Source organism: Symsagittifera roscoffensis, chromosome 3, assembly GCF_963678635.1.
Source record: "Symsagittifera roscoffensis chromosome 3, txSymRosc1.1, whole genome shotgun sequence".
Lineage (NCBI taxonomy): Eukaryota > Metazoa > Xenacoelomorpha > Acoela > Convolutidae > Symsagittifera > Symsagittifera roscoffensis.
In genome coordinates, this window is record NC_087064.1 from 42,275,594 (window position 1) to 42,419,772 (window position 144,179).

The window sequence follows — 144,179 nt, forward strand, 5'->3', positions numbered from 1 at the left end:
AACTTCAAAATGAGACCATTCTTATAATATACATCATTGTTCTGCTACTTAAACTGAGTAAAATTCAAATTAAAACCATTGTTAAAAGTTACTACATCATTGTTACCCTCGAAACTAGTAAAAATCAAATCATAAAAAAAGCTATCGTCAAATTACAATGTCTATTGAAGAAAACTTCGAATACATCCTTTGCACCTTGTATATAAAGTGTCTGAAACTTTTTTAAGTGTCCGTTTTTTAATATATTGGGATGAGCTAGCCATATATAAATAAAATGATATAAAAGAAAAAAGTTGAGTCGAGACCCGAACCCCAGAAATTCGAAACCTCAAGCAGGCGCTGAATCACTCATTGCACTAAGGAGGAACTGTCACTTGAAACTGCTGACAAATAAAAATGTCTGACTAAGTTCATGAATGCTAGAAATAACCAGGCCTGCACCACGTGACAAAAGTTTCTGCTACACCAGTTGTTTACAGAGAAAAAACAAGAGTTTAGTACCATCCAAACACATTTGCATATGTTAAGTTTAGGTAAAACCGAGAACGAACTCGTCGAGATCAATTGAAGACAAAAATAGCAAAAAAAATGGTATCAACACAGTTTATGTTCTCGTCGAAATCCGACTGAAAACTTTTTTTAATACGTCACGTCCTTGAGCGTTGTTTGATTAAAGTAAAATTGCGCCGTGTGTAGGAAAAACACACCAAAGAAATTCACCAATCTAATGAATGATGTAACACATGTCTAAATAAGTTACCACAAAAAAGTAAGGTATCCGGCATATCCGACTTACAAACGCAATAAATCGAAAACTTTTTGGATGGTTGCAAAGAACAATTTAATTTATTAACTACTAAGCTATTTCACTATTAAAGAGTCTACTGTTACATTCATGGAGTTTGGAACGTCCCATATTATTGAGTTATACGACATTACCATGAACATATTAGTTACTATTAGTGTATTAAATATTTTTTTAAATGTATATATTTCTTAAAGAGGTTTTGGCATTGAACTGTTGTATGATTCTTCTGGAAGAACTAGCTCATTTTTCCGCGTTTTTAAATACGCCTATAAATTCTCCACTGCTAACCGAACTTTCACTTTTCGGTCTGGTGTATATCGCCATTTTCCAATACATCGGTTTTCCGACGCGGTCCGCTACAAAATGACAAATGCAACTTTACGATACATTTTCTGACGCAAAGAAAACCTAAAAAGAAAAATGTTTACCCGTTTTTTATTGACCCCTTTTAAATTCGGATTACCTTTATGCGAAAGCTCTAAAAGTAGTGCAAATGCGAAAGCTGTAAAAGAAATGGAAAATTGGCTAAGGCACTCAAATAACTGCTTATCTCAAACCTTTTCCTGTCCTGATTACGTCACAAAGAATCGTCATTTTTATATTCAACCATGTCATAGTAAGCAACCATTCAATTTGTCTAAAAGATGAGACAAAAACTGATAGAAAACTGAGAAACAGAAAACATGGAAGAAAAAAGCTTCCTCAAAATAAAACTTTAAGATGAACAAAAAATCAATGCTAGTTTCTAAACATTAGACAAAGGCAAAATAACTAATAAATGAACTCAACGAATGAAACTTTTCTGTAGTTTATCATAAACCAGATTCATGATTTGATCAACTTAATAGAGAAAACTTACAATCAGTCTTATACTGTCGATTTGATGCGGCATTCGGCCGAAGCGCAACCCCTGAACGTTTTGAAAAAGGATGTGATATCAGCTTAACCTTGACTGAGTGGCTTGTTTAAAAACGCAACAATAACATAGAGAGGTTATTGCACAAATGTCATATGTTGCAAAATCTTCTGCCTTCTACAGTAAACTAAAGTTCATTTCAAGTTAGGCACTTAATATTTTTGTTTTGTTTGTACCCTGTGGCATAGTCTGCACGTTTTCGCAAAAAAACATCGCCCCGTCTTTTAATCATTATTGTAGGCCGGAAAATAAAATTTTATCCCTCACTTTGTCAATGGTTATATTTAGCGAACTTCAACTAGACTTTGACAATTCTAGTCATCACTTACCATATTCGGCAAAAGCATTCAAAAAGCTTACTAGGCAATTAGTTACAAATCTGCAACTAACATTTCTGCTGGTTAATCCTTCAACAGCCATGCCCTACAAGCAGCAGTATAGATAAAACTGCAAGCGACTTCATATAATTTGAAAAAATCACTTTAAGGAAAGTACATTACGCACATCATGGATCGAAATAACTACCTCGTAATTAGACTATTTAAATTTTGATATATTTTTGGTTTCCTGTTAATGATTACCAGGGGCGAATTTTCAAAAAATGTTGTTGACCTTTTTTTTAGGTCGACCAAATTGATTTTCCGAGCTCTCCAAAAGCAATAAAAAGACACTGTTTGGGCCAAATTTTCCACGCCGCAAGCATATTTTTGAAAAAACAGGTCAAAAAAGCTGTTTTTGGTACTTTTTGGAAAACTTTGACAAAAAAATCGCGTTTTTTTGGCGCGCGCTCCCCACTTAAAGTAAGTATATATTGGCGCCAAAGGGGCCTTTAGAAAAATTTTAGTGTCGGTCGGCCAAAAAATGATTTCTTAAAAAGTACCTAAGGGGGGCGTCCACCAACCCCCCGCTCCCTCCCTAAATCCGCCCCTGATGATTACTAACGATTACTGCAACGGTATACTAGCAATTTATAGTTTTATGGAATCTGCATTCATCTATGGAATCTGCTTGCAGACCTGTATGTAATTCTATATTTCTGGGTAAAACCATCTGTAAACCCACCATTCTTGTCGGCGACGCGGGTCGGCTAGTTTTTTTCTAGCATTCAGCCTTAAGGATAACATATCCCAGATGCTCTAGCTACTTCAGCGGTTTTAAAAGACAACCTGTAACCAACACCAGAGGCGCCGGGAGCATCAGACGATGCAGCAGCAGCAAACAACAGGGCACTGAGGGACGCAGCGGCAGCCAAGCGAGTGGGTGAATAAAACAGGTAGAGGCACAGATAAACAAAACTGGAACTACCATGAGGTCCAGGCAAGGCTGAAAACGAGACTCTTTCGCTCTGGAAAATGAAGAAAAACGAATTACGGATTCAAACCTTATTTCAGACATCAACGCTTACACTTTCGCAATTCGCCAAAGTTCCATTCAAAGCCGATCCTAACTACACAGTCGAACGTATCAAACATTACTGTATAATTTTCATGATTGACAATGATTTTTCTCGTCGTTCTATGCTCGGCATAGTGAAACTGGCAAGGGAACAGGAGAAAGCAACGACGCTTAAAGATCTGCTCATGAGCCGAAGCACAGAACTGATGTACAACAACTGATAAAGAATATTTTTCTAAATACCAGTCGATAGCAGTAACTAAAATTACAAGACCGAGTTTTTCAATTGTTACGATCTTAAATTACAAATAAGGGCATTGCAAAACTAAGTGAGGAAAGAACAAGTGAGGAAAAAACAGAGGCATAAAAAACATCCTCACTCTAATTGGTGACCACAGAGGTTAAGGACATGTGGGGAGACCGATTTAAACAAAGGAAGAAAATTAGGAGCTGCAAATCGATCCAAAATTTAAAAAGCTAAGATCAACCCTCTAATGGATCACAGACGGTATCAGGAAAACGAGTCGAAGAATAGCGCAAACAAAAAATCTCTATTTGAAATGCGCTAAGAGAGAAAACAGAACACTGAGTTCTCATTGCCAAGTTTGAATCTTAACAATTCGAATGATTCAGCTCAAGGCCTGGAAACAGATTTACTGACACGGGAGCATAGAAACAGTCAGGATTACAGCAGAGACCAGGCGAAAGTGATTCAAGAGGAGCCGCAAAAAGACCGGAGATATCGACAAGATCTGAACCCATGTTCGGAGTGGGGTAATAAAAATAAGAAAGCCAGCTAAACAATGCGCTGGAATACTTAGCCAAAGCGGCGAAATAATGGTACCAAATGAAGAGGAGTGTCCCACCACACCAAAGCATACAACTCCCAAAGAAATTGGCTACAAGGAGTAGCAACCTGGCAAATTCGCAGAACATGGCGGGCCTTCTAATCTCTGTTGTATAGACAACGAATGAACGTGGCCTTAAAACGAAAATTACTCAAAACACGTCAATTTGAAAAGCTTCAAGAAAATCGGCAAGATTGAAAATCTGCAAAACTCAAACTTGTGAAGGTTACGGATAGCACATAGGCTACCGATAAAGTAAAAGTTTACCAAATAAATCACGATAGCCTTAGACCAGATTTCAATCTCATCAGACCCGAGACAGCTAAGTGACCCAATCAAAGGCACAATTGTGGACCTAACAGCCAAATCTTCGAGCAAAGACTCGATAGACAAATTGCAAGCCCCGGAGGCTGAGGTCACAATTACTCACGACCAACCAGAAATGTCAACAGGATCAGACGAACAGCTCAAAACTGGTCAGGCGGACATTTTCGAAGAAAGCGGAGGAGAACAATTCAAAGTACAGCAGCGTGGTGGAGTCAACGAGGTCATCCGCAAGACCAAATAAACCGACCAGATTCTTTGGGGTTTCGTTGACACATTCTGTCAAAAACGTCAGCAGTCAAAGGATAACTATCAGGTCTCAGATCCGGAACAAAACGTCGAACAACCGAGAAAAACACCGTTTACGCCGACCAGTAGACCAGGCAGTCCGCTACTGTTCCCAGGAACGAACAGAGTCTAAAATAAGGACAAAAGAAGAAGTTATACAAACTGTCTAAAATTTCAAAGAAAAACTGGTTTTTGTTAAATTACTCAAATCTGCCTTGCTGGTCAAGTCTCTACACACTAGAGTTGTCATCAAAAATGTCATCCATCTGTCGCTAATTTCAGAGGTAGTAATTGAAAAAAAAAATTTTAGATGAACTTTCTCCCAGTGCAGGAGATGTCATGAGACGACTTTCGGTCCGTAACTAACGCTATGGATTTATATGTATTTTTCTATTAGTCATTAATGCAGTATCTTTCTCAAGAACAATTAACATCGGTCTGACCGTTTGTCACACACCTTTGGAAAAAATTCAGTTGCGCAAGTCCAGAGTGTTTAAAACAAGTCAACACATTCAGCTGTTTTTCTAACATACAAAACATTCTTCCATTCTGAAAACTCTATATTCAATTGTCTTACTCTACTCAATCTATGAAAATACTAATAAACTCACTATAAAAACAACAGTTTTGTTAATAAAAAGCAGACACTTTAAGGACAAACGTTTTAAAGAAACTATAAGCCTGATAATGGTACATAATCAGTGAGGTGATATAGCACCTACCTTCTGAGAGGTGAAGTATACTTGAGCTTATATTAAAAAAGTACGCAAAATTTGTATCAGACGAAAAAATGAATCCACGCAAAAATGTCAGGTTACTAGGTTTGGAAGCAAACATCGAAATATATACTGATCAAATCCCAAGACTTTTTCAATTTATAGTTGAACACAGCAGCGAGGCTGCATTCCGCAGATCGAAGCAAAAATGTAAATACGAGCTTTAAGATAGCAAAAATATATATAAAGCTTTGAAAAACAAATAAATATACGACTACGGGTTTCGTCCCGCTTAACGCGGGATGAGGGAGCATTCGTCTTCCTGCCTGAGCCAACTATCAAACCAACCTTATAGAGTTAACACAGCAACTAATTTTAAAAAACAATCGCTGTAATAAAGCTGATAGAACAGCTGCAAAAATTGCGGATAAAACACAGAAAAGATTGAGCACAAAAGAACAAATTAAGCACTTTTTGAGCAATTTAGCTTGAAAAAATTGAACTAGTATTTCACCGAAAGCTGTTTGCTTGAGTAAACAAGGATGCTAGTACATTCAGCAAACACAACGAACAATGGTAGTCAAATAATTCCTTGATAGGGGGATGCTAGTCCTAGAACTTCATACAATTATTTAATCGTGTTAAAAAAAAGTTTTAGGTAAGGAGAAATGCATGGAAATTGTTTGACTAGAACTTTTGCCAAAAGGATTAATAAACCTGAAAAAGATTCAAGGATAATCACATACTTTAGTTCGAAGGTTTTATCTATCAATCACCTCATTAGACTCAGCAAATTTAATCATAGATTTTGCTAGTTAGATATTAAATTGCCTTCATATGATCTGTTACAAAAAAAAATGGGAATCGAACCCAGCCAAACCACTGAAAAATCCAGCCAAGCGTGCTTCTAATTGTTCTTATATTCGAATTAAGAAACGGAATATGAGTACTCGGAGTTTTTTTCTTTCTCCTGACAAGTTTCGCAGTCCCCGATTTCCACTTCACATAGCCAAAAAAAACACTTCCCCGATTTTGAAAGGCTGGGATAATGGTGACTTGGCTAAAATTTCGGTTCTCAATCGAAATTTTGTGGGTTGCGGAAACATAGTGATCTACGCTCGTTGGTTGAGGGAGAGGCACCATAACCCTACAAGAAAAATAACCAAAAAATATGTACTTTTTAACAAAAAAAATACAGCGGTTTTTCTGTTAGAGCTGAACAGCTCGTATTTTACTCCCAACCCTGGAGGATAAATGGTCGAATTATAAATTATTAAAAGAAGAAAATTTGAGCAACTTTTGAAAAAAAAAGAAATGTTGAATCAATTACAACCTAAAACAGCAATCAAAATTTGCAAAACCAAAATGACAATTATAATACAGGCTGTTGACTCTCTAAAGACTATCCGCTTTTCAGTCGTTAATCAAGTAAAACAGTACAAAAAGGAAAATTTGAGGCATATTTTTACTGCTTTTCAATAATTTCACCAAATTTGATATTCTCAAAACGAATTAAACAACGGCTAAAGACTGGCGAATGAAAAAAAATAGAATGAACTTGAAAAACCAAAGGACAAAAATCAAAAGGACAAAAAAAATTATTCGACAAAATTTGGAAATAATAAAAAATGTGCGACCTAAACGCAGACGATTTTCTTGTAAAGTTGTGCATTTTATTTTAAAAAAATCAAATGCACAGCTTTTTCAATATTGCGTTAAAATATAAAAAACATAGCCAACTAACAGTTGAAAAAGAGTAATGAACGCAAGCAAACTGAAAAAAAAACTGACTTGTTTTTTCAAGAGACTTCAACTTTTGAATTTCGAATAAAAAATTAGATTGCCTGAAAGCTCTTTGAATTTTTAGAACAATATATGCTGGACACTTTTTGTCAAAATTAACCCAATTTGGAAAAACTGAATCAATAGGTATATTTCTTATTTCGCTGGGAAATCTGATAATTAATTTCCATTTCCATTTTCGTGACCGTTTCAATTTTCCTGCTCAATAGTGGAGTTTGCTTTCCGTTTAACAATAGAAATGCACTGAACTTAAAAAGAAATCACAAGTCAAACCGCGAAAAATCAAAAATGAGCGTGAAAAAAATCAGCAAGACTTATATTAGAGTCTTCATTACGTGCATTACTCTTAAAAACGGAGAGCATTAAAGCTGACAAACTTAAGCGACAAACTGTTCAATAAAAAATCGACAGCTTCAAGTTTCTTGAATACTACAATCAAAAACTTATTGAGCGTTCAACCTTTTATAAGTGGCATTCAACTGACCAAAACTGTAGTGGACTTCTTAAAAACCGAAAACTTGGCTGAAAAAAGTTATGCTCAAAGCTACGAAGTCGAAAGCTACGAACAATAGAAATGCACTGAACTAAAAAAGAAATCACAAGTCAAACCGCGAAAAAAGCAATAATAAGCAATTATGATTGTGAACAGATTTAAGACCGCTGTTATGCAGAAAGTACACTCATATGCAACTTCTTGGGGTACACTCTCCACGCGTTTTAATTGAAACGTCTGCTTATAAAAAGGAAAATGTATTTATTAAGATCAAGTTATGAATTGAGCACACAAGAAATATTACATTAATTATCTAAGCCACAAGTCAAAATGGTTAGCAGGGCTATATACCCATACCATATCTCTTTTCTGTCACCTTTCTACCCTTACAGTTTACTTCATACAATGGAAGCCTTTCTTTGATAATTTGCTTTTAACTCCCACTTGGGGTTCCACTGACCTCAAAGTTACCTTTTGATATTCTCTCAAGATGCAGTTGAAAAACTTAGATTGACCTTTGCATATTCCTTCTTTGCATTGACTGCTTCGAAAAACATATCACTGATATCGCAAGCGACAGACTGTAGGGTAGATCAGCAATTTGGTCCAAAAGTAAATTATGTACACTTCGATAAACAGATTTTGATAGAGCCTCATGCTCAGCTTCAAAATTTTTCACACTAGAAGAAAAGCAATAACTTTATCCACTTTCTGAATCAAACACGATAAGAAATCTGATTTAGGCTTAAGCATTAGTTCATTGGTATAATTAGCACTTATTCGTGTAAGCATCACAAACCCAAGCTCGTAGACGTTCAAAAGGTAAGTAAAACTCTTGAGATTCTAAAACATGTACAGTTTTCTCTGCAAAATAATGTTGTTAGTTACTGAACACGTTTTTTTTGTAAAATACAATGAATGATCATGAAAATAAATGTTTTTCAGATCACTACTAGTGATGATATGATGGGTCTTAGCTTTTAGGTCACTTACTTTGATTTTTCCTAAACTCTCTCACAACTTTTTTGCCAACACTTTTACCATCAGAATCAGAAGCAAAACTTAGATTACATAAACTTCTTGTGTTTGTGATTATCGTAGAGTTTTCAGAGCAGATAAAAATTAAATACATGTAGCTACAATTAATTAAATACAGCAGAATGAATCAAACATTAGGCTATACGATAGAGAAAAACACTTCTGTGAACTGCTCGAAAGATATGTTGATCCACCCGCTTCTGTTCGTGTCAAATGTCTGGAAGTTCTTGGTAATATTATCCAGTAGAACACATACGCGAATGAAGTTGTCGAATGAGACTTCATTCTTGGGCCTGGTGGTGAATCGGACCATTATCAGGTTGTAGAACCTGTCCGACAGTCGGTAGCCAAAGTTGGTCAACGCTGTTTTCAACTCGTGGAAGTTGATGCTTCCCGATCTGAAAACAAGAATATTTTAAGTCGCATATACACTTAATTTAGACAGTTCCAATCTCCGATTGATTCATACATTTTAAAAAAGCCTTAAGTTTTCATTCTGAGTGGGAAAGAACAATGGCTTAGGGTGTTTTTTTTTGTCTTCGCGATCTTATATACCTCAAAGAACTTTCGTACAATGCCGATTGTGCTCTTTTCTAAAAAAAACTATTGGTCTCAATTCGGAGATATGTCAAAAAGTAGCCTGCTTCAAGGAAAACTGGTCAAAACTTTGCTGTTCAGACCCACCGTTAGTGAACAGTGGAGTGGATAAAATGACATCTTCATTTATAGGACGAACTACTTTTGCAACGATAACTGTGGACAAAATCTTCTCTGCTACTTGGACAGCAACCTAATTTCTTTATCAAGTTCTTTTTATCAATTCAAAGAGCACATTATGAGCGTACGTGTGCCTTTTGTTAGAACTGATGGATTAATCAAAACTTTTTCTTTCTTTAACGAAATTGCTCTCAATTCCATAATTTCATTCCATTATTTACAACGCTTTTAAGGAAAGAATACATCCTCAAACGAGAACACCTCATTTGATAACGTTGCTATGGTTTTCAAAGGATTTCGAATTACTTCATAGTTTAATTGTCGTCTTTCAGTTCGAGCAACCCACTCGAAATGGAACTCACCGATCTCTGTCGTACGCCATGAAAGTATTCCTCCACTGGTTCACAAAATCAAACAGCCTCACAAACTCGTCATAGGTGATCTGTCCCGAGTGGTCCTGGTCGAACAGATTCATGAGTATCTGCACAGTCTCAATATTGAAGTCAGTCTGTCCATTTGAGAGCGCCCTCTGAAGTTCACTCGGGTTTATTTTACCCGACCTGTCCACGTCCACAGCACTAAACCACGCCCACAGATCTGGTCGAGGCTGTGCAGGGGGAGGGTAGTAGCCCCCTGGATTCTGCTGAGGCGGTGGTTGCTGGTACATTATAATTGTGCTATTATTAGTTCTGAAAAAGATTATAAATTTAACATCGCCAACAAACACTTGGAAACGAGTCACAGAACGCAAGTAAACAGAAAAAAACACTGAGTTGTTTTTTTTTGAAAAATTCTCAAATTTCAAACAAAAACCTGGCTGGCCAACAGACAGTTGAAAAGGATCCAATTTTTGTATTTTGATCTTTGAATGTCTAGCCCAATTTATGATTGACACTTCTGTGATAAAATTAAACCCATGTGGAAAAACTGAATCAACAGATAGAATTTTTATTTCGCTGGGAAATCTGAAAATCAAATTTTCGAATCTAAAATTCGATCACGTTTTTTGTGACCTTTAAACTTTTGCTGTTCGATACTGGAGTTTTCCTTTCTTTTAACAAAACAAACGAACAGCTTTTCAGTCGTGATTCGGTCGACATTTAAAAATTAAGAATATTTTCGAGAAAAACCGTTTTGAAATTTTTGATTTTGGTCTAATTTAGAGCTAATAAGTTGACCGTGTAGGCTTACAATAGCTTATTTAAGCTTAATTTAAGCCGTGAAAACTTAGTTTTACTCATGTGGAGGTATTTTTTGGAGTTTTTCAGCGCAATTTTGGGAATCAAAAACTTGAAAGTTAAAAACATAACTGGAAAAAAAATTTTAAAATTTTTTTTTGTCATGTTTATTCAAAAAACTGATTTCCAACTGACCTTTTTTACTATGACTTTGATATGCTAATTTATTTTTTTCCTTCAGATCTCTTATCATTACATTCAGAAAAAAAACGACACCAAATTGAAAAAATTTTTTTTGCCTTTTTTAACACTGGTCGGAACAATCTGTGCTACTTGCACAGTAACCGGCTATCCTTGTTTCCTTTTAGCAATTACCTGTTCATGAACACCTTTTATGTCAAAAATCGGGGCTTAAAAATAGCATTTAGGCGCTAAATGAAACGGTTAATTCAAGGTTATCAAATGCTTGTTTAACTCAAGATTCAAATCAACTGCTCGTTAGAAACTGCATTCCCTTCGTTCTCGCCTTGTGAAACCGAGTTTTTTGTTCAATCACAAAATCAAGCAAAACTGCATAGAAGCAGGAAATAGAAGTAACCAAATTCAAATCGGCGCAAACTGATTGGACGCCACCTTTCATACATAAACATAAATTATGTAGGCTCCTTCTACATCTATACCAACGCTTTTTTAAACAAATTCCCATTTTCAACCTTTTTGTTATCGAAGAAAAATATTATCAGTTTGCAAGCTAATTTTTATTCTTTGCACTCATTTATGTTACCTGCAAAACTGGATTCGATAACAAAAGTGAAAAAGCTACAATCTAATTTAAAACCACTCACCCTATTTATCCTGATATTCCAATTATGCTGTTGTTCGATTGCGACTTCTCAACTTAGACTACCCGCTTTAATACTTCCTTTTCCGTTTTAGCATCCCTTCCATATTTCCTTAATTGGCAAGAGAAAGCTGAAAAAATGTCAGGACCTACCATCAGCAGCAGCATTGATCAGAAACTTCATTTGAACCAAAACAAACTCTATAATCGAGCTCCGATGACAACATTTTTGGACTTCAATGAGACTGAATGCTTTGTGGTCTCACATTGCTACGCTTTGCTCGCAATATTCGGCTCGGCAATTAACCTAACAGTGGCTGTCGTACTTTTGACAAAACTTCGCAGCGCTGTGCCGAGAAACGCGTCAGACGTTCTGATAGTTATGCTGGCGCTAATTTGCTTCCTAGCATGTATCGTTCTTTTTCCAATGGAGGCCGGCAACTGCAACGACAATGAAAGTGATTTCGTCTTCTGGTATACATTTTTCCTCGAGATCTCCTCAACTATAGCTATGCTGTCAATCGCTGTCAACAGGTACTTAAGTTTCGTTCCGTTAAAAATTCCATAAGTTGATTGCGAGCAACGGTAAAAGAGTAGGATGATTCGCAAAGAAATATATTCATTCATGTTAAGAAGCTTTAGAAAATAAGCACTGACTCTAATGCTTCATCTATAGTGATCCATGACCATAATGATTCAACAAAATGAACATTAGGATTCTTCAAATTTAGGTACATTCTCATCTGTCATGTGGCTTCACGATTCGAATTCACCTTCAAAACAGCCATAGCTGTTTCTATCTCCAACCTCGCTGTCTCCGTCATCTTCTCAACCTTGGCGACTCACTTCGATCGTCTAGCCATGCTAGTTTATATCTCAATCATCGTTCTAATTCTCATCGGCATGACTATACTGTACACTCTCAGTTACTCTGAACTTAGCCGACGAGCCAAGAGATCCCGACACCGAAGTGTACACCTCAGCATTCGACCAGAGACAACTGACCTTCAGTCCCCGAATGCAGTCGAAGCTCAGAGCAATCGGGCTGTTGGACTCTCGGTTCCTGTGATTAACATCGAACCGCTGACTCCTTCTAATGACCCTGATAAGCCGGTTGCAGCTCCCGTGGACGATGGAAAAATCCAAGGCCCAGAATTAGAAAAAGTCGCAGCCGGTATGAAGCTGGATCTCAAAGACTCTCAAATGGAGAACTCGCGTGGACGACTTATCAATACTGCCAACTCAGGTTCAGAGAACAGAACTCAATTAAAAGAGAATAAATCGCAAGCAGCACATAAGAGTCAGATGGAGCTCATGAGAGTCAGATCCGCTAAAGTCTTCGCCACAATCACTGCTGTCTATATTGTATGTTTCCTTCCCTGCGTAATTCTCACAGTCATCGTCTTTGGGTACGGTGAAGAGTTTATAATGACGCCCAAACCAAAACTGGTCGAAATCATTATGCGCTATGGCAACTCGGTGTTCAATTTTAATTTCATCATTATGCCAGTGATCTACGTCAGTCTCAGCCCGCAATTCTCAAAAGACTTCAAGCAATTTGCAAATGAAATGAGATCGAAAACTTTCAAAATTCTATATTAAAACTAGATCATAATTAATGTTGAATGCTTCCAAAACGACAAACTTTCAATGTTTAAATTTATGTTTCTTTCCCTATTTTCTTTAAAGAAGTAAAATTATCGATCTACTTTAGAAATTCTCGAGAAAAAGATCACTGCAGGTTACCAATAAAGAAGCAAGTTTAAGATCAAATAACAGGCGGCTTCAGCAGTAGTGGATTTAGGCGGTCGAAGGACGTAACTCCCCCTCTAAGGAAATCGACAATCACCATCCAAAAATCTCTAACTATTTTACCCATTCATTTTTCTAGCGGCCTCTATCTCCGTTTAAGCCATTATCATATATAACCAAAGGGGAACGCTCACTGGAAACATTGCATTTTATATTGAAATCTGGTGAAAAACCCACATGGGAATTTAGCAATATTTTTTTCAGGGCCCTTTCTATATTTTTTGATAGGAACAAGTTATGTTACCGGTCTCAGGAGCATTTTCAACTGAAAAATTAATGCTCGCTTTTTGGTGACCGAAATAACTCGCATACTTAAGGGAATATTTAAAAAGAGGCGAAGCGGAGCGCACCATTAGCGGTACTAAACAAACATAACATTGCAAGCTAGCAGACAGATAATGAAAAGAAAGCCACTAAATCGAAAAAAAAATCAGAAATCGAATTTTGTCTCAAATGATGTTCAAATTACGTCCAAAAATACAACCACTGTCGTTAAATAATTTTCAATGCGTTCATCGATTAGCACCACGAGCATTCAAGAGCAGACAATTCTTGGATAAACGCCCGTCGGGCCGAAAACAAAAAAAATGTGATCAAGAAAAGCTTCAAGTTTTACGCCCTTCCCCTTCGGAAACACAGATGGACAAATACAATCTCTTTTAGGAGACAAGACCAATAATATATATAAGCGGAAACCCCTTAGGCCGAATTATTTTTTCAAGCAAAAAAAAATGAAATTATACCAGTCAGAGTCAATAAATTTAAAAAATAAGAGAAATGAATCAGAAATGCTTTCAACAAAAATAACTTATAGTACAAAAAAGATCAGTGATGTGTCAGCAAAGCTGAAAAACATCAGCAGACATAAGATAGGCGGGTTATTTTTTTCAATTTGAATATTTTCAATTAAAACAAAACCGTTTCTGACAGGAATCGAATCAAGGTTTTTAGTCGCCCAGGCATAGTCGTTACCTTTAAACAAAAGGAGACAGAGAAAATCGTGTAATTTGAATTTATTAGACATACGCCAAGCAGAACGTCGCATCACTTGCGACGCAATAGAAAAATAGCATTGCAAGCAGACAAAAAATGAAACAAAAGCCAAGAAACTTTTAAAATGTTGTCTCGAATGATTTTTAATTTGAGGAAAATTCAACCAGCAGTACAACCACCGGCATGAAAAAAGTTTTCAGACACATTTATCGAGCGTCAAAGAAGCCGGCAAAACTTGGGTTAACTCCAGTTGAACTTGAAACAAGAATGTTGTAATGAAAAAACATTGAGCTCTAAAGTACTATTAGCCTAAATTTTTACCACCTCCGGAAACGCAAATAAAAAAGACTGTTTTTCCTTTCAAATGACACAAAATTACATCACGAAGCCGATATATCCATATAATCCGAATAAAGCTTTTGAGCGACAAAAAACAAAAGGAATTAATTAGAATTAAAAGCCGATTTACGGAGTTAGTTGATTTACAAATTACAGGAGTAAATCGAAAACACAACACTACCATTTACTATAAAAACTCCTTACAGCACAAAAAACTTCGTGATGTGTCAACAAAGCTGAGAAAACATAATCAGAAAAACGATGAATAATTTCGTTAAACAAGCTGTTAACCAGAAAAAAATCAATACTCCAATTTGACAACGCTTGCTAATTGCAAACGTAATCAACCAAGCTGCCAAACGATTCAAATTAATTTGTTAAACTAGATTTTAACCCTAAGAAGTATCTTCCAAATTGATATCGCTTGCTAATTAGAACATAGTCTCGCATGAAAGTTGGAAAAGTGTCAATGAACGCAAGTAAACAGAAAAAAGACTTGTACCAAATTTCGACTGATACCAAATTGTACCAAACTATGATTGATACTTTTTCGCGTAAAATAACCCAATATGAGAAATTGGATTAGCAAGTAATTTTTTTTATTTAGCTGAAAGTTAAACTCTTCTTTCTAAACTTGAAGTCGATCACGTTTTTTGTGCACTTAGCATTTTCGCTATTCGATAGTGGAGTTTGCCTTCTTTTTAACAAAGGAAATGAATTGAACTTTAAAATAACTTTATATCAAACAAAAACAATTTGTTAAGTTCATACCATTGACAAAGCATATTTATATTCCATCACTGAACACTCAAACCACTTACTTACAACATGAAATCATTCACACGTAAAGAATACTGTATAAATATCTTAAAAGCGCAAAAAAAAACAAATGCATTACGCTTAATTAAGATGGGACTTTGATAGGATTGTTACAGTAAATTAGGCATAAAGAAGAAAACTCAGATACTCCTCTTCATATGAGCACCCAAGTGACAGAATGAACAGACGCACCCAAGGGCGAGCTGATTATTTTCCTATGATGACCTCAGTTTTTCATTCGCAGATGTTCTAATTTCGCTCTGATACATCATGAGCCTTCCGCTAATTTGTCAAATTGACTGAACTGCTAGGAAAATAGACATTACCATGAAATTAAAATATGCTTCCGCTATTATCAAATAAATCTCAAAAAGGCAAAAAATGAATACGAAACTAAATAACCCAAGATTGACTTCTGAAAAACACCAAAATTACCCCTAAAACCGTGCACTCCAAAACTTTGGATAAAACCGTAAGTAAGAGATTTGGCGAATATTTCAGAGTGGGTTTAAACATTTCAGTTTATCGAAAATTCTTTGTTTTAACAATTGAAACGAAAAAAGGCCTTTTAACTAAATAAAACAGGAGTTTCCTATCACTTAAACCAAATTTTTGTTATTCGAACCGAAATGACAGTTCGATGACACACTTTATAAGAACATCCACGAAGTAACAAGACCATTTCAATCATAAGCTACTTCAAAACTATTTATGGAAGGAAAACATTCACTTTTCGTTCAATAAGCCATTATTTATCTTATTTTAAACAAGTTTTGTTGCCTTTTCTGTAATTTATTGTAATACATATACTCGTTTTTAACATCCCAAATAGGTCAATTGTAGTCCCATTTTTTTGAAAGTCTTATTAACGGGGGATCATCAAAATTATAAATAGAATAAGTAGTGTTGATTCTATTTCGATTTCTAGATCATCATCTGTAAGGAAGAATGAAAAACAGAGAAATGGACAAAACAGCCTATCTCATCCGAGGACCTCTCAACCTATTTAAGTCTAAGTCAAAAACTAGTAATCGTGAAAAAACTTTAGTAATCGCAGATTGGAAACAATTCATTATTACTGTTCCGGCTATAGAAAATGCCGAGGCACTCAGTCTTTGGGAGTGCTTTATTTTTTAACACAAAATCAGCTACCACAAAAAATAATAGAGGCGAAGCGGAGCTTCGCATCACTGGCGATACAATACAAATATATAAAAGACTATAAGAAATTTCAAAATTTTACCCAGTCTCGAGAAAAACCGGTTCAAAAAATTTACTCGTCTCATAAAGAAAAATTCTCCTTTAGAAAAGGAAAACGTAGTTTTCTCCAGGAAAACTAGTTTTGGAAGCTTCATTTAGCATTTCCTGGACAATAAATAGATTTTCAAAATGTATGCGCCAGCTCTTAATTGGTACTAAACTTTTACCACAGTGAACAAATTTGTTAATGAAAACGGTGATCTTTTATAATCGCTGTCAACATTTTCAATTTCAAAAAGACAAATTCGGTTTAGCAATTAATATAGTTTAGTTTATGAGGATTTATGTTATAAGAAACCTCCTGCTTATTGATCCATATGTAAAAATGGTATTCCCAAAAATTATTGAAAGGCTAAGCTTAAAAACGTGATTTTTTTCTTCGGAATTCGAAACTTTCAAAATAATCATTGAAAAGTTTATCTTGGGTTTTCTTTTTAAAACTTTTGCAGCTTAAATTCTATTTGGTTTCAAATTTTGAATTTTTTTCTCTATCACAATCTAAGAGTTATTGGCTGACCAAAATAAATTTTGTTGTTTTCATGAATTCATTTTTTTTATCTTTTCACCTGAGCAAAAAACAATCATCACGTTGTCGCACAATCGAATATTAAAAAAATTAATTGGAACATAAATTTGTAAACTATCGTTTTGGTGCGACTGCTGAAACTGGGGAAAAATGTATTCAAGTTGTTCGGCCAAAAATGGATTTCTTAAAAAGTACCAGAAGGGGGACCCTTTGGGTCGGTTGGGAGTTGAAACCCTGAGGAGGGGGCGTCCGCCATCTTTCTAAATTCTCCCCTGTTCGAGTGCGTCAGCAGTTTTTTCCACCTAAAACAGATATCTAAAACTATGTTTAGAATGGGTTGTGAGTTTATGTCCGGGGTGGCTCACTCAGAGTAATTTAAGAAAAGGTACACCGTCTATTCGTCACGCTATTTTATTTTCGCCCGGATAAACTCGTGCAACTTCTTAATCTAAAACCGATCTTAATCTTACTCTTATACCTCCTAGTCTCAATAGATCAAGTGCATACTGGTATTTGTAAGATGAGATATCAGGAACTGTTCTGAAGGAGAACGACTGTTTGCTGAATTATATTTATTCTTATCTGTTGCTGAAACTATGAATAGTTTCAGCTATACAATTTTTACTAAGTATTAGTTATGGATCATGATTGGTTATTTAGAAATACTTTACAGAGATAGTTTCATCAAAATTATAATTGGAAATAAATACTAGTTTTAAACTGGTTCCATCCATCCGGGGCTTAGAGAGTTTTAAGTTTTAATGTTTACTGTAGTGAAGGAAGGATTCTTAGACTAGATTCGTTTTGAGCAGTGGCTGCGTGAATGAGGAGAAAGAAACAGTTGTTCGTGTTGTGGAGTAGTTGTCTTCATGGAGAGAAGGTGTACCGTCGTTCGTTTTTCAGAAACGGTCTCGTGTATTTGGGATTGTGTTGAGTGATCGTGTTAGGGTTTCAGATTTATGCAATGATGTGTTGATTTCGTTAAAATCGAGCGAGACTACGTGCACTCTCAATTATTCATCGAATGGCGAGGAGGAGTTTGACTTCTCTGTGTGAAGCGCCAAGTAACTAGGATTTGTATGTGAGTTCAACAACGAGTTGCGAGTTGGCTATTATTCTTCTTCAATGAGTGCCTTTGCTGCGACGTTGGGTCCATACTTTAAATCTTGTTGTTGTTGTTGTTAGCCCACGCGGGTCGGGTTGGGCTCTTCTGTCTCCAGGTCAAGGAACTTAGCAACCTCTACCGGCCGAAGCCACAGGTCTGCTGGGGTGAGTGGGGAGGGGTTTTGGGAGCAGTTGAAAAGGTGACATGTTGTGTGGGGGGCAAGGGAACAGGTTGGGCAAAGGTGGGAGATGGAGCTGTCGAGGCGGGATAGGTAAGTGTTAAGGAGCCGGCTGTAGCCAGACCGGAGTTGGGAGAGCTTACAGCGCGTGGGACGTGGGAGAGATTTTTCAGAGGGGTCAATCTTTGGGGGAGGGATACAAATAACTTTAGACGGAGGGGTTTCGGCTAGGAACTTGGTTACAAGGGAGGTATGGTTGTCTTTTAAAATTGGTTTGTAGTAGTTAAAAATAAAAGTGGAGACTTCGTCTCGGTCGTCCAGAACTAGAGGGTGGTTTGCGTAGACCGAAAAGTCGGTTAAAATTTTCTGGGTGTCTTCTTTGAAGCAGCTTATAATTGAGGGGCGAAGTAGACGGGGAGGAGGGGGATGTGAATGTATAAAATTAATGGGATGGTGGGAACGATAGGTAGAGATAAAAAATTGAGATGACAGAAGGGTATGGTGGTCTTTGACCGTTAGGATTTCAGATTCACTGTGCAGGTGGGCAGTGGAACTCATTAGATTTGATCCAGTAACAACGCGAAGGGATTGGTTTTGGGCAACCTGCAGGCAATTTATGGAGGTGTTACTTGATGCGTGGGACCATGCGGGGGCTGCATAGTCAAGTATGGGGCGAATTAAAGCTTTAAAAGTTAGGAGGAGGGTTTCTTTGGAGTGACCCCAGGTTGATCCTGCTAACGCCTTCAGGATTCCGATCCTGCGTCTGGCCTTTTCAGCGGATTGTTTGCAGTGAGTGGCAAAACAAAGTGTTGGATCAAATGTCACCCCTAAGATTGTTGGATTTTTGTTTAGGGGTAGCGCCTCGTTATTTAAAAGAACACTAGGTGTTTTATTAAATTCTTTGTTATAAGAGGAGAAAAGTGTAACTGATCCTTTAGAGGACGCGAAACTTAGTTTGCGTGAGGTGAAAAAATCGTAGAGCCTTTTTAGGTAGCTATTGATGGAGTTTGAGGCGATATCAATATTGGAACTGCTTGCGAAGGGGTGGAAATCGTCTGCATACGAAACAAGGTTTACATTATCGGGAGGTGGCGGTGCATCATGGACATAAAAATTGAAGAGTGTGGGTGATAAAACAGAACCTTGGGGTACGCCACAGTGGATTATTCGATGGGGGGATGTGTGTTCACGGAATGAGGTGGCAGCCTGTCGACCATTAAGGTAATTACTTAGCCAGCGGACTAGACTTCTTGGGAGGGGAGTGTCATGAACGAGTTCCACAAGTGAGCGATGACACACCATGTCGAAAGCCTTAGATAAGTCAAGTGTGGCCAGTACCGTACGTTCAGGGGGGCGATTTTGGTTAAAACCGTCTGAAATGTAAAATTCGAGAGTGGAGAGAGCTGTGGTGGTGGAGTGAAAAGGGCGGAAGCCGTGTTGGTGTTTGGCGTTGGGGAGATGTTTGGTAAAGATGGGGTGAACGAGCCTCTCCAGAATTTTAACTGCTGGGCAGAGTAAGGATATAGGTCTGTAAGATGTTGATTGTTTAAGATCCTTATTGGGCTTTGGAAGCGGTGCAATTTTTGAATTTTTCCAAATTTGGGGGATAATGTTTTCGGACAAAGAGATATTAAAAAGGTATGTTAAGTATTGAGTAGCAAGTGGGCCGAGATGTTTAAGATGTATATTACAAAGGCCGTCGGGACCTAGCGCTCGCGATAGTTTGCTGTCTGCAATGGCTTGTTTAGTATTTTCAGGGGTAAAAATTGGGCTGTCTGACAGCTGAAGTTTGGCAATTTTTCTTCTCGTTATACGAAGGAGTTTGTCAGAGGCGTGGGGTCTGGCATTGGTGAATTGTTTGTTAAAAGAGCTGGTAATATCACGAGGTGAGTGTATGGGTTTAGAACCAAAAGTAATGGGGTGTCTTCCTGCCACGGGCTTAGATCCATTTAAGGAGCGTACCACTTTCCAGAACTTTCTGGCACCAGTGCGGTAGTCGCAAGTCCGGAGGAATTCTCGCCATTTATTTTCTTTGTCCTTTGCTGTCTGTTTCATGAGTCTACAGTTCAGTTTGGATATGACTTCTGGGGGGAGATTTTGCTGTCGGCTTAAATCTCTTTCGGCGGCAAGGGCAGTGGACTCGGGGGAAATAGAGGGAGTGAAGTGGCGAATACGGCCAGCGGGGATGTGGTGGCGTGCTGCCCTGAGCACCAGGTCCCTCAAGAATTTCTCTCCGGCGGCAACTCCGGAAGGTGGAACCGCTGAAAAGAAACCCTCCTCAATTTCCTCTGTGAATTTGATCCAATCTGCTTTTAAAAAATTTATAAAAGTCCTTTTAGGTGAAAAATTTATAAAATCATCCAAGGGTAGTTCTAGAAGAATGGGTAGGTGATCTGATCCTAGAGATTTAATTGGGGTCCATGATGTGGAGAGTAAGAGCGATTGGGATGCGAGGGAAATATCTGGTGACGAGAGTTGGTTTTCTGAGTTAAAAGGGACTCTGGTTTGTGTGTCATCATTTAATGGTGCAAAGGTGGATTCGGTTATTTCATTGCTAAGTACAGAGCCGCGTTGATCTTCCTCGATGTTGGAGTTCCATAGTTGTGAATGTGCGTTGGCATCCCCGAGTACTAAGGCGTCCCCAGGTTCAAGTAGTTCGGCAAGGGACGCAGAGTAACCAGGGGGACAGCTCGAGCGAGGGGGGATGTAGAAATTATAAATACGAAGCTTGGATGAACTGGCTACCACTGATATGCCCATAGCCTCTAGTGTTCCATCGTTGTTAATATTTATTTCTTCGTATTGTATCGACTCATGTATGGCTATGAGAAGACCGCCCCCTTCTTTTTCTCGATCTTTTCTAATTAAAGTGTAGTGTGAGCCAAGTGAGGGGTTTCGAGATTTCTTTCTTAATTTAGTTTCTTGGAAGACAGCAATATGAATTTGATTTTGAGATAAGAAAGCAGCAATTTCGGGTGCTTTTCCGGAGATACCGTTGCAATTAAATTGAAGGATTTTTAAAAGGCCTTTGGCGGGGTGTGGTGAACTATTTACATTATTAACAGCAGTATGATTAAAATGGTTGTTTGAACTTGAGTTATTTACACTATTTACACGATTAAGGTTTGCGCGATTTTGGGAGGAAGAATTATTATTCGAGGAGGTGGGAAGGGTGGGAGGGGGAGGGGGGTTAGGGAGGTGGGGTTGGGGGGCGGTTAGGGAAGTTGAACAAGTTTGGGAGTTGGGGGTGGTCAAGTTAGAGGACCTGGTGCCTGGGGGAGGTAAAATGTAGGTAGAGGTACAGGTAGGGCAATAGTAGTCAGGGTGGTGTTGGTTAAGGTGGGTAAGACCACTACATTTAAGGTGAATGTAACCACAGATGTGGCACCAGACACTGGGCTGGGTGCGTTTGATGCGGAAAGAGCAAGGGGAGCAAAAGTAAGGCCCTGGACCAGGGTTTGGATTAATGCCGGAGCGGAGTAGTAGTATAAGGATGAGCAGACGGAGCAGCCTGGCCGGCTTCAGACGCTCCGTAACCGAAAACCCGGAGACTTCTGAGCTTCTCCCGACCCAATGGGAGCGGGGGCTTGACGCCATTTGCATCTTGGTGGGGCCCAAGATGTCGGATCCACCACTGGAAGGCGGCGTCGTCTGGATCCTCTTTAAATCTTGTGAGGGTTTTGACTACGGCAACAAACATTAGATTTGCCATTCCAAAATTTGCCAGTCGGAATGTCATCGAGTTTTCATCTCCCTTTGCTGCTCGTTTCTTTTTGCTCTAAGAAACCTTTTCACATTGCATATTTATAATCTGCATTTTCTTAGTGATATCAGTTTTAGTTATGACTTTTATTAGTAGTTTTCGCAAAAGCAGTTTTCGCAAAAGCACAAAAGCTCAGTTTCGGTTATTTTAAAGAGTCGGTTATTTTAAAGAGTCGTTAATTTAAAGAGTCGGTTATTTTAAAAAGCAGTTTTCGCAAAAGCACAAAAGCTCAGTTTCGGTTATTTTAAAGAGTCGCTCACCCTAGCGCTACTCTGGTCAAAAATAGGAGAGTGTGTCTTAAAAATGTTAGTTGTCCTTAATTTACTTCCAATATTAAATTACTACTTCATAATTGAAACTTACTTCATAACTATCAATTTATTGTGTTTGTATTGAATTTACTTCACTAGGATAATTTATGATACATAGTTAGATTTAACAAAAGAAAGTTGAAATAATTTTGTTTAATTTAATTTTTTAAATGAATGCTGGGTGAAACCTGAAAAAGACAGGTTGAAACACATGTTGAGTGGTTTTTTGTGTTAGTGAAAAAAAAATTTATACTTACAATGATTCAGGATCACGGAAAAATCCATCGGGGAAGTGAGTTTAAATAGTGTCCGAAGTTATTAAAAGCTTAGCAAGCATGCGTATTACATTTTCAGTGCAAAGCAGTAGCCAAGGAAGTTCAAGCGCTCTGATGATATTGACTTCTTCGGTAATAGCTGATAATTCGTGATTGGAACTCTGTATTAGATTGTAAGGCTTGTAGTTAAATTTAAAGTTATGTATGTTTTCTAATAGGGCTCTTTTGATGGGTTGTGTGTATTCGTGAGGTAGTCGTGGAACGGGCAGCTTCTAGTGGGAAGTTGTTAATTAAGGGGCAAAAGATATACAGGGTGGTAGTTGATATACAGGAGGATGCCGTGTAAGTTAGTAGATTTATTACAGTAGGTAAAGTTTAAGAAGTAGGGAGTTGTGTATTTCGAGTTAATAAACATGAAGCGATGGTGTGGATTACGGGAGGGTGACCTGTGTAAGTAGTGCCGTTGGATGAATTTATAGTAAGTGTAGCAGTGAGCAAACAATATCTCGTTCCTTTGGTGTGAGAAAGTTGATTTTAAGTGCGAAGTGATGGAATTTTTTGATGAAAGCGTCATAAGCTTTAATGTTTGTTAATGCGTGATCTATGATGTGGTCGAATTTTTAATTTGTGCTGTCAAGATGAAAATCTTTTCAATTAGTTGTGGGTTGATGTTAGGATCATTGTCATATGGTGAATCTTCCATAAAAGTAATGACAATGTTATCATAGTGGTTAATAGAGAATCGATAAGCTTTTTATGCAATAAATCGTTGTGTTTGGTTTAGGGCTATGGTAGAGAATTGATTTATGAGAAGTGCTGCAGTTAGTTGTAGACTGAGCGAGTCACAAAGTTCGTAGGTCCTAGGAAAGAATCATAGGTTATGTATTAAGAAGTCAGGTGTATTAGTATTATGTGGATGGTGGAATTAAAATCGAGACGATTGTGGGCGGCTAATGAGGAAATGTGGTGAAGTGTTAGGGTATTTTCGTTTCACAAAAACTTCGTGTACACGTGTAGGTGCAATGTGGACAGAAGGGATAGAGGATTCGGAGGATTAGGCTGAGTGGGCTAGTTGAATGGTTAATGAATTATTTGTGTTATGAATCTGTTGTTGGCGAGTAAAAAACTCATCAAAACTATGCTCAAGTTGATCGTCTGTGATAGGGCTGAGTACATCGGGATCATTACTTGATAGAGGGGAATGATTAGGTGTAGCGTCAGTGTGCGAAGAAGGAGGGAGGGAGGGAGGGAGGGAGAGAGAGAGAGAGAGAGAGAGAGAGAGAGAGAGAGAGAGAGAGAGAGAGATGGTTCAACAGGGGTAGGGGGAGTTATGGGTTGTTAGGGCGATTGGAAAAAAATAGTTGGACTGGGTTCAGAAACGAGGAAATCATCGGGAGTTTCATCACCGGAGTTAATAAAATTGGAGATTGTAGCAACCTTTTTGGATTTGAGTCATCTGAGTACATGCGTGGTGAGTAAGAAAAACTGGGTAGAAAGAGAAGAGGTGAGTTCTGAATTCGTAATGAGGGAATTGTGGCGTTGGAAAAGGAACGGTTGAGGAATCCAACTTGTCGGCTCATCTTGGGTTAAAAAGATGATTGCCCTGAGAACGAAGTTTAAAAGTGTGCGGTTGTTCTGCCATTTTGTCTTATGTGTCGAAATAGTTGGTTGTTGGAGTGCTCTATGAGATATAGGGCTACGTTGTAAGTTACTAGTATGTTTTATCCGTTCGGAGGTCAAAAGTGTATTTCTATAACTTTGCGGGACTAATGATAGAGAATGGTTATTGAGTAAATTGTATAAATGTGATGGTGTTGTATATGTCGTATTTGTATTGTCCTGTTAAGTATCACATGAGTTTGGTTTTGTAGATAATTTTTATTGGAATCACTAATTTGTGCGTCAAGAAGGATTTTATTAATAGGTAGAAAACTTTCCGAAAAATCCTGCAAAAAAATTCCTTTTAATCGTGAGAAGAGGAATCCTATGAAATTAAACATTGCGTTCAAATTAGTCAATCTTTCTAAGTTATAAAAGGGCCATCCTAAAAATGTTAGAAGTTCGTTTTTGATGTGTAAAAAACTGAAAACATTAATTGGTGAAACATCTTGCAGGCGATATTTTTCTCCGTTTAGGTATATACAGACTTTTATGTCTTTATAACATCCACTGTAGTCTTGTCTGTAGATGTCTGAAAAACCTGCTGTTTCAGCGAGTTTTGGGAGGTTTTGATCGATTGGTTGTCCTGGATTTTATCTATCCTAGTGAAAATTTCTTGAAATTGTGGTTTTCTAATATGATGTTGTATATCTGAACTTGAATAAAAGCCCAATGATTGTAGGTCTATGTTCGGGTTACGACCGATTGCACGTATGCTTTCACGTGAGAATTTCTTTAAAAGTGGCATTAATGGTGGGTATGGAGTTAGAAAATAATATTTATCTTCGTTTGGGTTAAACTGTACTACATTGTGGCTATTTTCAGATCCACGTAGGACAGCTGTATCCCAAAAATAAATTCGGCGTGGTCTACAAAATGTACTTTGTTTTTATGTAAGACTAGCGTGTAACGCACCACAGGTGCTTCGAATTTTTGACAACGTCATATCTCGAAAAAACGTCATATCTCGAAAACTACAAAGAATTAAGCAGTCATAACAGGAGGCAAGGATCGCAACTCCTCAGAGTACTCTAATAGCCCCCAATTACAGGGTTCACACTTTCAAGTTAAAAAAAAAAGAATAGTTAGGTTTTCTGAATTTTTTTTTGAAAAATCGAAAAACGTCATATCTCGAAAATTAGAAAGATTTGGGCAGTCAAATTTGAAGGCAAGAATTGAGCGCAAGATTTGAGTACCCTGACAGCACCCAACTACAAAAAAAGGAATTTCAATTTTGGAAAAAAAAATTATTTCAACTTTTTCCAAAAAACTTTTAGAAAAATCACAACCAACGTAATATCTCGAGCATGAGCAGTCATATTTGGAGGCAAGATTTGCACCTTCTGAGGGTATCCTGACAGCACCCAACTACAGGGTAAGGATTTTCAAATTTGGAAAAAAATAATTAAGGTTTTTTGAAATCTTTTGGAAAAAATCTCAAAAAACGTCATATCTCGAAAACAACAAAGATTTGAGCAGCCATAATTGGAGGCAAAAATTGAAACTTCTGAGAGTACCCTAACAGCACCTAATTATAAGGTAAGGAATTTCAAATTTGGAAAAAAAAATAATTCAACTTTTTTGAAAAAACGTTTAAAAAAATCACAAAAAACGTCATATCTCGAACACAAGAAATTGAGCAGTCATATTTGAAGGCAAGCTCCACACCTTCTGAGAGTACCCTGACAGCACCCAACTATAAGGTAAGGAATTTCAAATTTGGAAAAAAAAATTAATTCAACTTTTTTGAAAAAAAAGGTTTAAAAAAATCACAAAAAAAGTCATATCTCGAACACAAGAAAATGAGCAGTCATATTTGAAGGCATGCTTCACACCTTCTGAGAGTACCCTGACAGCACCCAACTACAGGGTAAGGATTTTCGAATTTGGAAAAAAAATTATTTTAACTTTTCTGAGAAAACTTTTAGAAAAATCACAAAAAAAGTCATATCTCGAAAACTACAAAGAGTTGAGCAGTCATAACTGGAGGCAAGGCTTGCAACTCCTGAGAGTACTCTGAAAGCCCCCATTACAGGGTTTGGAATTTCAAATTTTGAAGGAAAAATCCTTAAGTTATCTGAAATCTTCTTGAAAGCTACAAGGATTTGAGCAGTCAAATTTGGAGGCAAGATTCGCAATTCCTGAGAATACCCTGACAGCATCCAACTATAAGGTAAGCAATTTCAAATTTGGAAAAAAAATTAGTTCACATTTTAAAAAAATTTTGAAAAAAATCACACAAACGTCATATCTCTAAAACTACAAGGACTTGAGCAGTCACATTTCGAGGCAAAATTCGCAACCTCTGAGAGTACCCTGACAGCACCCAACTATAAGGTAAGGATTTTCAAATTTGGAAAAAAAATTATTTCAATTTTGTTGAAAAAACGTTCAAAAAAATCACGAAAAACGTCTTACCTCGAACACAAGGAATTGAGTAGTCATGTTTTTAGGCAAGATTCGCACATTCTGAGAGTACCCTGACAGCACCCAAATACAGCGTAAGGATTTTCAATCTTGAAAAAAATATAATTTAAGTTTTTTGAAAAAACTTTTTAAAAAAATCACAAAAAACGTCAATCTCGAAAACTACAAAGAGTTGAGCAGTCATAACTGGAGGCAAGGCTTGCAACTCCTGAGAGTTCTCTCAAAGCCCCCATTACATGGTTTGGAATTTCAAATTTTGAAGGAAAAATCCTTAAGTTATCTGAAATCTTCTTGAAAGCTACAAGGATTTGAGAGTCAAAATTGGAGGCAAGATTCGCAATTCCTGAGAATACCCTGACAGCACCCAACTATAAGGTAAGGAATTTCAAATTTGGAAAAAAAATTAGTTCACATTTTAAAAAAGATTTGAAAAAAATCACACAAACGTCATATCTCTAAAACTACAAGGACTTGAGCAGTCACATTTCGAGGCAAAATTCGCAACCTCTGAGAGTTACCATGACAGCACACAACTACTTGGTAAGGGACTTCAAATTTTGAAAAAAAATAATTTAGGTTTTTTGAAAACCTTTTGAAAAAATCTCAAAAAACGTCATATCTCGAAAACTACAAAGATTTGAGCAGTCATAACTGGAGGCAAGGCTTGCAACTCCTGAGAGTTCTCTCAAAGCCCCCATTAAATGGTTTGGAATTTCAAATTTTGAAGGAAAAATCCTTAAGTTTTCTGAAATCTTCTTGAAAGCTACAAGGATTTGAGCAGTCAAATTTGGAGGCAAGATTCGCAATTCCTGAGAATACCCTGACAGCATCCAACTATAAGGTAAGGAATTTCAAATTTGGAAAAAAAATTAGTTCACATTTTAAAAATGATTTGAAAAAAATCACACAAACGTCATATCTCTAAAACTACAAGGACTTGAGCAGTCACATTTCGAGGCAAAATTCGCAACCTCTGAGAGTTACCATGACAGCACACAACTACTTGGTAAGGGACTTCAAATTTTGAAAAAAAATAATTTAGGTTTTTTGAAAACCTTTTGAAAAAATCTCAAAAAACGTCATATCCCGAAAACTACAAAGATTTGAGCAGTCATAATTGGAGGCAAGATTTGAAATTCCTGAGAGTACCCTGACAGCACCCAACTATAAGGTAAGGATTTTCAAATTTGGAAAAAAAATTATTTCAATTTTTTTAAAACGTTCAAAAAAAATCACAAAAAACGTCACACCTCGAACACAAGGAATTGAGTAGTCACGTTTTTAGGCAAGATTCGCACATTCTGAGAGTACCCTGACAGCACCCAACTACAGCGTAAGGATTTTCAAACTTGAAAAAAATATAATTTAAGTTTTTTGAAAAAACTTTTTAAAAAAATCACAAAAAACGTCAATCTCGAAAACTACAAAGAGTTGAGCAGTCATAACTGGAGGCAAGGCTTGCAACTCCTGAGAGTTCTCTCAAAGCCCCCATTACATGGTTTGGAATTTCAAATTTTGAAGGAAAAATCCTTAAGTTATCTGAAATCTTCTTGAAAGCTACAAGGATTTGAGAGTCAAAATTGGAGGCAAGATTCGCAATTCCTGAGAATACCCTGACAGCACCCAACTATAAGGTAAGGAATTTCAAATTTGGAAGAAAAAATATTTCAACTTTTTTGAGAAAACTTTTAGAAAAATCACAAAAAAAGTCATATCTCGAAAACTACAAAAAAAATTGAGCAGTCATAATTGGAGGCAAGATTGGAGCCAGACAACGAGAAAGAGAAAAAAAGATTGGAGAAAACAGTTTGACAGTAGTACTATTTTAAACTGAATCGTAGAAACCAAATTGAAAGTTAAAAAATTAGTAGACGGGTAGACAGACAATCAAATTAAATAAAAAATCAGGTATACAGACAGACAGACCTCGAAAAAAATTTGGCCTCGAAAAAAATTACTGAAAAAATTATGACCGTGCTGAAAACTAATTGAAGAATTCTGTTAAGCATTGCAATATATGATATAGCTTAAACATGAAATAATTCTTTCGTTAAACATGCAAAATTATTATGCTTAAACATGGGAGATAGCTGTCACTAGCATTTGAATATAGTATATAGATATAGATAGATAGCTTGTTTTGAAAAAATCACAAAAACGTCATATCTCGAAAACTACAGCAACTTGAGCAGTCCTAATTGGAGGCAAAATTCGCAACCTCTGAGAGTACCATGACAGCACACAACTACTTGGTAAGGGACTTCAAATTTTGAAAAAAATAATTTAGGTTTTTTGAAAACCTTTTGAAAAAATCTCATAAAACGTCATATCTCGAAAACTACAGCAACTTGAGCAGTCCTAATTGGAGGCAAGGTTCGCAAACCCCTGAGAGTACTCCGGTAGCCCCCAAATACAGGGTTGCGAATTTCAAACTTAATAGAAAAAAATTAAATTAATTTTTTTGAAAAACACAAAAAACGTCATATCTCGAACACAAGAAAATGAGCAGTCATATTTGAAGGCATGCTTCACACCTTCTGAGAGTACCCTGACAGCACCCAACTACAGCGTAAGGATTTTCAAACTTGAAAAAAATATAATTTAAGTTTTTTGAAAAAGATTTTTAAAAAAATCACAAAAAACGTCAATCTCGAAAACTACAAAGAGTTGAGCAGTCATAACTGGAGGCAAAGCTTGCAACTCCTGAGAGTACTCTGAAAACCCCCATTACAGGGTTTGGAATTTCAAATTTTGAAAGAAAAATCCTTAAGTTTTCTGAAATCTTCTCGAAAGCTACAAGGATTTGAGCAGTCAAATTTGGAGGCAAGATTCGCAATTCCAGAGAATACCCTGACAGCACCCAACTATAAGGTAAGGAATTTCAAATTTTGAAAACAAGAATTCCAAAATTTGTAAAATGATCTGAGATATAGTTGCATTTTTAAAACTTATTCACGTAAGTTTAGCATTCCAAGGAATTCTTGGATTTATTTTTATTGGATGGTGATTAGAGTTTTGAAATTGCATCTATTCGGGATTTTAAGCGTGTTATTGTAGGGCCCTCAATAGTATGTCCAAAAAAATTTACACATGTAAGCAAAAAAATGTGGTTTATCCAGGAGTGCTTTTGTTTTTTTAACAAAATTTGGTGGTTTTTAACAAAAAGTTTTAACAAAATTTGTCTAAATACGTAATGACATTTTTATTGGGAATTAGTGGTTTAAAAATTTGACTCATAAATGCAGATCAAGCTGCTGGTCCTATGGATATACCATAAAATAGTCTATAAAATTCGTATTTCCAATAACAAATTGTGTTAGTCGACGTGGTTGTTCATCTAATGGCATTTGATTGTACTCATTAAAATAGTGTCGGTTCATTTTTGTAAATATTATTTGTATTGGTTCTATGCGCCAGTTGTATTTTGAGTCATCAATTAGAGAGTTTAAATATCGTGCGTCTAGAACTATTTTAAGTGATTCTCCTACAGCCAGAATAATAACTGGGTTTATTAATGTGTTTCGTTTGGGTGGTTCTTTGTTTACTGGTGATATAACTTCATAATGTTCGAGAATGTCTAGAAGTCTGTTTACTTTGTCTTGCGAGTGTACTGGGACATTACTTGCGCGTTGTTTTCGGAAAACTGCGTCGGGTTTCAGTGGAAGGTGTAGTGGTGAATGTATTTTTCCAACATCAAAATTTGATGCGGCATAAACCATGGAACATTTGAATAATTATTCTGCTAATTGTTCAAATTCTTGCTGATTAATTTGAGAACGTTGAAAATTCAACATTGTCAGAAATTGCTGTTGTTCATCTGTATATTTTGAGATTTGGAATGCTGGTTTAAAAAAGTTTTTTTTTGTGAAACAATCTGTTTTTTTAATCAGTTGTAATATTATTAATAGATAACTCTTCGTTAATGATTGTTGACTAACAAATATTTAACAAATCTAAGATATTAGTTACTCTGTATGCTCTTTCTAGTGTAGGGTGAATAAAGTGTTTCGCAATGTCCTTAAAGTCCTAAAGGACGGGTAAATTTGTATGGTGAGTTTTTGTATACACGTAATGCTATGGATTTGTGTTTGTATTTTTAGCGTATTTGATAGATGAGATCATAACTCTTAAAGTATGGATTGATTTGAAATCAAGGTCAGACATACATAATTTTTGTGTAATTTGATCTTTGTAATATTGTTGAACCTGGTTGATAGAAAAATCATACACATGTCCTGTTAGTAGTTTTAAATGTTTTTTTGTTGATTATGTAGGGTCAAACTTTCAAAAACGAGGTTGCTTATTTAATCTATGGAAAAAAGTTAGGTATTTATTAATGAGTTAGTATATTTGTCTTCGATTTGCAATTTACTGTTTAAGATCTTTATAGTTGGGATATATTCATTAATAAATGGTATTCCAACTATGTTGTTTTTAATGTGGAATATTTGTTTCAAGGGAGTAGTATGCATATAGTGCGTTAGGATCGGGGGGGGGGGGGGGGGGGGGGGTTGTCATACATGGATGACCATTAGGTATAAATCATAATGGTCACCATGTATTAAATGATCAGCAATGGTCACCATGTAATAATCCTAATTGTCACCATGTATAATTTTATACCTAATAGTCCTCATGTAAAACTTCGGTATATTATTGAGTATTCCCACTGAACGTTGTGGTTACATGTTTGGTGCGGTAAAGGATTTGCCAAATCTTCGTTCTGAAACCAGCTGGAGTGTTTAACTGCGCTATAGACTGTTTGCTCAATTCTTCTTAAAACTTTGATTCAAACTCAAATTACATACAAATACATACAAAAGTATGCTAGAGACACTATCGCTTAAATGAAATTGTTTATATCCCAGATTAATTGAGTTCCAAAGCTGAACAAAATCTCGCACTTAAATACACACTAAACACGGAATAGCGGTAGGTCAAATTTTATGTACAGACAATTCTCATATTAAATAACTGAATTTTATTTACTATACAAAAGTTAATGTGGTGTTTTTTTTGTATTTAATCTATTCGTCGATTTTTTGACCGTGGTTCTTCTACTTCAACTGCTTCATAATCGAAAAACGAATCGTTGAAGAATGACGACTCGTCCTCATCGGAAATATTGGCATCCAGATCCGCGATATCCCCGCTATCAATATCACTGTCGTTGGTTTCTGCTGCCCGAATCAGACCGGGGTCTGGAGTTTGCCAACTGCTATTGACCTGGTCCATCAGTTGTCGAAGCGAGCGATGTGGTTGTGTGTTCTCAACAGCAAAACTATCCTCAGAGTATTCATCATCAATTTCCGGATGGTCCCAATCAACGTTTTTAGTGTTAGCGAATTCTTCAGACACTCCATCTAGGAAATTGTCACAATCCCACGACACTGGCTGTTGACGATCTTCAAAAAATGGCATCCATTTTTCCAAATCGTCACTGTCAGTTGGGTCAGAATTAACAGCGGCTGTGTTGTCATCACTATCATCAATGCCAATCACAGTTTGACCCACGATGTTTAATGTGGTGTTTTTTTGTGTTTTAATCTATTCGTCGATTTTTTGACCGTGGTTCTTCTACTTCAACTGCTTCATTATCGAAAGCGAATTTTTGAAGAATGACGACTCGTCCTCGTCGGAAGTTTTGGCCTCCAGATTGGTGATATTCCCGCTATCTATATCACTGCCGTTGGTTTCTGCTGCACGAATCAGACCGGGGTCTGGAGTTTGCCAACTGCTATTGACTTGGTCCATCAGTTGTTGAGGCGAACGATATGGTTGTATTTTCAATAGCAAAATTATCCTCAGAGTAGACATCTTCAATTTCCGGCTGGTTTTAGTCAACCATCACTAGGAAATCTTCACAATCCCACGACACTGGTTGTTGGCGATCTTCAAAAAATAGCATTCATTTTTCCAAATCGTCATCGTCAGTTGGGTCCGAATTAACAGCGGCTGTGTTGTCATCACTACCATCAATGCCAATCACAGTTTGACCCACGATGTTTTTGTGACCGTAGGGAAGAGTCTGCTGACCATCATCGAGGATGTAGCGTTTGTCATCAAAAGCTGATAACGATGTTTTCGTCGAAGTCACTGTTTGCAGATTGTGTGACTCGGATGCGATTCGACTGTTTTCAGTTTTGAATAACGAGCCAGAGGTCAAGGTGTCTCGATATCGCTGATGACTCAACATCTTCTGAGCAGCTTTGGATACACCTTTCGCCGATAATTTTCTGCAGTCTAAAAATTTATTTATATGATTACTAATCAATTTTTTGATGATCACTAATGTGTGGTGGTAAAAAACCAAATGCGATGTTTTTTTAAGAGCTACATCATGTTAACTTGAAGGCCAGGTGCAACAAAAAAAAATACATGAAGGCAAGGTGTGACCTTAAAAATTAGTCATCATTAAAAAAAAAAACAATCGACCAACACAAAAAAAAAAAAAATCCCCGACAAAAAAAAACCGCCCACAAAAAAAAAAAATTTTCAAAAAAAATTACATTTTTTCGCCTAAAAAGTTTTTTCCAAATTTCTTCTTTTTTTTTGATAAAATTACATTTTTTCGCCCACAAATAAAAATTGCCTTCCGAAAAAAAAATCACAAAAAATCAAAATTTTTTGAAATTCGTGCTCACAAATAAGGCAAATAGAAATTAATTACCTCTGGACAAAATGGAATAAAGCTTGGGTTTGAGGGATATAAAAAGGTTATAATGTCTCCTGGAAACTCATCCTTGAATTTTAAAACAACCATTTTGTTTTTCGGGTCGTAGAGAGGGTGGTTCTTTGGGTAATTTGACAAGTCAAGTTCATTCAAAATATTCCTTTTTTCGGAAATTTCTCGGTATAAATCTTCACTTTTGACTTGGTACAGGAGACTGTCTGTATCAGAATACAATAGTTGACATTCAAAATTTGGTTTCATTATATCGTAATGAAATTTATACATGTGAAACTTTGCTAACTCAAGAACACTAGCTCCCACAATTGTTGGGACATCCCAATAGATTTTTGTTGGATTCGAAGTGAACGCTGCCAAGTTTTCTCCAAAAATTTTGTAGGATTTAAATTCGAATGCACTAATTTCTCGCAAAGCGGCATGATAATCTCTAACTATCCGAACAAGCATCCGTTTGCGCTTCGACTCGCATGTTTTCCCATAAGCACAATTGTTCAGTAGTTTGTACAAACCCTCCTCAAATTTATTTCTAGCTTGTTGTCGTTTAGTCGAGTTCAATGTGATGTATGGTTCTAACCATGCTTCTTGTTCAAACTTCAGCACACGGTGCACTTTTTTAACTTTAAGTCCCAACCTAACAAACAATTGCAATAGTTTGTAATGAATTGTATAGTTTGACTTGTCATGCAGCGTCTGCAGTAACTTTTTGGTCTTTCCAATTGAACGTCTTGCAATGTCTTGATTTTTCATCTGCTCGAGTAAATTTGTTTGGTAGGGACTCAACCAATCCTGGGGTACACTTTCTTTAGTAGGAGCTAAAGGGTAATCTTGATGATCCTCATGCAGTTCTTCTGGATACTCGAGATCAACTTCCAATATAAATCCAATCAAAGAGTCTTCAGTCATGTTGAGGATTTGGTTCACAATCACCTCGTCTTCTATATGCTCTATTAGCTCAAAGTTACGCACCGGTAATTTCTCCGTTTGCATGACGCCGCCATAGAGGTTATTTGCATCGATCATAAACCCGTAGGTGCTAGGTTGATCTGGGTTGAAGTCGGGGCATTCTTTGTTGTTGGCTTTGAAAAAGCGACTATGGAACACGGATGCAGTACCACCTCGCATCATATTCTCGACCAGTTCGAGATGCCTGCGGTCTGATAAAAGCTGAACATTCGAGTCTTTGCAGATACGTTTGAAGGCGTCTCCAGCTAAGTTTGAAGCACTAAAATGATGCGCGCAGTCCAGACCATAAGTTTGGTGACTAATTTGTCGAAATTCTTCAAAGACGCAAGCAAGAAGGAGTGTATCACACTTGAGATACAAGTTGTGATAATCCTCCAAGTTTTGACATTTGAACACTCTAAAAACTTTCCTTGCATGTTCCAGATCCGCTTGTTAAACTGCAACTTTTCCTCCATTCAAAACATCGGACCAATTTTGCAAAGGAGGCAATTCTTTTTCTGCAAATTTTTCTCTTCTGGTCATGTACGAATAAGGGTAGAAACCTTTTTGTCATATCAGACACCGTTGCTCCTCCGTCTCGTTTGCAAAATACTTGTTCAAAAATGACATTTTTTCCGCTGGTAGATTATCAACCAATAATTTGAATTTGAATTTTTTGAAATTCGTGCTCACAAATAAGGCAAATAGAAATTAATTACCTCTGGACAAAATGGAATAAAGCTTGGGTTTGAGGGATATAAAAAGGTTATAATGTCTCCTGGAAACTCATCCTTGAATTTTAAAACAACCATTTTGTTTTTCGGGTCGTAGAGAGGGTGGTTCTTTGGGTAATTTGACAAGTCAAGTTCATTCAAAATATTCCTTTTTTCGGAAATTTCTCGGTATAAATCTTCACTTTTGACTTGGTACAGGAGACTGTCTGTATCAGAATACAATAGTTGACATTCAAAATTTGGTTTCATTATATCGTAATGAAATTTATACATGTGAAACTTTGCTAACTCAAGAACACTAGCTCCCACAATTGTTGGGACATCCCAATAGATTTTTGTTGGATTCGAAGTGAACGCTGCCAAGTTTTCTCCAAAAATTTTGTAGGATTTAAATTCGAATGCACTAATTTCTCGCAAAGCGGCATGATAATCTCTAACTATCCGAACAAGCATCCGTTTGCGCTTCGACTCGCATGTTTTCCCATAAGCACAATTGTTCAGTAGTTTGTACAAACCCTCCTCAAATTTATTTCTAGCTTGTTGTCGTTTAGTCGAGTTCAATGTGATGTATGGTTCTAACCATGCTTCTTGTTCAAACTTCAGCACACGGTGCACTTTTTTAACTTTAAGTCCCAACCTAACAAACAATTGCAATAGTTTGTAATGAATTGTATAGTTTGACTTGTCATGCAGCGTCTGCAGTAACTTTTTGGTCTTTCCAATTGAACGTCTTGCAATGTCTTGATTTTTCATCTGCTCGAGTAAATTTGTTTGGTAGGGACTCAACCAATCCTGGGGTACACTTTCTTTAGTAGGAGCTAAAGGGTAATCTTGATGATCCTCATGCAGTTCTTCTGGATACTCGAGATCAACTTCCAATATAAATCCAATCAAAGAGTCTTCAGTCATGTTGAGGATTTGGTTCACAATCACCTCGTCTTCTATATGCTCTATTAGCTCAAAGTTACGCACCGGTAATTTCTCCGTTTGCATGACGCCGCCATAGAGGTTATTTGCATCGATCATAAACCCGTAGGTGCTAGGTTGATCTGGGTTGAAGTCGGGGCATTCTTTGTTGTTGGCTTTGAAAAAGCGACTATGGAACACGGATGCAGTACCACCTCGCATCATATTCTCGACCAGTTCGAGATGCCTGCGGTCTGATAAAAGCTGAACATTCGAGTCTTTGCAGATACGTTTGAAGGCGTCTCCAGCTAAGTTTGAAGCACTAAAATGATGCGCGCAGTCCAGACCATAAGTTTGGTGACTAATTTGTCGAAATTCTTCAAAGACGCAAGCAAGAAGGAGTGTATCACACTTGAGATACAAGTTGTGATAATCCTCCAAGTTTTGACATTTGAACACTCTAAAAACTTTCCTTGCATGTTCCAGATCCGCTTGTTAAACTGCAACTTTTCCTCCATTCAAAACATCGGACCAATTTTGCAAAGGAGGCAATTCTTTTTCTGCAAATTTTTCTCTTCTGGTCATGTACGAATAAGGGTAGAAACCTTTTTGTCGTATCAGACACCGTTGCTCCTCCGTCTCGTTTGCAAAATACTTGTTCAAAAATGACATTTTTTCCGCTGGTAGATTATCAACCAATTTTTGCAGGGAAGAATTCAAAAACTTGCATGAGTCAATAAATCTGAGGTATTCAAAAACTTTTTGCTCAGATCCGTTTTTCCTTTTTATAGTTTTAATTAGGACTCCAATGCCTAACGATATATATTTTTCGTCTGTGCTAGGTATAACACTCATTGTACTTGTTGGCTCGCATTCATGCAATGCGAGAGAAATGTGGTGACGGTCATAGTTCTGGATGTTATGTTCAATGACTGGGGTGAAATTTACAGTTCGTCTTGCGAGGTTGCATTTTTCATGTGCCCATCCCAAAAATTTTCCAGAAAACGGCAATGGTCAAGACATTTTTCGTGCTCATTGGTAAAATGTATACAGCAAATCCAACATGTTGATGTGTTTTCTTTGTTCAACGATTCTTGGCTTTCTAGAAATTGGGGAAACCGTCGCTTTTGATCATATATCTCTCTCGCTAATTGATGCAACTGATTGAGAAACTTTTTCATGCATTGATCAGAGCTGTCATAGTCAAAGAAGTATGGCTGTGAATTTCCGTGTTCAATTACAGCCAATGAATACCCACAAGCTTCGTGTTTTTGTACAACTCGTGAGATGGTCGCGATGGATTATCAGGACAAGAATCTACAGGTTTCAGAAATGATTCAAAATCAAAATAAATCACAAGTGGTACAAACCACAAGGCCTGGAGGTTTTTGAACTCGTATCTGTTGGTACCTTTTTCTGTTGAAGGCATGACTACTAGAGCAGGTTCATGATCCTTACAACACTGGATGTGTTGCTCGTGAGTTTCATCACTCCAACTAATGTGAAAGCAGTTTCTACATAAACGTGCAATTGGGCGATACTCACACCCTTTGATTTCGCAGATGAACTTTAACAAATCGATTATATGTACATAGTGATGCTTTGCAGGCTCATACAAGAGAAGCAGGTCCATGTCAAATATTTCAGTTTGGGTGCTGTTATCTTGGTTTGGTCGTTTTGATATATACATAGGCAACAAATCTCCCTTGTGGTACTGGAACACATTTACCCGCACGTCGTTAAGTTGTTCAAATTTTCCAATTGAAGCGATACTCATGGGTGAATCAAAATTACCTTGGGCTTTGTGTGCACTTTCAGCAGTGTATGTATCAGGTTGTGTCCGCGCAGCTGCTGGGTTCGCTTTTTGTTGATCAGTTAGAAGTAGGTCAACACCATGCTTCAGACTATAAGCAGCGGTAAAGCAAAGTTCGAAGCAATTATTATCTTCGTGATTTCTAATGTTTATCAAATTCTGGGACATTCGAATTCGAAAAGGCAAGTCAATATAAGATGACCCACGGATTGGTGAAAACTTTGCAAGTTTAACAAAAACTTGAATTACGTGTTGCAAAACCCAACCGCTTCCATAAGATGCAAAAGTCTCCAAAACTGCTTGCATTTTTTCGACCATTTCAAAAAACTCATCATCTTCTAATCCTAAGCTCATCACAGGTTTCATATCAGAGTTTGCATAAATGTCAATCCGCTTGTCGTGCTCAGTTTTACTAGAATCATTTATTACTTTAGGTTTTACCAAACCTAAATTAGCGCTGAACTGAACTTTTCTAGGTCCTTCTGCAACTCGATCGATTATGAGACTTTGAATTTCATCTTTTTTCTCTTGCATAAATTGCAAAAGGTCAATCGGCTGATTTTCATCCATGGGTTGGTTTCCGCCGATCACATACGTTTCAAGAACACCGAAAAAAGCAGTGTATGTATCTTGAATTACATACATTGAATTGAATATCCGAATGTCAAAATTAGTATCAAAAACAGTTGAAATGATGAATAAGTAAAGCAAAAACTGAAAAATGACAGTTTTTTAACTTTCCAGGCGCATTGCTATCAATGATTTCAATCACGGAGCGGTTGCAGGTCCATGTCATCATGAATTTGTCTCAATTGTCTTTCGATTTGAAAAAAAGTCCGAAAAAATACTTTTCTGTAAAGAGAAATGAGTTTGTTGTTTTAGGGGGGATTAAGGGGATTAGCGTTTTTCTCGAAGACTATTGAAAAAACATCTACTCCCACAATCTCATTAGTCGTGCCCCTCAATGCACTTTCATAATAACACCACTTGCTCATATTAAAAAATTGCGTCTTCTGGTTGAAAATCGCATTTTTTCGGAAAAATGAAAAAACGATGAGTCATCAATTAAAAAGTTTGATTTTTATTATTTTTCTCAAATATTTAGCATGATGATGAATACTTGTACTTTTTTCAATATGATCATTTTTGGAGACAACAGTATCAATGATCAAATGGTAACTCCAATTTGTAGAAAAAGAAAAAAATTAATGCTTTTTTTTCCTTTTTGTAATTAAAAAATCAAATTTTTAACTAAAAAACAATAAAAAAATAAGTATTTTTAGCAAAAAGTTGGCTTTAAACATCTTTTATACTATTTTTCATTATGTTTAATTTGTATGATAACTATTTGAATAAACATATGACAACATAAGTTTTCATCCAAAATTATTTTTTTACAGTTTTTTTTTGACGTTAATAATCTTTTTTCAAAAAACGAAATTGATTTTTTTAATCTTGTTTTCTAAAAATTAGCATATATATGAATGCTTTTCAGTTTTTTCTCAAGATCACTAATGTAAATTAGAACTTCAAATGATAATATGTTAAATCCTAATTGTGGAAAAAATGAAAATTTTACGGATTTTTTTTTTTTTTTAATTGAAAAAAAATAGTCAATTTATTAAAAATAAATGATTTTTTAAACTTCAATTTTTCAAGGCTTTTGAAATAAATTTTTAATCAGAACCCAATCGTGTGATAATTAATGAACAAATACAAGATACAAACTCAAACTAAATTTTAAAGTTAAATTATTATACACAATAAATACAAACAAAAATCAATAAAACTCAACCTCAGTTTCAAAGTTATATAAGGTCCAAACACTCCTGCGCTTTCTCTAGTGTTGTTAACTTCCTTTTTTTCTTTGGCGCTAGACAGAGAGAAGGGGTTAAGTTTTCCAGGTGGTTGCTCACAGTAGCCTCAGGGGTACGCTTTGGAGTTGAGCAACCCGGTTCGTCAAGCCATGGTGATACTACAGGGGAAGGATCAGCTTTCGGGGTAACTACTGATGGTGATTCAGACTGTTCCATTCCCCATAAACGATCAAAAAATTTCTTCAAAGTATTCTAACTGGTTTTCACACATCGGAGTAACATCACAATCGTATTTATACAAAAAATTTTTTACTGGTTTTGATAAAGTTGAAATATCAACCTGAAGAGCAAGAGGCTCGTCAGGATCCGTATTTTTACCAGAAATTGTAAGGTAACTCAAATACTTTATATTCAGTTCTTCGTCTTCCTTTGAAATTTTTAAGGAAAGTTTACTGAATAAATGTAAAAAAATTTTGGGAATCATAACGTGATGAGTACAAGTCCACTCATCAGAATTGAAACTTTTTTCTTCGTTAATTATTGCTACAAAATTACCGTGAACGGTTTCATAAAAAATGGTTCTTTCGTGATTGGAATATCCGGCAATAATATAACAAGGCATTTTTAAAGAAAAGTTGGAAGAAAATGACAAACGTAACGCGGAGAGAAATGAAACTGAAATGAATTGTGAAAACGCCTCAAGAGATTAAAATAGGGATTGGTTCTTCTAAAATTAGAAATTTCAAGACCTCCTATGTAATTTTTAATCAATTTAATAAGGGAGGGCGTGTAAAATATTTATGTTACCTTGCGTGGTATTCTATGTTTATCTAAATTGCATTCAAACAAATAGCTTGTATCAAAAATAACGTTTAAACATTGTGACCTTTAACACCCATTAAAATTCTTATCAGTTGTACATGCACAAAATACTTATCCATTTGAACTAAATTGAAATCCAATATCTTTGCGATATAAAGTACATGTGTATATAAATTAAAATAGATACAACGCCGCTTTCTTTTGCAGACATATACAATCAATCGGAACCATTCATTTCTTTCTATTCAGTTTTGAATCAAGTTACTTTGAATATTTACTCGTTACAATGAATAAAACCAAAACAAGCACCACAGCAAATGCAGATAAAGATTTTGGCGATTGCTATTTTGATATTTCGGAAAACAGTAAAAGACTAGTGCGTGCTACATTGAAAACATATGACCAAACTGGAACTTATGTATTCTTGAAAGTTTTCAAAAAAGCAACTGAAGGCGCTGAATTTGAATGTGTACAAAGACTTTCCTTAAGCAGCGAAGAATTTTCAAAATTACTAAAGTCGGGAAAGTCAATCCGAGAGCAAACAAGTGAAATTTCTGATACTGTTGAAAACAAAGACAAACCACAATCTAACTGTAAACGAGAAGGAAATCTTAACTTTCCTCGAACACAAACGATTTCAAGCACGACTAGAATTAATTTTCCTTTACAAAATGGCAGAAGCTATGTTCGAAGTTGTGTTACCTGATTATTTCAAAAAATTTCAACCAAATTTCAAATTTGTTATCACTGAAAAAATTCCTAATTTATCAACTTTTAAAAATTATGCTTTCGGAAGCCACTTCAAATCTGAATATTGCCCTTTTTCAGTCGAGAATGAAAAAAAATTCATTACCATATATTGATTCAAGTAGATTCAGAGGAACAATTAAATCAATTTTTTCCTTCCCAAAAATGTTTCAGTGTTCCTTGTATTTTCACTTACTTCAAATACTTAGTTTCTCCTGCTAAAGATGTCAAAGGAAACGGTGAGTTATTTGACAAGCTTAAACTAGCTCTCACTTATTCAGCACAACCTGTTGCAGCCAATCTCGATTTGTTAGATTTCACTGCAATCAAAAAACGTTTACCCAATTTATTGCTTTCTGCAACATCATCTAACAAACAAACTTCACCAAATCAAAACGTTTGCAAGAAATCTCCGGCCGTTGGGGGACAGAAACGAATTGATAATACAGTTACGCCTGCTGCATCGTCGACGTCAAACAAATCCGTAAGAATTTCGACTTCAGTTTCAAAGAAACATACAGAAAGCAGACATGTTCAAACAGATGAGATGAATACAGAAACTTTGAAAAGATTTGAAAGTTTAATTAATGGACCCCATTCTGCCGCTTTTTGCAAAATAATGGATATTTTGACAAGTGGATATGGAAAACTTGATGTAGATACTGATGTGCTATTTGTGAAATTTATTGTTGAAGAGAAAGTTAAGTTTTAATTGATACTTTTCATTATTCCCTTTTTATTATATTGAGTTCAGTAAACATGATTTCAACTTTCGATTTAAAACTCATTCATGAAATTTTTATAGACTTAAAATCACAATATCCAGACAAATCAGTCAGATTTCAGTATTTTTTAGCCACTTGTTTGTATTTGGATGCTGATATTAAATTGGATTTTGTTTTGAAAAACAGACCATATGGTGGTTTAATTGGAATAGACAATTCGTCGCTCGACAAACACTTGAAACATTTCAAATTTCTTAGAATACATGCTATATTGCATGACGCAGCGGGATATTTGCAAGAAAAAAATCATACCGGTCCTGGGTACACATATGTTTTGCCTTGTCCAATAAAAAACTGTTATCTGGGTCACGTGACAGGTATTGCGTTTTGCTTATTTCTTAAAGCATTCAAACCAAAGTTATTTCGTTTGTTGGAATGTTGAGTGAAAATCATGTTAACCCAAAGAAAGAAAACTAAAAAATTGTTTTTCAACCATCTCATTATTTTAGATATTGAAGGATTTAAATGTGGCAAGAAACCTTTGATCATAAAGGAACTTTCCGTTTGCTCTGCTAATACAATTGATACAATTCATTTTCTGCCACCAGTCCAATTCAACAATTTATCAAAAGAAGAGAAAAAAGCGTACAATTGGGTATCTAAATTTCTACACGGGCTTCGTTGGGACGAAGGTGAATACCCTTACTCATACTTGGATCAAATTTTTGACAGCATTCGTTTGAGGAACCCAAATTCCCATTTTTTTGCTAAAGGTACACAAAAATCTGTTTTATTAGCTGAATACTTGAAATTACCCGTGACAAATTTGGAAGATTTTGGCTGCCCAAAGATTGAACAGTTATTGGGTCAAGAAAAACATATTTGCAAACGACATTCTCATTTACTTCCCTCACATCAATTATTAAAGCATTGTACCCGTAGAAAATCCATAGTTTTTTTTCCGATTGGTTACAAAATGAACTGTCCAATGATGCAAACAACCTTATCTCCAAATTTGGTGGTTTACGCTTCAATGACTAATCAGAGTCCTGAAAACAATTTAACACCAAGAATTAAAGTTACTCTTACGCGGACAGGCATCTTAGATTGTCGAGGAAAACCTCTCCTGCAAAAACTCGAACAAATTACACTGAACGATATCGAAATCGATAATTTACGGAAATTTTTTACAGTTCTTGACTACTTTCACCTGTACAATGTCCAGACTCCAGGAATTTCGGCAGTCAATTCCGTTGTTCAATCTCAACCTGGAAGGGCTGCAACCTCAGCTGGGAGAGAGAAGACAAATCCATTTGCATGACCATCAGCTTCCGGCTGAACTGAAAGAATTAGTCAAAACTGATAACGTTGAGGAAATACATTTAGTTCAAGCCACTATCAGAGTTGCTGCTCATTTTGTTGTAAAGTTCAAATCTAATTGTAACCATGACAAATTCACAAAATATGAGTTTTTCTTCATTGAACGAGGAGTTGATTTGCCTGTTGAAAAGAAATGACGAATCACATATATATACCAAATTTTGTGAATCATAATAAATATATTTATTGATTGTCTTCATTTTCTTTTGATCTTGTGTGATTACTAGTTGCTAAAATGTGAGTTTAACAGGTGAGAATTTACCAAAAGAGTTATTAGACGAAATCAGTACCGGAAACGTAGAAAAAATTGTTCGGATACTTCTGACAGACAAAAACATAGCAAGATAAATAATAAAATACAAACCAAACGGCAATAGATCAGAGAGAAAAAAGGCGACTGGTATGCAGTTGTAACTATCAACCTTGATACAAATAAGCAAAAAAAGTCTTCCAGTAAACATGGAAATTGAAGAAACCACCACTGTTGAGAACAATGATTGCGACTTTGTAGACATTGGTGGTGCCGAACAGTCTTTATCTCACGAAAACAGATCTTGGAAAATTTGTAATTCTGTTTCTCTTCCGTCTGCAGAAGTTGTCTTTTTCACACAAGTCTGTTTCATTTTCATTTTGCTCTCTTTATCTATTTCAAAATTGTCTTTTTACAATCTTAGTTGTGACGAGACTGCCATTTGGCTTTCAATACTATCCAGTACAGTTGGTTACATGTTACCCAATCCCAAGTTATAATAATGAATAAGATCATTTCAACAAAAGATCGTCTGTTTATGTCCGTTTCAGGTCCCTCGGGATCTGGCAAAACTGATTTAATTTTTCAAATGTTTCTCAAAGGTACATTCTATCCATCATATAACAAGATATTTTATTTTTATCTTCACGATCAACCCAAATACCGTTCCTTTGTTTCTCACAACAAATTTGATATTGAATTTATAAAATTGTCCAGCTTTGAAATTGTTAATAACTTAAGGGATTGTATGATTGTCTTTGATGATACCTGTGAAGAAATTTTTAATGAAAAAGATTTTGTTAAATTAGCTACAGCAGGCCGACATAAAAATGTTCATGTTATTTATGTCAAGCACTATTTATTTCAGCAAAGTAAGCAATCACGTACAATAGATTTGAATACAACTCACTTAATTATTTAGGCAGACAGTTGAATAATGCAAAATTCCTCCGTCATGCGTATCAGTTGGCAACGAAAGAAGATTTCGGTCATCTGTTGATAGACTTGGATCCCAAAACTTCAGAATGTCTTCGTTATTCGTCAAACATAGTTCCACCATCACCAACCATTTTCTATTTACCATCCTCAAAAGCAGTTATCACATCTCTTGAAAATGAAAGAGAAAGAATTATGTATTTTGAAGCAAATGCTCAATAGTCGCCATTGTAGATCAATTTTGACAGGAGCTGATTCAAATTTTATTAGATTTCTTTGCGATTGTTTTGTGAATGTTTTTCTGGGACATGTTCCAGCTAACAAAAGTTTCATCGAGAGTAAGAAAATACCATTTGGAAAAATTGTTGACCCTAAGTTTAGTATCCGAGAAAAACGAAAAGTTTTGGCAAACAATATTTCTCTGGTTAAATCAATCGGAGAATCGTGTTACATTTACCTGAAAAACTAGAACCTCAGGCATGTATGCTGAAGAATTCATCCTCATTCCTCGAAAAACATATGCTCCAGATGAAAAAACTGCACCTCAATCTCAAATCCTTCATAATCCATTGATTAACGACAAATCATCTCAACTCAATTACATACAACGATTTCGTGAACGAAATATCAGCCGTGACTCTTCACCACCATTAAACCCAACATCTCCTATTCCTTTAACCCCTAATAATGTAGTACCAAATCTTCGAAAAAGAAATTTATCTGCACTTACTAATTTCAGTGATGATGGTGATGATGAAGCAGAAAAAAATTTTGAATCATACAATTCACTGCAGCAGACAAGCTCAAAGAGAACAGAAAAAAAATGATGAAAAAAGTAATGGAAAAACCGCTGAAGTGTTTCGAAAGGTTATGGAATCCATTCAAGAGCTATTGGAAGCTAATAAATTGGAAAGGGCAAACATCGTGCTAAAGCAGTTGTTCAAAGTTGAATCCTTGACTTTAGACGTTGACGGATATGTTTTAATTCAAGGAAAACCAACACTCGTTAAAATTGAATCCTTTTTGTACGATACACAGCAAAACACAAAAAAACTTGAGGGTGTTTTTTATCCACAAATTTTGAAAGAACTGAATCTTGATCCTAGCTTAGTGTCCAACACTTATGCCAAACAGATTCTCCGCTCGCTTAAGAGCGAAGCAGCTAAGCCCTCAACTTCTTCCTCCTTCGTCTCCGACGACAACCCGACAACTGAGTACTCGAAGAGATCAAAACCCTCCTCTTCGAAGACTCGATCGACAACTCGCAAACCCAAAACCAAGCAATCCGACAAAAGAAAAACCCAGAAAAAAGAATTTTTCCCCACCACCAACGACGACGATGACAAAAACTATGAAAGCAGTAAAGAATCGTTTGGGACGACGTCAACAAAAGAATGGAAATCCTACTATCAGTGAAGAAAAAAAACTCAAATTACTCTACACGAAAGGTCCAGCTGCATTTGGTAGCGTTAAAAATTTAACAAATGCTAGTCAACTCTCACCAAAAAAAGTTTAAAAGTTTCTCAGATCTCAATCATCACATACAAAATATGGATTGTTTCGTAAAACATATCCTCGGCTAAAAGTGATTGTTAACGATATCAACGAAATTTGGTCTCTTGACTTGGCTTATGTTGATAAATTGGCTAAATATAACCGAGGGGTACGATATTTGTTAGTTGCTGTCGATTGTCTCTCTCGCTACTTACGAGTGGAACCCCTGAAGACCAAATATGGTAAGGAAACAACCGAAGCTTTCAAAAAAATGATCAAAACAAAACAACCAAAAAAAGTTTGGGTTGACAAAGGCACCGAGTTTAAAGGAGAGTTCGAAAAGTTATGTACTAAACGAGAAATCATCAAATACAATACTCACAGTGAAAAAAAATCAGCGTTTGCCGAAAGAAACATTCGATCGCTGAAAAGTATTATGTACAAATACTTGGAGTTTGAATGGACTTACAGTTATATTGAAAAATTACAAAGTTTTGTTCAAACGATTAACTCACGCGTTAATAGAGTAACAAAATTGGCTCCAAACAAGGTCACAAGAAAACTTGTACCTGCTTTAGTTTCATTAATTGCAAACAGTTCATCGAAGTTGGTACAGAAACCAAAATTTTATGTTGGTGACTATGTGCGAATAGCGAAGACTGACTTACCTTTTAGAAAAGGTTACAAGCAGATTTTTACAGACGAAGTTTTTGAAATAGTTGCCCTTCCTACTGTAAACCCTCCAACATACAGTCTCATTGATGCGGAAAAGGAAGAAATCAGCGGAAAATTTTATGAAAAAGAACTTAGTTTAATTGGAAACAAAGCTGATTATAACGAAAATGGGCAGTGATGAGTTTACTGTACATTTGATTTCAACAGCATCAATGGATTATTTCCCAGACAACACTTTGGCCAGTTTTAGAAATTTTTGTAAAGAAGAAATAGCTTTAGACGGAGATTGGAGAGTTGCTCTCTCAGAAATAATTTTCCCCACAAAATTTAACATTGTTACTGATGAGGAATTTACGTACTTCAGAGCATCCGAAGTAGTAGCCAGTAAATCCAACGCTGGCAATCGGAATACAATTTCCAGACCCTACTATGGCGAAAAAGTTTTTATCAAATCAGGAGAGTACACTTTTATAGAACAATTGATTAATGAGATAAAAACAAAACTCAAAGACAAAATTCATTTTGATGCGAGTCCTCAAGAAATCACGAATAGCATGAGCATTTGGATGAACGCAAATGAAGGAATCTCATTCCCAAGTCCCCAAATACCCAGTCTGTTAGGATACAATGCAAAGCTTGATGAGAACGGTGAATATCACATTGGTTACAAAATGATACCCTCCTTCGATGCATCTTATGAGGGAAACGAACTTTACGAATCTCATTTCCCATATGACTTATCAAGTGGGACAAGTCTAATTTTTGTCTATATTGACATTATTCAATACCAAACTGTTGGTGATGCAAAGGCCCCATTGTTACGCGTCATTGATTCAAATAGACGCATCAAAAATGGTAGTGCCTGCAGCATTGAACCTAATCATCGAAAAAACTTCACTAATTTAGACTACAAAAAATTATTCACTTCATCTGTACAATCAATATCGGTACAGTTGCGCACAGAAACTGGAAGACTAGTGCCCTTTGCAGGAACTGGTAAAGTTGTGTTGACTCTAAAATTCAAGCGCTTTGATTGAAAACCAATGGAACAATATTATGCAAAGCAAGCTTCACTTCCTCATTTCTCTGGACACTACCGACAACGCGGCAGTGGATTTGGCTGCTGGTATTGGTCGTGTTGCTATACCGTTTGCACGACGGGTTATTCTACCGGCTGCGAAAAAACTGGGCAGAGAACTTTTGATGAGTGCAGCGCCAGAACTAATTGATGTCGCTATGAAAAAGAAGTCTCCTAAACAAGCATTGAAAAACACTGTCACAAAAACTGCAAGAAAACAACTCGGTGGTGGTAGACGTCGTCGTCGAAAGACACCAATGAATGGATTACGAAGAAGAAGGTCAGTAGGGGCTCGAAAAAGAAAAACAACCATTCGAAGAAAAACCAGACCAGTGAGAAGTCGAGCAGATTTTTTCTCAAACATAAAAAATGATCGCTAATTTGTTACCCAATGAAGCTACCCATAGCTCTCTGGATTTGTTTGAAAAACAACCTCTTTTGATTACTTTTGAAAACGCTTTTGATCAAAAAATTGGACCTGTCTATTCACCTAATGGACCAATGCTTGAATTTGAAATCACCGGTGACCGTAATAATTTTGTTGACCTGCAAAAAATTTATTTGGAAATACGATGCAAAGTAACGCAATCAAATGGAGCTGATCTGCGATACGACAACACTGATCCTACTGTGTCTGATTCACCGTTCCTCGTAAACAACTCCCTGTATTCCCTTTTCTCTGACTGTACCCTCTCTGCTAATGGACTCAAAATCTCAAATGCCAATAGTATTTTTGCGCATAAAAGCTTTATTGGAACAGAATTTTCTAACAGCAAAGAAGCCAAGGACTCATGGCTTAAGTGTCAGTGATATCGTTTTGAAAACAATCCCGCTGCAATAGATGCAGCTGATTTCACATCTCAACGAGAACTGGTCCGTGAATCGAGGGAAATTTGGTTCTATGGACCCGCTGGAGTTGATTTTTTCACATGTGACAAGCATTTGTTGAGCGGTGTTACCCTCAGACTTTCCTACAGACGTTCTCATGAAGACTTTCTCATTATATCGGAAGATGCTGCCAAGCATTACAAGCTGCAAATACTCGAAGCGAACCTATATGTTAGAAAAATGACTGTGACCGACCATGTGCTCTCTGCCATTGAATCAACTTTACTCAAAACTCCTGCGAACTACCCATATCAAGAAGAAATTACAAAAACATTTCTTGCAACAGCTGGTCAGCGCAGCTGGCAACAGGAAGATATTTTTGCTCGTGAACCGGTGAGACAAAATATCATAGCATTGAACACAAATAATGCATTTCTAGGAACAAACCGAACGAATCCTTTTCATTATCAAAAATTTGGATTGGAGCAAGTTACTTTGAGACGAAATGGTTTACCAATAGCAAGTACACCAATCAGTACACAAGATCATAAACGTCTCTTCTTCAACACACTATCAGCGCTGGGTTTGTTGCACTGCGGGCTGGGAATCACTCTGGATAACTACCAACAGCACTTTATTATGTGTTTTGATCTCACTAGCACACAGCAGGCAGCTCATGACTTCTTGCATCCAGAACTTACTAACTGCTCAGTTTCACTCGATCTTCAATTCTCAAACGCTTTGACAGCAAACCTGGAAATTTTTGTTTGGGGTATACGCTCATCCAATGTATTTATTACCTCCGACCGCAAAGTTACAAAGAACGTCCTTCCCATTTCGACAGTCTGAAAATGGATGAAATCCACTTGCAGGACCTCATTCAGAATTGTAAACATCTGAAATATAAGTTTTTTGGAGTATTTGCAGCCGACAATTTTCCACCTCACATCCCAAACAATATCTTTATGATTGTGAACACTTCAAAATCAGATTCTCCGGGGACACATTGGATTGTGATTTGCAACAGAAGAAATATTTTATATTTTGCTGATCCTCTCGGTCTTCCTCTTTGGCAGTACACCAATCTGTATAAACGATTGAACGAGAATTTTCATCAGGTGACTGAATTGATGACAAACTTTCCCATGCAAGACTCAAACTCTACCATGTGCGGTTCTTTTTGTATTTATATTGCACATTTGATTTTTGATAAAAACTTTAATGGTGATGCTTCTGATTTTGTTTACATAACTGATCATGTTTTGAAACGTTTCCTAACTCACATGCTTACCCATTAACTAACCATTTAATATGGTTGATTTATACATTTTACAATTTAATTTTGAACAATACATTCTTTTAGTAATTGAAATTTTACCCAATTGTTAACTGAATAGCAGTAATTCGAGAAGTTAAGCTTTTTATCAAAGTGAGAAAAAAAGTACAAAATCGATCTATGGGGGGATATCACCATACCAGCAACTGTTGCCTCCTTTCAGTACAATTTCCGGACGGGTTTCGAAACGCCGCCTTTCGGCTGAGAGTCGAGCGCCATGCGTTTTCCTCTACTCGGACCCCACGAAATTTTGTTCCATTTCAATTTTATAGTAACAAGTTAGGTACAAGTCTTAGAAATGGTTGCAGCAAAATTAATGGGCACTTTTGGCTTTCATCAGTGTTCTCGTTTTTCAAGATCTTAACCCACTTCAACTTATTAGCTCTTTCAACCTTTCTATAAAATCAAAGTTTTTGTCATAGATTTTAGAAGTTTTTTTAGTCTCCTGTAGACACGGAAAATGGAAATGTCAAAATTTTCAAGCCAATTTCATCATTTTAGAGTTTTCAGTGTTCCATAATTTTTCTTTGTTTTTACCTTCAATTGGCTGAACGAAATTTTTCATTCTTATTTTGGTCAAATTGATTTTTGCCTAAATAGAGGTGGCGGCCGCCGCACTTGACGAATTTTGCTTTCTTCGAGATTCAGCAATAAAACATGCATTTTTGAAGGAAATCGTTCACTGCAGCCAACAGTTAAGCTACGCTGCCAAAATCTTGTGCTTTCCTATATACCATATAATTTGGTCGCATATAATAGGTATATAACGTCATTTTACATGTAAACAAACCAATACCCCCAAACTTTAGAAGGGAAAACATGCACCGACCAAAACTTAATTCCATTCCCGTTTCCACAACGTTCAGTGGGAATACTCAATAATATATCGAAATTTTACATGAGGACTATTAGGTATAAAATTATACATGGTGACAAAAAGGATTATTACATAGTGACCATTAGGTATAAAATTATACATGGTGACAATTAGGAATATTACATGGTGACCATTGCTGATCATTTAATACATGGTGACCATTTTGATTTATATCTAATGGTCATCCATGTATGACAGCCCCCCCCCCCCCCCCCCGATCCTAACGCACTATATGCATACTACTCAAGGGTTTTAATAAAATTTTATTTTGTTCCATTGTTCGAGTTGGTATAAGTAATAGTTTAATTTTCCATAATTTGTCGACTTTGTGCCTTATGCAGCGGCTATTTTCTAGAAAATTTTTGAGGAAAAAGTTTTGGGTGTAGACAACGAATTTCATTCCAGGTAGATATTTTGATAATATTTGATTTTGCGTTGGAGTCTATCAAAAAATCTACTTCAAGATCTGGTGGTTGACTTTCCTAAAGGAGTGGAATTATCCAAATTTTTTTCTTTTGGTGGTGATACTTTATTTGTTGTATTCTGGTATACAATATTCATACTTGAATTATTTTCAATTATATGTGGAGTATAATTCGTGGTATCTTGATTGTTACTTGGTTCTTACAGATCGAAATTTGTAAAATCATTATCTTCGTCTGTGCTTTCACAGTTTATGTGGTTTAATTGCACTTCTGAAGCTTTTGTATTGTCAATACCTAGAGGGACTGGGCTTGTTCTATCTGTAGATTGTACTTGATTGATTTGTCTTTGATGTTTTGGTGTATTAATTCTGTAGTTTTGATTTTGTTTGGTTAAAAATTGTGAGTTGTTTCGATGCGGTGACTGAGAACAATTTCTTGATCTGTTTTGATAGTTGTTGTTTCTATTTCTAGAATATCACGGGATCTATTGTGACTCCCATGAATTAAGATGAGGAATAGAGCATCCGGTCAGCAACCTATGTATTAAGATAGGGAATAGATTTCGTATGTATTAAGATAGGGAATATGTTTCCTAATGTATTAAGATGGTAAGGTTTCAGATGGTAAACTTCAGTAAATTTTTCGGCGCCCGATCTAACCATCTTTCAAGATTCTGTACACCAAACCGATAGAGTATAGATTTCTCAATGTATTAAATTATGATTTTAATATTGTTCTCAACCATTTGAATTTATGTTGAGAGTGTCTGAAACTATGCTGAAACCTAACTAAAGCTTCAAAGAAGAAATAAAGTAAATTACTGTAAACTGCTTTATTACAGTTGAAAAGTTAAATAATATATAAATCATTGCATCGTATGAAGTTTTACTACAGTTTACAGGTTACATTTACAAAATCAATGGCTTAGTATGTATTCCATCATTAAGTACTTCCCTTTTCGGGTAAAAGTAACTGAGTCCTTTTTTAGTTAATTCCGACTAAATGATTGGAGGTTTTCAATCCGCGATTTGTCGGCTTCAAATTTACAGCTTCGTCAAGAACTCGTCTGTATTTAGAAATTGATCCATCCCCAGTATCTTCTAGCGTTCTTTTGTTGAGTCCTTTGCTGCTAAAATTAATTTTGTCACTTTTACCATAATAGCAGCAATACGGCTTGCTGCATAGGCACAACATTTCAGTACAGCGAAATCCTTCTTCGAATAGACCGGGTTCTAGTTTGTCATGCTTTTTATGGACAGCGCAGCATGTACGTGGGAAGCATCTCTGCAGTCATTTCGACGGATTTGTAGCCATTGAGCTTTGTTCTTAGGTAAAATACAATCCTCCAAGTTCTCTTCGGCTAATGCTAGATACAGAGAAACTGTGTTCATCTCCAGTTCCTCGAACATCGCAATACTTATGAAAAAAATTGTAGTATGACTCCAACATCCTGAGTTAGGCGTATTGAAGAATGAGAATATTCAATCGCTTAAAAAATTTTCATTTATTGCTTTGTGTGTTTTCATCGCCGAGATATTTGGTTATCGTGTGTCTGGATCTGTCCATAATTTCATAACCGTACGAACTGTTACCGAGAAGCTTCATCGTCTCAGCAACAAATCCAGAATGTGGATTCTCGTCTCCTTTTCGTCGAGCATCAACAAAAGTTTAAACAAAGTTGTTGAAACTAGGTGTGTACTCAACAAAGCAATAAATTTTTGTACATTGAAGTCCAAGACTAAGTTAAGAAGGGGCCTGATGATTGTGCCATTTTCTAATTTAAAACTGGAAATCAACATTCGTTGTGGGTTTATTCAGCAAATCATTTTCTTCGGCAAAATTGTTCAAGTATTTTCTTATATCGTTACGGCAGACGTCAATATTTTTAAATATTGGATGAAAATTTGAAAATGTGGGCTTCAATTTGTCCGGAACTATTAAATCACAATGCACTTAGCTAAAAAGAGATCCGTTCTTTATTTTTTTTCAAGTAAAGAATCAGTAGACAGGGTCTTCTGTAAGGAAAATTTGTCTTGACATGATTCTTGACCGAAGAATCTGTTCTAAAATGCTCCCACCACTCACACTCCCACATTTCCTGAAAATTGCACCCTTTGTCTTTTATATACTCTGCTCTCAATTCAATCATTTCTCGCTTCTTATTCCCCCTTTCAATATCTTGTTCTGACAAAAACAAACGAGTTTCTTGACATGAGCAGAATTGATAGTAGCAACCCATAGCTTCAAAAACTGTTTTACAGTGATCGCAGTAGCCGTAAACATGGAAACAGTCAGTTTTCTTCTGCTTTCCGGTTGTGTGAAAACTCAATTCTACATAACCATGTTCTCGAAAATTCTTGTCCTGTTATTCCTGGTTTTAAATCGATCAGTTTCAGAGTCATACTCCCATCTTGTGTAAAGTCCGGTCGGCATCTCTTGGCACATTGAGAACGGATATGATTGGCTAGCGTCAGTTCCAACTATTGTCTTGCAAATATTTGACGACTTACGAATATATGTTTGATCGACAACAGCCTTTCGTCTAAAAACTATTGGCGGACTACCTGTCACGTCTTCTCGAATTTTCTCACAAAAATCCTTGTCTACTTCAAAGAACTGGTAGAATTTGTGATTTGTAGATTTGTGTTATCAGATAATTGCAAGATTTTGAAGCGTGAATCCCAGTTTCAACATGTCAATTCCCTCATCATGGTAAAACTCTATCATTTTTTGCATAGCATCAAGAGTAGGAACAACATCTTAGTCGTTATACCATCGTAAGAAGTCTTTGAAAGTGATCATGCTGTGCTGTTCTCAGATGCTTTTCAAATGAGAGGAATTTTCGAAACATGTTGGTATAACTCAGTGAATACGTAACTTTTTCAGCGCACTTTGTTGATCAAGTCCTCCATTAACAATTTTTTGGTAATCGTTGAAATCTTTTTCGAGAGTGTTGTGATGTCTCAAATGTTGTTGTTGCTGAAAAAGGCTTCATATGGAGGCAATTCCGTACAGTCAAGCTTGTCTGGACTATCAAACCATTCGTAAGTGAAAAAAACCTATGGTTTCACTTGCTTTATAGGTTTTCAGAAACGAATCCAATGTTGTTGCTCCTCCAAGAAACTTCATTATGTCTAGAAAATGTACATCTCCAAATCTGAATGATATGAAATCATTTGCTTTTTTAAATGACTCTTGGTTGGATTTCTTTATCACATAAGGTTCGGGATCAAATAAGATTTGATAAGGTTCAGATCGTATCTGCCGCTATTGAAGGCGAACACCGGTAAGGTATTAACATAGCGCTCTAAGTGCTGTTTCAATTCGATCAGCTTTTTTTGAATTCTTAAGAATTGCGTCGAAATGTCATCTTCCTCGCCATCCTCAACACATTCATCTTCATAATCGAAGACTTCCTGTCTTTTAGTTAAAGTTCTAGCGTTGAGATTATCAAAGATCTTTTTGACTCGATCGATGACGGTGTTCTCGATTTCTTGAAACTTGGTTCTCATTTGTAAGTTGCTTTTTTCAGCCAGAAGTTTCAAGCTGAAACAAAAGCAATTGTTAAGAGTTCTGGATCTTTTTCACACAAGGCAAGATTGTATGCAGATTTTAAGATATTGAGACGGAGATAGGGACATGTTTTCCAATCCCAGTAGTTGTTTCAGTTGCTTTCAATTCTTCTGAGGGAACACAAATTGATTCGAAGTCAAAGATTGCTACATTCCTAAATAAATTATATTCTTCGGTGTAAGGAATGTTGCAACCGTCGAGTTTCTCGAATATTGTTTCCCGTAGTATGTACGCGTTTTTGGGATAAATATAATGCACTCTATCTTTACATCTGATTAGATGCTTGTTGAAGTGATCTGAGTTGTGGAAGAAAGTGTCACAGCTAGGACAATTTCACGGTTTTTTCAAAGTTTCCAATACTTCGCCTGGCTAATTCTCCAACATTCTCCTTCTCGAATGTCAAAATCGTAAATGAATATGTTACGTTCAACTAATTCTTCTACGAGAGGTAGATCGTAGATCATCAATTGACACTCCACGAAAGTTCTTCGGATCGTATCCAGATTTTGATAGAAACTCTTTAAACAGCTGAGATGTATGAGCATTGAGGTTACTATGACCATGCAAAAAAAATTGTTAAAGCACGGAAAAGGCAAATTTGATCTTTGTATGGTTGTTTATCTCTATCCGATAAAATACAGTTGACTTGCGTATGTCGTCGTAGTAAAGGCTCAGGCAAGACACAGTCCAGACATCCCATTGGGATGTTTTTGGTAATGCAGGAAAAATAATGACAACTGTGATCAACTTGAACCTCCACTTTGTATTCTGACGTTCTTGAGTGCATTGCTCCGCGATATCAAACTTTTCAACTTTTCTTTGGATTGTAATCATATCCGCTTTCGTACTCAGTAAATGCGGTTTTTCGAACAAACTATTGTTTTCGGGTGCGTAGTAAAACCGATATTCTCCCGTTCGATATTAAGAAGAACAAATCCAAGAGCGATATCAATTTTTGCAGCGGAATCCAGCTTATTGAATACTTCTTCAAGCTTCTCGTTGATAATCTTGATATCTAACTTTGACATTTGAAAGTTAAACACCTTATGTCTCCCATTATCCATCTCAGACGAGCAAACCGCTGATAGCTTGGAAGTTGATGGAGCATGTTTCTTGGTCACGTGATAAATCATTTCTTGCTTATTGTAAGTGAAATACTTACAATCAGGACAAGAAATAACCCCTGCTTGACAACTTTGCGGTGTCGAGCTGCATGCGCCCTAACATACATGTTTCCACAATCCCCACACTGCACTTTCTCATTATTTTTTCAGCGACGGCATCTAAAAATAGGAGAATTATTAGGAATGAATATAATGCAGTAAGTACTTGGTACATATCAATTTGGGAGATTTCAAATGTCCCAAAAAACTAATAAATTATTTATACTTATTTGAACTGTTAAAAATGTTTGAAAAAATAAAATCAAGTAGTTATACAAAGTACAGAGTGATTGCGTTCAACGTAACGAAAATCAGAATGAAATCAGTGTTATTTACTGTCGTTTCGGGAAAATCAACCAATCAGAATTGAGTTATGTTTTAGTATCACTGTTTGTACGATATCAACCAATCAGATTCCAGCATTTTCTAGAAGTGAACTGTTCATTATTTTTTGAACAACCTTTATCATTATTTTTTCATAATTTTTTCATAATTTGTTGGACGTTTTGATTGTACAAAATATCCGACTAAGTAAAGGTCTATTTAGAGAAACTTACTCAATCAAAGAGTTTACTTTTGATCCACATATTGCGTATCAAAGCTTTAAATTTACGGCTGAATTATACCTCACAAGGAAAGAAATTGTTTATTCTCGAGAATTTGAATTTAATGAAAAAGTCGTACGATAATATATCAAAAACCCTTTCTATCCCCAACCCTTTACCCAAATTTGTGAAAAAGTTCCCCAGCAAAGTTCTTTATTCCTTCGTTTCTTTAAGGATTTTCAAAGCTCAAAATCCTGCTTGATCAAGTTTGGAATCAGATTTCCAGAGATTTGTTGTGAAAAATTCATCAGTTTTAAGTTACCCTCCCAAATTTACATCAAAACCAAAGAACTTGACTATCTACTCAAAAATCAGCAACTTCTTATTGATAACATACAAAAAATTCAACTGACTTGATGAAAAAACTGGAAATGCTAGTTGTTCTAACTTTCTTTCTTTGGTTACTTATATCGGCAATATTTCTTATTTTTTACAAGAAACAACTTTTTGTCATTTGTTTTTAAGATTGCTTTTGTGTATATTTTTACTTATTTGGAAGATTTAAGCCCGTAAAAGGGTCCTCTGATTGGATACGACAACTCGAACAAAAATGACACTTTTGTGATTGGAAACAAAAATGTCTACAAATTCCTAAAACGGAACTTTGTCTCGATTGTTTACGACTTCTATACAATAATTCTATAAAAGGAAGCTGAAATCTGATTGGACACAACTACAATCCAAATAAGGAAAAACAATTCTGATTGGTTAAACCCACACATTCGAGTTGAAAGTACCCCTCATTCCTAACTAAAAATCATTTTGTTTTGAACTTAACTACCGTCAACTACCTTCTCTCTCAGGTCTAAATAGTTAAATTTCAATTTATCTACCGTCAGCTAATCCCTCTCTCAGCTCTAAATTTTCTTGTTTTTACTTTTTTTTACTCAACTTAATGCTCAAAATGATCTTCTCAGTGCAAAAGAGCAACCCTGTACTCTGTAGAAATTTCACCTGATCTAGTACAAATTCAAGAGCGAGAAACCGTCTCTGGAGTTCTTCTGGCACAAATGGACATCCCAATTCAAGTCCGGCAAATAGTGAAAGTGATGCAAAGGGATTTCAACGAACATCATATGATATAAGTACCCATCACAGAGAACCAACTTGGAAAAACGCAAATGATGGAGGAAGTGTCTGAGCATGCGGGAATGAACTACCCCGAGATTCCTGACTCAAGATTTGCGGCTAAACCAGTCGACGATTTCCTCTTTCCTTGGGAGGAAGCAGGATCAGCCGAAAACCCCATCACAATAGATGAAGATGATGGTTTCTCAGAAATAATGACGCCTCAAAACACACCTCTACATTTACCACCAGCGATGGAACCTCGCCCAGCTCTGCGTTCAATAGAGAACCTCCAGAACTCTTCTGCTGCTCCACAGCTCTTTGATTGAAAATTTTTGTAAATAATTGTTGTTTGTTAATAACTTCGTTCTTTGTGTAAAAAAACACCTAATGGTTTTTTGCATCTTGTCCAAAAAAACTCAAACTCAACTTTTCGCACTTTGCACACAAAAATTGAAACTTTCAATATGCTTTATTTGTTGATTCCAATAATAGAGTCTTACTGGTTTGGGTAGGCATGAAATTTTTATTCTGCGTTTACCTTTTTTAGATGTTGTGGATTCTGGTTCCAGAATTTTTTTGGTCGTTTATTGGTTTTCTTTTATCATGGATTAAATCTCGAAAACTTTTGAATTTCTCGTATTGTAGTTGAGTCGAATTCTGAAACTGCGTTTCGTGTTCAGGAAAATTTTTCATTATTAATCTGTTTTTGTTTTGAGATCATTGCCTTATTTCTTGCTTGTTTTTTCGAACTAATGTATTCTATTTTTTGTTTGTGGTGTAATTACAAGATCGTTTATTTCGTTTTTAATTCAACAATTGTGGAGTACTATTGTTTGTTTGTTTCCTAAATTATCTTTTGCCATAAGCATTGGAATGATGTTTGCAAATCCAGGGTTCAGGTTTCCTATTTCCTTGACTGTTAGTTCGTACAATTTTTGTGAAGTTATCCTAATCCTGGGGCATATATTGTCGAATATAGACGGATTGGAGAGAGTATATCAATGCGTTAGAACGATTTTACACTTTCTCGATGATTAAGTTTTATTTTAAGAAAAACTTACTTCATCTTGCTTAGGGTTGTGATCGAGGATTGGAGAATAGTAAATCAATCCACAAGTTTCAGGTAAAATTAGAACACAAGTAGATCGTTAGATACTATTACAAATCTTGCTAATTTTATGATTTACTTAAGCGCAGGTCAACTAAGAGGAGGGGTTCAAGTGAAGGATGAGTTACCGGAGTTCTTCACTAATTATCCTAATTAGAATGGTTAGTTATTCAAAAAGTTTCAATTTGACTTGGGTAGTTTGCAAGGATTGGAGAATGAATCGACTTTAGAGGTCGTTAGACACTTATTATTAGGAGGCGGGGATAACAAAATTGTTATAATTGATCCAAGGAAAGCCTTGATGATCAAATAATTTTAAATGAATTAAAATTTAGAATTAAGTTAAAAATTAAAGATCCAAGGATAATCTTGATGATCTGGTTTAAAGAACATTCAGGTTGTTTTAAAACAAGTATAGGCCTTAACAAAATGAGTCAAGTTAAAAATTTAAGACAAGGAAAAGATTAAAATTTTCCGAGAAGATGGATTAAAAAGTTGAAGATTTAAATGATATCAACTTTTTGAGTGATTATGGTTATGTTTTAGATGAAGGAAAAAAGAAGCATGGTTGGTGAAGGGATGAGGATATGAGTCCTTTAGAAGCAAGGGACTTTTTTAAGACTAACTTCAAATTGATTCACTCACAAATTTTGTATTTCTTATTTAATTAATTAATGCTACTAAGGGTTGTTAAAAGGGTTGTGCTAAAAAAGTGAAAAACAATTAAGTCTATTAGAACTATTGGGACTAACAAGCTTGCTTATATGGAATTAGGGATTATTATTTGGAAGAACCTGATTTTCGGAATAGTTTACGCAAAGAGCATAACAAATAAATGCCAGCATAATTTATTCCAATCAGTTTTTTGTACACGTTATACTGTACACGAAGAACTATAACAAATCATACAAAAAAACCGACACAATATAAGATTTAAAGAAAAACCAGATTTATATGATAAATCTTACGATTGTAAGATTTATGAGGAGAAGGATTTTTCATTGCGTATTGCAATTGTGACTAATAATTAAGGTGGCTCAAAACCAACATTAGTGTTTTGTGCGTGCAATCAGAGTCATATAAAAAAAGGTCGAAAATCCAAAAAAAGGTCAAAATCCAAAAATTTGATTTTTCGGAGGACAAAAAATGTTCGTGTAAGTATTTGAGCGTAGCCTCTGATGCAGGGATGCTTTCCACTACCAGTTCTATCCATTTAACCAAGAATCTAAGATTTGGGAGAGTAGTTTTCTGAGAAAAAGTATGAATCAAAAATCCTTTTTGAAGGTTTTTGGAAGGCTGTAGAAAGTGATGTAAGGTTTAAAAAAAGCGACTCGGCGTACATGCATGTAAGCAGGGGAGTCGACGGTCTTTCTATTGACACCACTTCTGAGAATCGAAAAAATAGTGTGGTGTGAGGAAAACTTATATTTTTGAGTAAAACAAATTTCCGAAGCGTCTCAAAAAATTTAAGACCAAACCAGGACATATTCATACACAGAGATGAAGCTGAGCTTCGCACCACTTGCAATATAAAAATGAATAACTATTAAAATCAAACGGAAAATTTCAAAAAATTGATTTTGTCAATAAAAGTTGCAACAAAAGCCCAAAATAACCGGAACCAAATTACCAGCACCATTAGAAACAACAATGAGATTTGGGAATGCTATACAGACGCCAACTTTTCAAAAAATCCTTTCTGTGGAATAAAGCAGACAAACAATAATGTAAATAAGCCAAAATTTTCTATTTGCACGTAAAACAGGCCTCAAAAAAAGGCATCGAGTTACGATAACTAAGCCGACAAAAATAAACAGACGGACGACAGTAGAAAAACCTAAAACTTTAGTTTGCAAAAAAAGAGTCCGGCCGAATTTGAACCTCAAATATTGGCCGTCTCAAGCAGTTGTTTTACCTCTACGCCAGATGCTTGATTGGGTTTGAATTTATGATTATCAAGCGGTAACAAAGCCGAAAAAACCTGAGCAGAAACCCTTCATGCCGAAAAGAAATTCAAAACAATTCTAAAGTTTTTAAAAAAAGTTAAGCACACACATGCACAAAAACATTTTTCGCCAAAATAACCGGAACAAAATTACTAGCACCATTATAAACTACAAAGAGATTTGGGAATGCTATACAGACGCCAACTTTTCAAAAAATCCTCTTTGTGGAATAAAGCAGACAAAAGTAAGCAAAAAAGCAATAATCTAAATTAGCCAAAATTTTCTATTTGCACGTAAAACATGCCTCAAAAAAATGCATTGAATTACGGGAACTAAGCCGACAAAAACAAACAGACGGACGACAGTCGAAAAACCTAAAACTGTAGTTTGCAAAAAAGAGTCCGGCCGAATTTGAACCTCAAATCTTGGCCGTATCAAGCAGTTGTTTCACCTCTACGCCAGATGCTTCATTGGGTTTGAATTTATTATTACCAAGCGGTAACAAAGCCGAAAAACCTGAGCAGAAACCTCTCATGCCGAAAAGAAATTCGAAACAATTCTAAAGTCTTAAAAAAAGTTAAGCACACACATGCACAAAAACGTTTTTCGGACGTAACGACGCAAAAAGAGGCACTAAATCAATATTAATCAAGCCCAAATTTATTAAGCTGATAAAAAGAAAACAATAAGAAAAAAGTGAAAATTTAACAAACCGAGCTGGTAAAATTTTAACTAACCAGAAAAGCAAATTTCGATTAGGCCGGATTTTTAAAATGGTTAAAATAACTTCAGTGAAAACTTTTTACAGTTAAAATAAACATCTTAGATTTTTCGAACCTAAATATCTACCGATTGAAAAAAACTATCAATTGATAGAAATTTAGGTTCGAAAAATCTAAGAGTTGTTTATTTTAGCTGTAAACAATTTTCACTGCAGTTGTTTTTACTATTTTAAAAATCCGGCCTAATCGAAATTTGCTTTTCACGCTGGTTTAAGTTTACCGGCTCGGTTTGTTAAATTTTCCCTTACTTATTGTTTTTCGTATTTTTTTTATCAGCTTACTAAATTTGGGTTTGATTAATATTGACTTAGTGGCCTGTTTTTAAGTCGTTGCGTCTGAAAAAAATCCTGGTCAGATTCGAAAACAGGACCTTTGCCATCCCAGGCGTATTCGTTACCGCTAAGCTAAGTGTGCAAAAGACACAAAAAAGTGAATTTATCATAAACCAAGGCACCACCAGGATTCCAATGAGTCCTGTGGACAACATTGTTTACGCGGGAAAACAGTCTAGCACCAGATTCTAGCAAAACACTTGCTTATCGCCAACACACTTGCAGATTAAATACCTGTTTTATCAAACAGGAATTACAAGTTACACGCTTTTTTCATTATGAGTCAACACAATGATTTCCGCCAATTGACAAACTCTTAAGTCTCAAACTTCAGCACTTTGCAAACAATGATCACAGGTTAAATATCTTAATATTTTGAGCTCAAGGCCTCGATTTTTACAAGGGCATTAAAAAAAGAATTTTCGAAATTCCAAAGAAGTTCTAGTTTCGAAAAAATCTCTAGACCAATTTATGATTGCACTACGAGGCCAAACTGTGCGTTCTCTGCATTGTAAGCGGAATCCGCAACAGGCCAAAATCAGATTTGTCGCGGAATCCGCAACATGGCTACTTTTCTTTGATATTCTATGCTGTTTTGGATTCCACAAACAAATACCTAAATCATTGCACCGCTCAAAATCGCTCGAAAAATAGGCGAATTTGCGGAATCCGCAACTGTATTTGCGGAATCCAGAACAAATTGTGGATTCAACAAACATTTGTAACGTTAAATTGAGCTGTTACGGAATCCGCGTCTGTAAGTGAAATCCGCAAACTGTAAGTGGAATCCGCAAATTGTAATTGGAATCCGCATTTTGTTTGCGGATTCCTTTTACATATATCTATATGTGTAGAAGCCTTTAAAATTATATATTTTAAATACATGATTTGATTTCACTAGAATAGAAATTTACAAGAATAGAAATTTATTAGAATAGATCAGTGTTTGGGATTAATGGAATCCTAATTACTGATCAGTATTTGGGAACGATGAAATCCCAAATACTGAACTAATTGGACAATCTGCTATGCGTTGGTTTTCTAATCACTCTCAACCTAATGACTCCAAATAATGGATAGATTTACTAGAATAGAAATTTACTAGAATAGATCAGTGTTTGGGATTAATGGATACCCAATTACTGATCAGTATTTGGGATCGATGAAATCCCAAATACTGAACTAATTCGACGATATGCTATGCAATGGTTTTCTAATCACTCTCAACCTAATGACTCCAAATAATGGATAGATTTACTAGAATAAAAATTTACTAGATAGATCAGTGTTTGGGATTAATGGAAACCCAATTACTGATCAGTATTTAGGATCGATGAAATCCCAAATGTTGAACTAATTGGACAATCTGCTATGCGTTGGTTTTCTTATCACTCTCAACCTAATGACTCCAAATAATGGATAGATTTACTAGAATAGAAATTTACTAGAATAGATCAGTGTTTGGGATTAATGAGTTCTCGCAAGTTGATTTCCTTCATTTACACTTGAAAAAGATGCTTCCTGTATGCAACAAATTTCATTAAAATATTCCTCTCTGTTACCATTTTTATGTTACCAATCCCAAATTTTTACCAATCTCTGACCAATATTTCTGATATAATTATATCCAGACAGTTAGAAAAATATTCAGGAAATCAAAGTAACCAAAACAAAAGACTGCTCGCTCGGCTCGTATCATGCAAAGACCTGAAAGTTCCGACTACCCTTTAACTGGTCTCGAATACTTTTTTGAATAAAATAATGACAACCTATGAATTTTAGCCTGCAAGTATCAAAATTTAAGCGTTAGAGCTTGTCATTTTTGGACTTAATAAGACCAATTACTTATCTCAATTCAATTTGGAACGATTTTGGAGAGCGAGATATTTCGCCACGAGAAAATAATTCGCGTTGCACTTTCAGCATCAAAGTGTAACACGAGCAGCTAAGACAGACTCAATTCCGGTTAATATAGCGATATGGGGACTGGCCGGGCCCACGATCTTCCAGGGTCATCTCCCTCCACAACGGTTGGTCCTGCACCGAGCAGGACCGGGGGCGAAAAATAACTTCCAGGGATCGATTCACCGATGGAGCAAATATTACTTTGGAAACTACCGAAAAAAAATGGAAACCAAAAAAAATTACTGAAACGATTTAAATTACTAAAAAAATACCGACCAAAATACAGATAAAGAAAAAAATTATGTAACGAAAAATACTTCATCTCAGGGGCGGACGCCCCCCCTCCCCAGGGATTCGACCCCCTGCCGACCCAGTGAAGTTATTAATACCCCTTTGGTACTTTTTAAGAAATCCAGTTTTGGCCGGCCAACCCTAAAACTTAAAGCGCCTTTGGCGCCAATATATACAAATTTGGAAGGGGGAGCGCGCGCCGAAAAAACGGGAATTTTTGGAACATTTTTCAAAAAGTGCCTTTTTGGACTGTTTTTTCAAAATTCAATTTTTTCAATTCGGTCGACCTAAAACAAAAAAAGGTCCTTCTGGTACTTTTTAAGAAATCCATTTTTGGCCGAACGGCTCGAATACATTTTTCCCCAGTCTCAGCAGTCGCACCAAAACGATAGTTTACAAATTTATGTTCTAAATATTTTTTTTAAATTTTCGATTGTGCGACAACGTGAGGCTTGTTTTTCGCTCAGGTGAAAAGATAAAAAAAACTGAATTCTTGAAAACAACAAAATTTGAAACCAAATAGAATTTGAGCTGCAAAATTTTTAAAAAGAGAACCCAAGATAAACATTTTTATGATTATTTTGAAAGTTTCGAATTCCGAAGAAAAAAAATCACGTTTTTTAGCTCAGCAGTTCAAGAATTTTTGGGAATAACATTTTTACATAATTAACTAAAACTGGATCAATAAGCAGGGGTGGATTTAGGGGGGCGGGGGTGCGGACGCCCCCCCCCCCTCAGGGATTCGACCCCCTGCCGACCCAAAGGGTCCCCTCTTTGGTACTTTTTAAGAAATCCATTGTTTGCCGACCGATCCTAAATTTTTTCTTAAGGCGCCAATATATACTAACTTTGAGGGGGAGCGCGCGCCAAAAAAACGCGATTTTTTTGTCAACATTTTCCAAAAAATGCCCAAAAACGGCTTTTTTGACCTGCTTTTTCAAAAATTTGCCTGCAGCACAGGAAATTTAGCCAAAACAGCATCTTTTTAGTGCTTTAGTAGAGCTCGGAAAATCGGTTTGGTCCACCTAAAAAAAAGGTCGTCAAAATTTTCAAAATTTTTTTGAAAATCCCCCCCCCCTCGAGAAAATCCTAGATCCGCCCCTGCTTCATCTAAATGCTAGGGATTCCATGATATGAAATCGTTAATTATCTAAGCAAGCTTAATTAAATATCAGATTCACCATTTCATTCCATGAACTGTGAATATGTCATCTAAAACGAACTGTACAAGGATATGGGATTGGAAGGTGAAGTACAAACCCCTGTTGTGAAGATCTGGAGCATCTGCTGGATGAGGCAGCCATTCCTGCGGCCACACCAACAACTGCTGCACTTGCTACCATACTACAAAACAAAGGGCATTCAATATTTACACCGAAAAAATTCCAAGCTTTGGCTTTCAAAGATTTAACCGCTCTTTTAGGATGAGAGCCCGCTCTAATGACTTCTCAGTCAGTATACATGACATGGTATTTATTAGTGGTGAATAACGCCTATCAACCAAAAAGGGTAGTTAGATAACTTTTGTTTTCTATTTTAGGACCTAATACATTTCCAGAAGACAGAAAACATTACGAGGGTGCTTAAGAATCTGTTACACTTAAAACCCAGTTTTGGTCCTTTCAGGATGAAAGTGATTAATTGGCTATTGAACAAACCCTGGAGCGGCGACAGGTATTGCAACTGGCACAGGAACAAAACGAGTGTGTGGTCTGTAATAACGAGGCGGAGGTCCTCCGAAGGCACGACCACGTCGCATTTTAGTCAATAGAATAAAGCGAATTAAATGCTGACTTCAAAATACAAACTATGGTCACAGTGAAGTTATTAATAAGCAAACAAACAATTTAAGTCAATTTTATTTGACAGCAAACTAATCTCAACTTGAGTCGACAAATAAGAAAAACAATTTCCCACAATTTCATATGCTCAGATTTTCAGAGCTGGTCTCCGGAGCAAAAAATGGTCAGTCTAGATTTACACTATCATAAAAACATGATACAAAAAAAACCCAGCGTACCAAATCGTTACGCAAAAAATATGTGGACTTTACAAGTACCAAAAAATCTATCTGAAATCAACCAAAACTAAAAAAAAATTCAATTAAGTGAAATTATTTGCATGTGCCAAAACATTCTCAATTACTGAATATCGAAAAAAAATTGAAAATAAAATTCAATTTGTCAGATTCTGTATGCAGAGGCGGATCTAGGATTTAAAAGTTTTTAGGTCGACCAAATTGAGTGTCCGAGCGGTCCCAGAACACTTTAAAGACCCTATTTGAAAAAACGTTTGTTCCGTTTTTGGGAAAAAAATTGCATTTTTTTGGGCGCGCGCTTCCCCTCAAAAAAATAGTTTTTATTGGCTCCAAAGGCACCTTTAGAAAAATTTTAGGGTCGGTCGCCAAAATTGGATTTCTTAAAAGGTACCAAGGAGGGACCTTGGGCTCGAATCCCTGAGGGGGGGGCATAGATCCGCACCTGTCTGTTTGACATCACTATCATGTAGAATTATCACAGCACTAAAATATTTCAATTTTAAGAGTACGACCTCCAAAAGCTAAACTAAAAAACATAGGATAGTAGTATAAAAGGCTCAGCAGCAATTAGCAAAAACAAGGATAGCCTGTTGCTGTGCAATTATCAAAAAAAGTCCGACCACAAAAAATAAAACCAAAAAAAAAAACAATTTTTTTTTCGATTTTACTCTTCTTTTTTACGCGGTGAGATCTGAAGAAAAGCAAAAAAACTTAGGCTTATTCGATAATTAAAAAAGAGAGAGAAGACGGAGTTTCGCATCACTTGCGATACAAAAATGTATGACTATGATTAACAGCAAATGAAAAGACAAATCAAAAACTTTAAAAAAAAACTCCACAAAAAATCGCTTTTTTAAGATTTAAATTTTCTGCAAAAATTTCCTGTACCATCAAAATTTTAACAAATAGCTTCCAAAACGCTTCAAGAAACCGAACCTTTCTACGGGACCTAAGCCAACAAAAATTAGCAGACACGAAAGACTACAATATCGAAAAAAAAAACAGGTCCCGACTGATATCGCGATCTTCTGATACTTGTCGTCTCAGGCACAAGTGTTACTAATGTAATTAACCTACAGAACACTCTTAGAATTTATAAAGAGAACAACTTCCAAAAAATTTTAATGAAAGACAAAAAAAACAAAAAAAGCAAAAAATAGGCAGAACTTCTTGGAGCTCAATTACTTGCGCAAAACCAGAAAACACAGAATGCTTTTTAAGATGAGTAAACCCAGCCAATATTTTGAATAAAATTGGTGCTGCGACAATTAAGCCTTCAAAAAAAGCAGACAAACAGAAGTCCGACAAAGATTTTTTGACGCCGGTTACAGAAAAAAACATGTCGTGGCCGGATTCGAGCCAATGACCTTTGACTTTTTCGGCAGATGCGTTACCCCTCCGCCAGATGCGCGATATAATGTCTGACATTTGATTCCATACAAACCATAAGTAAATTGATTCAAAAGATTCCGTAAAACTAGTTGGTTACCCGAAAAATTGTATATTGCTTTGAACGATCTGTTATGAGGCAACTTAACCAATATAACATGAGCCGAAATCATTCAAAGCGAAAAAGTAATAATTAAAAAACGGCATCTTTAAACATAGCCAATCGAAGATAGGAAAAGAGTAATGAGCGCAAGTAAACATTAAAAAGCCACTGAATTTCTTGAAAAACTTTCGAATTTCAAAAAAAAAATAGATTCTCTTTAAGCTCTCTGAATTTCTAGAACAATTTATGACTGGCGCTTTTTTGATAACATGAGCCCAACTTGAGAAAACTGGATCAATAGGTAAAGTTCTTATTTCGCTGAGAAATCTTAAAAATAAATTCCACTTTCGAAACTGGAACACGTTCACGTTTTTTGGTGCCATTTCCACGTTCGTGTTTTGGAGTGCTATTTCCGTCACTTTAAGCAGATGATTTTCAATTGAACTCAAAAAAAGCATTATACCTAAGTGCATCAAATTTTCCTGCAAGAAAAAACAAAAAAATCAGCAAGACCTATATAAGAGCCTTCACTACCATCATTACTCTTAAAAACGAACTATAAGATACAAAAAATTACAAAGCTTTTCACCAAGTTTTTTTCTTATTTTGAGAGGGTAAAGTTTGTTCGATGAAAATTGATTTTTTAGTGTAACTCCTCCAGGAAAACAAGCTTTTGAATCTTTGTTTAGCGGTTCTTTAACAGTTCAAATTATGCTTTGGAACCATTTTTTAAAATTTTCAACTTTATTATTTTATTTTCAAAGACAACGAGCAATTTATGATTAATTTACTAAAATTTTATAAATAAGATTATACTCGATGAGCTACTTTTTTTATGAATGTAGTCGGAACTTTCCCTGCGACTACTTTTGTTTTAACATGTTTTTGCTTGCAACTGATTTTGAATGTAAATGCAGTTGTAGATTTAATGCAGTGATTGATGATACAACTAAATGCGCTGCCCTCGACGAGGTAACTACAAAAAAATCAATTATACCAAACAATGTTCAAAGTATTTTTGCGTGAAAAAAAAACACCCGAATACAGAATTCCTTCCCAGTATGCGGTCAAAACAAAATTCCGGGAGAAAGAACTCAAAAATTGATCGAAATTCAAAAAATTGCTTTCATTTGTTCGACAAGCAAGCTGGAACAATCGTGTACTGCTGTAAACGATTTGGAAACTTGACTTCAAAACGTTTATTCAACTAAATAATTATCTGACTAACCATTTAAAAAAACTATGATAAAATAAGTCTGCTAACAGCTCTAGCCGCCCGTCTGAGAAAAACTCTGAACTTTCTCTTTCGTAAAATGATTGCACGGAATAGAAGCACGGCGATGACTAAAGAAGATAAAGATACTATTGATAGCAAAATGGTCAACTCATTTTGGCTTTCACTGACCAGCACTCTTTGATTGTACGGGCGATATTTTCTCCAATAAGTCACATTTATGTCCTTTCCGTCGTACAACCCAGAAAGAACTGACGCTTCATTTTCAGTCGAAAGTCGCACATATGAGCTCAAATTTAACTCCAACCGTTCTTTCATGTTTTCATACAATGCCCGGCTAATTGGCACTTCGTTATTTGAAACTGATAGCCATTCTTCTACATAAGGGCAATTTGGTGATCTATCAAAGACACCCGATGAATTTCGCAGCTTTGATCTTGAATATAAAATTAGTTCACTTTTTTCCAAATTAGTTTTAGAAGTTGTTGGTTTCGCAATGTTCAAATTCGACCTTCTGAACTGTTCGAAAATTGTCTCATTCAAAGTTCGCATTGTAGTGTAATTCAGCATATCAAGGAATAGTTCGTAGCACTTCTTCGAAGACTTCGAATCACGAGTATCTTCCAAGCAACTTGAATCAGTTAGAACAGCCAAACGACCTGAGTTAGGTGTGTTTAAATCCACAAATCCTGCTATTGGCACACCCTCAACTAGTCTTCGTTTTTCATTCAAAACATGCGCTGCTTCATCTTCCAAATTCGCTCTTAGAAGATAACCGTTCTCAGGGAAGCTTAAAATACTGCCAGCCGAAAACAGTTCGAATGTTCCGGTTCCAAAGCTCACCTGTCCGTTGTAGACATGGTCTGATAATGCCACTTGAAAATTACTTAAAAGCCAATTCAGAGCGGGCACGTTGCTTCCACCAGTCAACGGTGCCTTAACCATTCTTGTGTTTTCGTCAAAGTATTTGATCTTGTCCATAACTTCTAAATTCCACCATTCACTCACAACAAACACTGACAGTCCCTTTTCTGTTACGTCTGTATGCAATTTTTCAATCTCAGAAGTCGTGAAATAGTCTTCACTGTCTATTATAATCAATGTCTGATAGTTCGTAGCGTCGAAGCAGTTTAAACTGCTTGATAATATCTCTACGTAGAATCCCGCGTTAACTAGTAGATCAAAAACAGATCTGAAGTTCGTATGCGGGTGATCTGCGTGCCAATCTAACATGTCACGTTTATCGCTCAGATCATCTCTTGGAAAATATCCATTTGGATATTTCAAGCTATGGAACTGATCCCATAAAATACGTCTATCTCTTTTCGGAGCCGGAATTACCTTTAGTTTTACAGGAAGAACCACTTCATGGCCAGTCCTCAGTTGCATACCTGAGTTAATAGCTTTGCTGTGTATGTTCAAACGAATCAAACCAGCAACAATACCGGAGAAATTTTTCGCACTTACCAGAACACTAATTCGGATTCCCAGATACCCTCCCCAAGGCCATAAAACCGCTGGATAATCAAAACTCATGGATACTTTTTGCGCACTCTCCGTCGTTGGGCTCCAAATGGGCACAAGTATCATTCTGGAATCAATGTTCATACTATTTGTTATTGTCACGTTAACCATTGTTGGTGCTCCTGTGAAGTAAATTGACTGCGCATTCAGAGGCCACGCGTACGAACTATTATCAGTCATGTCCAATTCACTCGGAAACAATGTTATATCAGGAGACATGGATCTGAGGTTTTCAAACGCACTGATTAAGTTAAGCTTCCCGTTTCCTTGCTCGCACATACTAGAATTTTGGAGCTTTTCTGCTGACGAAGTAATCATTTGCTTAATCAAAGGCGGGTTTGCAATCAATGATCTTCGCCTTGCGGCGCTAATGAGCAATGCAACAGACCCAGCAACAATCGGAGAAGCCACTGAAGTTCCTCGCATGGTTGTGCAAATTCCTCCAATTGAGTGACCTCGAACGTCAGTTCCAGTGACAACCAAATCCGGCTTAACTCTTCCTGTACCGCTCGGAAGCTCCCAAGATGTCATTCCCCGAGATGAAAAGGAAGCGATGACATCATTTTGATCGACAGCTCCAACGCCAATAACTTCCGCCTGATCCGCAGGATTATTCAAAGTTCCAAAAACGGGCCCGTCATTGCCTATAGCCGAGACAAACGCAATACCACTAGCAACAATCTGGGACACTTTGTCAACAAACAAACGGTCCTCAAAATCTGGACCACCGATGCTTAAATTGATTACGTCAACTTTCATGGAAATGGCGTAGTTAAATGCATCCAGAAACCAGGATGTTCGCGAGATTTTTTTCTTATTGAACACCTTGAAAATGTGGATATCAACATCCGGTGCAACTCCTGGACATTTCGGATCCGTCGAAGCAATGACACTGGCTACAAAAGTACCATGACCTACCATGTCAGTGCTTTTCTTGTCATCTGTCCATTGACTCTTCGACTTCACATTGGCCAAGTACTTAGTCCTACTTGTTATTCCTGTGTCAAACACAGCAACTGAAACCCCCGATCCCGTTTCACCAACTTTATGCAGTCTTCGAGCATCTGAAAGGTATTTTGGGTAGTCTTTTTTAGAAGCATACGAACTTGAATCGTCTTTCAGCAGGCTGCGTGAACTAAATGAGGAGTTTCTATGAGTTTTCTTCGTTTTTGAATTCAGTTTTATAACCCTATCAAAAGTCACTGATTTTATTAGACGATGCTTAAGTGACGCTAGTGAAAACTTTTCGGCTTCTTTCAGAACGCGTACAATTTCAAAGTCACTTGGAATAGATTCATACGCTCGATTGTTTCGATCGACAAAACTGAACCGAATGCGAGCTGCAGAATTTCTGTTATGCAACTCAATTGAGTGATTTATGAAATGATGACGCTGACTTTTCAAGTAGAAAGAGTGAAAAACGACCAAATAGTCTGTTGTTACTTTGTCGCTACCTTCCTCGTAAGATTCCGAAATAAAGTTTACGGCGAATAGGACACACATGGTAAAAAGAGACTTCGTGAAAAGAGAATGATCGTGCATTCCAACTCTCTTCATAAAAATTCCATTCCATTTGAACTTTTCTCAAGCAAATTGATCTGAAATAGTAGAGCTTGTTTAAAACAAAAAGGAAACGATAAATTTATCTTCTTTACAAACATATAATGAAACTAAATAAAACGAGTAACAGTGATCAACCTTGCTTTTAATGGCTATTCATTATTGCTCGACTAGGCTTTGATTGAGGATGAACAAACTAGGAAATGCGGTCGTTTCAATTTCACGCAAACTCCCTCAGAACCGACATTGCCACAGCCGACAGAGTGGCAGCAGCCGGAATAGTTACGACCCATGCAGTCGCAATCTTCTTCAGGATCTTCTTATCTACATTCTTATTCGTCCTTATATAACCAACTCCAACTATAGCTGCCACTTTACAATGCGTTGTAGACACTGGAATTCCAAAACTCGACGCTAACAGGACAGTCAACGCCGTTCCGATTTCGATCGTGAACCCGCTAGAGGGGACTATGAAAGTAAGGTCCTCTCCTAGAGTCTTGATGACTCTGTAACCCCAGATCCAGAGACCCAGAGAGATACCAAGTCCTCCAAAGAGACTGAGTGAGTTGCTGATTAGGAAAGAAACTTTCCAGTCGGTGGATAAGGAGTTCCAGTCGTGCTTCAACACACTGTTCCAGCTGTCGTCTCCGAAGGTGAGCATGAACATTGTGGCCAGCGGTCCCACTGCATTGCTGACATCATTTCCACCATGTGCGAAAGCTAAACACAGAGTGATCTTATCAGGCGCTGATTCAGACATGTACATTGGGAAATCTTTCAAAAAAAAGTACGTAGTTTTTCCAGTTCCAGTTTTTTGAAACAGTTTTAGGATAACTTCCAGAAAAAATAGCAACATGTGACAAGTAAACATGGGACCCAATAAATCAGTTTATCATTGATACCGTATAAAGACCAACTAATTTAGCATGTTGATAGCTTGATGATTCCGTCTATCAACTGCAGAAAAAAACTGACCTGCGAAACACGCAGTGAGAATTTGGAGATGTTTGAATATGAAAGCACACTCAGGTTTGTCTCTTTTGTTGATCTCGTTTCTAAATAGTTCCAACTCAGCTGGAGTTGGCTCCGTGAACAGAATCCGCTTGCCCATTTCTTTGGGTTCTTGGAATTTCTGAAGCAAAGAAAAAAAGATACAGATGCAAGGAACGATGAAATCGTGAAAGAATTTTTACTGAAATACTGAATACATTATCTTTACAACACATATCATAGAAACTGAATTGTATCAAGACACTGCAAACAGAATTGGTGCGAATCATAATTAAATAATTTGTGGGAGTGTAACTTTTCATAAGAAATCAAATACCATATCAGAGGCGAGCATAAAAATTATGTTTTCCTAGAAACGACTCAAAATTAGGCCACTAAGCTGATAAAATATAGGCCGAAATCATTTGGGCAGAATATAATTTTTGAGCAAAAAACATTAACAGAAAAAATACGAAGTCAAGGCTAGTAAAATTGCAAGCAGCAGAAGTAAATCAAAGCACCAAAAGCAACTACAATGTAAATTGCGTACAGCAAAAAAAAAACTTCTACGATTTGGCAACTAAGCAGTCAAAGCATAAGCAGACAAATAAAATACCAAAAAATTTACAAGCCTGTCAGATTCGAACCCAGGAACTTTGCCGTCCCAGCCGTATTCGCTACATCCAAACCAAACCGGCGACGCAAAAAAAATGAAATCATTATGACCTGAACATGAATTTACAATTTCTAATTTTGACTAATCAGTGAACAAAGTTCCCGATTGCAATACCCTTTCTCATGGCAAGGGTAATGAACAAGGATAGCCGGTTGCTGAGCTTATAGCAAAGAAGGTTTCGGACCAAAATTTTAACAAAAAAGAAACAACAACAAATAAATAGGGGTATATTTATACTCAGGTATATTTCATACAATTTTCATTGTATACTAAGGCATTTACGACAAAAGCTTTCTTCCAAAACACGATCAGAGAAACAATAGAAATCTAATATAAATTTGCAATTTTTTTTTATTACCAAGAGAGCGCTAAAAAACTTCACACTTTTTTACGGGAGAATTTTTTATGGGGCTTCAATGGAAGCTTAACCTCTAATTATAAGCTTTATTTGCTCGCTCGCTTCATTAATTCAAAATTAGACTCATAATCACTTTTAATGAACACATTTATTTGGGAGTTAGGTTAGAAAAAAAGAAGGTTCGTAATATTACACTAAGCTGATCGCTAGAGCAGATATGATGTATCACTCGAACCATTCCGATGATTTTATGTGGTAGCTAACTTTGCGTAAAAACTAGAAAACTTACCCGAAAAAAAAAGATCCTCTCCACTTTTAGTGGTCGGAATAATAAATGGTCAAGGTACAATCAACAGACAAAAAGTGGCGAAAGATTAACATGAAAGAAGGAGGGGAGAAATCACCACCAATCAGTTTAAGACGGGGTAGTTATCACCATGCAAGACCGCCTTCGCTCGGATAGGTGCAGTCAATTACCCAGACTGCCTAGACAAAGGCGAAGCAGATACCGTTAAACATGCGTTGCGTGAATGTTAACGAAAAGAACTGAGCAAATGCCTCGGAGGACCTACTACTTCCACTTATCAACCACCCTGGCAATCTCCACAAGCTCTTTTGTATGGGGAGAGGTATGTTGACATCTATGCGTCAGAAAACGCGTCGTAAGAAAAGCGAAGTCAGACAAATCATCTTTTGCTGAAAATTATTTTTCAATTGCATACATACTATAACAAGAAGGTCCGGCAGAGACTCAAACCCCAGACCTTAGGGGGGCAAAGGCAATGAAGTTACCCCTAAGAAAAATGAGAAGGAACCTGGAAGATGTTAAAATGAGAGAAGAAGTAGTCAAAGAAGAGAAAAATGTGTAGGAAATATTGTTTACAGGAAAAAAGTCTTCGCCAATTACAAGAAACTTGCTCTCGCAAATGTAAAGAAATGTAATTTAATGTGTTTTTTAACAGTGCACAATGCCAGATTGTCGATGACTTACAGAATTACTAAATTATCTTTGTAAAATCTAATGGATTTTCTGGAAAGACAACCTTCCAGAAATTTGCACTAGTATCGAGAGATGAAATTAAACACGCCCGGGAGGATAAAATTCTATGGGGATAATTTGAGATAGTAGCTTTTTTTATTGCTGGCGCATATCTCCTTATTTTACAAAAACGTAAAAGTTAAATGTCGAGGATTTCTTTACAGGTAGTATTTCATATTCAGTGCCGAATCAAACTTGTGTCGATTATAGAAGGCTTTAATGAACCATTTCAACTTTTAAGTGAAACTGCACCTGAATCGAAGTGTGATTTCCAACCTTGCTTTTTCTGTCCTCCCCGTCCTCTTTCAACTGGTTGATGACATTTAGTGACTGTCTATAACTCCTCCCTTTGGCATATTCTTCCTCTTGCTCTATCTCTGGGTTGGAGAACCACACCTGGTTGTTGGTCGAGATAGATGACGTCATCTCATTGCCCCCTACCAGCTCAGATGGGTCTAGTTGGGCTCTCGAAGAGCGGTCTTTGTTGAACAGACTGTCAGGACAGGAGTAGCACTTTCTTTTAATCCCGTTAGGTGCTGGGATCCATCTGAATTACAAAGAAGAGCTTACATATTTGCTTTTCGAAACACTTGAAGAGTGTTATCTTAAAACTTTCGGAGAAAAAAAAACATCCAGAACAATTTTTTGCATCATCATAGTATGTGCAATTAGGTTCCGAAAACTGCAAGATACTCATCGAACCTTTTTAAAATGCCGCCAGAATTTTTGTTAATGTTGATCACTTGATATCTTAGGTTTCTGTTCACTTGGTACGAATTCCTTCTAAGTTTCGCTTTCTTCTTCTTCAGATCGTCTTTCCGAGCATCACGCAGCCTCGAAGAAACCGCACCCTCATATTTGCAAACTCTTGAATTACTTTCTTGCGCAACAGAACTAGATACAATTGAACTTGAGTTATTCAGTAATTCAGCGTCGCGACGAAATCGGAAATCGGTTTGTTTATTCATTGATCGTCGCTTAGGCTGGAACGGAGTGTCCGAAAAAGAAACTGAAGAACCACCTTGGAATATTGAATTCTCAGACGCAATACTCTCGAGCGAGGTCGACGATTGAAGCTCGTCCCTAATTGAGTTCACAGACAGAGTAGCAGCCCCATAAACCTACACACAGAAAATCAAAAGGTGACAATTGGAACATTTCTCGAATATCAATATTCGAATCATACGATCGATCATCCAGAGTATATACGTCGGATGAAAGAAGCGTCTGTGTTGCTATTAACCTAATGATGTTGTGTTGTATGTTTTAGGAAGAGTGAGGGGGAGGTGTATTTTTGCCTAGTGAACACTGCACCTGCGTGTTGTCAGGCAGTATGGCCTTGAAATGTAGTCTCCGCCTGCGCATGTCCCTCCTCCTCTGTAGGGCACTGTTGCTGGAAGTAGACCACCTGTTCAGACTGAAGTAGAACTTCAGAGTGTCCGTCACATTCTCACGCTTCCTCACTCTAGCACACAGCACAAAATAGACCTCATTTACCTCATCAATTAATACAATTGAATCAACTCACTAAAAATAATAATACTTTTTTTCTTCATTATCTTATATTCGCTATCTTAAACGCTTTAAACCGTGCTATTCTTTATCTAACTAGTATTATCTTTGAATGGTAAGGTATAGAGCTTACTATCCTCATCACCTTACTACTCTTAAATTTTTTACAACACCATTATTCGTGCATTTACTTCTCCTTATAAGACATGTTTTCCATCAGTTTCCGCTGTGTTTCTATCTTCCGTCGTGTAAAAGGGACGAAAAGCAACCGAACCACGATTGCAACCACAATGGCCACCAACCCACTGAAAATGAAATCCATTTGTGACTCATTAGAAACGAAAAAAGATCTCATGGAGGAAAAAACGCAAACATACCTGAAGGCAGCTCTAGCGATGACAGGAAACGTCCTCCCGAAAAGTCTTTCTATAGGTGAATTTTCAACAAAGTGGATTGACAGCAAGTTGAGAAATATGGCGATCATGTAAAACAAAGGCATCGCCGCTAGTCCTGGTTTCATGGGATTTTTTGTATCCAGCACGAAGAAGCGTATAATTGAAAACAGAGCTGCAGATATCACGCCTATAACAAAATTAATGTTAAGATTTATCATTACCTTTTGCGTTACTTCAATGTATTTTTACCACGCAGAAAAATAGTCAAGACGGGGATGGAGAAAAAACATTGTTTTCGCTGCTGATTATTTTGCAAAACTTTTGCTTCTGAGCCAAAAAGCTTCAATTAAATGACAAAAAGTTATTCATCTTCGCTTACCTGCGAGGATTGGCGAAATAAGCCAGACAATCATAAGGTAGAGCATCGATATGAGGTTGATGGACTTGAGACCTTCACTGAACACGGCAAAGCCCATTGTCGCTCCAACTATTGTGTGAGTTCCAGAAATGGGTAGCTTTAAGAAGGTGCAAAAATGAATCCATGTACTTCCGCCAACTAAAGCAGCAACTTCTCCGGCCATGAGCATGTTTTGCGTACTATTGAATTGAGAAATCATAATAATGTCTGTGCTGATAGTTTTCGAAGTTTCACCACCCAGCATCAAAGCTCCGAGTGTTTCGAACAGGGCTCCAAAAACGTACGCCTTAAAATAACCCTGGTGACTTAACTAACACTACACTACTCATTCAAAAGCGATTAACTGCACAACGACCTACCTGTTGTAAAGTGAGCACCCCAGAGCCCACTGACGCTCCGAAGGCATTCGCAACATCATTCGCCCCGATTCCAACAGCAAACACCAATGCACTGATTGCAGCTAGCACCAACCAAATTATATCACCGTCCATGATTTAATATCATCAAACTTGCGCTTTTCTGACCATGTGATAATTCACTTTTACAATTTTTGAACCATTTCGAAACCGGCTAATTTTTGAGTATATTTGCCATACAAATGGATCTCCACTCCACGTTAGACTGAAGATTCAGTAAAGCTTACTTAGAGAACACGAGCTCAGAGTTAACATGAGAGAAATGAGTTCTTCTTAATCAAAGAGCAAATACATTTTCTCTTCTAAGCTAGGAGCTTTTATCATTTTAAAGCGTGTAACTTATAGCGCTAGAGAAGACTCAGACAGGCCTATAGCTTTTAATTTGAGTAAAGGTTTCAGGATCAGCATTATTGAGTGATTGACGCGAATTCCATAAACATTCACGAAGTCTTATACCGTGCTAAATTTGCAAACTGAACTTGGAAGTCATTGGTGAAAGCTAGAAAAAATTAGTCATTCGATGAAGGGCGAAACGTAACCCGTATCGAAAGGTAACCCGTATCGATTTTAATTGAAAATGACATCAACACTTCTTTTATCATTATCACTTCCATATCTAGAAAATTCCAAGGATTTTGACTGGAATACGTAATGAAGGGACTCCTGACTGTAACCTCGGTTACTATGATACTTTTGACCTTCTGATTACCTTCAGTAAAGATCGATGAAGACGCAGACTGGCAAAGGGTGTCTGTAATAAAATAACATCACATACTAAAATTTAACGTCTTCCACTACACAAAGGCCGATAAGGATTTGGCCCATGTGAATTTTATCCGTTGCATCAAAATTCGCATCGTTAAATTTGCAAAACAGCAAAATAACTAAATGCAAACCACCAACCACACCCTCTAAAACAATTCGAGGGGGTGGAGATTGTTCACATGATCCTAAGATTTTTTCGAGCGGGCAATTTTCCGAAAAAATTATGGCAAGAATCAATTTCCTAAGCAAGGTCATCACGTGAAGAAACTTTAAACTGTTTTGGCTATTTCATATGACGAATTGGTTAGTAATTTTTACACAGAGGTGGAGCAGAGCTTCGCACCACTGGCGATGGAAAAAAAATATGTCGAAAAAAGTTTAAAGAAAGCAAAACAGAAAATTGTTGCAAAACATTTTTGAAAACTTAACAAGCAACATTATCAGTTTGGCTCTAACTGAGGTTTTAAACTTGCTTGCTATGCAGAAGACACGCGATGAAACTATTTGTAAACAGCATATTTATGAAAAAAATTAGTTTCGATTAATTTCAGATTAGACAAAGTTATACAATTACCAAGCAATTTTATTTCATTTTGCCAGAGCCAAAACAAACAAGATTGAAACAACATATCATTTCACTTGAAAAAACTCTAAACGTGTCTGAAAACACAAAGCTATTGAAAAGGATACATTTCAAAAGGAGTGCAGCCTGTATTTAGACAACCGCGTATTCATACTCGTCAGTATTTTGACAAATACTGTATGAACCAATCAGAATCGAGAAAAGACATAAATAATCCAAAATAAATTATAATTATTTATTAATTTCTTCTTTGTCTCGATTCTGATTGGTTGAAACAGTATTTGTCTAAATACTGACGAGTCTGAATGCGCGGTTGTCTAAATACTGCTATGTAACCATTTCAAAAACCTTTAAAAACAATTGCGTTGGTACGGCCCTATCCAACCTGTGCACGTACCGTCGCATGACGGATGGGCCCATTTTAATTGACCTTTTTTTAAAAAAAAAACAATTGCAAATCTTAAAATTTTTTCTTCTAGTTTAAACAAAGAATTGCTCCAATAAAATTCGAATCATACAAAGAGGTACAACAACAAGAAACTGGCACTGGTAAAAAAAAAAACAAGAACTAGACACTATAAACAAACGGGTGCCGGACATCAGGCCGACGGGACTTCAAGCCGAATAGTAAAATTAGGGACTTCAAGCCGAAAATGTTCTCCTCAGCTCATAAAATATGATTAATTTGAAAACTTTTTTTGAAGATAAACTATATTACATGATCTTTCTTCAGTAGTTATCGGCGTCTTCCTAAAATTTTAGCCTCCAAATGATGTATAGGAAAGTTGAAAAAAAAACTGTTGAAGGCAATTTTTTTGTGTATCATTTATGCATTTCAAAAACCGGCTGATATTTTTAACGGATGCCAATTCTGAGTGATTTATTGTCATGAATAACGCTTATTCTGGCCTCAAATTTCTGAAAGCACCATTTAACCGATAAAAAATAGTGATTTGAGGTGTATGTAAAGTTTAAATTTCGGCTTGAAGTCCCGTCTGCTTGTTGTCCTAGACCCAAAACAAACAACGATTCTGAAAACGAAAACAAACGCCAATTTTAATTCCTAAAAAAGGAACTCCACTCAGACGAAAACAAGTTAAAACAAAGAGAAAGTTGAGCAAAAAAGCAATCAGAGAAACGCAACTTAACTACCTTTGATTAAACAAAAAATGAAAGCGTCCAATCGAACCGTTTTTTAAATTACTCCAAAAACGTATTATGTATTATCAATATTATCTGGACGTTTAGTTTACCCCTACCTCAAAAGATGGAAATTTTCATTACAAACTTTTGTTTAAAAAAAAACAGGTGCGAGTTTTATCGCCCCCTTTGCCTCTATTTAGTTTACCCAAACAGTAATCGCTCTTACATGGCCTATTTCCTTGAAAAATGCATACATAACGCCACTGCATAAATCGGCATCTAAAGCAGATATCAAAAACTACCATGGGATTAGCATCTTTCCAAAAATTTCGCTCGTAATGGAAAAAGTTTTGTACAACTTTATTCATGAAAAAATTCGCAATAATTTCTCTGACTGTCAACATGGCTTTCGATCTCGAAGAAGTACGTTTACGCTACTGCTTGATTATGCTGATAAACTCTATTATTTTAACGATAAAAATGAAGATTTTAGGTATGTATATTTTGATTTTTAAAATGTATTCGACAGTGTTTCACACAACAGATTACTTTTTAAATTAGAAAAATTTGGCTTCTACAAGAAATTTGTACAACCTATTAATTCATATCTCTCTGATCGCAAGCAACGTGTACATATTAGCAAAGTCCTTTCTTCGCCGTGCTCTGTTCCTAGTGGGCCCGATTCTAGGCCCGATTTTAATTTGAAAATTCATAAATGATACACCAGAGCGAGTTCTCTCTTCGTTTTGCTATCTGTTCGCTGATGGTTTAAGACTTCTTTCAATTTCATCTTCGATCAACTTTCACAATGATATTGATAACGTTTATCAATAATCTGTCGAAAATGGTCTTATAATCCATCCAGATTAAAACAAAACTTATTTGCAACACGCCACACGAGTAATATCTTAACAGTCTAGTTATTGAACGTGTATCTTCTATAAAAGACCTAGGTTTATTTGATACACCAAATCTCTCCTGGACCGAACAAGTTAACACTAAATCTGATAAGGCTCTGCGTTGCTTCTTCAGTTCAAAACGCAATATCCCATATAACACTCCAACGATAACAAAACTTCAACTCTATATATCATGTGTCAGAAGTACCCTTCTTTTTTTAATTCATGCATATGGCAACCAAACATTGCTTCTCTTCGAAAGCTGGAAAATGTACAACGCAAAGCAATAAAGTGGATTTGTGGATTAATGAACACAAAATATCAATTGCGTCTATTAAACTTTTACCTATCTGCTACTAGCTCATTTACTCGGATCTTGTTTTATGCTGCAACATCTTACAAATCAATTACGATATCGAAGTTGATGATCATGTAAGTTTTTATTTTCCTAGACCTGCCAGTCGCGCTGCACACAGGACTTCGTTCGATATTCCGAAAGTGTGCGAAACTTCAACATGGGTGACATATTTTATCCGGACAACTGCTAATGCCAACAACGTGTCAGCGAAATATGGGATTGACCTTCGCCAGGAGAAACCACCAGTGCAAAGAGAAAACTCCCTGAAATCTTTTTAAAACTATCGATATCAGATTTCAACCCTGAAAACTCCTGTACCTTTTTTATCAATTGACACTGTTTAACATGTAGATCTTAATGCTCATACTTGTATTTCTGCCATCATTATAGGGACTAAAGTGTTTTAGTAGTAGTAGTAGTTAAAAAATTAAATGGAAAAATTCTAAATTAACAACCATAACACTACAAAAAGTTTTCGTTTATGTTTATCAATGTTTGAAACTAAAGCAAAATCAGAAGAACTTCGAGAAAATTAGCTGGCAGCAACTCAAGTTGTCACAGTAAAACAAGAAATTGGTCTAGCAATGACGTACAAAATTTTTCGAAAAGGATATTTACCTTTAAAAATTTTGGGCTAAAAGGTAACAAACCAAAATTTCAAAAAAAAACTAATGCAGAAAATTTAAAAAATCCAAAACAAGTAATGCGTAAAAACTAATGAGCTATTTTATCTGCACCAAAAAGAACGCAATACATACAGCCGATCGAGCAACCATTAGCAACACCTGGCGTATAAATTTTTTCAAATGGTCAAAAATAACGCTTGCTAATTGCAAGCGTAATTTGAAATTTTAAAGCAAACTCATTAAGCGATAATACTTCAAATTGTTTCTGGTTATTTCAGACGACAAATCGTTACCAGATGAGTTTTTTAAGCAGTCTAATCTTTATTTGACATTTGACCAGAATGACCAAAAATGCATAGCGGCAAAAGAACCTTTATTCGAACCGTTCGACTAAAAAATCGACTGTATGGGAAGATTAATGTTGTTAATCGTCTAATTGGATGAATCCGGAAGGATTAATTTGAATCGAAAAATTATTTTATTAATTTCGATTCGAGCGTGCATGACACGTGATCGTTTTATTTTTGCAAAAATTGAGAAACAGAGCAAAATCAGAAACGCGATTCTTTCCAGTAGAAAAGAGATCAACCACCGCGGGCAAAAAAAAAACGAAACGCAACAACGTTAACAGAAGCAACCATTGAGAAAAAGCTTTCGGAGTTGTAATGATTGTGCTGTTACAATCGTTACCGGAGTTATTGAACAAATCAGGAAGGCTGAAGTTGAAGACATCAACCCTTCCTGGTTGTGAAGAAAGCGTTACTTCAAGGATATTGAAAAAACCCGAAGGGTCTGGAGTCACACTCCTGAACGGTCATTTTATTATCTTTTAGCCTTTTGAGATGTTCTGAATTTATATTTTAACATCTATTTTAATTTTCAGGCTATGGGAAGCCAAAAGTTAAGGAATGGGTTGCTAACATTTGCCCGAAAGTACATATATTTCAATTTCATCTTCGATCAATTTTCAGAATGATATTGATAATGTTTATCAATAATCTGTCGAAAATGGTCTTATAATCCATCCAGATTAAAACAAAACATATTTGCAACACGCCACACGAGTAATTTCTTAACAGTCTAGTTATTGAACGTGTACCTTCTATAAAAGACTTATGCTTATTTGATACACCAAACCTCTCCTGGACCGAACACGTTAACACTAAATCTGATAAGGCTCTGCGTTGCTTCTTCAGTTCAAAACGCAACATCCCATATAACACTCCAACGATAACAAAACTTCAACTCTAAATATCATGTGTCAGAAGTACCCTTCTTTTTAATTCATGCATATGGCAACCAAACATTGCTTCTCTTTGAAAGCTGGAAAATGTACAACGCAAAACAATAAAGTGGATTTGTGAATTAATGAATACATAAAATCTTTTGCGTCTATTAACCTTTTACCTATCTGCTACTAGCTTGTTTACTCGGATCTTGTTTTATTCTGCAACATCTTACAAAACAATTACGATATCAAAGTTGATGATCATGTAAATTTTTTTTCTTAGACCTGGCAGTTGCGCTGCACTAAGGACTTTGTTCGATATTCCAAAAGTGTGCAAAACTTCAACATGGGTGTTATATTTTATCCGGATAACTGCTAATGCCAACAACGTGTCAGCGAAATATGGGATTGACCTTCGCCAGGAGAAACCGCCAGTGCAAAGAGAAAACTCCCTGAAATCTTTTTAAAACTATCGATATCAGATTTCAACCCTGAAAACTCCTGTACCTTTTTTATCAATTGGCGCTGTTTAACTTGTAGATCTTAATGCTCATACTTGTATTTTTGCCATCTATATAGGGACTAAAGTCTTTTAGTAGTAGTAGTAGTTAAAAAGTTAAATTGAAAAATTTTAAATTAACAACCAAAACACTTCAAAAGTTTTCGTTTATGTTTATCGATGTTTGAAACTAAAGCAAAATCAGAAGAACTTCAAGAAAATTAGCTGGCAGCAACTCAAGTTGTCACAGTAAAACAAGAAATTGGTCTAGCAATGAAGTACAAAGTTTTTCGAAAAGGATGGCTACCTTTAAAAATTTTGGGCTAAAAGGTAACAAACCAAAATTTCAAAAAAAAACTAATGCAGAAAAATAAAAAAATCCAAAACAAATAATGCGTAAAAACTAATGAGCTATTTTATCTGCACCAAAAAGAGCGCAATACAAACAGCCGATCGAACAACCATTAGCAACACCTGGCGTATAATTTTTTTTAAATGGTCAAAAATAACGCTTGCTAATTGCAAGCGTAATTTGAAATTTTAAAGCAAACTCATTAAGCGATAATACTTCAAATTGTTTCTGGTTTTTTCATACGATAAATCGGTACCAGATGAGTTTTTTAAGCAGTCTAATCTTTATTTGACATTTGACCAGAATGACCAAAAATGCATAGCGGCAAAAAAACCTTTATTCGAACCGTTCGACTAAAAAAACGACTGTATGGAAAGATTAATGTTGTTAATCATCTAATTGGATGAATCCGGAACGATTAATTTGAATCGAAAAATTATTTTATTAATTTCGATTTGAGCGTGCATGACACGTGATTGTTTTATTTTTGCAAAAACTGAGAAACAGAGCAAAATCAGAAACGCGATTATTTCCAGTAGAAGAGAGATCAACCACCGCGGGCAAAAAAAAACGAAACGCAACAACGTTAACAGAAGCAACCATCGAGAAAAAGCTTTCGGAGTTTTAATGATTGTGCTGTTACAATCGTTACCCGAGTTATTGAACAAATCAGGAAGGCTGAAGGTGAAGACATCAACTCTTCCTGGTTGTGAAGAAAGCGTTACTTCAAGGATATGGAAGAAACCGGATGGGTCTGGAGTCACACTCCTGAACGGTCATTTTATTAACTTTTAGCCTTTTGAGAAGTTCTGAATTTATATTTTAACATCTATTTTCATTTTCAGGCTTTGGGAAGCCAAAAGTTAAGGAAAGGGTCGCTAACATTTGCCCGAAAGTACATATATTTCAATTTCATCTTCGATCAATTTTCAGAATGATATTGATAATGTTTATCAATAATCTGTCGAAAATAGTCCTACAATCCATCCAGATTAAAACAAAACTTATTTGCAACACGCCACACGAGTAATTTCTTAACAGTCTAGTTATTGAACGTGTACCTTCTATAAAAACCTAGTCCTATTTGATACACCAAATCTCTCCTGGACCGAACACGTTAACACTAAATGTGATAAGGCTCTGCGTTGCTTCTTCAGTTCAAAACGCAACATCCCATATAACACTCCAACGATAAAAAAAACTTCAACTCTATATATCATGTGTCAGAAGTACCCTTCTTTTTAATTCATGCATATGGCAACCAAACATTGCTTCTCTTTGAAAGCTGGAAAATGTTCAACGCAAAGCAATAAAGTGTATTTGTGAATTAATGAATACAAAATATCTATTGCGTCTATTAACCTTTTACCTATCTGCTACTAGCTTGTTTACTCGGATCTTGTTTTATTCTGCAACATCTTACAAAACAATTACGATATCAAAATTGATGATCATGTAAATTTTTTTTTCTTAGACCTGGCAGTTGCGCTGCACACAGGACTTTGTTCGATATTCTGAAAGTGTGCAAAACTTTAACATGGGTGTTATATTTTATCCGGACAACTGCTAATGCCAACAACGTGTCAGCGAAATATGGGATTGACCTTCGCCAGGAGAAACCGCCAGTGCAAAGAGAAAACTCCCTGAAATCTTTTTAAAACTATCGATATCAGATTTCAACCCTGAAAACTCCTGTACCTTTTTTATCAATTGGCGCTGTTTAACTTGTAGATCTTAATGCTCATACTTGTATTTTTGCCATCTATATAGGGACTAAAGTCTTTTAGTAGTAGTAGTAGTTAAAAAGTTAAATTGAAAAATTTTAAATTAACAACCAAAACACTTCAAAAGTTTTCGTTTATGTTTATCGATGTTTGAAACTAAAGCAAAATCAGAAGAACTTCAAGAAAATTAGCTGGCAGCAACTCAAGTTGTCACAGTAAAACAAGAAATTGGTCTAGCAATGAACTACGAAATTTTTCGAAAAGGATGGCTACCTTTAAAAATTTTGGGCTAAAAGGTAACAAACCAAAATTTTAAAAAAAATTAATGCAGAAAATCAAAAAAATACGAAAAAAATGCGCAAAAACTAATGAGCTATTTTATCTGCACCAAAAAGAAGGCAATAAATACAGCCGATTGAACAACCATCAGCAACACCTGTCGTTTAAAGTTTTTTAAATGGTCAAAAACAACGATGCTATTTGCAAGCGTAATTTGAAATTTTAAAGCAAACTCATTAAGCGATAATACTACAAAATCATTATGGTGATTTCATACGACAAATCGGTACCAGATGAGTTTTTTAAGCATTCTAATCATTATTTGACATTTGACCAGAATGACCAAATATGCATAGCTGCAAAAGAACATTTATTCGAACCGTTCGACTAAAAAATCGACTGTATGCAAAGATTAAGGTTGTTAATCGTCTAATTGCATAAATCCGAAAGGATTATTTTGAATCGAAAAATTATTTTTTAATAATTTAGATTCGAGCGTGCATGACACGTGATTGTTTTATTTTCGCTAAAACTGAGAAACAGAGCAAAATCAGAAACGCGATTATTTCCAGTAGAAGAGAGATCAACCACCGCGGGCAAGAAAAAAAAAGAAACGCAACAACGTTAACAGAAGCAACCATCGAGAAAAAGCTTTCGGAGTTGTAATGATTGTGCTGTTACAATCGTTAACGGAGTTATTGAACAAATCAGGAAGGCTGAAGGTGAAGACATCAACTCTTCCTGGTTGTGAAGAAAGCGTTACTTCAAGGATATGGAAGAAACCGGAAGGGTCTGGAGTCACACTCCTGAACGGTCATTTTATTAACTTTTAGCCTTTTGAGAAGTTCTGAATTTATATTTTAACATCTATTTTCATTTTCAGGCTTTGGGAAGCCAAAAAATAAGGAAAGAGTCGCTAACATTTGCTCGAAAGTCCATATATTTCAATTTTATCTTCGATCAATTTTCAGATTGATATTGATAATGTTTATCAATAATCTGTCAAAAATAGTCCTATAATCCATCCAGATTAAAACAAAACTTATTTGCAACACGCCACACGAGTAATTTCTTAACAGTCTAGTTATTGAACGTGTACCTTCTATAAAAGACCTAGTCCTATTTGATACACCAAATCTCTCCTGGACCAAACACGTTAACACTAAATGTGATAAGGCTCTGCGTTGCTTCTTCAGTTCAAAACGCAACATCCCATATAACACTCCAACGATAACAAAACTTCAACTCTATATATCATGTGTCAGAAGTACCCTTCTTTTTCATTCATGCATATGGCAACCAAACATTGCTTCTCTTTGAAAGCTGGAAAATGTACAACGCAAAGCAATAAAGTGTATTTGTGAATTAATGAATACAAAATATCTATTGCGTCTATTAACCTTGTACCAATCTGCTACTAGCTTGTTTACTCGGATCTTGTTTTATTCTGCAACATCTTACAAAACAATTACGATATCAAAAATGATGATCATGTAAATTTTTTTTTCTTAGACCTGGCAGTTGCGCTGCACACAGGACTTTGTTCGATATTCTGAAAGTGTGCCAGATGAGTTTTTTAAGCAGTCTAATCTTTATTTGACATTTGACCAGAATGACCAAAAATGCATAGCGGTAAAAGAACCTTTATTCGAACCGTTCGACTAAAAATTCGACTGTATGGAAAGATTAAGGTTGTTAATCGTCTAATTGCATGAATCCGAAAGGATTATTTTGAATCAAAAAATTTTTTTTTAATAATTTCGAATCGAGCGTGCATGACACGTGATCGTTTTATTTTCGCAAAAACTGAGAAACAGAGCAAAATCAGAAACGCGATTATTTCCAGTAGAAGAGAGATCAACCACCGCGGGCAAAAAAAACGAAACGCAACAACGTTAACAGAAGCAACCATTGAGAAAAAGCTTTCGGAGTTGTAATGATTGTGCTGTTACAATTGTTACCGGAGTTATTGAACAAATCAAGAAGCCTGAAGGTGAAGACATCAACCCTTCCTGTGTCTGAAGAAAGCGTTACTTCAAGGATAATGAAGAAACCGGAAGGGTCTGGAGTCACACATCTGAACGGTCATTTTATTAACTTTTAGCCTTTTGAGAAATTCTGAATTTATATTTTAATATCTATTTGCAGTTTCAGGCTATGAGAAGCCAAAAGTTAAGGAAAGGGTCTCTAACATTTGCCCGAAAGTACGTATATTTCAATTTCATCTTCGATCAATTTTCAGAATGATATTGATAACGTTTATAAATGTTCTGTCGAAAATGGTCTTATAATCCATTCAGATCAAAACAAAACTTATATGCAACACGCCACACGAGTTTTTTCTTAACAGTCTTGTCATTGAACGTGTACCTTCTATAAAGAACCTTGGCTTATTTGATACACCAAATCTCTCCTGGACCGAACACGTTAACACTAAATCTGATAATTATCTGCGTTGCTTCTTCAGTTCAAAACGCAACATCCCATATAACACTCCAACGATAACAAAACTTCAACTCTATATATCATGTGTCACAAGTACCCTTCTTTTTATTTCATGCATATGGCAACCAAACATTGCTTCTCTTTGAAAGCTGGAAAATGTACAACGCAAAGCAATGAAATGGATTTGTGAATTAATGAATACAAAATATCTATTGCGTCTATTAACCTTTTGCCTATCTGCTACTATCTTGTTTACTCGGATCTTGTTTTATTCTGCAACATCTTACAAAACAATTACGATATCAAAGTTGATGATCATGTAAATTTTTTTTTCTTAGACCTGGCAGTCGTGCTGCACACAGGACTTTGTTCGATATTCCGAAAGTGTGCAAAACTTCAACATGGGTGTTGTATTTTATCCGGGCAACTGCTAATGTCAACAACGTGTTAGCGAAATATGGGATTGACCTTCGCCAGGAGAAACCGCCAGTGCAAAGAGAAAACTCCCTGAAATCTTTTTAAAACTATCGATATCAGATTTCAACCCTGAAAACTCCTGTACCTTTTTTATCAATTGGCGCTGTTTAACCTGTAGATCTTAAGGCTCATACTTGTATTTCTGCCATCTATATAGGGACTAAAGTCTTTTAGTAGTAGTAGTAGTTAAAAAGTTAAATTGAAAAATTTTAAATTAACAACCAAAACACTTCAAAAAGTTTTCGTTTATGTTTATCAATATTTGAAACTAAAGCAAAATCAGAAGAACTTCGAGAAAATTAGCTGGCAGCAACTCAAGTTGTCACAGTAAAACAGGAAATTGGTCTAGCATTGAAGTACGAAATTTTTCGAAAAGGATGGCTACCTTTAAAAATTTTCGGCTAAAAGGTAACAAACCAAAATTTCAAAAAAAACTAGTGCAGAAAAAAAAAAAAAAAAAAAAAAAAATGCGCCAAAACTAATGAGCTATTTTATCTGCACCAAAAAAACGCAATAAATACAGCCGATCGAACAACCATTAGCAACACCTGTTGTATAAAATTTTTTTTAAATGGTCAAAAACAAATGGTCAAATGGTCAATAATACTTCAAAATCATTATGGTTATTTCATACGACAAATCGGTACCAGATGAGTTTTTTAAGCAGTCTAATCATTATTTGACATTTGACCAGAATGACCAAGTATGCATAGCGGCAAAAGAACAATTATTCGAACCGTTCGACTAAAAAACCGACTGTATGGAGAGATTAAGGTTGTTAATCGTCTAATTGCATGAATTCGAGAGGATTATTTTGAATCGAAAAATTATTTTTTAATAATTTCGATTCGAGCGTGCATGACACGTGATCGTTTTAGTTTTACAAAAATTGAGAAAAAGAGCAAAATCAGAAACGCGATTATTTCCAGTAGAAGAGAGATCAACCACCGCGGGCAAAAAAAAATGAAACGCAACAACGTTAACAGAAGCAACCATCGAGAAAAAGCTTTCGGAGTTGTAATGATTGTGCTGTTACAATCGTTACCGGAGTTATTGAACAAATCAGGAAGGCTGAAGGTGAACACATCAACCCTTCCTGGTTGTGAGGAAAGCGTTACTTCAAGGATATCGAAGAAACCGCAAGGTCTGGAGTCACACTCCTGAACGGTCATTTTATTAACTTTTAGCCTTTTGAGAATTTCTGAGTTTAAATTTTAGCATCTGTTTTCAGTTTCAGGCTATGAGAAGCCAAAAGTTAAGGAAAGGGTCTCCAACATTTGCCCGAAAGTACATATCGACGGAAAAAAAAGCTAGGTTGTAAAACGACTGGCTAGCGTCTGAACACAGCTCTCCATGCTTTTAACCGTCTCTATCAAAGCCAGTTCTTTGTGTGGTGCTTTCAACATCTGGTCGACAAAACTTTTCAGTTTCAGTGTCTTGCAACACGTCGGTGGCTATTCTGACGCTGTTGGAGGCAGTCCTTCAACATTTTTGCTCTACTACCCTTTGCTTGCAACAAGGTAGGGGATCTACGTTAGTTTCCCTGTTTCTGCAGAAGCTTTTGTGGAGGCACAACGTCACGTTTCTCTCCAGGTCTTCCTTCAACATTTTTTCTCTTTCTTTCCCGTCACACTCTTTTGTTCTGGACGTCTTGTTCACTGCGGTAGTCTCTGCATTCCGATGAGTTACAAAAGCTCGCTTGAAAACTCCTGCTCCAATATCCAGCCGATATGTGCTGTACACCCAGCTGTGCTTCGACATATGCTTCTTGGCATTCTCGTACAACCACGCAGTCATGTTGTCTCTAAACCATGGCATCAGTCGTCTGATCAACCACGAAGAGAGATCAACCACGACGGGCGATAGAAAAAACGAAACGCAACAACTTTAACAGAAGCAACCATTGAGAAAAAGCCTTCCGAGTTGTAATGATTGTGCTGTTACAATCGTTCACGGAAGAATTGAACAAATCAGGAAGGCTGAAGGTGAAGAGACCAGCCCTTCTTGGTTGTGAAAGCGTTTCTTCAAGGATATTGAGGACACGGGAAGGGTCTGGAGTCACACTCCTGGAATGTCATTTTAATAACTTTTAGCTTTTTGAGATGTCCTGAATTTATATTTTAACATCTATTTTCAGTTTCAGGCTATGAGAAGCTAAAAGTTAGGGAAAGGGTCTGTAACATTCGCCCGGAGAAACATATCGACAGAAAATAAAGCTGGGTTGTAAAACGACTGGCTAGCGTCTAAACACAGCTCTACATGCCTTTAACCGTCTCTACCAAAGGCAGTTTTTTGTGTGGTCCTTTCAACATCGGGTCGATAAAATCGTTACAGTTTTGGGCATCGGTCAGAACGCTCAAAAAACTTAGTTACATGCAAAAATAGTGAGCTCATGGCTGGGTCTCAGTATCCCCAGACCACGGAGTCACTCCTGAAAACATGGCTGCTACTTATTTATTATATTACCATTGTTTTTGTTCAGTAGATAAAAATAATCATTCCCGTCGGAGATGAATCAACCCTTTCCCTTAACTCTTAGCTTCTCATACTCTGAAAAAAATTTCGATGTTAATTTAATTCAACTCAGGAGATTCCAGAAAGCTAAAATTTTTTCAAAACAAGGTTTGAGTTTGCTTCCTGAGACCCTCCGGATTCTTGAATCCGGACAAAGAACAGTCTTATCTTCTCTCCGGAACGCTGGTCGCGTCATCCCAACACGCTTCCTGGTTCTCGGGAATTGCTTTGTAACGATTGTAGCTGCACAATTGTTGCAATTCGGAATCGTCCTCCAACAAAAATCTCGATTGCAATTTCAATTTGTATCGTAGGCTTGTCGTTCAACTCGTTTGTTCCAACGAATTTTGTTGCTGTGTTTTTCTCATTTTCGGTTGTCGCAAAATTTCAAGGTCGTGACTTGTCTTTATTTTGGAACGAATTTTGAAATCTTATTACGTCACGCCAAACTGAAAATTCCCGATTTACCAAATCGTCAGATAAAAACTACTAATCCGCCAAAACAGCCAATCTTCCCAGCTCACGGACACATTTAAAAATTCGAAGTCACCCTGCATTTTGACGGCATTCTGGTCGAAGGTCACATACTCCCCGAACAGCACGGTCAAGGAAAAATTAAGGAAAGTGTCTGTAACATTCGCCCGAAAGCGACGGAAAATAAAGCTAGGTTGTTTAGGATCTACGTTAGTTTCCTTGTTTCTGCAGAAGCTGTTGTGGAGGCACAACGTCACGTTTCTCTCCAGGTCTTCCTTCATTATTTCTTCTCTTTATTTTCTGTCACACTCACTTGTTCTGGACGTCTTTTTTACTGCGGCAGTCTCTGCAATCCGACCGATGAGTTAAAAAAGCTCGCTTGAAATCTCCTGATCTAATGTCCTGCCGATATGTACTGTAGACCCAGCTGTGCTTCGACATATGCTTCTTGGCATTCTCGTACAACCATGCAGTCATGTTGGCTCTAAACCATGGCGTCAGTCGTCTGATCAACCACGAAGAGAGATCAACCACGACGGGCGAGAAAAAAACGAAACGCAAAATTGTTAACAGAAGCAACCATTGAGAAAAAGCCTTCCGAGTTGTAATGATTGTGCTGTTACAATCGTTCACGGAAGAATTGAACAAATCAGGAAGGCTGAAGGTGAAGAGACCAGCCCTTCTTGGTTGTAAGGAAAGCGTTACTTCAAGGATATCGAAGAAACCGCAAGGTCTGGAGTCACACTCCTGAACGGTCATTTTATTAACTTTTAGCCTTTTGAGAAATTCTGAGTTTAAATTTTAGCATCTGTTTTCAGTTTCAGGCTATGAGAAGCCAAAAGTTAAGGAAAGGGTCTCCAACATTTGCCCGAAAGTACATATCGACGGAAAAAAAAGCTAGGTTGTAAAACGACTGGCTAGCGTCTGAACACAGCTCTCCATGCTTTTAACCGTCTCTATCAAAGCCAGTTCTTTGTGTGGTGCTTTCAACATCTGGTCGACAAAACTTTTCAGTTTCAGTGTCTTGCAACACGTCGGTGGCTATTCTGACGCTGTTGGAGGCAGTCCTTCAACATTTTTGCTCTACTACCCTTTTCTTGCAACAAGGTAGGGGATCTACGTTAGTTTCCCTGTTTCTGCAGAAGCTTTTGTGGAGGCACAACGTCACGTTTCTCTCCAGGTCTTCCTTCAACATTTTTTCTCTTTCTTCCCCGTCACACTCTTTTGTTCTGGACGTCTTGTTCACTGCGGTAGTCTCTGCATTCCGATGAGTTACAAAAGCTCGCTTGAAAACTCCTGCTCCAATATCCAGCCGATATGTGCTGTACACCCAGCTGTGCTTCGACATATGCTTCTTGGCATTCTCGTACAACCACGCAGTCATGTTGTCTCTAAACCATGGCATCAGTCGTCTGATCAACCACGAAGAGAGATCAACCACGACGGGCGATAGAAAAAACGAAACGCAACAACTTTAACAGAAGCAACCATTGAGAAAAAGCCTTCCGAGTTGTAATGATTGTGCTGTTACAATCGTTCACGGAAGAATTGAACAAATCAGGAAGGCTGAAGGTGAAGAGACCAGCCCTTCTTGGTTGTGAAAGCGTTTCTTCAAGGATATTGAGGAAACCGGAAGGGCCTGGAGTCACACTCCTGGAATGTCATTTTAATAACTTTTAGCTTTTTGAGATGTCCTGAATTTATATTTTAACATCTATTTTCAGTTTCAGGCTATGAGAAGCTAAAAGTTAGGGAAAGGGTCTGTAACATTCGCCCGGAGAAACATATCGACAGAAAATAAAGCTGGGTTGTAAAACGACTGGCTAGCGTCTAAACACAGCTCTACATGCCTTTAACCGTCTCTACCAAAGGCAGTTTTTTGTGTGGTCCTTTCAACATCGGGTCGATAAAATCGTTACAGTTTTGGGCATCGGTCAGAACGCTCAAAAAAACTTAGTTACATGCAAAAATAGTGAGCTCATGGCTGGGTCTCAGTATCCCCAGACCACGGAGTCACTCCTGAAAACATGGCTGCTACTTATTTATTATATTACCATTGTTTTTGTTCAGTAGATAAAAATAATCATTCCCGTCGGAGATGAATCAACCCTTTCCCTTAACTCTTAGCTTCTCATACTCTGAAAAAAATTTCGATGTTAATTTAATTCAACTCAGGAGATTCCAGAAAGCTAAAATTTTTTCAAAACAAGGTTTGAGTTTGCTTCCTGAGACCCTCCGGATTCTTGAATCCGGACAAAGAACAGTCTTATCTTCTCTCCGGAACGCTGGTCGCGTCATCCCAACACGCTTCCTGGTTCTCGGGAATTGCTTTGTAACAATTGTAGCTGCACAATTGTTACAATTCGGAATCGTCTTCCAACAATAATCTCGATTGCAATTTCAATTTGTATCGTAGGCTTGTCGTTCAACTCGTTTGTTCCAACGAATTTTGTTGCTGTGTTTTTCTCATTTTCGGTTGTCGCGAAATTTCAAGGTCGTGACTTGTCTTTATTTTGGAACGAATTTTGAAAACTTATTACGTCACGCCAAACTGAAAATTCCCGATTTACCAAATCGTCAGATAAAAACTACTAATCCGCCAAAACAGCCAATCTTCCCAGCTCACGGACACATTTAAAAATTCGAAGTCACCCTGCATTTTGACGGCATTCTGGTCGAAGGTCACATACTCCCCGAACAGCACGGTCAAGGAAAAATTAAGGAAAGTGTCTGTAACATTCGCCCGAAAGCGACGGAAAATAAAGCTAGGTTGTTTAGGATCTACGTTAGTTTCCTTGTTTCTGCAGAAGCTGTTGTGGAGGCACAACGTCACGTTTCTCTCCAGGTCTTCCTTCATTATTTCTTCTCTTTATTTTCTGTCACACTCACTTGTTCTGGACGTCTTTTTCACTGCGGCAGTCTCTGCAATCCGACCGATGAGTTAAAAAAGCTCGCTTGAAATCTCCTGATCTAATGTCCTGCCGATATGTACTGTAGACCCAGCTGTGCTTCGACATATGCTTCTTGGCATTCTCGTACAACCATGCAGTCATGTTGGCTCTAAACCATGGCGTCAGTCGTCTGATCAACCACGAAGAGAGATCAACCACGACGGGCGAGAAAAAAACGAAACGCAACATTGTTAACAGAAGCAACCATTGAGAAAAAGCCTTCCGAGTTGTAACAATTGTGCTGTTACAATCGTTACCGGAAGAATTGAACAAATCAGGAAGGCTGAAGGTCAAGACAGCAATCCTTCCTGGTTGTGATGAAAGCGTTTTTTCAAGGATATTGAAGAAACCGGAAGGGTCTGGAGTCACACTCCTGAACTGTCATTTTAATAAATTTTCGCTTTTTGAGATTTCCTGAATTTATTTTTTGACATCTATTTTCAGTTTCAGGCTATGAGAAGCTAAAATTTAAGGAAAGGGTCTGTAACCTTCGCTCGGAAGTACATATCGGTGGAAATTAAAGCTAGGTTGTAAGACTACTGGCTGGCTAGCGTCTAAACACAGCTCTACATGCTTTTAACCGTCTCTACCAAAGCCAGTTCTTTGTGTGGTCCTTTCAACATCGGGTCGATAAAACTTTTAACTGTTTTGGGCATCAGTCAGAACGCTCAAATTACCTTAGTTACATGCAAAAATAGTGAGCTCATGGCTGGGTCTCAGTATCCCCAGACCACGAGGTCACTCTCTTCCCACATGGCTACTATTTTTTCATTATATTACTATTGTTTTTGTTCAGTAGATAAAAATCATCCTTCCCATCGGAGATGAATCAACCCTTTCCCTTAACTCCTAGCTTCTCATACTCTGAAAATGAATTCGATGTTAATTTAATTCAAATGAGGAGATTCCAGGAAGCTAAAATTTTGTCAAAATAAAGTTTGAGTTCGCTTCCTGAGACGCTTCCGGATTCTTCAATTCGGACAAAAAACAGTCTTATCTTCTTTCCGGAACGCTGGTCGCGTCATCCCAACACGCTTCCTGGTTCTCGGGAATTGCTTTGTAACGATTGTAGCTGCACAATTGTTGCAATTCGGAATCGTCCTCCAACAAAAATCTCGATTGCAATTTCAATTTGTATCGTAGGCTTGTCGTTCAACTCGTTTGTTCCAACGAATTTTGTTGCTGTGTTTTTCTCATTTTCGGTTGTCGCAAAATTTCAAGGTCGTGACTTGTCTTTATTTTGGAACGAATTTTGAAAACTTATTACCTCACGCCAAACTGAATATTCCCGATTTACCAAATCGTCAGATAAATACTACTAATCCACCAAAACAGCCAATCTTCCCAGCTCACGGACACATTTAAAAATTTCGAAGTCACCTTGCATTTTGACGGCATTCTGGTCGAAGGTCACATACTCCCCGAACAGCACGGTCAAGGAAAAATTAAGGAAAGTGTCTGTAACATTCGCCCGAAAGTACATATCGACGGAAAATAAAGCTAGGTTGCTTAGGATCTACGTTAGTTTCCCTGTTTCTGCAGAAGCTGTTGTGGAGGCACAACGTCACGTTTCTCTCCAGGTCTTCCTTCATTATTTCTTCTCTTTATTTCCCGTCACACTCACTTGTTCTGGACGTCTTTTTCACTGCGGCAGTCTCTGCAATCCGACCGATGAGTTACAAAAGCTCGCTTGAAATCTCCTGATCCAATGTCCTGCTGATATGTACTGTAGACCCAGCTGTGCTTCGACATATGCATCTTGACATTCTCGTACAACCATGCAGTCATGTTGGCTCTAAACCATGGCATCAGTCGTCTGATCAACCACGAAGAGAGATCAACCACGACGGGCGAGAAAAAAACGAAACGCAACATTGTTAACAGAAGCAACCATTGAGAAAAAGCTTTCCGAGTTGTAACAATTGTGCTGTTACAATCGTTACCGGAAGAATTGAACAAATCAGGAAGGCTGAAGGTCAAGACAGCAACCCTTCCTGGTTGTGATGAAAGCGTTTTTTCAAGGATATTGAAGAAACCGGAAGGGTCTGGAGTCACACTCCTGAACTGTCATTTTAATAAATTTTCGCTTTTTGAGATTTCCTGAATTTACTTTTTGACATCTATTTTCAGTTTCAGGCTATGAGAAGCTAAAATTTAAGGAAAGGGTCTGTAACCTTCGCCCGGAAGTATATATCGGTGGAAATTAAAGCTAGGTTGTAAGACGACTGGCTGGCTAGCGTCGAAACACAGCTCTACATGCTTTTAACCGTCTCTACCAAAGCCAGTTCTTTGTGTGGTCCTTTCAACATCGGGTCGATAAAACTGTTACTGTTTTGGGCATCGGTCAGAACGCTCAAATTACCTTAGTTACATGCAAAAATAGTGAGCTCATGGCTGGGTCTCAGTATCCCCAGACCACGAGGTCACTCTCTTCTCACATGGCTACTACTTTTTCATTATATTACTATTGTTTTTGTTCAGTAGATAAAAATCATCCTTCCCATTGGAGATGAATCAACCCTTTCCCTTAAATCCTAGCTTCTCATACTCTGAAAATGAATTCGATATTAATTTAATTCAACTGAGGATATTCCAGGAAGCTAAAATTTTGTCAAAATAAAGTTTGAGTTCGCTTCCTGAGACCCTTCCGGATTCTTGAATTCGGACAAAGAACAGTGTTATCTTCTTTCCGGAACGCTGGTCGCGTCATCCCAACACGCTTCCTGGTTCTCGGGAATTGCTTTGTAACGATTGTAGCTGCACAATTGTTACAATTAGGAATCGTTTTCCAACAATAATCTCGATTGCAATTTCAATTTGTATCGTAGGCTCGTCGTTCAACTCGTTTGTTCCAACGAATTTTGTTTCTGTGTTTTTCTCATTTTCGGTTATCGCAAAATTTTAAGGTCGTGACTTGTCTTTATTTTGGAACGAATTTTGAAAACTTATTACGTCACGCCAAACTGAATATTCCCGATTTACCAAAACGTCAGATAAATACTACTAATCCGCCAAAACAGCCAATCTTCCCAGCTCACGGACACATTTAAAAATTCGAAGTCACCCTGCATTTTGACGGCATTATGGTCGAAGGTCACATACTCCCCGAACAGCACGGTCAAGGAAAAATTAAGGAAAGTGTCTGTAACATACGCCCGAAAGCGACGGAAAATAAACCTAGGTTGTTTAGGATCTACGTTAGTTTCCCTGTTTCTGCAGAAGCTGTTGTGGAGGCACAACGTCAAGTTTCTCTCCAGGTCTTCCTTCATTATTTCTTCTCTTTATTTCCCGGCACACTCACTTGATCTGGACGTCTTTTTCACTGCGGCAGTCTCTGCAATCCGACCGATGAGTTACAAAAGCTCGCTTGAAATCTCCTGATCCAATGTCCTGCCGATATGTACTGTAGACCCAGCTGTGCTTCGACATATGCTTCTTGGCATTCTCGTACAACCATGCAGTCATGTTGTCTCTTAGCCATGGCATCAGTCGTCTGATCAACCACGAAGAGAGATCAACCACGACGGGCGATAGAAAAAACGAAACGCAACAACTTTAACAGAAGCAACCATTGAGAAAAAGCCTTCAGAGTTGTAATGATTGTGCTGTTACAATCGTTCACGGAAGAATTGAACAAATCAGGAAGGCTGAAGGTGAAGAGACCAGCCCTTCTTGGTTGTGAAAGCGTTTCTTCAAGGATATTGAGGAAACCGGAAGGGTCTGGAGTCACACTCGTGGAATGTCATTTTAATAACTTTTAGCTTTTTGAGATGTCCTGAATTTATATTTTAACATCTATTTTCAGTTTCAGGCTATGAGAAGCTAAAAGTTAGGGAAAGGGTCTGTAACATTCGCCCGGAGAAACATATCGACAGAAAATAAAGCTGGGTTGTAAAACGACTGGCTAGCGTCTAAACACAGCTCTACGTGCTTTTAACCGTCTCTATCAAAGGCAGTTTTTTGTGTGGTCCTTTCAACATCTGGTCGACAAAACTTTTCAGTTTCAGTGTCTTGCAACACGTCGGTGGCTATTCTGACGCTGTTGGAGGCAGTCCTTCAACGTTTCTGCTCTTCTACCCTTTGCTTGCAACAAGGTAGGGGATCTACGTTAGTTTCCCTGTTTCTGCAGAAGCTTTTGTGGAGGCACAACGTCACGTTTCTCTCCAGGTCTTCCTTCATTATTTTTTCTCTTTATTTCCCGTCACACTCACTTGTTCTGGACGTCTTTTTCACTGCGGCAGTCTCTGCAATCCAACCGATGAGTTACAAAAGCTCGCTTGAAATCTCCTGCTCCAATGTCCTGCCGATATGTACTGTAGACCCAGCTGTGCTTCGACATATGCTTCTTGGCATTCTCGTACAACCATGCAGTCATGTTGGCTCTAAACCATGGCATCAGTCGTCTGATCAACCACGAAGAGAGATCAAGCACGAAGGGCGAGAAAAAAAACGAAACGCAACCTTGTTAACAGAAGCAACCATTGAGAAAAAGCCTTCCGAGTTGTAACAATTGTGCTGTTACAATCGTTACCGGAAGAATTGAACAAATCAGGAAGGCTGAAGGTCAAGACAGCAACCCTTCCTGGTTGTGATGAAAGCGTTTTTTCAACGATATTGAAGAAACCGGAAGGATCTGCAGTCACACTCCTGAACTGTCATTTTCATAAATTTTCGCTTTTTGAGATTTCCTGAATTTTTTTTTTGACATTTATTTTCAGTTTCAGGCTATGAGAAGCTAAAATTTAAGGAAAGGGTCTGTAACCTTCGCCCGGAAGTTCATATCGGTGGAAATTAAAGCTAGGTTGTAAGACGACTGGTTGGCTAGCGTCTAAACACAGCTCTACATGCTTTTAACCGTCTCTACCAAAGCCAGTTCTTTGTGTGGTCCTTTCAACATCGGGTCGATAAAACTGTTACTGTTTTGGGCATCGGTCAGAACGCTCAAATTACCTTAGTTACATGCAAAAGTAGTGAGCTCATGGCTGGGTCTCAGTATTCCCAGACCACGAGTTCACTCTCTTCTCACATGGCTACTACTTTTTCATTATATTACTATTGTTTTTGTTCAGTAGATAAAAATCATCTTTCCCATCGGAGATGAATCAACCCTTTCCCTTAACTCCTAGCTTCTCATACTCTGAAAATGAATTCGATGTTAATTTAATTCAACTGAGGAGATTTCAGGAAGCTAAAGTTTTGTCAAAATAAAGTTTGAGTTCGTTTCCTGAGACCCTTCCGGATTCTTGAAATCGGACAAAAAACAGTCTTATCTTCTTTCCGGAACGCTGGTCGCGTCATCCCAACACGCTTCCTGGTTCTCGGGAATTGCTTTGTAACGATTGTACCTGCACAATTGTTACAATTCTGAATCGTCTTCCAACATTAATCTCGATTGCAATTTCAATTTGTATCGTAGGCTTGTCGTTCAACTCGTTTGTTCCAACGAATTTTGTTGCTGTGTTTTTCTCATTTTCGGTTGTCACGAAATTTTAAGGTCGTGACTTGTCTTTATTTTGGAATGAATTTTGAAAACTTATAACGTCACGCTAAACTGAATATTCCCGATTTACCAAATCGTCAGATAAATACTAGTAATCCGCCAAAACAGCCAATCTTCCCAGCTCACGGACACATTTAAAAATTCGAAGTCACCTTGCATTTTGACGGCATTCTGGTCGAAGGTCACATACTCCCCGAACAGCACGGCCAAGGAAAAATTAAGGAAAGTGTCTGTAACATTCGCCCGAAAGTACATATCGACGGAAAATAAAGCTAGGTTGTTTAGGATCTACGTTAGTTTCCCTGTTTCTGCAGAAGCTGTTGTGGAGGCACTACGTCACGTTTCTCTCCAGGTCTTCCTTCATTATTTCTTCTCTTTATTTCCCGTCACACTCACTTGTTCTGGACGTCTTTTTCACTGCGGCAGTCTCTGCAATCCGATGAGTTACAAAAGCTCGCTTGAAATCTCCTGCTCCAATGTCCTGCCGATATGTACTGTAGATCCAGCTGTGCTTCGACATATGCTTCTTGGCATTCTCGTACAACCATGCAGTCATGTTGGCTCTAAACCATGGCATCAGTCGTCTGATCAACAACGAAGAGAGATCAACCACGACGGGCGAGAAAAAAACGAAACGCAACATTGTTAACAGAAACAACCATTGAGAAAAAGTTTTCCGAGTTGTAACAATTGTGCTGTTACAATCGTTACCGGAAGAATTGAACAAATCGGGAAGGCTGAAGGTCAAGACAGTACCCTTCCTGGTTGTGATGAAAGCGTTTTTTCATGGATATTGAAGAAACCTGAAGGGTCTGGAGTCACACTCCTGAACTGTCATTTTAATAAATTTTCGCTTTTTGAGATTTCCTGAATTATTTTTTTGACATCTAATTTCGGCTTCAGGCTATGAGAAGCTAAAAATTAAGGAAAGGGTCTGTAACCTTCGCCCGGAAGTACATATCGGTGGAAATTAAAGCTAGGTTGTAAGACGACTGGCTGGCTAGCGTCTAAACACAGCTCTACATGCTTTTAACCGTCTCTACCAAAGCCAGTTCTTTGTATGGTCCTTTCAACATCGGGTCGATAAAAGTGTTACTGTTTTGGGCATCGGTCAGAACACTCAAATTAACTTAGTTACATGCAAAAATAGTGAGCTCATGGCTGGGTCTCAGTATCCCCAGACCACGAGGTCACTCTCTTCTCACATGGCTACTACTTTTTCATTATATTACGATTGTTTTTGTTCAGTAGATAAAAATTATCCTTCCCATCGGAGATGAATCAACCCTTTCCCTTAACTCCTAGCTTCTCATACTCTGAAAATGAATTCGATGTTAATTTAATTCAACTGAGGAGATTCCAGGAAGCTAAAACTTTGTCAAAATAAAGTTTGAGTTCGCTTCCTGAGACCCTTCCGGATTCTTGAATTCGGACAAAGAACAGTCTTATCTTCTTTCCGGAACGCTGGCCGCGTCATCCCAACACGCTTCCTGGTTCTCGGGAGTTGCTTGGTAACGATTGTAGCTGCACAATTGTTACAATTCGGAATCATCTTCCAACAAAAATCCCGATTGCAATTTCAAATTGTATCGTAGGCTTGTCGTTCGCCTCGTCTATTTCAACGAATATTGTTGCAGTGTTTTTCTCTTTTTCGGTTGTCGCGAAATTTCAAGGTCGTGACTTGTCTTTATTTTGGAACGATTTTTGAAATTTTCTTACGTCACGCCAAACTGACCATTCCCGATTCAAAAAATTGTCAGATTAATACTATTAATTCGCCAAAACCTCCAATTTTCCCAGCTCACGGTCACTTTTAAAAATTCGAAGTCACCATGCATTTTGAGGGCATTCTGGTCGAATGTCTCATACTCCCCGGTATACAGTACCATCGAACGAAATTTACAAAATGCATGAAATCACTTTTATCCACATCACATCGACTCCCCACAGAATATAAACTGCATCAAACTACACTGTTATAGCCTTCCAAATTTTTTCATCACTAATCTGAACTTTTAAGGATATGACTGAAGAAAAAACATTTTTTCTGACTTTTATGCCAATGTCTCGATTTAAATTTTTTTCCCAGGCTTAAAAAAAATGGTAGGCAGGAAGGTCCTGCCAACCAACAAACTAAAATTATGCTACTATGCTTCTTCCCTTCGGAAATTTAGTTGTTTTTGGTCCTGAATATTAATATTAAGGAACTTGGTGGCTAGAAGGAACAATGAAATCACCTCTTTCTTCAAGAGATTACTCAAGCACTTCAGATCACCACAAAGTGATCACTCATCTTAGTTGATCAAAAACAATCATGCAGGCTAGAATACTTAATATAATTTTCACTCAAGCCTCTCCAAATAATTAGTTAATGTCTCTAAAGTCACTAACTAAAATTACTATGCAAAATTATAAATGCAACAACTTTTGAACTTCAAAAATTAACTAAAAGTTTTCTTTCATTCAGTTTCAAATGCAAGCTTTGTTGCTTAGTTTCTCATTTGAGTTTTTCTCAAATAAACAATTCTGAGTTTTAACATTTTCTCCTTTGTTGCTCCTTAGTTCAATTCTATGTTTTTTTCTTCGTTTTTGTCGTTTATAAACTCTAAAACTTCTCAATTCTTCTAATCTTTCTCTTTTTCGCATCTTGTTTTTCGGCTACTTGTAATCGCTCCATCTCTAGATCTTCCTTCAAAATTTCCTCCCTTTCTCTCCCATCACACTCACTTGTTCTGGACGTCTTTTTCACTGCGGTAGTCACTCCTGGAAGACACGGTTCATCCAGGCCTGTCGCTATATACTGTCAAAACGGACTCCATCTGTAGTGAATCCGGCCTGATCCACGGCTCTCAGCTCATGCTCTAAATCCATCAGGATCATCCGCCCAGCATTGCGACTCACCAGATTCCTCACTATGTTATTCCACCTGATGACCCTTTCGTTGTGCCTCCTTTCTATCGGTGTTAACGTTCTCGTGCTCATCAGGACGGTACAGACGGTCAGTACCGCGCACTTCAACTTCTGCCAGATATTGATAAATAGGTATACCATCCTTGATTCCCATTGAGCTTCTTCCTCGTCCGAGCTCCTGGACACATAATTCGTGCCTATTAAAATCAATATATCTGGAATTCTTTCTGTGTTCATCAGCTCCACCATTCGATACAGCTGGGCTAAGGTGGCGCCTCCAAAGGCCATCACCGTGGTGATCCACGAGGTCCTCAAATTCTGTAGAACTCTCACCAAACTGTCGCCCAGTATCAAATGTGATGTCCCGAGCGGCGGTTGCTGCATCTTTACTGCTGGTCTCCAAGTCGATCGATTCAAACATGCTCGCATATCCGTGTCTGGAACTCCTGTAAAGTGGTTCTTCGCCTGGTTGTTCTTCTGTATATCAAAGACGCGGGATACTTTTTTCATCGGCACTTCTCTTATCATCCTGTCTGGGATTTTGAGGTCTTCATTGGTCTCGTCGTGGTTTCAGCTCCCGTTCTTCTCATCGTTTCCTGGGAGTGCTCCACCCTGCATGTATCGTCGATCGTTCCATAGGGTGCTGTTACCCCGGAAACTGGTGCACTCCTGTTGGCTACAAGTCGTCCAGCTGTTTCTATCAGCTTCTGCACCGTCTCCTTCACGACTGGAGCACCTAGGGTGTCACTAGGGTCCGGGATGCTTACTGTTCCTGCTGCTGTCGGAACTCGTACATCTGTCCTTTGGCTTAGTTCTCGAGGCGTTAGAAGCTCCATCGGGGACTGCCCACGAGGAACATCCCTTGCGGGTATCGTTCTCTCCACTGCTGTCGTTAATGCCAAACGCTCCGATTGCTCCTTATATTCTCGCCTCAAGCGTTATATCTCCTCGCCCTGCTTCTTATTGCAATACTTGAACAGTCTCTTCCACGTGCGACTGTCCTCTTCAACACTGAGCAAGGTTTTTGTCAATCGCTCCAGTTCTCTTTTCGCTTCATTTAGATCTTGCATCGTCTCGTTCGTTTAAACTTATTCTTCTACTCTTGCCCTCTTTGATGGCACAGCTGCTCTCAGTTGTGAACTAGACGAGGCTGCCTCGCTGTTCATCTCCTGATGCATCCTTCTCAATCCAGGCCTATGCTTGACCGGGAGAGGCATCACACCTGGCTGGTAGGTCCTGGAATTTCCCAATCCAGGCTCGTTCGCCAAGTCAATTGCTGAGAGAACCCCGTTTCTCTAGCTCAAAACTCTCATGTTTGGACGATCTAGTAATACCTGTTGTCCACATGCGGCCAGTAATAAGACTTCCGTGAGCGGTCCCCACGGTTGTCGTGCCCCAAAATGTTTATTAAGTAGAGCAGCAACATGACTAGCTCTGGGTCCTCCATAGCAAAGTCTCAATCCATTAGCCGACGATAGGTCGCATCTATCACCGGTCCTACACAAGCCTCCGCTAGTTCCATCAGTTCATTCAAGTCGAAGTTATCCATTTCCTTTGATTCGGTTTTGATTTTCAGCTTGTGCAATTAAAATCTGATGAATAATTGAATGATTAATCAGTATCTAGAAAAGAGGCCACGAGTATAAGCTTTGTCAACATTACTCCAGATTTGTGTTAATATTAATTTAAAACATTCAGGTAAAAAGATTTTGACCTTGAACGATATTCAAATCAGTTCGTTGCTAAAATCTTGGAATTTGACCAAAGACTGGAGAGTCCAAACTTTGGGTCTGTTCCTAAGATTATCATTCGGTCATTCGTGATCGCTAACCCTTCCGCACCCAAGGTCCTAGTTACATAACACATCACATATCACACACAATATAACACGTCCTACACTCAACTTACACTCAGCCTATACTCAAATAGTATTTCTTATGTAAATAAAATTGTATGTTAGTATCAAAAAAGATTACGTCTACCGTGCATACAATTTCCGTGGATTCAATCGTCCTCTGTATGGGTCGTATACTAGATGCGAGAGCTCCTTCACCTCCCTCTCCACAAGGAAGTCTCTCAATCTCGTCAAGGACAAGATGAAGTCTTCAGGGTCCGCATGCTGCTTCTCTGTCGCCCTCGTCACCAAGAAGCATAGATACGTTCCTGGTATTTGGGAAGCCGCCGGAGGCAAAGCTGCTACACCTCCTATTCCTGGTCTTTACTTCCGCAGGAATTCTATGTTTGTATCCTCTCTTAAAATCTGCTGCTAACGCTGTCCTAAAACTCATGTTCGCTGTGATCGCTACCGCACATGTCCTTTTTGTGAGTTTAAAATCTGTTATTAGTATGCTACTTGAGTATTCACTTGGCAAGTTAAAATATGATTCTACTTTTGGAACGATTTTTGAAATTTTCTTACGTCACGCCAAACTGACCATTCCCGATTCAAAAAATTGTCAGATTAATACTATTAATCCGCCAAAACCGCCAATTTTCCCAGCTCACGGTCACTTTTAAAAGTTCGAAGTCACCATGCATTTTGAGGGCATTCTGGTCGAATGTCTCATACTCCCCGGACAGCCCAGTCAATGTCCTCATTCAGTCTCGCAGTATTCATCAAAAGGATACAGTACCATCGAACGAAATTTACAAAATGCATGAAATCACTTTTATCCACATCACATCGACTCCCCACAGAATATAAACTGCATCAAACTACACTGTTATAGCCTTCCAAATTTTTTCATCACTAATCTGAACTTTTAAGGATATGACTGAAGAAAAAACATTTTTTCTGACTTTTATGCCAATGTCTCGATTTAAATTTTTTTCCCAGGTTTAAAAAAAATTGGGAGGCAGGAAGGTCCTGCCAACCAACAAACTAAAATTATGCTACTATGCTTCTTCCCTTGGTGGCTAGAAGGAACAATGAAATCACCTTTTTCTTCAAGAGATTACTCAAGCACTTCAGATCACCACAAAGTGATCACTCATCTTAGTTGATCAAAAACAATCATGCAGGCTAGAATACTTAATATAATTTTCACTCAAGCCTCTCCAAATAATTAGTTAGTGTCTCTAAAGTCACTAACTAAAATTACTATGCAGAATTATAAATGCAACAACTTTTGAACTTCAAAAATTAACTTAAAGTTTTCTTTCATTCAGTTTCAAATGCAAGCTTTGTTGCTTAGTTTCTCATTTGAGTTTTTCTCAAGTAAACAATTCTGAGTTTTAACATTTTCTCCTTTGTTGCTCCTTAGTTCAATTCTATGTTTTCTTCTTCGTTTTTGTCGTTTATAAACTCTAAAACTTCTCAATTCCTTAATCTTTCTCTTTTTCGCATCTTGTTTTTCGGCTACTTGTAATCGCTCCATCTCTAGATCTTCCTTCAAAATTTCCTCTCTTTCTCTCCCATCACACTCACTTGTTCTGGACGTCTTTTTCACTGCGGTAGTCACTCCTGGAAGACACGGTTCATCCAGGCCTGTCGCTATATACTGTCAAAACGGACTCCATCTGTAGTGAATCCGGCCTGATCCACGGCTCTCAGCTCATGCTCTAAATCCATCAGGATCATCCGCCCAGCATTGCGACTCACCAGATTCCTCACTATGTTATTCCACCTGATGACCCTTTCGTTGTGCCTCCTTTCTATCGGTGTTAACGTTCTCGTGCTCATCAGGACGGTACAGACGGTCAGTACCGCGCACTTCAACTTCTGCCAGATATTGATAAATAGGTATACCATCCTTGATTCCCATTGAGCTTCTTCCTCGTCCGAGCTCCTGGACACATAATTCGTGCCTATTAAAATCAATATATCTGGAATTCTTTCTGTGTTCATCAGCTCCACCATTCGATACAGCTGGGCTAAGGTGGCGCCTCCAAAGGCCATCACCGTGGTGATCCACGAGGTCCTCAAATTCTGTAGAACTCTCACCAAACTGTCGCCCAGTATCAAATGTGATGTCCCGAGCGGCAGTTGCTGCATCTTTACTGCTGGTCTCCAAGTCGATCGATTCAAACATGCTCGCATATCCGTGTCTGGAACTCCTGTAAAGTGGTTCTTCGCCTGGCTGTTCTTCTGTATATCAAAGACGCGGGATACTTTTTTCATCGGCACTTCTCTTATCATCCTGTCTGGGATTTTGAGGTCTTCATTGGTCTCGTCGTGGTTTCAGCTCCCGTTCTTCTCATCGTTTCCTGGGAGTGCTCCACCCTGCATGTATCGTCGATCGTTCCATAGGGTGCTGTTACCCCGGAAACTGGTGCACTCCTGTTGGCTACAAGTCGTCCAGCTGTTTCTATCAGCTTCTGCACCGTCTCCTTCACGACTGGAGCACCTAGGGTGTCACTAGGGTCCGGGATGCTTACTGTGCCTGCTGCTGTCGGAACTCGTACATCTGTCCTTTGGCTTAGTTCTCGAGGCGTTAGAAGCTCCATCGGGGACTGCCCACGAGGAACATCCCTTGCGGGTATCGTTCTCTCCACTGCTGTCGTTAATGCCAAACGCTCCGATCGCTCCTTATATTCTCGCCTCAAGCGTTATATCTCCTCGAACAGTCTCTTCCACGTGTGACTGTCCTCTTCAACACTGAGCAAGGTTTTTGTCAATCGCTCCAGTTCTCTTTTCGCTTCATTTAGATCTTGCATCGTCTCGTTCGTTTAAACTTATTCTTCTACTCTTGCCCTCTTTGATGGCACAGCTGCTCTCAGTTGTGAACTAGACGAGGCTGCCTCGCTGTTCATCTCCTGATGCATCCTTCTCAATCCAGGCCTATGCTTGACCGGGAGAGGCATCTCACCTGGCTGGTAGGTCCTGGAATTTCCCAATCCAGGCTCGTTCGCCAAGTCAATTGCTGAGAGAACCCCGTTTCTCTAGCTCAAAACTCTCATGTTTGGACAATCTAGTAATACCTGTTGTCCACATGCAGCCAGCAATAAGACTTCCGTGAGCGGTCCCCACGGTTGTCGTGCCCCAAAATGTTTATTAAGTAGAGCAGCAACATGACTAGCTCTGGGTCCTCCAGAGCAAAGTCTCAATCCATTAGCCGACAATAGGTCGCATCTATCACCGGTCCTACACAAGCCTCCGCTAGTTCCATCAGTTCATTCAAGTCGAAGTTATCCATTTCCTTTGATTCGGTTTTGATTTTCAGCTTGTGCAATTAAAATCTGATGAATAATTGAATGATTAATCAGTATCTAGAAAAGAGGCCACGAGTATAACCTTTGTCAACATTACTCCAGATTTGTGTTAATATTAATTTAAAACATTCAGGTAAAAAGATTTTGACCTTGAACGATATTCAAATCAGTTCGTTGCTAAAATCTTGGAATTTGACCAAAGACTGGAGAGTCCAAACTTTGGGTCTGTTCCTAAGATTATCATTCGGTCATTCGTGATCACCAACCCTTCCGCACCCAAGGTCCTAGTAACATAACACATCACATATCACACACAATATAACACGTCCTACACTCAACTTACACTCAGCCTTTACTCAAATAGTATTTCTTATGTAAATAAAATTGTATGTTAGTATCAAAAAAGATTACGTCTACCAGTGCATACAATTTCCGTGGATTCAGTCGTCCTCTGTATGGGTCGTATACTAGATGCGAGAGCTCCTTCACCTCCCTCTCCACAAGGAAGTCTCTCAATCTCGTCAAGGACAAGATGAAGTCTTCAGGGTCCGCATGCTGCTTCTCTGTCGCCCTCGTCACCAAGAAGCATAGATACGTTCCTGGTATTTGGGAAGCCGCCGGAGGCAAAGCTGCTACACCTCCTATTCCTGGTCTTTACTTCCGCAGGAATTCTATGTTTGTATCCTCTCTTAAAATCTGCTGCTAACGCTGTCCTAAAACTCATGTTCGCTGTGATCGCTACCGCACATGTCCTTTTTGTGAGTTTAAAATCTGTTATTAGTATGCTACTTGAGTATTCACTTGGCAAGTTAAAATATGATTCTACTACTTTTGGAACGATTTTTGAAATTTTCTTACTTCACGCCAAACTGACCACTCCCGATTCAAAAAATTGTCAGATTAATACTATTAATCCGCCAAAACCGCCAATTTTCCCAGCTCACGGTCACTTTTAAAAGTTCGAAGTCACCAAGCATTTTAAGGGCATTCTGGTCGAATGTCTCATACTCCCCGGACAGCCCAGTCAATGTCCTCATTCAGTCTCGCAGTATTCATCAAAAGGATACAGTACCATCGAACGAAATTTACAAAATGCATGAAATCAATTTTATCCACATCACATCGACTCCCCACAGAATATAAACTGCATCAAACTACACTGTTATAGCCTTCCAAATTTTTTCATCACTAATCTGAACTTTTAAGGATATGACTGAAGAAAAAACATTTTTTCTGACTTTTATGCCAATGTCTTGATTTAAATTTTTTTACCAGGTTTAAAAAAAATTGGGAGGCAGGAAGGTCCTGCCAACCAACAAACTAAAATTATGCTACTATGCTTCTTCCCTTTGGAAATTTAGTTGTTTTTGGTCCTGAATATTAATATTAAGGAACTTGGTGGCTAGAAGGAACAATGAAATCACCTCTTTCTTCAAGAGATTACTCAAGCACTTCAGATCACCACAAAGTGATCACTCATCTTAGTTGATCAAAAACAATCATGCAGGCTAGAATACTTAATATAATTTTCACTCAAGCCTCTCCAAATAATTAGTTAGTGTCTCTAAAGTCACTAACTAAAATCACTATGCAAAATTATAAATGCAACAACTTTTGAACTTCAAAAATTAACTAAAAGTTTTCTTTCATTCAGTTTCAAATGCAAGCTTTGTTGCTTAGTTTCTCATTTGAGTTTTTCTCAAATAAACAATTCTGAGTTTTAACATTTTCTCCTTTGTTGCTCCTTAGTTCAATTCTATGTTTTTTTCTTCGTTTTTGTCGTTTATAAACTCTAAAACTTCTCAATTCTTCTAATCTTTCTCTTTTTCGCATCTTGTTTTTCGGCTACTTGTAATCGCTCCATCTCTAGATCTTCCTTCAAAATTTCCTCCCTTTCTCTCCCATCACACTCACTTGTTCTGGACGTCTTTTTCACTGCGGTAGTCACTCCTGGAAGACACGGTTCATCCAGGCCTGTCGCTATATACTGTCAAAACGGAATCCATCTTTTTTTATTAATAATTTTTTAGTGTGGGTAAGTCCTACCCCCACTCCCCGGACAGAAATATACATCGACATCCACTTCACTCGCATACCGGATTTTAAGTAAAGGTTGGATACATGAATGATTAATTATCCTTCCTGGGCAGCCCAGGAAGGATTATCTCTGTCGTTTTTATGTATTTCATGCTCTCACGGTCTACGTCTTGAATTATGAGACTGGCCTCCCTTGGGTACGATCGATGTCATTTCGTTCAGCCTTTCCAAGACGCGCGCAGGTTCGTTAATTTCTGTTCGCATGATTGCTGTTGCTCGTCATCGAATTCAACCTCAGGCTTAGACCGGTCACATACCCACTCCGCTCCTCATCTTGATCGTCGACTATGTCTATGTCCTGTGACGCGGGATTTTCTTCCCGACCCACCAATTCTTTCACTATCTTCTTCAGATCTATCCTGTCAACTACAAATTCGTCTCCGTCAGGATTGTAAGGATTGGGAACCTCTATCTGTTTCGGGTCTTGCCAGTCCTCTTCTGCGTAGGGTAAGGTTCCTTCATCTGCTTCAATTATCTCATTCAGGTCCAGGTCCAATGATGGACTCGTTCACTCTTCTATGACTTCATTCTCATCATTCTTTTCCCTGGTGCCCTTTTCATTGACTTCGCAGGCAGGGTCCATCATCAGATATTGACCCTCTTCCATGTCCTCAAGTATAGAGCAGTCCTCTGTAGATGGTTTGTGTGGCTTAATGTTTTCAAAGTGAGCGGCTCAGCCGGTTCTCAGTCTATAAAAATGTCCCTCCTGGTGCACTTCCGTTATCATGAACGGTCCCCTCCATTTCTGTAGGAGCTTCTTAGTCCCTTTAGGTGGTATAACGTTTTTAAATACCCATGCGTAGTCTCCTACTGAGTAAGCTTTTGCACCAGCTGCTTTTTTTATCAAACCTTTTCCTCTGCCTTGCCTGTGCTTGCCGAATCTTTCGTCTACACAAGTCGTTCAGTTCTTGTTGACATCTAATCATATCCCTAACATAAACTTGTGGTGATGTTTTCTTTCCTTCATACTCTGGGTAAAAGAAAGTCAAAGGCAAAGACTTTTCGTGTCCAGTCAACATCATGTGTGGACTAATTCCCGTGGTGGAGTGTTGCGTGCTGTTATAACCTCCCATCACTTGTGGAAGGTATCTGTCCAAATCAGTCATGTATCTGGAACATTACCTTCTCAACTTCGACACCAGAGTCCGACTTTGCCTTTCCACTAAGCCGTTTGTCTGGGGATGATACGTCGTAGAATGAGCGTGAGCCATTTGAGAACGTCTCATGAGCTCTTTACTAAGTTCTCCTACGAAGACTGTTCCATTGTCCGATTGAAACGTCATCGGACATCCATGCCTCGCTATCAGATGATCTCATGTCTCTTCTATTGAAGCAGTTATGCATGGCACGGCCTCTGCATATTTCGTGAAGTGACCGATCATGACCAGGACCCGATTTTAGCCACTGTCTGTTAGACATATCTTCTGGTGGTCAATCTGTACCACCTCGTTGAATTCAGATGACTCAATCGACTGCAATGGAAATCGCAATTTTCTTGGGTCTTTCATTTTTTGACATGACAGACATGCTCCTATCCCCTTCTCACATGCCTTCTTCATCCCGGGCCATTCAAAGCGTTTCAGGATTCTTTGGTATACCCTATCAATCCCCTGGTGGCCCATTTGATCATGTGACCTGTCTTGTTCTGTCTGATAGAGTTGCGGCAACACTATCGCATTATATTTGTGGAGGACTTTGTCCTCATCTCTCCTCCCGTCCTTGCTCACATATATCCTTCCCTCCTACTGCATAAAGCACTGTCTCAGAATACGATAACTGTCTTCTTCCAGATCACTTTTGTCTGGTGCCCCCTTCTCGATCCACCTCTTCAAGTTGCTAGTCATGCGGTCATTTCATTGCGCTCCTAGTAGGTCCGAGAGTCTGTATCTCGCCTTCAAGTATGTGTGCATGACCCTAAATTGACTACTCAGCTCATCAGGCTGATTTGCGTCATCCTTCATCTTCACGCACCATATTCTCGCCAATGGCTCCGTCTTTTGTTTGAACGGTTGAAGGTCAGTCCTGACTGCTTCCTTCTGCGGTGACAAAATCATCGAAAGTTTTGATACCGCTATCGTTTCCAGATCATCCGCTCAGTTGTCAAAGACTCCTTCACTGGGTACCAGGTAGCGATCACTGTCAGGGTCTTGATATACTTCCTTGTCTAAATTTCTTGATCGAGTCTCCACTAGCAATGTGTGGATCGCCAATTCTGACAATTCTGATCCTGTGCTCAAGTTCCTGTCTGAGTATGTGTCGTCTTCTGAGATACTCGAGTTGCTGCCAACTGGCGAATCTGCCACGGAGCACGTCTCCACGGCAGGTTTCGACCTGTACGTTCTGCTCATCCGTTTAAACTCCTCGGACAAAGTTTCATCCTCCAGGTTTTGTCCCTCTACTGGATAATTTCCTTGAACCCCCGACTCCCCGCACAAACTTTCTTGTTCTGGGTTTTGTATATTGACTAGACAACTTTCTTCGACGTGCTTCTCCCGGACAAACTTTCTTGTTCCGGGATTTCTTCAACTTCTCCCCACTTCTGATCGGGATTCTCAAAGGTGACAGTCTTCCTTTGTTTTCCGATCTTTTTGTTTATATGATGTCCTCATCAAAACGCTCTGAGGAATCGAGGATACCAGTTGCTGAGCTACCGTAGTACAATCCCCTTCGTTTTCCCTTTGTTGGGGCTTTGATGGCATAATCTTTACTTTCTCACTGACCTTCAACAATGCCATGGCTGCTGCCCATTCGGGGTCATCCCTATTCACTTCTCTCTCCAGTATTCCACCCAGCATCTGCATCACTTGCGGTGTGACCTGCACCGTTTTATCCAGCAATGAGAGGCTGTTCATGTTCATACGAGAGAATTCCTGTTGGACCAGGTTCGAGCGTAGCAACAGATCCAAAGGCACCCGGTCCTTTTTTGATAAGATCTTTATTTCTGCTACCTCCTCCACCGATAAATCGGGGTGTCCCGGAATTGGATGTCAAGACTTGTCCAACCATCTCGTCAAGGGAAGCGCTTCATAAATTTCTTTGTTTAGAAACGAAAACTCTTCATTGATTTCCGCCTGATAGGCTTGCTTTTTTCTCGTCTCTCGTAAAATTCAGTCTTTTTGCTGAGGCTGTCAGCATTTTGGTGTTTGTCGCGCATCCTGAGCTCGATTATCATGTGGTAGCCATCTAACCTGACTATCCACCGACCAATATAGCTCTGGTCCATCGAGTACGTCTTCAACCAGGATAGCGCTTTGTTGTCCACGCGTAACTAAAAGAGAGCGCTCCCCAAGTATGCAAACATTTATGCCTTCAGTGCACCATATTTCATTTCAGTGTCACTCAACACTTTACTGCCATATGCAATGGGACGGAGAATTGTTCTCCCATTCCATTCTTGCCCCTGATGCAGTAACCCAGAGATGGCTACTACTGAAGCATCAGTATCGAGAACGTACATGCCCTTCTCTGTGGGCATGCCTAGCTCTGGCGCCTCGCACAGTTCCCGCTTTATATTCTCGAAGGCTGCTTTGAGCTTTTTCATTCCACTCGAAATTCTTTCCTTTTTTGCGCATCAGTTTCTTCATGGGATACACCTCGTCTGCGTATCCTTTTATGAACTCACGTTAGTAATTAGCAAATCCCAGGAAGCTCATGAGATCTGTGTCCGTTTTGGGGGCCCTCCATGTCAGCACAGCTTCTAGTGCTTCCGGGTCCGGCTTCACGCCATGCCTGTCTACCATTCTCCCCAGGTACTTGATTGAATCCCTAAGAGTTTCACTTTTCGATGGTTTGCATTTCAAGCCCGCTCTTTTCATGCAGCCAGGCGACACGAAAACGGGATGGAGCGACTCATGAGAAAAACCAATTTAGATTCGAGCGGGAACAGGTCCAGAAGCTGTACCAGGAAGCCATCAGGAGCAAGTACAGGAGGTCGACAGGAAAAGCTACGCCGAGTGAACCTATGGTGACCCGATTGAGACCTGAGTCGCTTATGAATGTTGAAGAGGCGCCTTGAGCAGCTGCTCGTTTCAACCTCAAATGAGCTAAGATCTAGAAACATGCATTCCTCCTAAACCCACACCATCATTGAGTGACTCAGAAGTTGCGCAGATCAAGCTTTTCTCAATAGACATGGCCATGCCTGGTAAAACCCACAACTTCGACCCGGTTTAACCACCACTTCTTCGAAAGGATTCACAGGAGAAGCTGCAGGCTAGGTCGCTCGAGAGCACCGAAAAAAACGCCCGCTTCTTAGAGAATACATCCAGTAAAAGCTGCAATTGTTTCCAACTACAAAAACGAGGAATGGATAAGCGCCCAGTGAGACACAAGATTGTCACTCCACGACGCAGCCTGGGTTAATTTTTTGAAAAATCCAAAAACACCAGAGGGTGCTATCCACTTGATCATGGGAGATAGTGTGGTCAGAATTCTCATTCATGTAGAGGCCCATTGGCAACTCGTAATTGGTACCGTACAAGATGCAAGGCAACGATAATGGACAAGACATAAATGAGAGGGTGCGTCCTATCAAAAGCGCGACACTGGAGATCCAGTGACAGAGAAGCCTGCCGCTGCTCAGCGGATGGCATCCATTTTGATCGATCCAAGAGTATGAAGTGGCTAAACAATGTTTTCTAGCGGCATATGGGCAATTTGGAGTCAGATCTGTTAGAGCTGGGACGTTTCATTTTTGGTCCACCCCCAGACCTGCAAGCAGAAGGAGCAGGCATCACGGCTCTACTTCTCAAGAGAATGAGACGATAGGGTCTTCGACACTACAGAGCTCGGTGGGAGAATCTAACGTAATATTGGAGCGTAGCAACGAGAGAAGAATCTATGATCGACCTCAAGAGGGCTTGATAAGGACGAGGTATCTAAAAAGAATACAGCAAATTGACCGGCAGGAATTGGCATTCAGGCTAGAAGTCATGGAGGCACTGGAAATCAAGAACCTGTCGCACGAAGACATGGGAATCCAATATTGCGTAAACTGGCTGCAGCCACCACAGGCGCATTTTTTCTCGTGACCAGACCCTGGAGATAGCGAATCTACCGCGATGCCAAACAGAGCCATGTTCGTTCAAATCAATTACCGACCACTGAAGGAATCGAGCGCTGATCTCTAACCGCACTTAGAGCGTGGTGTATCTGGCAAATGTTTAATTTTAAAAACATCAATAAGTGATGATATTGATATTATCTCGATATTTCAGCCAATGGTGCCAATGTGAGAGTTTTCAATGCTTGCTCCAAGTCAAATTCTGATACTCTGCCAAATGTTTGCAGGAAGCATAAAGTAGAAAAAAAGAGATACCATGAGCAACGTATCAGAGAAGTTGAATAATTCATTTCTGCCTCCTGAGAGGCTATCATATTTTACAAAAGAATTGCTTCGATAATTCGCGAGAAAAAACATATAACTTCGCATAGTCAAGTGCTTTGTTGGTGGATTCAATGTCGTATTGGATTTGCGCTTTCCAGATCTTCGATCATGAATATCCGTGGATCCCGTTCATCATATCGGAGACCAATGCATGATTGTCTTCAGCATTTATTCCTTGAAGCGCGCTCAATGGAAATCAGTTAACTTGCATATAAATTTCGTTTATGACATCTGTTAGCTGGTAGAATTTGTTCGAATGTGACGTCACCACTACAGCATATGTGCAAGTGAAGTATCTCCCGCCTTGGAATTTGATGTTTATGATGTGAATGGAGCTGCTGTTTGGGAACCGGGAAACGAATATTATCAGTTTAATTCTACTGATTTTGATAAATCAACTTATGAAAACAATGATTGAAAGTAATTAAAATTTGTGAAAACTGAAGGAAATAGAGAGACCAGGTGTGATTGCAGAGCATGAAAAACTTCGCTAATTTTTTTACCATTATGAGAGTAGCGATCCCCGCCCAGTTGACAGCAGTGAATGAGCTCTTGGATTCACGAGTCATGCGGCCTTACCGATAGTGCTTACGGTCTAAAGATGCAAGATGTGGAAAAGAACTTCGCAAATTCAAAATCGCCAAAGCGCTAGCTACCTATGACCGTTCGGATCCTGGAGCGGTAGAAGTCATGATGATCGCAAGCTCGGATTTCATTGGAATCTCTGAGAAACTGTTTCGGTCGGAGACCCTTCTGTACGTGTTGCCATGAGCTGAACTCAACCAAATGTAAGTTATGACGATCAAGTCAGAAACACCATGCGGGCCAGAACTTTTATTATTTGCAGGAATGAACGATCACCTGCACGCAGCGGGACTTCTAGAGCCTTTGAGAGAGAAAAACCCGACACCAAATAAAAGATGGGGAGCAATCCAGACGTTTTTTCCGCAATAGTGGAGATACAATGGAGGAGAAACAAGGCTTGAATCGAAAACGCTAGTGGTGTTCACCTCTTCACCTGGGGAGGGAGTATGCCGCCCGCGCTCCAATTCGTTTATGCTATATTGGCCTTATCAAGAGAAGAACTTGAGACCCTTGAGGTCCGAACTGGCGGCATGCTGGTCAGACAACTCGCACGCCCTGGGAGGGTTCTACGAGTTTCCATCTCCGTGGGATTAAAAACTCAAATAAAGAAAATAATTTTAGGTATTACCTACCAAAATTATAACTCTAAGTTTATGAAAACACGAACTATTGCAAAAATTTTTTGTTGAACTCAATTAACTTTGTTTTTCTCAGTTTTAATAACAGAGAATAAAATGCTCAATTCAAGGGATCAAAACTAACCATAGATCCTACCGTTATTGAGTATTTCTCAAGAAAACCAAAAAAATTGCTAAATCCACACAAGCACTTTTCTCCTAACATAGTTTCTGCAAGCTGAATTTTGAAGCTCAAGAACTCTTGCATACGTATTTTCTCTATCTAAATGAAAATATAGATAGGTTTAACTTTTTTCGTTAGCTAGTGATGGCGCAATAAACAGGGCAGTAGACACTTAATCCAAGCGTGGGTGTCAAAACTTGTGCAGTGAAAGAGAGAAAGTGTTTTTTTTTCATGTGCTCAAATTTCAAGAATCATTTTTGGGGCTAAATCAAATTCTTGGGATGAAACTGCGGAAAAAAAATGCGGAAAATTGCCATGTTTAAGAGAAGATTTTGAAACACTTGAGGTCCGATTTGGCGGCATGCTGGTCAGACACCTCGAATGCCCTGGAAGCTTCTACGAGATTGCGGACATCTTGATAGTGCTAGATGGAGTGTTGTGTCTAGAAGTCTCAATTTTGGAGAAACAGCTGAAACAGAAACCGGCACCAACGACAATCACCTCCGGATATGTCACCTTCCACTAACATGTGGTTCCGGAACATGGTGCTAAAAATGACTCGGCGAACCAGGAGCGCGAGCCAAAGAATATGGCCGACGCAAAGAAATTCGTGAAAGCGATGGTGTAACGCCTCTCTCCGGAAAGATCAGCACCATTCTTGACGCCGAGACAAGATGAGATGGGACACAAAACCAAACAAGCAGCTCCTCCCTTTATTGTCCAAGTGTGTTTATTCATGCAAGACCACTTGGACCAAGCAGAGAGGAGGGAGATGGCTGTGGGGACTTTTCTCTCACTGGCAAATGACACCACTACATCGCTCTTCTGGAAAAAACATGCCAACGGAGATCTGGAAACCAGAAAAGCGCAGGTGATTTTGAGATTCTTGAGACCATGTTGAGAGAAAAAATATTGGGTAGATTGTTCTCAGCTGGAAAAACACTGTTCGAGACTTTAATTCAGGATATCTTGAGCATGTCGATCAGTTTTTTACTTGCGTTGTATTTGGTGTTCCCCAGGAGTCCGTTCAATATGGAGTCAGCTTTCTCGATCAGCAGAAGGGTGGACACCTTGAGACTTGATGGATACTTGAGTTTGAGGCTCTTGACGCCAGGAAATCTGGCGGTGATTCACCGTCTAATGAAACATGCGGACCCAATGGCGATGGCTCAAACTCACTTTAGTATGGAGAACTATTTGCAGAACCGACACATTACTGCAGAGGAAACCGGCCCTAAAATAGAAGAGGAGCTCTTGAAGATGAATGGAGCACGCCCCTGCTCACTGACCTGTGCCTAGCAATGAGATCAGATCCTCTTGGTTTGGTCAGAGGACTAGGGGAAGTAGTGACATGCATCCATGAACCAGCAGTTACCTTTGCCTTCCCTGAACTTTTGGTAGCAGCCTATTGACACTCGGTCACCCATATCAGTCTGGTGAGCATTCTTTGTAGGAGGCTTTAAACTAATGTGAGCAAGAGTATCTGAAGATATTTGCTGCCATGATTGCTTCTGCGGGTAATTTGGCTTTTCAACTTGTGGTAGCCTTCCTTTGATCACTCAGAACACTCACCATTGCCATTAGGCACGGCGAGCTTGTGATCGGTATCGAGCTGGAATCGAACTGAGGTATGAGAGACTGGAAGCTCTCGCGCTCAAAATCCTTCCACCCGAGATCGCCCCTAATTGGGAGTCTAGCTTGCCTTCTACCATTTCCTTAAAGATCTGAAGACTAAATACCTAAGATTGGAGTGACTTAGCACACTATCAAAGGGAGGGAACTTGAGTGCATGAGTTCGTAACATATCAAAATCGTTGAGAAATTGAAAATAGTGGAATTTTTGGAAAAAAAGAATTGTGGTGATAATTGAAACTATAACTTTTCGTTTTGGAAAAATGATACGATGAAAAAATTGAAGTTATAGTTATACGTTACCTTCAAACAGAAAAGATACATTTGCAAACACCAACCGAAAAAGCTATATGCAGAAAAACGCAGCAAACAATTTTTTAAGGAAATTAAACTTGTCCTGCACAGGCTTTGAAACCCACGCTTAGATTACGTGTCCACTACCCTGTCAGTTGCGCCATCACTAGCTAACAAAAAAACTGAAGCTATGTTTTTATTTAGATAGGGAAGATACGAATGCAGCAATTTTTCTGACATAAACTAAATTACAAGAAAAATGCTTTTGTGGATATATCATTTTTATTGGTTTTCTTTAAAAAAAACTCAACACCGGTAGGATCTCATGTTACTTTTGGTCCTTTGAATTGAGCACTTTAATCTCTGCTACAAAAATTGAGAAAAACAAAATAATTCGATTTTAACAAAAAGTGTATGTAATTGTTCGTGTTTTCATAAACTTGGATTTATGATTTTGGTAGGTTATCTTTAAATTTCTTTTGTGTGTGTGTGTGTGAGTTTGTTAACCCCACGGAGATGCAAATATTGCACAGATGTAAAATTTTTGTTCACAAGCAGCTGCCTAAATGAAAAAAATTTCTAAAACTTCGAAATGAAAACTGATATCTTTGAAACTTTGAGCTCCAGCCCTCAGAGTAAGAGTCCAATTTCCTGCTGATTCCGCTATCTCAAAATATTTTTTTTTGAAACTGTAGCCACCAGCGAAGCAAATACAACGCCATCTACTAAACTTTAGAGCAACTGAAATTAACATGCAGCAAAAATGCCATCAACTTTTTCATCCTTAATTTATACGTGCTGCAAAATTGATAACACTTGGGAAAACTGTGAACTCCTACCAAAAAACCACAGTTTGTTTGTGTAATTAAGGGCCTATTTGATTTTTTGTAGAAAACCAATATTCTAATTCCTGTAAATTCAGACATTGAGTAGAAAACAAAAAGAATCGGCTTCAATAGGCTAAAACCATTCTATTGAGAACAACTTTATTTAAAAGGCATAGTGTTTTCAGTTACTATTGAAACTGAAACTTTTTTGTGACTGATTTACACTCACTTAGCAAATGTGTTTTTTCAGCAAATTTTGGGTTCCACAATTTTGTTTGCGTGTTACGCAAACTATATTGGATCGAGACGAAAAGCGAATATAAAAAGTAACCTGAAATTTTTGAACAATTTTAAAAACAGTAGTTTGTGTCGTTTTCGTTAAATTAAAATCAGATAAAAAACTGTTTTCAAACATAGCCAAAATTTTTTATTTATGCATCATTGGTTTGATCATTTTCTATTTTTTTCCTCTGTGTGGGCCCTGTTAAGCCTGCTAAAAAACTGAAAAACAGTTTCTGAAAAAAATGATCAGCCTTCGCTGTTGTTTTCTGCTTCCTCAGATTAAAAAAAATAAAAATTGACAATTGAATAACACATAAGCCATATTTAACGTCGCAAGTTAACACGTAAAATATCGTGGTAACACGTAAATACTAATTAAATTAGCAAATTTGAGAAATGGGAAGGAAGTAGAAGAGATCCAAACTATCACATAGTTTCATTATATATAGTTTTTACAACGTCCGATTTATTTTTTTTTTCCATTCATTTTCAAGTTTCAAATTGGAATTTATGTTAACGATGTCAAATGCAAGAATACTTTGAATGTTGATCAAACAAACTATTGAGATCAGGTTTGTTTTGCATGTTTTTATTGTAACATAACGCATTTTTGAGCAGTTCATTTACACACATAAAAATATGGTCAGCCTTTGTAAACGGCGTTGCCAATAAAATTGCTCTAAGCACTGCAAATTCAAAAAAAAACTTTTTAATTTGAATTGAGTTTTGCCTCAAAAAGCACAAACAGTAAGGACAATAAAAAATGCAAAGCCTTAGTTCGATCAATGAGTCATTTGTATAGATAGGAGTTATTGTAACTACTTTTGGTGACATGTAAAGGACACAAATTATTGAGAACATGTTGAAGACAAAAATAAAATTTTTGTTCCAATTGAACAGTTAGACAATTCAATTGAAAGCACTAGAAAAAATAAAATCCAACATCACTATTATTCAAGAAAAATAACACAGAATTTCAAAACAATAATCTCTGCGCAAAAAAATGTTTAATTATATTCAAAATGAGTGTCAAAAAATGTTTTCTATTGAACTAAAAGAAGTGTTCGGATAATATACTGCATAATATAATAGATATGGGGACTGACCTTTTACGGGTCTAGGACAACAAGCCGACGGGACTTCAAGCCGAAGGGACTTCAAGCCGAAATTAAAACTTTACAAGCACCTCAAAACTCTATGTTATCATCTGTAAAACGTTATTTTTCAGAAGTTTTGATAAGTTTAGTCCATTAAAAGCGTTATTCATGACAATGCACCACTTGTGATTGGCGTCCGTTAATAACATCAGCCGGTTTTTGAAATGCATAAATTATAAAAATGAAAAATGCCTTCAACCATGTTTTATTTTTCAAGTTTCCGAAACATCATTTGGAGGCTTAAATTTCATGAAAACGCCAATAACTTGTGAAGAAAGATAATGAAATTCAGAAATTTTTCAAAAAAGTTTTCAAATTAATCATATTTCACAGGTTTATAAGGAACTATTCGGCTTGAATCCCTTAATTTTACGATTCGGCTTGAAGTCCCGTCGGCTTGATGTCCGGCACCAACCTTTTACCAGATGACTTTTTACCAGCAAAATTATAACATGGAACTTTTACCAGACTCGATAAACAAATTTGATTGACAGATGTATTGACGCCATTTAGTCGGGTTAAAGACAAGGATTTCACGGTTTCTCAACAAAGTTTTGTTTGTTCTAACCGCTTCCTTCTCAAATCTTCCACTAATTTTACATTTATACTGATTGAGTTATTTTATTGTGGTCTGGTAAAATGTCGGTCTGGTAAAAAGTCGGCAAAAAAATGGCATTTAAAAAAATATAGGATCATAATTTTAGAGAGTACACTCGAAAGAAGTCCTTGTTGTAACTGAAACAAATGAATCAATTAAAACAACAATTTAATTTTCAGTCTTAAAAATGGTTTTGATCAAACTGCTTAAAAACACAATATAAAGATGCAAAGGAACTGATTTCCTAGTGATCGAATTTGATATTGTATCTTCAATTTATAATTTTTTTCTGGCTAAATAGCACATAGGTTATCAATCAGGTCGAGATAAAGCAGTACTCTATAGAAAAATCTCAACGGCGATTTAACACGTTAAGTAGTTATCCTGGCGCTCTTTCAAAAAATTGTTTTTGTTCCGACTTTCGATACGAAAGTGACGGAATATTTGTGCTCGGGGTGGGTTTTTTTCTTCAGACAAATTTCGACTTTTTAACTAGCCATTTTTGACGAAGTTTTTTTTATCATTCGAAAGGTATTGTTGTCCTGAGCTCAAATTTGAAAAAACATTTCACCTGTGATCATTTTTCGTAAAATTACGGGGGTTTAAAATTTGCCATTTTGGCCAATTTGGGACAATTAACGCGCGATATATTTCTCGCTATTATAACGCGTAAGCGAAGAGTTAATCCGTCTTAGAAATCGCACCAAATTGGTTAAAAGAACCTTATTCGCCATAATTGGTTTGTTACAAGGAGCGAAATCTATCTTTCGTACTTTAACTGGCGTGTGGGGGGATGATTTTTATAAAAAAAAATCAAGTTTTAGAAAAAACAATTTTTTTTTTATTTTGTTATATTTCATTGAATTTTTTAATGTTATTACTGCTCCATAAACCTTAAAAGGCAGTCGGAACATTCAGGGCTTCGCCCTGATACGAGCAGTCTTGTTGAATTAGTGCACAACTTTGAACGGTTCTTTTTCCTTTTCCCCCCACCTCCCACCTCACGCCAGCATCAATTTCATGATCTAAAGAGTGGTTTTACAAGGTTAATAATGAAGACCAAATTAGTCTGCATGTCAATTTTCACGACAATAGTACAATCTGAACACTAATTTTTCTTATGAATTAATGAATACAAAATATCTATTGCGTCTATTAACCTTTTACCTATCTGCTACTAGCTTGTTTACTCGGATCTTGTTTTATTCTGCAACATCTTACAAAACAATTACGATATCAAAGTTGATGATCATGTAAATTTTTTTTTCTTAGACCTGGCAGTCGTGCTGCACACAGGACTTTGTTCGATATTCCGAAAGTGTGCAAAACTTCAACATGGGTGTTGTATTTTATCCGGGCAACTGCTAATGTCAACAACGTGTTAGCGAAATATGGGATTGACCTTCGCCAGGAGAAACCGCCAGTGCAAAGAGAAAACTCCCTGAAATCTTTTTAAAACTATCGATATCAGATTTCAACCCTGAAAACTCCTGTACCTTTTTTATCAATTGGCGCTGTTTAACCTGTAGATCTTAAGGCTCATACTTGTATTTCTGCCATCTATATAGGGACTAAAGTCTTTTAGTAGTAGTAGTAGTTAAAAAGTTAAATTGAAAAATTTTAAATTAACAACCAAAACACTTCAAAAAGTTTTCGTTTATGTTTATCAATATTTGAAACTAAAGCAAAATCAGAAGAACTTCGAGAAAATTAGCTGGCAGCAACTCAAGTTGTCACAGTAAAACAGGAAATTGGTCTAGCATTGAAGTACGAAATTTTTCGAAAAGGATGGCTACCTTTAAAAATTTTGGGCTAAAAGGTAACAAACCAAAATTTCAAAAAAAACTAGTGCAGAAAAAAAAAAAAAAAAAAAAAAATGCGCCAAAACTAATGAGCTATTTTATCTGCACCAAAAAAACGCAATAAATACAGCCGATCGAACAACCATTAGCAACACCTGTTGTATAAAATTTTTTTTAAATGGTCAAAAACAACGATGCTATTTGCAAGCGTAATTTGAAATTTTAAAGCAAACTCATAAAGCAATAATACTTCAAAATCATTATGGTTATTTCATACGACAAATCGGTACCAGATGAGTTTTTTAAGCAGTCTAATCATTATTTGACATTTGACCAGAATGACCAAGTATGCATAGCGGCAAAAGAACAATTATTCGAACCGTTCGACTAAAAAACCGACTGTATGGAGAGATTAAGGTTGTTAATCGTCTAATTGCATGAATTCGAGAGGATTATTTTGAATCGAAAAATTATTTTTTAATAATTTCGATTCGAGCGTGCATGACACGTGATCGTTTTAGTTTTGCAAAAATTGAGAAAAAGAGCAAAATCAGAAACGCGATTATTTCCAGTAGAAGAGAGATCAACCACCGCGGGCAAAAAAAAATGAAACGCAACAACGTTAACAGAAGCAACCATCGAGAAAAAGCTTTCGGAGTTGTAATGATTGTGCTGTTACAATCGTTACCGGAGTTATTGAACAAATCAGGAAGGCTGAAGGTGAACACATCAACCCTTCCTGGTTGTGAGGAAAGCGTTACTTCAAGGATATCGAAGAAACCGCAAGGTCTGGAGTCACACTCCTGAACGGTCATTTTATTAACTTTTAGCCTTTTGAGAAATTCTGAGTTTAAATTTTAGCATCTGTTTTCAGTTTCAGGCTATGAGAAGCCAAAAGTTAAGGAAAGGGTCTCCAACATTTGCCCGAAAGTACATATCGACGGAAAAAAAAGCTAGGTTGTAAAACGACTGGCTAGCGTCTGAACACAGCTCTCCATGCTTTTAACCGTCTCTATCAAAGCCAGTTCTTTGTGTGGTGCTTTCAACATCTGGTCGACAAAACTTTTCAGTTTCAGTGTCTTGCAACACGTCGGTGGCTATTCTGACGCTGTTGGAGGCAGTCCTTCAACATTTTTGCTCTACTACCCTTTGCTTGCAACAAGGTAGGGGATCTACGTTAGTTTCCCTGTTTCTGCAGAAGCTTTTGTGGAGGCACAACGTCACGTTTCTCTCCAGGTCTTCCTTCAACATTTTTTCTCTTTCTTTCCCGTCACACTCTTTTGTTCTGGACGTCTTGTTCACTGCGGTAGTCTCTGCATTCCGATGAGTTACAAAAGCTCGCTTGAAAACTCCTGCTCCAATATCCAGCCGATATGTGCTGTACACCCAGCTGTGCTTCGACATATGCTTCTTGGCATTCTCGTACAACCACGCAGTCATGTTGTCTCTAAACCATGGCATCAGTCGTCTGATCAACCACGAAGAGAGATCAACCACGACGGGCGATAGAAAAAACGAAACGCAACAACTTTAACAGAAGCAACCATTGAGAAAAAGCCTTCCGAGTTGTAATGATTGTGCTGTTACAATCGTTCACGGAAGAATTGAACAAATCAGGAAGGCTGAAGGTGAAGAGACCAGCCCTTCTTGGTTGTGAAAGCGTTTCTTCAAGGATATTGAGGACACGGGAAGGGTCTGGAGTCACACTCCTGGAATGTCATTTTAATAACTTTTAGCTTTTTGAGATGTCCTGAATTTATATTTTAACATCTATTTTCAGTTTCAGGCTATGAGAAGCTAAAAGTTAGGGAAAGGGTCTGTAACATTCGCCCGGAGAAACATATCGACAGAAAATAAAGCTGGGTTGTAAAACGACTGGCTAGCGTCTAAACACAGCTCTACATGCCTTTAACCGTCTCTACCAAAGGCAGTTTTTTGTGTGGTTCTTTCAACATCGGGTCGATAAAATCGTTACAGTTTTGGGCATCGGTCAGAACGCTCAAAAAAACTTAGTTACATGCAAAAATAGTGAGCTCATGGCTGGGTCTCAGTATCCCCAGACCACGGAGTCACTCCTGAAAACATGGCTGCTACTTATTTATTATATTACCATTGTTTTTGTTCAGTAGATAAAAATAATCATTCCCGTCGGAGATGAATCAACCCTTTCCCTTAACTCTTAGCTTCTCATACTCTGAAAAAAATTTCGATGTTAATTTAATTCAACTCAGGAGATTCCAGAAAGCTAAAATTTTTTCAAAACAAGGTTTGAGTTTGCTTCCTGAGACCCTCCGGATTCTTGAATCCGGACAAAGAACAGTCTTATCTTCTCTCCGGAACGCTGGTCGCGTCATCCCAACACGCTTCCTGGTTCTCGGGAATTGCTTTGTAACAATTGTAGCTGCACAATTGTTACAATTCGGAATCGTCTTCCAACAATAATCTCGATTGCAATTTCAATTTGTATCGTAGGCTTGTCGTTCAACTCGTTTGTTCCAACGAATTTTGTTGCTGTGTTTTTCTCATTTTCGGTTGTCGCGAAATTTCAAGGTCGTGACTTGTCTTTATTTTGGAACGAATTTTGAAAACTTATTACGTCACGCCAAACTGAAAATTCCCGATTTACCAAATCGTCAGATAAAAACTACTAATCCGCCAAAACAGCCAATCTTCCCAGCTCACGGACACATTTAAAAATTCGAAGTCACCCTGCATTTTGACGGCATTCTGGTCGAAGGTCACATACTCCCCGAACAGCACGGTCAAGGAAAAATTAAGGAAAGTGTCTGTAACATTCGCCCGAAAGCGACGGAAAATAAAGCTAGGTTGTTTAGGATCTACGTTAGTTTCCTTGTTTCTGCAGAAGCTGTTGTGGAGGCACAACGTCACGTTTCTCTCCAGGTCTTCCTTCATTATTTCTTCTCTTTATTTTCTGTCACACTCACTTGTTCTGGACGTCTTTTTCACTGCGGCAGTCTCTGCAATCCGACCGATGAGTTAAAAAAGCTCGCTTGAAATCTCCTGATCTAATGTCCTGCCGATATGTACTGTAGACCCAGCTGTGCTTCGACATATGCTTCTTGGCATTCTCGTACAACCATGCAGTCATGTTGGCTCTAAACCATGGCGTCAGTCGTCTGATCAACCACGAAGAGAGATCAACCACGACGGGCGAGAAAAAAACGAAACGCAAAATTGTTAACAGAAGCAACCATTGAGAAAAAGCCTTCCGAGTTGTAATGATTGTGCTGTTACAATCGTTCACGGAAGAATTGAACAAATCAGGAAGGCTGAAGGTGAAGAGACCAGCCCTTCTTGGTTGTAAGGAAAGCGTTACTTCAAGGATATCGAAGAAACCGCAAGGTCTGGAGTCACACTCCTGAACGGTCATTTTATTAACTTTTAGCCTTTTGAGAAATTCTGAGTTTAAATTTTAGCATCTGTTTTCAGTTTCAGGCTATGAGAAGCCAAAAGTTAAGGAAAGGGTCTCCAACATTTGCCCGAAAGTACATATCGACGGAAAAAAAAGCTAGGTTGTAAAACGACTGGCTAGCGTCTGAACACAGCTCTCCATGCTTTTAACCGTCTCTATCAAAGCCAGTTCTTTGTGTGGTGCTTTCAACATCTGGTCGACAAAACTTTTCAGTTTCAGTGTCTTGCAACACGTCGGTGGCTATTCTGACGCTGTTGGAGGCAGTCCTTCAACATTTTTGCTCTACTACCCTTTGCTTGCAACAAGGTAGGGGATCTACGTTAGTTTCCCTGTTTCTGCAGAAGCTTTTGTGGAGGCACAACGTCACGTTTCTCTCCAGGTCTTCCTTCAACATTTTTTCTCTTTCTTTCCCGTCACACTCTTTTGTTCTGGACGTCTTGTTCACTGCGGTAGTCTCTGCATTCCGATGAGTTACAAAAGCTCGCTTGAAAACTCCTGCTCCAATATCCAGCCGATATGTGCTGTACACCCAGCTGTGCTTCGACATATGCTTCTTGGCATTCTCGTACAACCACGCAGTCATGTTGTCTCTAAACCATGGCATCAGTCGTCTGATCAACCACGAAGAGAGATCAACCACGACGGGCGATAGAAAAAACGAAACGCAACAACTTTAACAGAAGCAACCATTGAGAAAAAGCCTTCCGAGTTGTAATGATTGTGCTGTTACAATCGTTCACGGAAGAATTGAACAAATCAGGAAGGCTGAAGGTGAAGAGACCAGCCCTTCTTGGTTGTGAAAGCGTTTCTTCAAGGATATTGAGGAAACCGGAAGGGCCTGGAGTCACACTCCTGGAATGTCATTTTAATAACTTTTAGCTTTTTGAGATGTCCTGAATTTATATTTTAACATCTATTTTCAGTTTCAGGCTATGAGAAGCTAAAAGTTAGGGAAAGGGTCTGTAACATTCGCCCGGAGAAACATATCGACAGAAAATAAAGCTGGGTTGTAAAACGACTGGCTAGCGTCTAAACACAGCTCTACATGCCTTTAACCGTCTCTACCAAAGGCAGTTTTTTGTGTGGTTCTTTCAACATCGGGTCGATAAAATCGTTACAGTTTTGGGCATCGGTCAGAACGCTCAAAAAAACTTAGTTACATGCAAAAATAGTGAGCTCATGGCTGGGTCTCAGTATCCCCAGACCACGGAGTCACTCCTGAAAACATGGCTGCTACTTATTTATTATATTACCATTGTTTTTGTTCAGTAGATAAAAATAATCATTCCCGTCGGAGATGAATCAACCCTTTCCCTTAACTCTTAGCTTCTCATACTCTGAAAAAAATTTCGATGTTAATTTAATTCAACTCAGGAGATTCCAGAAAGCTAAAATTTTTTCAAAACAAGGTTTGAGTTTGCTTCCTGAGACCCTCCGGATTCTTGAATCCGGACAAAGAACAGTCTTATCTTCTCTCCGGAACGCTGGTCGCGTCATCCCAACACGCTTCCTGGTTCTCGGGAATTGCTTTGTAACAATTGTAGCTGCACAATTGTTACAATTCGGAATCGTCTTCCAACAATAATCTCGATTGCAATTTCAATTTGTATCGTAGGCTTGTCGTTCAACTCGTTTGTTCCAACGAATTTTGTTGCTGTGTTTTTCTCATTTTCGGTTGTCGCGAAATTTCAAGGTCGTGACTTGTCTTTATTTTGGAACGAATTTTGAAAACTTATTACGTCACGCCAAACTGAAAATTCCCGATTTACCAAATCGTCAGATAAAAACTACTAATCCGCCAAAACAGCCAATCTTCCCAGCTCACGGACACATTTAAAAATTCGAAGTCACCCTGCATTTTGACGGCATTCTGGTCGAAGGTCACATACTCCCCGAACAGCACGGTCAAGGAAAAATTAAGGAAAGTGTCTGTAACATTCGCCCGAAAGCGACGGAAAATAAAGCTAGGTTGTTTAGGATCTACGTTAGTTTCCTTGTTTCTGCAGAAGCTGTTGTGGAGGCACAACGTCACGTTTCTCTCCAGGTCTTCCTTCATTATTTCTTCTCTTTATTTTCTGTCACACTCACTTGTTCTGGACGTCTTTTTCACTGCGGCAGTCTCTGCAATCCGACCGATGAGTTAAAAAAGCTCGCTTGAAATCTCCTGATCTAATGTCCTGCCGATATGTACTGTAGACCCAGCTGTGCTTCGACATATGCTTCTTGGCATTCTCGTACAACCATGCAGTCATGTTGGCTCTAAACCATGGCGTCAGTCGTCTGATCAACCACGAAGAGAGATCAACCACGACGGGCGAGAAAAAAACGAAACGCAACATTGTTAACAGAAGCAACCATTGAGAAAAAGCCTTCCGAGTTGTAACAATTGTGCTGTTACAATCGTTACCGGAAGAATTGAACAAATCAGGAAGGCTGAAGGTCAAGACAGCAATCCTTCCTGGTTGTGATGAAAGCGTTTTTTCAAGGATATTGAAGAAACCGGAAGGGTCTGGAGTCACACTCCTGAACTGTCATTTTAATAAATTTTCGCTTTTTGAGATTTCCTGAATTTATTTTTTGACATCTATTTTCAGTTTCAGGCTATGAGAAGCTAAAATTTAAGGAAAGGGTCTGTAACCTTCGCTCGGAAGTACATATCGGTGGAAATTAAAGCTAGGTTGTAAGACTACTGGCTGGCTAGCGTCTAAACACAGCTCTACATGCTTTTAACCGTCTCTACCAAAGCCAGTTCTTTGTGTGGTCCTTTCAACATCGGGTCGATAAAACTTTTAACTGTTTTGGGCATCAGTCAGAACGCTCAAATTACCTTAGTTACATGCAAAAATAGTGAGCTCATGGCTGGGTCTCAGTATCCCCAGACCACGAGGTCACTCTGTTCCCACATGGCTACTATTTTTTCATTATATTACTATTGTTTTTGTTCAGTAGATAAAAATCATCCTTCCCATCGGAGATGAATCAACCCTTTCCCTTAACTCCTAGCTTCTCATACTCTGAAAATGAATTCGATGTTAATTTAATTCAAATGAGGAGATTCCAGGAAGCTAAAATTTTGTCAAAATAAAGTTTGAGTTCGCTTCCTGAGACGCTTCCGGATTCTTCAATTCGGACAAAAAACAGTCTTATCTTCTTTCCGGAACGCTGGTCGCGTCATCCCAACACGCTTCCTGGTTCTCGGGAATTGCTTTGTAACGATTGTAGCTGCACAATTGTTGCAATTCGGAATCGTCCTCCAACAAAAATCTCGATTGCAATTTCAATTTGTATCGTAGGCTTGTCGTTCAACTCGTTTGTTCCAACGAATTTTGTTGCTGTGTTTTTCTCATTTTCGGTTGTCGCAAAATTTCAAGGTCGTGACTTGTCTTTATTTTGGAACGAATTTTGAAAACTTATTACCTCACGCCAAACTGAATATTCCCGATTTACCAAATCGTCAGATAAATACTACTAATCCACCAAAACAGCCAATCTTCCCAGCTCACGGACACATTTAAAAATTTCGAAGTCACCTTGCATTTTGACGGCATTCTGGTCGAAGGTCACATACTCCCCGAACAGCACGGTCAAGGAAAAATTAAGGAAAGTGTCTGTAACATTCGCCCGAAAGTACATATCGACGGAAAATAAAGCTAGGTTGCTTAGGATCTACGTTAGTTTCCCTGTTTCTGCAGAAGCTGTTGTGGAGGCACAACGTCACGTTTCTCTCCAGGTCTTCCTTCATTATTTCTTCTCTTTATTTCCCGTCACACTCACTTGTTCTGGACGTCTTTTTCACTGCGGCAGTCTCTGCAATCCGACCGATGAGTTACAAAAGCTCGCTTGAAATCTCCTGATCCAATGTCCTGCTGATATGTACTGTAGACCCAGCTGTGCTTCGACATATGCATCTTGACATTCTCGTACAACCATGCAGTCATGTTGGCTCTAAACCATGGCATCAGTCGTCTGATCAACCACGAAGAGAGATCAACCACGACGGGCGAGAAAAAAACGAAACGCAACATTGTTAACAGAAGCAACCATTGAGAAAAAGCTTTCCGAGTTGTAACAATTGTGCTGTTACAATCGTTACCGGAAGAATTGAACAAATCAGGAAGGCTGAAGGTCAAGACAGCAACCCTTCCTGGTTGTGATGAAAGCGTTTTTTCAAGGATATTGAAGAAACCGGAAGGGTCTGGAGTCACACTCCTGAACTGTCATTTTAATAAATTTTCGCTTTTTGAGATTTCCTGAATTTACTTTTTGACATCTATTTTCAGTTTCAGGCTATGAGAAGCTAAAATTTAAGGAAAGGGTCTGTAACCTTCGCCCGGAAGTATATATCGGTGGAAATTAAAGCTAGGTTGTAAGACGACTGGCTGGCTAGCGTCGAAACACAGCTCTACATGCTTTTAACCGTCTCTACCAAAGCCAGTTCTTTGTGTGGTCCTTTCAACATCGGGTCGATAAAACTGTTACTGTTTTGGGCATCGGTCAGAACGCTCAAATTACCTTAGTTACATGCAAAAATAGTGAGCTCATGGCTGGGTCTCAGTATCCCCAGACCACGAGGTCACTCTCTTCTCACATGGCTACTACTTTTTCATTATATTACTATTGTTTTTGTTCAGTAGATAAAAATCATCCTTCCCATTGGAGATGAATCAACCCTTTCCCTTAAATCCTAGCTTCTCATACTCTGAAAATGAATTCGATATTAATTTAATTCAACTGAGGATATTCCAGGAAGCTAAAATTTTGTCAAAATAAAGTTTGAGTTCGCTTCCTGAGACCCTTCCGGATTCTTGAATTCGGACAAAGAACAGTGTTATCTTCTTTCCGGAACGCTGGTCGCGTCATCCCAACACGCTTCCTGGTTCTCGGGAATTGCTTTGTAACGATTGTAGCTGCACAATTGTTACAATTAGGAATCGTTTTCCAACAATAATCTCGATTGCAATTTCAATTTGTATCGTAGGCTCGTCGTTCAACTCGTTTGTTCCAACGAATTTTGTTTCTGTGTTTTTCTCATTTTCGGTTATCGCAAAATTTTAAGGTCGTGACTTGTCTTTATTTTGGAACGAATTTTGAAAACTTATTACGTCACGCCAAACTGAATATTCCCGATTTACCAAAACGTCAGATAAATACTACTAATCCGCCAAAACAGCCAATCTTCCCAGCTCACGGACACATTTAAAAATTCGAAGTCACCCTGCATTTTGACGGCATTATGGTCGAAGGTCACATACTCCCCGAACAGCACGGTCAAGGAAAAATTAAGGAAAGTGTCTGTAACATACGCCCGAAAGCGACGGAAAATAAACCTAGGTTGTTTAGGATCTACGTTAGTTTCCCTGTTTCTGCAGAAGCTGTTGTGGAGGCACAACGTCAAGTTTCTCTCCAGGTCTTCCTTCATTATTTCTTCTCTTTATTTCCCGGCACACTCACTTGATCTGGACGTCTTTTTCACTGCGGCAGTCTCTGCAATCCGACCGATGAGTTACAAAAGCTCGCTTGAAATCTCCTGATCCAATGTCCTGCCGATATGTACTGTAGACCCAGCTGTGCTTCGACATATGCTTCTTGGCATTCTCGTACAACCATGCAGTCATGTTGTCTCTTAACCATGGCATCAGTCGTCTGATCAACCACGAAGAGAGATCAACCACGACGGGCGATAGAAAAAACGAAACGCAACAACTTTAACAGAAGCAACCATTGAGAAAAAGCCTTCAGAGTTGTAATGATTGTGCTGTTACAATCGTTCACGGAAGAATTGAACAAATCAGGAAGGCTGAAGGTGAAGAGACCAGCCCTTCTTGGTTGTGAAAGCGTTTCTTCAAGGATATTGAGGAAACCGGAAGGGTCTGGAGTCACACTCGTGGAATGTCATTTTAATAACTTTTAGCTTTTTGAGATGTCCTGAATTTATATTTTAACATCTATTTTCAGTTTCAGGCTATGAGAAGCTAAAAGTTAGGGAAAGGGTCTGTAACATTCGCCCGGAGAAACATATCGACAGAAAATAAAGCTGGGTTGTAAAACGACTGGCTAGCGTCTAAACACAGCTCTACGTGCTTTTAACCGTCTCTATCAAAGGCAGTTTTTTGTGTGGTCCTTTCAACATCTGGTCGACAAAACTTTTCAGTTTCAGTGTCTTGCAACACGTCGGTGGCTATTCTGACGCTGTTGGAGGCAGTCCTTCAACGTTTCTGCTCTTCTACCCTTTGCTTGCAACAAGGTAGGGGATCTACGTTAGTTTCCCTGTTTCTGCAGAAGCTTTTGTGGAGGCACAACGTCACGTTTCTCTCCAGGTCTTCCTTCATTATTTTTTCTCTTTATTTCCCGTCACACTCACTTGTTCTGGACGTCTTTTTCACTGCGGCAGTCTCTGCAATCCAACCGATGAGTTACAAAAGCTCGCTTGAAATCTCCTGCTCCAATGTCCTGCCGATATGTACTGTAGACCCAGCTGTGCTTCGACATATGCTTCTTGGCATTCTCGTACAACCATGCAGTCATGTTGGCTCTAAACCATGGCATCAGTCGTCTGATCAACCACGAAGAGAGATCAAGCACGAAGGGCGAGAAAAAAAACGAAACGCAACCTTGTTAACAGAAGCAACCATTGAGAAAAAGCCTTCCGAGTTGTAACAATTGTGCTGTTACAATCGTTACCGGAAGAATTGAACAAATCAGGAAGGCTGAAGGTCAAGACAGCAACCCTTCCTGGTTGTGATGAAAGCGTTTTTTCAACGATATTGAAGAAACCGGAAGGATCTGCAGTCACACTCCTGAACTGTCATTTTCATAAATTTTCGCTTTTTGAGATTTCCTGAATTTTTTTTTTGACATTTATTTTCAGTTTCAGGCTATGAGAAGCTAAAATTTAAGGAAAGGGTCTGTAACCTTCGCCCGGAAGTTCATATCGGTGGAAATTAAAGCTAGGTTGTAAGACGACTGGTTGGCTAGCGTCTAAACACAGCTCTACATGCTTTTAACCGTCTCTACCAAAGCCAGTTCTTTGTGTGGTCCTTTCAACATCGGGTCGATAAAACTGTTACTGTTTTGGGCATCGGTCAGAACGCTCAAATTACCTTAGTTACATGCAAAAGTAGTGAGCTCATGGCTGGGTCTCAGTATTCCCAGACCACGAGTTCACTCTCTTCTCACATGGCTACTACTTTTTCATTATATTACTATTGTTTTTGTTCAGTAGATAAAAATCATCTTTCCCATCGGAGATGAATCAACCCTTTCCCTTAACTCCTAGCTTCTCATACTCTGAAAATGAATTCGATGTTAATTTAATTCAACTGAGGAGATTTCAGGAAGCTAAAGTTTTGTCAAAATAAAGTTTGAGTTCGTTTCCTGAGACCCTTCCGGATTCTTGAAATCGGACAAAAAACAGTCTTATCTTCTTTCCGGAACGCTGGTCGCGTCATCCCAACACGCTTCCTGGTTCTCGGGAATTGCTTTGTAACGATTGTACCTGCACAATTGTTACAATTCTGAATCGTCTTCCAACATTAATCTCGATTGCAATTTCAATTTGTATCGTAGGCTTGTCGTTCAACTCGTTTGTTCCAACGAATTTTGTTGCTGTGTTTTTCTCATTTTCGGTTGTCACGAAATTTTAAGGTCGTGACTTGTCTTTATTTTGGAACGAATTTTGAAAACTTATAACGTCACGCTAAACTGAATATTCCCGATTTACCAAATCGTCAGATAAATACTAGTAATCCGCCAAAACAGCCAATCTTCCCAGCTCACGGACACATTTAAAAATTCGAAGTCACCTTGCATTTTGACGGCATTCTGGTCGAAGGTCACATACTCCCCGAACAGCACGGCCAAGGAAAAATTAAGGAAAGTGTCTGTAACATTCGCCCGAAAGTACATATCGACGGAAAACAAAGCTAGGTTGTTTAGGATCTACGTTAGTTTCCCTGTTTCTGCAGAAGCTGTTGTGGAGGCACTACGTCACGTTTCTCTCCAGGTCTTCCTTCATTATTTCTTCTCTTTATTTCCCGTCACACTCACTTGTTCTGGACGTCTTTTTCACTGCGGCAGTCTCTGCAATCCGATGAGTTACAAAAGCTCGCTTGAAATCTCCTGCTCCAATGTCCTGCCGATATGTACTGTAGATCCAGCTGTGCTTCGACATATGCTTCTTGGCATTCTCGTACAACCATGCAGTCATGTTGGCTCTAAACCATGGCATCAGTCGTCTGATCAACAACGAAGAGAGATCAACCACGACGGGCGAGAAAAAAACGAAACGCAACATTGTTAACAGAAACAACCATTGAGAAAAAGTTTTCCGAGTTGTAACAATTGTGCTGTTACAATCGTTACCGGAAGAATTGAACAAATCGGGAAGGCTGAAGGTCAAGACAGTACCCTTCCTGGTTGTGATGAAAGCGTTTTTTCATGGATATTGAAGAAACCTGAAGGGTCTGGAGTCACACTCCTGAACTGTCATTTTAATAAATTTTCGCTTTTTGAGATTTCCTGAATTATTTTTTTGACATCTAATTTCGGCTTCAGGCTATGAGAAGCTAAAAATTAAGGAAAGGGTCTGTAACCTTCGCCCGGAAGTACATATCGGTGGAAATTAAAGCTAGGTTGTAAGACGACTGGCTGGCTAGCGTCTAAACACAGCTCTACATGCTTTTAACCGTCTCTACCAAAGCCAGTTCTTTGTATGGTCCTTTCAACATCGGGTCGATAAAAGTGTTACTGTTTTGGGCATCGGTCAGAACACTCAAATTAACTTAGTTACATGCAAAAATAGTGAGCTCATGGCTGGGTCTCAGTATCCCCAGACCACGAGGTCACTCTCTTCTCACATGGCTACTACTTTTTCATTATATTACGATTGTTTTTGTTCAGTAGATAAAAATTATCCTTCCCATCGGAGATGAATCAACCCTTTCCCTTAACTCCTAGCTTCTCATACTCTGAAAATGAATTCGATGTTAATTTAATTCAACTGAGGAGATTCCAGGAAGCTAAAACTTTGTCAAAATAAAGTTTGAGTTCGCTTCCTGAGACCCTTCCGGATTCTTGAATTCGGACAAAGAACAGTCTTATCTTCTTTCCGGAACGCTGGCCGCGTCATCCCAACACGCTTCCTGGTTCTCGGGAGTTGCTTGGTAACGATTGTAGCTGCACAATTGTTACAATTCGGAATCATCTTCCAACAAAAATCCCGATTGCAATTTCAAATTGTATCGTAGGCTTGTCGTTCGCCTCGTCTATTTCAACGAATATTGTTGCAGTGTTTTTCTCTTTTTCGGTTGTCGCGAAATTTCAAGGTCGTGACTTGTCTTTATTTTGGAACGATTTTTGAAATTTTCTTACGTCACGCCAAACTGACCATTCCCGATTCAAAAAATTGTCAGATTAATACTATTAATTCGCCAAAACCTCCAATTTTCCCAGCTCACGGTCACTTTTAAAAATTCGAAGTCACCATGCATTTTGAGGGCATTCTGGTCGAATGTCTCATACTCCCCGGTATACAGTACCATCGAACGAAATTTACAAAATGCATGAAATCACTTTTATCCACATCACATCGACTCCCCACAGAATATAAACTGCATCAAACTACACTGTTATAGCCTTCCAAATTTTTTCATCACTAATCTGAACTTTTAAGGATATGACTGAAGAAAAAACATTTTTTCTGACTTTTATGCCAATGTCTCGATTTAAATTTTTTTCCCAGGCTTAAAAAAAAATGGTAGGCAGGAAGGTCCTGCCAACCAACAAACTAAAATTATGCTACTATGCTTCTTCCCTTCGGAAATTTAGTTGTTTTTGGTCCTGAATATTAATATTAAGGAACTTGGTGGCTAGAAGGAACAATGAAATCACCTCTTTCTTCAAGAGATTACTCAAGCACTTCAGATCACCACAAAGTGATCACTCATCTTAGTTGATCAAAAACAATCATGCAGGCTAGAATACTTAATATAATTTTCACTCAAGCCTCTCCAAATAATTAGTTAATGTCTCTAAAGTCACTAACTAAAATTACTATGCAAAATTAAAAAATGCAACAACTTTTGAACTTCAAAAATTAACTAAAAGTTTTCTTTCATTCAGTTTCAAATGCAAGCTTTGTTGCTTAGTTTCTCATTTGAGTTTTTCTCAAATAAACAATTCTGAGTTTTAACATTTTCTCCTTTGTTGCTCCTTAGTTCAATTCTATGTTTTTTTCTTCGTTTTTGTCGTTTATAAACTCTAAAACTTCTCAATTCTTCTAATCTTTCTCTTTTTCGCATCTTGTTTTTCGGCTACTTGTAATCGCTCCATCTCTAGATCTTCCTTCAAAATTTCCTCCCTTTCTCTCCCATCACACTCACTTGTTCTGGACGTCTTTTTCACTGCGGTAGTCACTCCTGGAAGACACGGTTCATCCAGGCCTGTCGCTATATACTGTCAAAACGGACTCCATCTGTAGTGAATCCGGCCTGATCCACGGCTCTCAGCTCATGCTCTAAATCCATCAGGATCATCCGCCCAGCATTGCGACTCACCAGATTCCTCACTATGTTATTCCACCTGATGACCCTTTCGTTGTGCCTCCTTTCTATCGGTGTTAACGTTCTCGTGCTCATCAGGACGGTACAGACGGTCAGTACCGCGCACTTCAACTTCTGCCAGATATTGATAAATAGGTATACCATCCTTGATTCCCATTGAGCTTCTTCCTCGTCCGAGCTCCTGGACACATAATTCGTGCCTATTAAAATCAATATATCTGGAATTCTTTCTGTGTTCATCAGCTCCACCATTCGATACAGCTGGGCTAAGGTGGCGCCTCCAAAGGCCATCACCGTGGTGATCCACGAGGTCCTCAAATTCTGTAGAACTCTCACCAAACTGTCGCCCAGTATCAAATGTGATGTCCCGAGCGGCGGTTGCTGCATCTTTACTGCTGGTCTCCAAGTCGATCGATTCAAACATGCTCGCATATCCGTGTCTGGAACTCCTGTAAAGTGGTTCTTCGCCTGGTTGTTCTTCTGTATATCAAAGACGCGGGATACTTTTTTCATCGGCACTTCTCTTATCATCCTGTCTGGGATTTTGAGGTCTTCATTGGTCTCGTCGTGGTTTCAGCTCCCGTTCTTCTCATCGTTTCCTGGGAGTGCTCCACCCTGCATGTATCGTCGATCGTTCCATAGGGTGCTGTTACCCCGGAAACTGGTGCACTCCTGTTGGCTACAAGTCGTCCAGCTGTTTCTATCAGCTTCTGCACCGTCTCCTTCACGACTGGAGCACCTAGGGTGTCACTAGGGTCCGGGATGCTTACTGTTCCTGCTGCTGTCGGAACTCGTACATCTGTCCTTTGGCTTAGTTCTCGAGGCGTTAGAAGCTCCATCGGGGACTGCCCACGAGGAACATCCCTTGCGGGTATCGTTCTCTCCACTGCTGTCGTTAATGCCAAACGCTCCGATTGCTCCTTATATTCTCGCCTCAAGCGTTATATCTCCTCGCCCTGCTTCTTATTGCAATACTTGAACAGTCTCTTCCACGTGCGACTGTCCTCTTCAACACTGAGCAAGGTTTTTGTCAATCGCTCCAGTTCTCTTTTCGCTTCATTTAGATCTTGCATCGTCTCGTTCGTTTAAACTTATTCTTCTACTCTTGCCCTCTTTGATGGCACAGCTGCTCTCAGTTGTGAACTAGACGAGGCTGCCTCGCTGTTCATCTCCTGATGCATCCTTCTCAATCCAGGCCTATGCTTGACCGGGAGAGGCATCACACCTGGCTGGTAGGTCCTGGAATTTCCCAATCCAGGCTCGCTCGCCAAGTCAATTGCTGAGAGAACCCCGTTTCTCTAGCTCAAAACTCTCATGTTTGGACGATCTAGTAATACCTGTTGTCCACATGCGGCCAGTAATAAGACTTCCGTGAGCGGTCCCCACGGTTGTCGTGCCCCAAAATGTTTATTAAGTAGAGCAGCAACATGACTAGCTCTGGGTCCTCCATAGCAAAGTCTCAATCCATTAGCCGACGATAGGTCGCATCTATCATCGGTCCTACACAAGCCTCCGCTAGTTCCATCAGTTCATTCAAGTCGAAGTTATCCATTTCCTTTGATTCGGTTTTGATTTTCAGCTTGTGCAATTAAAATCTGATGAATAATTGAATGATTAATCAGTATCTAGAAAAGAGGCCACGAGTATAAGCTTTGTCAACATTACTCCAGATTTGTGTTAATATTAATTTAAAACATTCAGGTAAAAAGATTTTGACCTTGAACGATATTCAAATCAGTTCGTTGCTAAAATCTTGGAATTTGACCAAAGACTGGAGAGTCCAAACTTTGGGTCTGTTCCTAAGATTATCATTCGGTCATTCGTGATCACTAACCCTTCCGCACCCAAGGTCCTAGTTACATAACACATCACATATCACACACAATATAACACGTCCTACACTCAACTTACACTCAGCCTATACTCAAATAGTATTTCTTATGTAAATAAAATTGTATGTTAGTATCAAAAAAGATTACGTCTACCAGTGCATACAATTTCCGTGGATTCAGTCGTCCTCTGTATGGGTCGTATACTAGATGCGAGAGCTCCTTCACCTCCCTCTCCACAAGGAAGTCTCTCAATCTCGTCAAGGACAAGATGAAGTCTTCAGGGTCCGCATGCTGCTTCTCTGTCGCCCTCGTCACCAAGAAGCATAGATACGTTCCTGGTATTTGGGAAGCCGCCGGAGGCAAAGCTGCTACACCTCCTATTCCTGGTCTTTACTTCCGCAGGAATTCTATGTTTGTATCCTCTCTTAAAATCTGCTGCTAACGCTGTCCTAAAACTCATGTTCGCTGTGATCGCTACCGCACATGTCCTTTTTGTGAGTTTAAAATCTGTTATTAGTATGCTACTTGAGTATTCACTTGGCAAGTTAAAATATGATTCTACTACTTTTGGAACGATTTTTGAAATTTTCTTAAGTCACGCCAAACTGACCATTCCCGATTCAAAAAATTGTCAGATTAATACTATTAATCCGCCAAAACCGCCAATTTTCCCAGCTCACGGTCACTTTTAAAAGTTCGAAGTCACCATGCATTTTGAGGGCATTCTGGTCGAATGTCTCATACTCCCCGGACAGCCCAGTCAATGTCCTCATTCAGTCTCGCAGTATTCATCAAAAGGATACAGTACCATCGAACGAAATTTACAAAATGCATGAAATCACTTTTATCCACATCACATCGACTCCCCACAGAATATAAACTGCATCAAACTACACTGTTATAGCCTTCCAAATTTTTTCATCACTAATCTGAACTTTTAAGGATATGACTGAAGAAAAAACATTTTTTCTGACTTTTATGCCAATGTCTCGATTTAAATTTTTTTCCCAGGTTTAAAAAAAATTGGGAGGCAGGAAGGTCCTGCCAACCAACAAACTAAAATTATGCTACTATGCTTCTTCCCTTGGTGGCTAGAAGGAACAATGAAATCACCTTTTTCTTCAAGAGATTACTCAAGCACTTCAGATCACCACAAAGTGATCACTCATCTTAGTTGATCAAAAACAATCATGCAGGCTAGAATACTTAATATAATTTTCACTCAAGCCTCTCCAAATAATTAGTTAGTGTCTCTAAAGTCACTAACTAAAATTACTATGCAGAATTATAAATGCAACAACTTTTGAACTTCAAAAATTAACTTAAAGTTTTCTTTCATTCAGTTTCAAATGCAAGCTTTGTTGCTTAGTTTCTCATTTGAGTTTTTCTCAAGTAAACAATTCTGAGTTTTAACATTTTCTCCTTTGTTGCTCCTTAGTTCAATTCTATGTTTTCTTCTTCGTTTTTGTCGTTTATAAACTCTAAAACTTCTCAATTCCTTAATCTTTCTCTTTTTCGCATCTTGTTTTTCGGCTACTTGTAATCGCTCCATCTCTAGATCTTCCTTCAAAATTTCCTCTCTTTCTCTCCCATCACACTCACTTGTTCTGGACGTCTTTTTCACTGCGGTAGTCACTCCTGGAAGACACGGTTCATCCAGGCCTGTCGCTATATACTGTCAAAACGGACTCCATCTGTAGTGAATCCGGCCTGATCCACGGCTCTCAGCTCATGCTCTAAATCCATCAGGATCATCCGCCCAGCATTGCGACTCACCAGATTCCTCACTATGTTATTCCACCTGATGACCCTTTCGTTGTGCCTCCTTTCTATCGGTGTTAACGTTCTCGTGCTCATCAGGACGGTACAGACGGTCAGTACCGCGCACTTCAACTTCTGCCAGATATTGATAAATAGGTATACCATCCTTGATTCCCATTGAGCTTCTTCCTCGTCCGAGCTCCTGGACACATAATTCGTGCCTATTAAAATCAATATATCTGGAATTCTTTCTGTGTTCATCAGCTCCACCATTCGATACAGCTGGGCTAAGGTGGCGCCTCCAAAGGCCATCACCGTGGTGATCCACGAGGTCCTCAAATTCTGTAGAACTCTCACCAAACTGTCGCCCAGTATCAAATGTGATGTCCCGAGCGGCAGTTGCTGCATCTTTACTGCTGGTCTCCAAGTCGATCGATTCAAACATGCTCGCATATCCGTGTCTGGAACTCCTGTAAAGTGGTTCTTCGCCTGGCTGTTCTTCTGTATATCAAAGACGCGGGATACTTTTTTCATCGGCACTTCTCTTATCATCCTGTCTGGGATTTTGAGGTCTTCATTGGTCTCGTCGTGGTTTCAGCTCCCGTTCTTCTCATCGTTTCCTGGGAGTGCTCCACCCTGCATGTATCGTCGATCGTTCCATAGGGTGCTGTTACCCCGGAAACTGGTGCACTCCTGTTGGCTACAAGTCGTCCAGCTGTTTCTATCAGCTTCTGCACCGTCTCCTTCACGACTGGAGCACCTAGGGTGTCACTAGGGTCCGGGATGCTTACTGTGCCTGCTGCTGTCGGAACTCGTACATCTGTCCTTTGGCTTAGTTCTCGAGGCGTTAGAAGCTCCATCGGGGACTGCCCACGAGGAACATCCCTTGCGGGTATCGTTCTCTCCACTGCTGTCGTTAATGCCAAACGCTCCGATCGCTCCTTATATTCTCGCCTCAAGCGTTATATCTCCTCGAACAGTCTCTTCCACGTGTGACTGTCCTCTTCAACACTGAGCAAGGTTTTTGTCAATCGCTCCAGTTCTCTTTTCGCTTCATTTAGATCTTGCATCGTCTCGTTCGTTTAAACTTATTCTTCTACTCTTGCCCTCTTTGATGGCACAGCTGCTCTCAGTTGTGAACTAGACGAGGCTGCCTCGCTGTTCATCTCCTGATGCATCCTTCTCAATCCAGGCCTATGCTTGACCGGGAGAGGCATCTCACCTGGCTGGTAGGTCCTGGAATTTCCCAATCCAGGCTCGTTCGCCAAGTCAATTGCTGAGAGAACCCCGTTTCTCTAGCTCAAAACTCTCATGTTTGGACAATCTAGTAATACCTGTTGTCCACATGCAGCCAGCAATAAGACTTCCGTGAGCGGTCCCCACGGTTGTCGTGCCCCAAAATGTTTATTAAGTAGAGCAGCAACATGACTAGCTCTGGGTCCTCCAGAGCAAAGTCTCAATCCATTAGCCGACAATAGGTCGCATCTATCACCGGTCCTACACAAGCCTCCGCTAGTTCCATCAGTTCATTCAAGTCGAAGTTATCCATTTCCTTTGATTCGGTTTTGATTTTCAGCTTGTGCAATTAAAATCTGATGAATAATTGAATGATTAATCAGTATCTAGAAAAGAGGCCACGAGTATAACCTTTGTCAACATTACTCCAGATTTGTGTTAATATTAATTTAAAACATTCAGGTAAAAAGATTTTGACCTTGAACGATATTCAAATCAGTTCGTTGCTAAAATCTTGGAATTTGACCAAAGACTGGAGAGTCCAAACTTTGGGTCTGTTCCTAAGATTATCATTCGGTCATTCGTGATCACCAACCCTTCCGCACCCAAGGTCCTAGTAACATAACACATCACATATCACACACAATATAACACGTCCTACACTCAACTTACACTCAGCCTATACTCAAATAGTATTTCTTATGTAAATAAAATTGTATGTTAGTATCAAAAAAGATTACGTCTACCAGTGCATACAATTTCCGTGGATTCAGTCGTCCTCTGTATGGGTCGTATACTAGATGCGAGAGCTCCTTCACCTCCCTCTCCACAAGGAAGTCTCTCAATCTCGTCAAGGACAAGATGAAGTCTTCAGGGTCCGCATGCTGCTTCTCTGTCGCCCTCGTCACCAAGAAGCATAGATACGTTCCTGGTATTTGGGAAGCCGCCGGAGGCAAAGCTGCTACACCTCCTATTCCTGGTCTTTACTTCCGCAGGAATTCTATGTTTGTATCCTCTCTTAAAATCTGCTGCTAACGCTGTCCTAAAACTCATGTTCGCTGTGATCGCTACCGCACATGTCCTTTTTGTGAGTTTAAAATCTGTTATTAGTATGCTACTTGAGTATTCACTTGGCAAGTTAAAATATGATTCTACTACTTTTGGAACGGTTTTTGAAATTTTCTTACTTCACGCCCAACTGACCACTCCCGATTCAAAAAATTGTCAGATTAATACTATTAATCCGCCAAAACCGCCAATTTTCCCAGCTCACGGTCACTTTT

The 144,179-nt window shown here is 38.2% G+C and overlaps 4 protein-coding genes across 6 annotated transcripts; 1 reads left to right on the forward strand and 3 right to left on the reverse strand.

The window, feature by feature from the left end:
- Positions 1 to 7,849: 7,849 nt before the first annotated feature.
- On the reverse strand, positions 7,850 to 69,046 carry LOC134842598 (programmed cell death protein 6-like). 2 transcript variants are annotated; one of them, XM_063859015.1, is made up of 4 exons: positions 69,020 to 69,046; positions 65,345 to 65,428; positions 9,709 to 10,035; positions 7,850 to 9,027 (listed from the first exon to the last, which is right to left on the reverse strand). In XM_063859015.1, the coding sequence occupies exons 2-4, from the start codon at positions 65,425 to 65,427 to the stop codon at positions 8,769 to 8,771; spliced, it is 669 nt and encodes a 222-aa protein (XP_063715085.1). In that variant the 5' UTR covers position 65,428; positions 69,020 to 69,046; the 3' UTR covers positions 7,850 to 8,768. The 2 variants fall into 2 exon arrangements, with proteins under 2 accessions (XP_063715085.1, XP_063715084.1); XM_063859014.1 differs by lacking the exon at positions 69,020 to 69,046 and adding an exon at positions 65,743 to 65,921.
- Positions 11,071 to 12,967, forward strand: LOC134842917 (uncharacterized). The gene is made up of 2 exons (XM_063859446.1): positions 11,071 to 11,899; positions 12,097 to 12,967. Exons 1-2 carry the CDS (start codon positions 11,505 to 11,507, stop codon positions 12,965 to 12,967), a joined length of 1,266 nt encoding a protein of 421 aa, XP_063715516.1. The 5' UTR covers positions 11,071 to 11,504.
- LOC134842591 (membrane-bound transcription factor site-1 protease-like) lies at positions 68,812 to 71,966 on the reverse strand. The gene has a single exon (XM_063859002.1). It carries the CDS (start codon positions 71,927 to 71,929, stop codon positions 68,855 to 68,857), a length of 3,075 nt encoding a protein of 1,024 aa, XP_063715072.1. The 5' UTR covers positions 71,930 to 71,966; the 3' UTR covers positions 68,812 to 68,854.
- A 92-nt stretch (positions 71,967 to 72,058) lies between these two features.
- LOC134842240 (sodium-dependent phosphate transporter 2-like) lies at positions 72,059 to 79,215 on the reverse strand. Of its 2 annotated transcripts, XM_063858499.1 has the most exons (10): positions 78,446 to 79,214; positions 77,680 to 77,780; positions 77,282 to 77,606; positions 76,885 to 77,089; positions 76,699 to 76,812; positions 76,310 to 76,460; positions 75,698 to 76,116; positions 75,272 to 75,542; positions 72,908 to 73,064; positions 72,059 to 72,652 (listed from the first exon to the last, which is right to left on the reverse strand). In XM_063858499.1, exons 3-10 carry the CDS (start codon positions 77,562 to 77,564, stop codon positions 72,153 to 72,155), a joined length of 2,100 nt encoding a protein of 699 aa, XP_063714569.1. In that variant the 5' UTR covers positions 77,565 to 77,606; positions 77,680 to 77,780; positions 78,446 to 79,214; the 3' UTR covers positions 72,059 to 72,152. The 2 variants fall into 2 exon arrangements, with proteins under 2 accessions (XP_063714569.1, XP_063714568.1); XM_063858498.1 differs by having other exon boundaries at positions 77,680 to 79,215.
- Positions 79,216 to 144,179: the final 64,964 nt, after the last annotated feature.

Bases quoted from the DNA above. Each gene is read 5' to 3' on its own strand.
- LOC134842917 (XM_063859446.1), top strand. From the start codon at position 11,505: ATGTCAGGACCTACCATCAGCAGCAGCATTGATCAGAAACTTCATTTG. The intron at 11,900-12,096 runs GTACTTAAGTTT...CTTCAAATTTAG, and splicing joins CTGTCAATCGCTGTCAACAG to GTACATTCTCATCTGTCATG.
- LOC134842591 (XM_063859002.1), bottom strand. From the start codon at position 71,929: ATGAAGAGAGTTGGAATGCACGATCATTCTCTTTTCACGAAGTCTCTT.
- LOC134842598 (XM_063859014.1), bottom strand. From the start codon at position 65,843: ATGCGACGTGGTCGTGCCTTCGGAGGACCTCCGCCTCGTTATTACAGA. The intron at 65,429-65,742 runs GTTTGTTCAATA...TTTGTTTTGTAG, and splicing joins ATACCTGTCGCCGCTCCAGG to TATGGTAGCAAGTGCAGCAG. The intron at 10,036-65,344 runs GTTTGTACTTCA...AATCTTTTTCAG, and splicing joins TCCAGATCTTCACAACAGGG to AACTAATAATAGCACAATTA.
- LOC134842240 (XM_063858498.1), bottom strand. From the start codon at position 77,811: ATGGACGGTGATATAATTTGGTTGGTGCTAGCTGCAATCAGTGCATTG. The intron at 76,461-76,698 runs GTAAATGCACGA...GCTGTGTGCTAG, and splicing joins AACATGTCTTATAAGGAGAA to AGTGAGGAAGCGTGAGAATG. The intron at 72,653-72,907 runs GTCAGTTTTTTT...CTCTGTGTTTAG, and splicing joins TCTCACTGCGTGTTTCGCAG to CTTTCGCACATGGTGGAAAT.